This window comes from Sinohyriopsis cumingii, chromosome 10 (assembly GCF_028554795.1).
Source record: "Sinohyriopsis cumingii isolate HCF-2022 chromosome 10, ASM2855479v2, whole genome shotgun sequence".
Classification (NCBI taxonomy): Eukaryota; Metazoa; Mollusca; class Bivalvia; order Unionida; family Unionidae; genus Sinohyriopsis; species Sinohyriopsis cumingii.
Genome location: NC_142970.1, coordinates 110,987,251 through 111,112,853, shown reverse-complemented (window position 1 = coordinate 111,112,853; position 125,603 = coordinate 110,987,251). Strand labels below are relative to the sequence as shown.

Sequence of the window (125,603 nt, the reverse complement as noted above, 5' to 3'; positions counted from 1 at the left end):
TTAATGAAGCCATTAGACTGGTACATGTTGCCAATACAGTGTATTAATGAAGCCGTTAGACTGGTACATTTTACCAATACAGTGTATTAATGAAGCCATCAGACCGGTACATGTTACAAATACAGTCTCTTAATGAAGCCGTTAGACTGGTACATGTTACCAATACAGTGTATTAATGAAGCCGTTAGACCGGTACATGTTACCAATACAGTATCTTAATGAAGCCGTTAGACCAGTACATGTTACCAATACAGTGCATTTATGAAGCCGTTAGACTGGTACATGTTACCAATACAGTGTATTAATGAAGCTGTTAGACCGGTACATGTTACCAATACAGTATCTTAATAAAGCCGTTAGACTGGTACATGTTACCAATACAGTATCTTAATAAAGCCGTTAGATTGGTACATGTTACCAATACAGTGTAGTAATGAAGCCGTTAGACCGGTACATTTTACCAATACAGTATCTTAATGAAGCCGTTAGACCAGTACATGTTACCAATACAGTGTATTAATGAAGCCGTTAGATCGGTACATGTTATCAATACAGTGCATTAATGAAGCTGTTAGACCGGTATATTTTACAAATACAGTATCTTAATGAAGCCATTAGACTGGTACATGTTACCAATACAGTGTATTAATGAAGCTGTTAGACTGGTACATGTTACCAATACAGTGTATTAATGAAGCCGTTATACCGGTACATGTTACCAATACAGTCTCTTAATGAAGCAGTTAGACCGATACATGTTACCAATACAGTGTATCAATGAATCCGTTAGACCGGTACATGTTACCAATACAGTATCTTAATGAAGCCGTTAGACCAGTACATGTTACCAATAGAGTGTATTAATGAAGCCGTTAGACTGGTACATGTTACCAATACAGTATCTTAATGAAGTCATTAGACTGGTACATTTTACCAATACAGTATCTTAATGAAGCCGTTAGACAGGTACATTTTACCAATACAGTGTATTAATGAAGCTGTTAGACCGGTACAGGTTACCAATACAGTCTCTTAACGAAGCCGTTAGACCGGTACATGTTACCAATATAGTATCTTAATGAAGCCTTTAGACTGGTACATATTACCAATACAGTGTATTAATGAAGCCGTTAGACAGGTACACTTTACCAATACAGTATCTTAATGAAACCATTAGACCGGTACATGTTACCAATACAGTGAATTAATGAATCCATTAGACTGGTACATGTTACCAATACATTATCTTAATGAAACCGTTAGACCGGTACATGTTACCAATACAGTGTATTAATGAAGCCATTAGACTGGTACAAATTACCAATAAAGTGTATTAATGAAGCCATTAGACCGGTACATGTTACCAATACAGTATTTCAATGAAGCCGTTAGACCAGTACATTTTACCTATACAGTATCTTAATGAAGCCGTTAGACTGGTACATGTTACCAATACAGTGTCTTAACGAAGCCGTTAGACTGGTACATTTTACTAATACAGTCTCTTAATGAAGCCATTAGAATGGTACATTTTAAAATACAGTGTATTAATGAAGCCATTAGACCAGTACATGTTACCAATATAGTGTATTAATGAAGCCATTAGACAGGTACATGTTAATAATAGAGTCTCTTAATGAAGCCGTTAGACCGGTACATGTTACCAATACAGTATCTTAATGAAGCCGTTAGACTGGTACATATTACCAATACAGTGTATTAATGAAGCTGTTAGACAAGTACATCTTACCAATACAGTGTATTAATGAAGCCGTTAGACAGGTACATGTTACCAATATAGTATCTTAATGAAGCCGTTAGACCGGTACATTTTACCAATACAGTATCTTAATGAAGCCATAAGACCGGTACATGTTACCAATACAGTGTATTAATGAAGCCGTTAGACTGGTACATGTTACCAATACAGTGTATTAATGAAGCCGTTTGACTAGTACATGTTACCAATACAGTCTCTTAATGAAGCCGTTAGACTGGTACTAATTACCAATACTGTGTATTAATGAAGCCGTTAGACCGGTACATGTTACCAATACAGTATCTTAATGAAGCCGTTAGACCAGTACATTTTACCAATACAGTATCTTAATGAAGCCGTTAGACTGGTACATGTTATCAATACAGTCCCTTAACGAAGCCGTTAGACTGGTATGTTTTACTAATACAGTATCTTAATGAAGCCATTGGACCGGTACATGTTACCAATACAGTCTCTTAATGAAGCCGTTAGAACAGTACATTTTAAAAATACAGTGTATCAATGAAGCTGTTAGACCGGTACATGTTACCAATACAGTGTAGTAATGAAGCCGTTAGACCGGTACATGTTACCAATACAGTGTATTAATGAAGCCGTTAGACTGGTACAAATTACCAATACAGTGTATTAATGAAGCCGTTAGACCGGTACATGTTACCAATACAGTATCTTAACGAAGCCGTTAGACCGGTACATGCTACCAATACAGTGCGTTAATAAAGCTGTTAGACTGGTATATGTTACCAATACAGTATCTTAATGAAGCCATTAGAACGGTACATGTTACCAATACAGTATCTTAATGAAGCCGTAAGACCGGTACATGTTACCAATACATTATTTTAATGAAGTCGTTAGACCAGTACATGTTACCAATACAGTGTATTAATGAAGCCTTTAGTCCGGTACATGTTACCAATAAAGTGTGTTAATGAAGCCGTTAGACCAGTACAGTTTAAAAATACAGTATCTTAATGAAGCCATTAGACCGGTACATTTTACCAATACAGTGTATTAATGAAGCCGTTACACCATTACATTTTACCAATACAGTATCTTAATGAAGCCGTTAGACCGGTACATGTTACCAATACAGTCTCTTAATGAAGCCGTTCGACCGGTACATGTCACCAATACATTATCTTAATGAAGCCGTTAGACCGGTACATGTTACCAATAGAGTATCTTAATGAAGCCGTTAGACCGGAACATGTCACCAATACAGTGTATTAATGAAGCCATTAGACCGGTACATATTAACAATACGGTATCTTAATGAAGCTGTTAGACCGGTACATGTTACCAATACAGTGTATTAATGAAGCCTTTAGAGCGGTACATATTACCAATATAGTGTGTTAATTAAGCTGTTAGACCGGTACATGTTACCAATATGGTATCTTAATATCGGTACTTGTCCTTTCATAGCAGAATGACATCTGATGTCGCGGAACAAGTGTCCAGATGAAGTAACTGTAATGATGACAAGTTTACTGTAAACCACAAGCAATTATTTCATAAAAATTCTCAATTAGTCACATCGTACATAGTCTCAATAATGCTGAACTGCAGTAGTCCTTTTACACAAATGACAGTGGTGCTTTTTCTTTTAACCATGATAGTCTCATATTGAAATTGTGTATAACATCTGTATTTCTAATATACCAAATGCAATTAACTAATCAAAAACTGAATTCACTATTATTTGGTTTAAATTTTAACCTTCATGCAAAGCAAAGTCTTGTGAGGTGATGGTACACATGTCATTAAAAAACTGAATAATGTATTAAAAAAGTTATTATTCATGAAAGATCTGAACAACAACATCCAGATTGCCTTCTATGACACTGCATGTTGTACCCGACTGTTTTGTAAATCTAACTAAAATTACTTAAATTAAAATTTGATAAAAGGAAAATTACATACATTTTCTTTGAATCATTGAAGATTCTTCCAAACCAAAAATAATTGTCAGACTTAGCACTATCCAGTATCATAAAAATATGTACATGTATACACACATGCATGTGCCCACACTCACATAAACACAACCACACAGACAATAAATAAAAAAATACATATAAAGTGTCTGATTTTAAAGTCCATTTGATAGTGGAATATTTTCTTAATAAGATGCGATCTCTGCTGCTCTTAATAGTTTGTTCTTAGGGGTGGGGGGCTTGAGGCAATACAAATGTAATTAGTGTTCATTTCTGCATTCATCTGAGACTGGTTGGTACTGCTATTCAAAAATTTTCTGAAGAACTTGTTCAATTTTTCTCAGCATAGAAACTGATGTTTCTGCATCTGCACTCCAGTGAGGGAGTGGCAAACATTCTGGGTGGTGTTGCTATGTCAACAGGTTTTGTACACTCCAGAATGACTAATGTTGAATTGGTGTTTGGTGTTTGCAATGTGTGCAGAACTCTAATGATCAAGCTGATGCACCTCACAAAGTGAGACTCTTTCCAAGAGTTCTGAACCAGAACAAAAACAAAATAAGGAAAAAAATAAATTCCCCTTAATTTGATAGGTATTTGAAGGATAAAATACAAGCAATGCCACTTCACTATAGATGTTGTCACAGCCGTTAAAAATGGGCACATATACAGGAAAGTAAAGCTTATACTGGGAGAAAATAACAAGCACAACACAAAATATTATATGATTGATAGTAGAAATGCCAAAATAGGACTTAGATAATGTATTTGTTGACTATCCCAAACATATGTCAGTGCAAAAAGGATGATGTTCTGATGGCTGAAGGGGACCAAGATACCAGAGTGGAATCACATCACCTTGCATTTTATAACCCAATTACAAAATGAAGAAGTGAGTGGCATCCTTTCAATGGGGACAAAAAAAGATACAGCAGTGCATAACAGCAGGTAAAGTATTACTACTAATAAAATAGATGGTTACCATATATTCTTTTTCAGACTGGCAGGACAAGGTTTTCATGGTTGTGATGCTCTCCTAACACAACATAACTTAGATGTCTACTTGAAGAAGAAACATATCGTCAATGTAATGTGTATTTTGGGCCATGATTCTTCCTTTATCATCATAAAATGTGCTAATAAAATAGTTAGAAATTAGCAATTTACCCTTAATATCAAATCAGTTCATACAACAACAATAAAAATTCCAGAGGTACATATCAAAATTATATGCTTTAAAAATTCTTGATATAACAGTCAACTTTGCAGGTTTTCAAAAGCTTTTGCTATTTTACACCAGTAGCAAGTGATAAATCAAACATTTACTATTTTAGAAGTGTTTGAAGACTGAGGTTAATTGGCTGAGCACCTATTAATAAACCTGTCCTTAGAATGGACTCTAAAGATTTATTGAACATATCCCAAAGTCTTCTCTACTTCGAAGTACAGGTTTATGACAAATGTAACAACCTTGGAATTTCTGTATACTGAGGATCTCAAATGGGTAAGGATTTAATACTGAATTTATGAAATGAGCTGAATAATGTCCAGCCTTGGCGAGCAAAAGCTGGACGATATTCAACAAGTTTAATAATTTTAATATTAAATCATTACCCATTTGAGATTCTTTTTATCACATATTTTTTATGTGAGTGAAAATTATTTAGATTGAAAGAAAAATGAATAATTTTGTTCATTCTGACAGACATTGCACCTTTCATTTGTTGTGCATAAAATATAGTCCCAAACAAAGTTGAACTAGTAAAAGTAGATTGTACATTTTTACAAACTACAAATCAAAGAAAAAGCTTCCATCCGAATAAACAGAAAATTTTATAATGACAAAATCATTTTTCAAAACAGAATGATTAATGCTTTATGATGCCATATTGATACGGTAATCAGTAGGCCGAGAGTACGTTTACCCTAAAATGTCACTAGCAGAACTAAATGTTACACTGTTGTGATTTTTATGTGAAATATGATTACTGGATGTAGAAATTCCCACATTTACTGCAATGCATTTATGACCGGATATTTACAGTATTTGACTGGAACAATAGACTGTACAGTGGACATAAACAAATTTCTTTTTGAGTCGGATTTGTATCCCATATATACTGCGTAAAGATGCTGTGGTTGGATAACGTTCTGTCAGTTAAGAGACCCATTTATGTCTTAATTCTTTGTGAACAGAGGTGAGTTTATTTACTTCTGTAAGTTAACATTTAAACCATGCTTGTATATATGGTGGATTCTATATCCATGTTTTGGATATACTGCTCCCTCTCCTCACCCCTTCATGAAATAAGCAATACCCTTAGTTTTACTTCTTATTGTTGTTTTGGTCTTGTAGTTTTATGCTATGTTTCTCATTATGATATCGTTATACATGACATAACAAACCCCTGTAGGGGTAACATATCCATATTCAGACAGCCAAGATATTTTGTCCTCAATTTCCTTTTGCAAGTCGAGTTCAAAAATGGCCACCAAACATGTTCAATCAAAACCAAACATTCTAGAAGGCAGGGTTAAAAACATTTTTCCATGATCCCAGCCAATCAGTAAAGAGGATACTGCACAATAATTTCATGGGCTTATTTGGACCAATAATGATAATAATAATAATAATAATAATGACCTTATTTAAAGAGGGTAACACAATTAGCTAAAAACTAATCTACCTTGAGGCCCTCATGCAAAAGAATTTATTTATTTTAGCTGCATCTCTGAAGCCACTGGATATATTGGGTTTGGAAGAAAGAAATAGAGTGGGTATTTCTAATCTCAACTGGAATACTATTCCAGAGCAGATTTCCAGAGTATTGGAAACTTTTTTTAAATAACTCCTTATTTGGTTTGGGAATTTTATACTGTTTGGTAGACAAGGATTGCAGGTGGGGAGTATTACCAGGTAGCCTATACTGGAATAGTGATTGTAAATATTCAGGAGCACTATTATGAGATATCCTGTACATTAATTTGGCTTTTCTCAAACAGATTCAGTCTTTAATAGGTAATATTTTTAACCTACCAGCTAACTTTTCCTTGCATTCTTTCTGGATTGATGTTAGCCCAAATGCTCTTTTTTGAAGATGTGCCAGCTTTGCTGTTTTTATCATTTGAATTACCCCATACTACTACAGTAGTCCAAATAGGGTTGTAAGTAACTGTCATAAAATAGTTTTCTGTGCCTTTCAGGGAGAAAATGTCTTATCCTATTGAGAAGCCATAAACTTGAATTGACTTTTTTACTGATATGTTTGATATGTTCAGTCCATGACAGGTTATTATCTACCAGAACACCAAGTAGTCTATCATGCCAGACCATTTGAAAATTTGTATCCTTCCATGTCAGACATAGTTCATCACTATCAAGATTTGTCCTTCTTTGCCGTGTTGAAATAAGTAATATTTTAATTTTACCAGTATTTACCACCATGCCATTGCATGTGCACCAGTTTTCCAGTTTGTTTAGGGCATTCTGTAAAGAAATTTCGAGTTCATGCTTTGTGTTTTGGATGTCTGACAATGTTGTGTCATCTGCATAGAGATCTGTAGATGACATTGAGTCTCCGAGTAAAAGTGGTAGGTCATTAATGAATCTACAAATACAGATCCTATTATTCTACCTTGGTCAAGTGCTTGAAGCCATTTATCAGTTAGGGAGATCATGGCAGTCTCACAGGAATGGTTCTGTCTAAAGCCTGATTGACTAGGGTGTAACAGCAAGTGTTTGGTTAAATATGACATGAATGAGTCATGGGCATGTTTTTCAATCAATTTTGACAATTTTGGTGTATTGAGATTGGTCGGTAGTTATCAGCATCATCCTTAGAACCAGATTTGTGAATAAGAGTTACTTTTGCAGTTTTCCATATTTTGGGGGCAGATGAGGTTGCAATACTTAAATTAATTATGAATGTTATGCTATCTACAATAGCAGTGGCAGAAGATTTAATGAGTCGTGGACCAATCTAATCAAGTCCTGTAGCTTTCTTGGTATCAAGTTCACTGAGATATTTTTTAACAAAGTTTTTTGATACTGGTGGGATAGAGAAACACACCTCCTTAGAGATTTTGCTGCTGCAGAACTTTTTCAGTTCATTAAAGTTGTTTTCTATCACTGGTTCTTTTAATTTTGTGGTAATGTTGGTGAAAAAATCATTGAAAACATTTGCAATGTCAGTTTCATCAGTGACTATGGTGTCATTTACCAGAAGTGAGTGAATTTTATTTGTCTGTTTTTTGTGCATTCCTCCAGTGAGTTCATTGAAGACTTTCCAAATGGAGTTCGTGTTGCTCTTTAATTCTGAAGCAATGATTGATAATAATCACATAAAGATATTTTAACACGTAATATAAAAAATATGAAACTACACATATTATAGGAAAACTATACCTACCATGTGATAACTATTTTTATCAAGCTAATTTGAATGAACCTATTGCCAGAAATATGAATATTTATTGAATGTTAATAAACATATTAATGTTTATCAGACAACTTAGAATGAATTCTTCAAAAAGCAAAATTTCTTCAAATGTAGAATGAGAAAATGAAGCATAAAGCATTATATATGAAATATTTTATTGAATTATTTAATGTAAAATAGTAATGTCATTTCCTCACAGAATATACTAGTAGTTTTTGAGCAAAACAAATAATGCTTACTAAAATACAAATACTCTCTCTCTACATATATATAATATAATATTCTGTAAACAACATAATACGTAGCTGATATTTCTCTTTGAGTATGGACGAAATACTTATGTGATGTATGACTCGACAGACTGAGTTGGATTTGCATGTCTGTCAAACAAGCAGGAAAATTTTTAACAAACTTAACAAACTTTTATATACCAAGACACTGTATACTTGGTGTTTTGTGTTAAAGGAATGTTACCCCTGACTTTGAAATCTTACTTGAAATTACCACATGCAGCATTCTGATTCGTCAGAAATTTTTCAAGTAAGAATTGAAGTCAAGTCATTATATGTATGCATGTATGTATGTTTGTATGTATGTATGTATGTATGTATGTATGTATGTATGTATGTATGCCTGCATGCATGCACATTTATGCATATGTATAAATGTTAATACTTATTTATATCAACATGAAATCATTCACAGAATATTATTATAATTATGGCACATACTTCATCAATTTCTTGTTTTTATCACAATTTAACTAAATTTGTTCATATGTCTTCAGTACATAACAAAACTTATTTCCGTTCAGAAAGTCATAAACAGTGATAAAACTTGCAAAATCATTTGAATGGTAAAAGGATTTAAATCAACAAAAAACATGTACATCCTTTGCCCAAATGAAGTGATGTGTATGTTAAGTTAAATCTAAGAAGGTTTCACCCCAAAAATCTCAATCCAAAAATGTGTGTGTATATATAAAATAGTTCATACAAAATACATACTATACATACATGGTCCTTCAGATACTCTAGTATATGTAAGCAGATATATATATATATATATATATATATATATATATATAAAAGACAACAATTTGTGTTGGCACAATCATTTTATGCACTAAATAACCTCTTACACTCACATGTATAAGGATTATGCAATTGTTGGTGTATTCCCTTCCAAAAACAAAGAATAAAATGTTATCATTTTTTTAGCATCTCATTGATCCCACAGATCATATTCTAGAAAAGACAGCTTTGACATAACTATGACATAAGAATACACTTTTCTATACACTTACATGTAATTTCCTAACCCTATTGATATGTTCTATTTATAGCAATTGTCCCAGATTCATTGGCATGATTTATATTTGGAGAAGACACTTGTCTGAATGATATTGTACAAGAGAATAATACAGTATAATAGACCTGCATGTAATTTCCTATCACTCTCATTATTTTCTATTTGTAGCAAATATAATGAAATATTTAAAGGAACAGAGTGGTTATTTGCCTTTTAACCTTTGCCCTTACATTCCTTCTTCTGACTCATGTTTAGTACAGAACCAGTCTGTGTCTATTTGGTGCTAAAAGTCAAGTGAATTCTGTTCAATGTGTTAGAGAGGAGAAATATTTTAAAATAATTTAGTGATGGATTAGAAAAGAAAATATCCATAATCCACCAAAAATTAAAAAATGAATACATAAATGACATACAACATTCCAGTCTATGGCAGAATCATGTATGAAGCTGGCTGTGTGGAATGGATTTTATAATGGTCATGGTGATAATTTTGATTAGGAAAAAGGCAAGAAAACAAAGAAACACATCAAATTGGCTCATCTCACTAATTCCAATACTCAGGTACCTTTCTTTTTACTGCAAAACCCAAGTGCGGACACTAGTGTGATAAATACAGAGGTGTTGTTTACCAAGTATTTAACAGAACATGGAATACCCCTAAAATGGATTACCCTTAGCAATAGCAGAACATGTTTGTCCTTTATATAAACGGTTTTTCCCAGATTCTAAAATTGCATTAAACTATGCATGTGCAATAAAAAAATATCTACTATTGTTAGGGTTTTATCAGAAGATGCCTCACTTAAAATAGCAGAGGCCTTAATCAATGGAACTCACAGCTACAGACAGGAGTAGTGATTTTGATGAGCAAAAGTTGAACCCCATTTAAGTCAGATACTTTGATAAATGAACAGTTTATTCCACTGAAGAAAATATGTTTGATTTATTTCATAATGCTCAGAAGAAGAAAAAAACAAGACACAAGTCTGCAAAACTGTATACGGATTTCGGCTGAGAATGCAGCAGTAATGGCTGGAATTCATAAAGGAGTTGCATCATGTATTTTTAAAATATCCACATCAATTTATATCATAGGTTGTCCATCATTTGATGCACCTTGCGGCAGGAAGAAATGCTGCTGATGAATTAGAACTTGGTAGTGACCATATGTATTATTATTAGGATAAAAGTAGTACATGGAAACAGAATCTCAAGTTGTTAAATGATGAGTTTGAACTAGAACACTATAAAGTTTCTGTACAAGCTGGTTATACCTAGGCAAAATGTAGTAGCTGTTTTCTTGAGCTTTGGACATCAATACTTTCTTCCGAACTGAACAAGAGTCAGCAAAGCCCTACTAATAAAGAAATTGGGTCATCTGAAATGAAGAAATTGAAATCTGTGGAATCTTTATCAGAGAAGCCTATATCCATCCAGCATGAGAGCCTCTGGGCTCAGGCTAACAGTGTGAAAGATAAATGTTGTGAGAAAATCCCAACCAATTGTTAGTAAACCAAATCTTGTTTTCCTGATGTCCTTTGAATTTATAGCATGTTATATGTGGATTAATCTTACCATCCACTTTGATTACACTTTTGTCTCTCAGGAGGTTGGCATGTAAAACATTCTATTCCTAATAAAGTGACTGATAAACACTGCCATTTATCTAAATGCTGCCAGTGGCCTAGTGGTTAGAGCATCCGCCTCGGATGCGGGAGGTCATGGGTTCGATCCCCGGTCGAGTCATACCATAGACTTAAAAAATGGTACTAACAGCTGCCTCGCTTGGCGTTCAGCATTAAGAGGTTAGTATTAGGACTGGTCGGCCTGGTGTCAGGATAATGTGACTGGGTGGGACATCATGCTACATGTCTGCGGCATGATGCCCCAGTGCTAGACATCACTATAAACTGCCACACTGCAGACATCGTAGCGATATGACTGAAAAATTGTTAAAGCTACGTTAAAAATCAAAATCACATCACATCTAAATGCTGCCATTTTCTTCTTGCAATCTTTCCTTATGCAGGTACAAGAATTAGCATGTACACTGAAAAGCAAAAGGGACATAACTATAGAACAAGCACTCCGTGAATAGTATATGATATGCCAGTCAAAGTTTAGTAGTTCTATATTTATCCTCTAGCAAGGCTGTCACATCTACCTTTAAACGACATTGTTCACCCTGGAGATAACTGACTAATTGGTTTCAATTATGTGAACTTTTGGTCACGGTATGCAGCCTCGAAACAAATTTACTGTACAAAAATCATATGCTTCTTACTACCTTATAGTTTCTATGGCATTTTATCTACAAAGTTCGGATAAAAAGCTTACTTCAGAATAAATGTTATTTTGCAAAAGCTTGTTTTCTTTTCATCCTCAATGACCTTGGGAAACGAGCCCCACAACAAAAATATCTCTTTTATACCCTAAGTGTAATCACTCCACAAACTTTGGTCATGATGCATGGTCAAGTTAACATGTATGACCTTTATTCTTCTTTCAGTCATAATGACCTTGACCTCTGGCCTTATAAAAGAAATCCAAGAGGCTTCATATATATATATATATATATATATATATATATATATATATATATTAAGAGAATATATTTCTTCTGTAAGTCAGAAAATTACATGACCTTTTACATTTGACCTCAAAATTCATATTTATTTAGTTACCTTTACCGTTGACTTTTTCACCTCAAACTGATATTCTTCTGAACCACAATTTGAGGTGATGTATAAGGTTTGGTATTGATGCAGAACCAATGTTACTGTGCAGAACCATTTTTCTTCTCTTAGTCACAGTGACCTTAATCTATCGACCTCATAATAAATATGCTTCTTCGTCACCAAAAATGCAAGCTATCCAAATAGTTTACTCCAGGCAGGTGATGCATAGGTAATTCTAGCATGCAAAGTCATTTTCATACTTTAGTAGTATAGATGTTGACTTTTAATCTTTTGCCCTGCAAAAATAAATAGCTTCTTCCTTACCCCAAGACTGGTAATTGTAGTTTGAGAGAAGACCTTTACTTATGGTGCAAAATTGAAACTGATAGTTGGATGCACAGTCAAATGGACAAAATAGTTTCAAATATGACATATAAAAAGAACATTATTTGACAAGATTTAGGCAAGATTTTCATGACAATGAATGAATGTTGATGATATGTGACTAGCAATTGTCTAAAACTTTGGTTAAGCTGGCAAACTGGTGAATACTTCCCAGGCACAATCTACAAAACTTCATTCAAGATACTAGCATCTATTCCAACACTTCTGAAAGCCTTCTCTAGACATCTAAATGTGGCTTGGCTAGCATTCCGCTGAACCCATGCCTGTAGAATCTTAAAACACTGTGTGGGAACATGAGGACTCTCAATTTGTATCTGTTCAATTCTGGCCCATGGGACATCCAGCTCCAGGCCCAGCTGAAGAAACTCTTTCCCAATTTTCAGGGAAAGTCGACTGAGGTGCTTCTCTGAGGGAACATGGTCCAACAAATGGAGAGGTAGGCACGAAATAGAACCATCTGAAAAATTACACAAGTTCAAGATAATATCAGAGACACAACAATATGAACAGTATTAAAGATCAAAAACTATTCCATAGAAATAAGAGTATTTATATATATATATATATATATATATATATATATATATATATATATATATATATATATATATATATATATTATACAAGGAATGTGTCTACAATAATCCAGAATCAGACATTAATGACAATGCAAGTCATGCTGAATTAAAATATTCTTGATTACAAACCATAGTAAATTACTTATATATTACAATAGCATTTCAATACATATTTACAATTGTCCTCATGTTATATTCATAACACCATTATACACTACATATCAAATCAATGTTGTAAACTGCACATCATGCAATCTTGGATAGATATACAAAAATGCCATGTATTGACAAAGCAACACCTCTACTCCTTCCTCAGCAACCAGAACAAAATGATGTAACTGATTAAACATAATCAGATATGAAGAAAACAAAACCCATTATGGCACATTATGTAATCTTAGGATAGAAATAAAAACTGCTATGTATTGACAATGCAATGTCTCTACTCCTTCATCAGTAATGGTTATATGGTGGGGTAAGTTAAGAACACTGTTATCATCATTAAACCATTTCAAACTAAATCCTGAATAAGCAGAAGATTCCTAAATGTAACTTCATCTTGTTAACAGGGGTATAAAATAATGACCAACCATATCAGTTGGGAATGTTGCCAATCGGATTAAAGTTCCAACTTAAATCCATGTTGCTAGTGCTTAATACAAGTGGGGACAATTTATAATACATTAGCAAATGATAACTTTCACTCTTTTATAATTTATCATTGTCAAAATCTTAAACAAATCTTTGTAATAAAAGTTCTGTAGAAAATGCTTTATTTGGGGGATCATGTGTAACTTTAAAAAACTTTAAACTCAAAACTTTAAAAGAAATTAATAACATTGTTAATGATGACAACAGAAAAAGGTATGCCTAAAATTTACAATTCACTGACAGGGGTGAGAACAGAAAGTCTGAAAAAGTTCTGTGAATTAGATCTGGTTTGTAAATCATATATGCCTCCCAACTCCACCCTCTTGCAGACCAAACAGTTGGTGAAAGAACTTCAATTTAGGAAAAACTGAAAAAACGGCTACAATGGAAATAAAATCTAATCTGATCTAGAAAGTTAAAAAGAATATGAAGTAACATTTAAAACTGCAATAAATACTAGAAATTCTAATGAAGTCATATACACATGCATACAAACATGCAAATTTAATTTGACTGTTCAGTGGTTTGTGTAAATCTTGCTAACAATCTTCTCTGGATGGACAGATAAGTGGATCGACAGGTAGGTGGATGGATAGGCAGGTGGACGGATATGTAGGTGGATGGACAGGTAGGTGGATGGATAGCGCTAAATCAAGGTGACTGTACAGTTACACAGCAAGTTAAAGAGAGGAAAATAAAAAGGGGAAAATCATCTGAGCACACTGGATCAAAAACAAGTTGGCAGATGGACAAAATAATGTTTTCAATGGCTGTCTACCACACACTCAATTTTAGTAGAAACGACTGTGACAACTGTAAGATAAAAAGCAATTTCGAAAAATGTATAATTTAGCATTCTGTCCACACATCACATACAAGTCATAACCAGACGAAAGGAGACTGAACTATTCCATCAGTGCATCAACCAATGCAGTTCGTCTTCCAGACTAATTATTACCCCAATTAAGATTTGTTACAAAACAGCTGACATGTATTTTTTAGCATTCTGTCCACACATCACATACAAGTCATAACCAGACGAAAGGAGACTGAACTATTCCATCAGTGCATCAACCAATGCAGTTCGTCTTCCAGACTAATTATTACCCCAATTAAGATTTGTTACAAAACAGCTGACACATGAACACAACAAGTTGTAAACTGATTACTGTATTATTGTAATTTGGATAGTTAAGACCAAAGGCAAGATATATATTCAGGTGTTATAAGTAATTCAGGAAGCAATGGTGGTCCATCATTGCCCACGAGTTTTTGACTAAAAATCTGCTGAACTTTGCAGATATCAGATAAAAAATAGAGATTAACAAATCAATGATGTTGACAAAAATGTTTGTGAGAGCATTTTGGTGGGGTTTTTAAACACTTTTAACTGTTACAGTGTCTTTATAATTTGTTTTAAGGAAAATATTTAATGGAACCTCTTATCTAATATTTGGTCATTTCATGTCATAAATTTGATGTGTGCATTTTCTCCCAGTTAAATAAAAAAAAATACCATTTGTAGAGAATTTAAAGGCAGTCATGCAAGTTCATTCTATGACATTGGGTTAAATTCTGTTCAGCAGTTTGCTAGAGAAGTTGACAATTAATCAATTAATTTTATAATGCTCTCCTTTTATGGTGGATCTCACTCTATCACACACACACACACACACACACACACACACACACAGAGTAATCTTTCAGATGAACATGCAACAATGCCTGGTCTATCTGACAATTAGGCATCATTGTTCATACATCAGAATGCACGATACAGACAAATTATTTCATTCAAATCAATTCTTGTGCCATTGCAGCACAACAAGGCATCTACATTTTGGATCATCTCCATCACAATAGAATCTCCAATAAATTGAAAGGTCGAGAAGTAACATAGAGTTAACATAGAAGAAACATATCCATACCAACGGCATTTTCTCCAGAACAAACCTGTAAAATATGAAATAATTGTATACAGAATCGCAAAATTTTAAAATACTCGAATACTCTATTTTAAGACGTGAAATAATTGTATACGGAATCTATAAATTGCATGGACTGAAAATCAAAGACTGTTTAATAATAATAATAACAATAATAATGAGGACTTTGCATAGGGCCAATTCTTTTGAAGCTCTAAGCGCTTTACATTAGACAACACCTATAAGATATTTTTCAAAAAAAAAACAATAAAAAAAACAAACACATAATGATATGATTACAAACAAAAACACCATGAAATTAGAAATCATAGAAAAAACTTGCTGAGAATATTTAAGGTAGGAAACATTATTAGGTCTTTAAGTTTGTTCTTGCAGTCAAAATAAGTGAGTTTTACAAGAACTCTTGAATGGGATCACTGCGTCTTTGTGTCTAAGTTCAGTGGGCAATTCATTCCACATTGCTGGGAACTGGTATGCAAAAGAACGCTGTCCATATGACTTTGTTTTCACAGTTTGAATAATGAGTATACGATTTTCAGAAGAAGAGTGTAATTATCTTGCTGGTCTGTACACATGGGTGAAATCGGATAGGTATGTTCGACAAGAGTCCGTCAGTGAAACGTAGCACAGAGAACAAATTTTGTGTTTGATTCTGGAATGAATGGATAGCCAGTGTAGGGTACAGAGCAGCAGGGAGGTGTGCTCTGATCGTGGTACTCTAATACATGTTATGCCTCCAATCCCAACTATAGTTGTGCTTGTAAAATGTCTTTTCAGTAATTTAAGGCTTGTACATTTTTAGCGAATGCTAGTATGAAGATCTGCAAATTTATTTTTCAACTATGTTGTTATTAAAAAAAGGTAAAATATTCCCAACAGTTCCTAGACCTCAGTCTTGCTGCTGTAATGAATAAGACCTTACACCTCAAGTAATAATGAATTCATCAAATTTACTCAGGTTGAGTGTTAAACATACATTTATCATCAGCAAACATCATAAGACTTGAATATGATTTGTCATCATATCCTCCAGCCACTTGCACTTGCTAACGTGTATGTGAGAAAGCTTGCCAGTAGCTTCTCGTGGGTCAGTGGTTCTTTCTGGGGTTTTTCTCGGGTTCTTCCTCCATCATTAATACTGGCTGCCATGTATAGCCTATTGTGTGCTGAAAAATGCCGTAAAACACTACAACAACAACTACAACTTGTTAATGTTACATGTATATGGACCAATCCACCATGCAACAACCCACCCCCCACCTTTAATCTCTGAAATACAACTACAATCCCTTAATCATGCCAGAATTAGGGTCAAGATATGATACAGCTGGTTCATGGTCAACATTCAGAATAGTTCAGCACAAGTGGCTAGATTTTTTTCAAATAATTATAATTTATATTTCTTTTCTTAAAATATTTCATTTTCTTTCATTTTCACTTACCCCATCCTTGAACCAGAATCTGAGCAGGTCATTTGAAGTGATCACATGACTGTCATCATGGCAATGGCAAGCCAATTCTGCATTCTCCTGTAGTATACTCACAGGTACCATGGCATCAAGATTGTCTCCACTGAGTCTAGGACACTGGATACACAACTCAAAGTCCAGTTTCTGGCACAAATAACCAAAAATTTCAGACAGCTTCTCAGTGATGAACTCTCTGATTCTGATACAGACCTTGGCGTTTGGTGCTCTCTCTTTAATTCCCATTCTGGCAATCCTTGCAAAAATGACATACTCCTTAAAGTGCAAGGTCAGTCTGTGCGAAGGGTCAAGATCAAACACGCAACAGCCACAGAAAATCATATTCTCCAACTTCCGCTTGGCAATAGGCCAACAAGCCAAACAAGCAGCAAGAATCCTGTGGAAAATTGGTGGCGGTAAGAACTTTTCCTTGAAGACGTAACAAAGAACCGATGTACTCTCCATTTGGGGATTTGGTTCAGGGCAGATAACTTCCTTAGGCATTGTCTGCCGAAGCATGCATGGAACGAGGAAGTAGTTCTCAATCTAAAAAGTACATAAGGTGTGATTACTGTATGCACTTCATCACAGACTGGTTGGCAGTTTTAAAGGCATTTTCAGCACCTTTAATAAAATAACAACTAGGCAGCTGGAATGGTATCAAACCAGTGTCCCTTTGATTACATGCAGTAGTTTTTGTTCCCATCAAATCAGATGTGTTATAAGACCTGGTGACTGAAAAATATTATGACACTACACATTTTCTAATGTCACATTATATTTATTACCTGATCAGAAAGGAATCAATGATTTAAAAGTTAGAAAGATTGTGTGCTAATTCAATAAAAACATTTTTCTATATACTGATAATTTCTGCTTATAGCAGATTCTTCATCGAAGGTCACAGTATGATTTATGCTTGCCGTTTAAGTCTTTAAAGCCAAAATCAGTTGTTTCAATGCAATATTATTTAAATTTTTCAGTTATTTTGCGTGTTATTTGAACCCACTACTCTTGAAATGGGCAATACCTCCCCTTGATAAGTGTGTGGATGTAAAGCAAGCATTACCTCCCCTGATAAGGGTGTGGAAGTGATGCAGCTGTAGAACAATTAACATGCTGGAGTAGAAACAAGTTTTTGAGATTCACAAACAATTAAAACTTGAAATGGGACAATGTACAATAAAGGCTGATTTTGGCCCCCAAATTAACAATAAATCAAATTGTTTGTAAGAGTATTTATTATGGCTATTTCATTTCCATAATATATCAGCAGCAACTATGCACACATGATATAATGAAACAGTGAAATTAACAGTTAATTGTGTTCTTATGTAGGACTGTGTTGAATCAAAAACTCAAATTTGCCAGATTTACACCTCTTTGAAGTCCTCAAAAACTAACAGGAAATATGAGAACATGTTTCATTTTTTTATAAACAGAAGATGCTTCTTTTTAAACCATCTAACACATGCAAATTTTATGCATTTTATCATTTGTGTTTACCACCAATGAACAGAAAAAATGAAGAAAATCAGTAACCTAGACCAGCTGCATTTTTGTCACCATACAATTTTGGGCTGTCACGTCACAGTAATAAAAAATGCCATATTGTGTTTCTTTATATAAACTTGCGTTCAAATGTCTTTTACTATTTTTATCCGCAATTGTACTTTTATCTCTTTCTGTTTTGGTTGCATTTTCTGAAAATAATAATCAGAATATATGGACAAGAAAATAATAATTAGAATATATGGACAAGTAAATAATAATCAGCTGCAAAAACAAAATGTATGGATATACAAAGATTAATGGGCAAAGTCATTTGAAACTTGAACATATACATGTTAGGTCGTGTCTTACTGTCTATCTTTAGAGCTGGGATTGTGTTATCCTGTGTGCTTTTCTATACATCATTGGAGAGCTGTGGTAGTACATGAATTTGGGGTATCATACACACTTCCATTAATACTAGACTAAGATTAAATAATAAATTAATAGACTGATTGCCAGTCTAAAATTGGGTATAAATTATATTTAACCTGGAGTATGCTTCTCCAGTGAAAAAAGAGACCAGCTGGATGTCATGTCCGAATGTGTGTGCCCATGCTTGCATGTTTATAAATACTTCTTTTCAGTGGATTCCCAGTTGACATTTATCAGACCCAAACACTTCCTTATTTTCCTTGTTTCATCATCAAAGGAAAATAACATTAAACAATTGGTGTACTTGTATTCAAGGCTTTGTTTTAAGTGTAATTTTCAGATAAGGGTTACTTGTATTCAAGGCTTTGTTTTAAGTGTAATTTTCAGATAAGGGGTTACTTGTATTCAAGGCTTTGTTTTAAGTGTAATTTTCAGATAAGGGGTTACTTGTATTCAAGGCTTTGTTTTAAGTGTAATTTTCATTTAAGGGGTTACTTGTATTCAAGTCTTTGTTTTAAGTGCAATTTTCAGATAAGGGGTTACTTGTATTCAGATAAGGGGTTACTTGTATTCAAGTCTTTGTTTTAAGTGTAATTTTCAGATAAGGGGTTACTTGTATTCAAGGCTTTGTTTTAAATGTAATTTTCAGATAAGGGGTTACTTGTATTCAAGTCTTTGTTTTAAGTGTAATTTTCAGATAAGGGGTTACTTGTATTCAGATAAGGGGTTACTTGTATTCAAGGCTTTGTTTTAATGCAATTTTCAGATAAGGGGTTACTTATATTCAAGTCTTTGTTTTAAGTGTAATTTTCAGATAAGGGGTTACTTGTATTCAGATAAGGGGTTACTTGTATTCAAGGCTTTGTTTTAAGTGTAATTTTCAGATAAGGGGTTACTTGTATTCAAGGCTTTGTTTTAAGTGTAATTTTCAGATAAGGGGTTACTTGTATTCAAGTCTTTGTTTTAAATGTAATTTTCAGATAAGGGGTTACTTGTATTCAAGTCTTTGTTTTAAGTGTAATTTTCAGATAAGGGGTTACTTGTATTCAGATAAGGGGTTACTTGTATTCAAGGCTTTGTTTTAATGCAATTTTCAGATAAGGGGTTACTTGTATTCAAGTCTTTGTTCTAAGTGTAATTTTCAGATAAGGGGTTACTTGTATTCAGATAAGGGGTTACTTGTATTCAAGTCTTTGTTTTAAGTGTAATTTTCAGATAAGGGGTTACTTGTATTCAAGGCTTTGTTTTAAGTGTAATTTTCAGATAAGGGGTTACTTGTATTCAAGGCTTTGTTTTAAGTGTAATTTTCAGATAAGGGGTTACTTGTATTCAAGGCTTTGTTTTAAGTGTAATTTTCAGATAAGGGGTTACTTGTATTCAAGTCTTTGTTTTAAGTGTAATTTTCAGATAAGGGGTTACTTGTATTCAGATAAGGGGTTACTTGTATTCAAGTCTTTGTTTTAAGTGTAACTTTCAGATAAGGGGTTACTTGTATTCAAGTCTTTGTTTTAAATGTAATTTTCAGATAAGGGGTTACTTGTATTCAGATAAGGGGTTACTTGTATTCAAAGAGTTACTTGTATTCAAGGGGTTACTTGTATTCAAAGGGTTACTTGTATTCAAGGGGTTACTTGTATTCAAGGGGTTACTTGTATTCAAGGGGTTACTTGTTGGGATTTTCTTAAGAGTCCGTATGGTCTTCATTCTTTTACATCAACATTTTTTCAACAATTAATATAATAGGTTATTTTTATTTCTATACATCAGATCAAGAATATTTTTTTGAAGTATTTCCGACCTACATTTATTGAGATGACTTCCAAATGGTCAAATGACAGCAATGACCTTGATGAAATAATGGTTGGATGAGGAGTGGGTGGAGTAAACAATGAAAAAAATACATTTGTAATAAAACAAATAATAATCTATCAGTTTTATTTTTGTTTTCTTCCCATCATTCTCGAGGCCCATAACATTTAAAATAAGAAATTGGTTCCAGTCCAATCATGGTCTTTGCAATAAGCATTTGAAAACTGAAATTCTCGATCTGTAACAAAACCATACAGATAACACAATCTCTCCCTCTCATAAAATACTAAAATAGTTTCTGATTTTGTGATCATCGATCAGTATAAGAAATAATTTTATCGTGATAAAATAAAGTATAATGTAAGCTTTCCCTGACCAACACACACACAAAACTGATTTAATTACTGATGTTCTGAACACACAGTTTGGATTATTAATTACAGACTGTTATGTCCTATGGATATTGCTAATACATAAACGATCTGTGCTGTCTTTGGGTTTTTGTCCATGGCAAAGAAATACACCAATTGTAATTATGTGGCAGTCAAGTGGAGATTTTGATACAATTAGTCATTGTTAAACATAAACAAAAGTATAAATGTTTAAATGAATATAGGTGTCAGAGATGATCAACCATATTCAACCTAAATATATACATCATTTACACAATTTTTCAAAACAAAAGTACATATTTCAACATACTATCAGGGCTATGAGGTGTACAGTGTGGAAATGCAGTATTTTAGATATATCTCATTTGGCATTCAGTTTTAAAGGCACGTGTTAGCCATACTGTATATTATCCACAACAGGAGAAAACTAGTGGTTTTTTAATAGTTTATTTTTTTTATTACAAGCAATCTTGGATAAGAAGGAAATAGATATTGTAGGAAGAGAGAGGGATCTCTTTTATCTGTGAGTTTGAGAGGAGTCAGACAGGGGTCAAAATCAGCCCTTATCAAACCTTGTCTGAGTTTGACAATATCAGATTGGGGCCAAAATCAGCCCCTAATAAACACTGTCTTATTTTAGTACATACTGCCCAACTATATGAAATTTGGTCATTGATAGGTCCAAAAGTGTAGAAATACAAAAATGAAAAAATGAACAATTTGAATAGCAATGCTGTTTCTGATACAAAGCACAGTATAGTGGTGATACAATGCACACAATACAGTGGTGATACAATGCACAGTAAAGTGGTGATACAATGCACAGTGCAATGGTGATATGAAGTACGGTACAGTGGTGATACAATGTAAAGTACAATGGCGATATAAAGCAAGGTACAGTGGTGACACAAAGCACAGTACAGTGGTGATACAATGTGCAGTGCAATGGTGATACCAAATTTGGTATAGTGGTGACACCAAGCACAGTACAGTGGTGATACAATGCACAGTGCAATGGTGATACCAATGACAGTACAGTGGTGATACAAAGCACAGCACAGTGGTGATACAATGTACAGTACAATGGTAATACCAAGCTCGGTACAGTGGAGATACATAGAACAGTACAGTGGTGATACAATGCACAGTGCAATAGTGATATAAAGCACAGGACAATGTTGATACAATGCACAGTGCAATGGTGATACAATGCGCAGTACAGTGGTGATATAAAGCACAGTACAATGGTGATACAATGCATAGTACCTTGTCAATACAATGCACATTACAATCTCAGCATCAATAATATTATCTAACATGTCTAAAGCATAGCTGCCATAACTTATCATGAAATTTCTAGAAAGGTAAGTTGTTGACTGGATTTGCAACTGAACGCCTACTAATGCAAAAATGGTGAATACTGTTAACGATAGGTATGGCAGGTGCAGTCTGCTGATATGGTGAGTATGAATGCCATCTCAAGGGACAGTACAACTGGTATGCCTGTGGAAGGTGTATGTGACGACACAAAGGCAGGGGGGAACCAGACTTCCACAGAACTTGCAGGCAGTGGTTGGAAAGCATAAGCAAATAAAGAATTCCTACTCTCAATGCTGGTAACTTTTAAATGAATGATTGCAAAATAGGCTGGCACAGCATACATACCTCATCTCTGATGGATTGTGAGTTTATGCCAACATTGGGGTCATGTCAGTAGAAGCATGACTGCTCTACGAATGAATGAAATTCTCTCAATGTTATTTAAGCACAATAACAGACCTTGGTTGATACATATCTGAGGTTGAATGTTGTGGGATTCCACACTTGTTTATGATCACAACTTTAAATGTTTCAGGTGAATCAAGCAAATGTGGCCAATATAGCTTGATTCCAAGGCTGTGCTGTCATGAACAGGGAGTAGTTACTGCAGGTACCAATGGCCTGATAAGGTTCAGTTCTCTCTTGTCTGAGGCCATGTCCTGCAAAGATGCCAGATAAATTGTTCTGGGTGTGCCATCCAACTAATCATACAATGTCTTGGATTGAGAAGTTATGTTTGAATGTCAGGCTCATGGAAATTACATGTAATGTAGAGGTCAAGACCATGAGCAGTACCTGTTCTGGAGAGAGGTCACTGCACTCTAATTTTATACTATCTTTAACCAAGAAGCTAGAAATTGTGGTGTGTTATGTTCTGGAGAGAGGTCAGTGCACTCTAATTTTATACTATCTTTAACCAAGAAGCTAGAAATTGTGGTGTGTTATGTTCTGGAGAGAGGTCACTGCACTCTAATTTTATACTGTCTTTAACCAAGAAGCTAGAAATTGTGGTGTGTTATGTTCTGGAGAGAGGTCACTGCACTCTAATTTTATACTGTCTTTAACCAAGAAGCTAGAAATTGTGGTGTGTTATGTCTTGCTTTATGAACTTGAGAAGCAGGAAAAGCTTGTCTGGCCATTATCAATGTTCTCCATGTGCTACAGATGAGAGTGCATATGGGATGGTGGAGCTTTGCCTCTCTCTGTGTCAGACGAGGAGATAGGATGTATAATCATTTGTTGATTGACTAGCAACAGCAACTTGTTTTTCTTTGCAATAAAACCAGGTTGTGCTATTACATCAAAAGACCAGTCAGGACAGAATAGAATATGGGTTAATGAGCATACTGAGGCAAGCACTATCAGAAAGCAAGTTTTATATGATAGGTGATTGATGGATGTGGATGACTGGGGCTCAAACCTGGATGAGTTAAGCCATGTCAAAACCCAGGAGAGATTACATTTCGGGAATTCCTTGAGTGAACATGGTCTGGATATTAAATCAGACTTGGAGATCAAATCAGATAGGTCATTGTTGTCTCCAACATTGTCTCATTAATGATGTCTTAACATGTCTGAGAACATGGACAAGTATCCCTTTTTGGTAATTGGGGGCTATCTTCTCGCCTTCAAAAAGAAAGAGAAAGATGATGGTCAACCAAGAAATGGAAGCAGAGAGTGGTGTTACATCAAAAGTCATTACAAAACTAGCATTTTCCTTCACAAGCTTTCAGAGTGGAGGGCCTTCCAGCTGTTGGGAAGTTCTGAACTCCTTTTCACAAAAGGCATCCAGGACAACAGCAAGGCATGTTTCTCTGGACACAAACAGAATGTTGGTGACTTTGGCTGCATAAGCAGGGTTGGGATCTCCATGACTTTCTTTTTCATGTCTATTGCTATGGAGATTAGATTGTTGATCCAGGATTTGTCCCAATCATAAAGGGGTGATCAGAACTATCTGGCAGTTTGTGTCCCTCACCAGCTGAACTAATGTTGGTCCCTCCCACCTGTCTGATAGAGCACTGACAACACATGCTTCTGCAACCTCAAAATGAGATGCAAAAGTGGACCATTTTTTGGCTATTTCACCTCATCAAGAAAAGATCTACCATTCTGCAACCCAATAGGATGCAGACTTGACTGGATGGGGAAGGATGGATAGATCACTCCACAGAGCTGACAACCCTCCAGACTCGCAATTAGTGAAAAGTGGAATAAAAATTAGTGAATTTTGAAAACAACTGGTGAAAAATTATATCACAACACTAACTCCATCCACTTTGATGGTCAGTACTGCATTAAATGAAAATTCCAAAATGAAACTAAAACATTTTACTTACGCTGATTACATGAACTACTATATTTGAGGCAAAATTTACTGATATACACAAACTTCACGCTATTTGTCATGATATGATGCTGTGGCATACTTGAACTTCCTCAATTGGGCTATGGTAAATTTGTTTTCAAAACAGTTCAGGCTTCTTGCCTGCTGGTTAATCTTAGTGACTAAAATTGTTGACAATTTTCAGCACCCAAGGCGGCACTTAAAGTTTGTCTTATTTTTGTTCACAACAGGAGATAATCTTTTACTGTCACTGTTGCTGATCTCCAACTGAGAAAGACAGGTTATGTTCAACAAGAAAGTTCACAAACAATGAAGCAGCATTGGTAGCATGCAGGACTTGAGTTGGTGGCTTAAGGTACTCAAAAACTGAAATCTGCTTGGGTGCTATAGCTGTGTGCTGTTTCACATCATTCTGCCACATGCCCACAGGGGCTCATATCGTTGTTTACTATTTATCTGTCATACTTGTACTTTATAATAATATGACTAAATGGTACGTGTATGACAGGTTAATTGTAAGCAACAATACCAGCCCTTGTACCAATCCCCAATTGTAAAATTCACAGCACACTACTGTGAGAAAAGCATAACGTACATCAATGTTTATGGCTGAATGCTAGGCTAAATTTTGGTGTACTCTAATCTATACTTCACTTTTTGTGGAATACAAATCTTTTTCCTTGGAGGTGAACACATTTTAACTGCAGTGTAGCTTAATTAGAACATGGAATTAATCCAGAAGATGAAATGTTGAGCAGTGAACAATTAGTGTTGTTGGCACATGTGTGGAAAACTGTTAACTAAAGCAAATTTCGATATATGCTTCATGTAGTTTCCCAACCTTTATGTGCTTTTTGATACCAATGTGCTTACATCATCTCTGCAATCATGCCCAATGCTAAAAGTTGTGGCCCGCTGTGTGCAAAAAGCATGATGTATATCAGCATTTATGGCTGAATGCATGGCAAATGTTTGGTTTTATTCCAAACTAAACTTTTTTGTGCAATACACTTCTTTTTCCTCGGTGGTGAAGATGTTTTAAAGATGCTGTGCCGAACAGTAATTCAAATCAGTGTTGGCGATGCATGCGTGGAGAAAAATTCTGGTTTCTTTCAGAAGCATTTGTAAAACTACTGTTATACATATAGATTAAAATATGCTAAATGCTTGGCCAACTGCACCAATCAGCTATAGTTTACTAATATCGTGACTAGTACTGGACCGTTTCAGCAATGACTGATATCACAACCAGCACTTATAGGGAAAATTTATAATAATTGAGAATTGGTGAATTCGTGATTTTTTTGCATGTGGAGTGAATCCATGAATCACTGTAGAAAGTTGTGAAATTCACGCCAAAATCATGAGGGTTGGCAGCTATGACACTGTATGTAGCAGTTGTTCTCTCGTTGGCAGTGAGAAAAAAAAATTTGAGCCCTTGTGGCATGTGGTAAATCTGAATATGCATCTGGGTGCACCACCAAAGGCAATCCCATACCATAAAAAGATCTGGTGATTTCATTCCTCTCTGTCGGAGCAGGTATGTGACCAATACTGAGTTGTCCAAAATTATTAGGACTGTATGATGTCCATGCATGCAGCCAACCCAAGTGTTTGAAGCGCTGAGAATGGCTTTCATTTACAAGAGGCTGATTTTGAAGGGACATCTCTTGAAGCATCCACATGCCACTAACTGTCATTATGTGAGGTCATAAGCATGCTCCCCAACTCAACAGACTGTCTTTTGTAAAAATTATTATTTCTGCTGGTGGATTTTTGAGTGATATTCCCACCATGAACCACGTCCTGTCTAGCCACTGAAGAAGGAAATGCTAGTTGAGATCATAATGTTCTGATGGCCCGTGAAATGTAACCTTTGGGCTAGAAAGGTCATTTGTACTGGGTGCACTGGATGGCACAAGAAATGTGACCTTTGGGCGAGAAAGTTCATTTGTACTGGGTGTACTGGATGGCATAAGAAATGTAACATTTGGGCTAGAAAGGTCATTTGTACTGGGTGCATGTAATGGCAACCAAGCGGCAATAAATCTTCCACCACAATGAATAGGCCAAGGAGTTGAAGAAACTTTATTTGAAATCCTCTCTGATGCATGAACAATGAATTATGTATTTTGGGAGGTGGAGTGATAGACGAGATTGAGATGTGTGAAAAACTCCACACTGACATGGATTAAATGTTGATAGTGGATAATGTCTCACTTCTCAACATTTATTATCCAATCCAGATTGCAACAGAGGCTAGATGGTTATTCATATCTTGGATAAAAACTGAACTTATACAATGTTTTGAAGAATGTAATCCAGGTACTCAGCCATCACTTTAGACGTCATCATCCTCAACTTTGAGATTACAGTCTAAAACTTTTTAAAAGGAGCAAGGATTTAAGTTGAGGCCAAGATGAAGGGTATGGATACATTGCCTCAATAAGCAAAATGAAGATATTTGCACGTTTCTGTATGAATTGGAATGTACAATTATGTCCTGGACAGTTCTAGCAGATTGCTTAGTCATCTCATAAAAATAAAGATGGAGTGACTTTGTTGTTTCGGGGCAAACTGAACTGGTCGAGTCTGCCAAGATCACAAGTCTCAATTTGCTATTGGGCTTCATCATCCTAAACAGACTGGAGTAGAAGGCTTCAGTGTACAGTTTGTTTTTGTTTACAATCTCCACTTCATAAATACATCTTCTGTATTATGTCCATCTTCATGGGTTGCATGGGCTTTTCATTATGATGGGGACATTCAATGTGAAGGCCTGATCAACAAGATTCTGAGGTCCTCCAACATCAAATCATCCAGCTGTTTTGGAGAAAGATAACTCTATTTCTGTTCCTGAAAACAAGCTCTTACACTTCAAGGCCATTATTTTCATTTAACAAACCTTCTACTCATAAGCTTCTACAGTAATGGATGCTCAGCTTATTCTGTACTGATATAACACACAGTAATAAACAATGCAATGACTTTTCAAGGAATTTTGAATAACAACCAAAGCTTGTCATAGACAATATTCTCTTAAGGAAATGGAATGTCCAATTTGTTTATCATTGACCTGACAGGCACAAAAGTAGAAGCAAAGCAACTAACTGCCACTGTGGCAATGATATGCTATTCTAGAATACATTGTGATCACCCACATTGATCCCATCCTATTCATTTAAGTTTTTATTTTAAAAGCTGATATATATTTTATTCTGTTTTTCAATAAAATCAGGAACTTGTCACAGATAAAATCAACAAACTATTTGAGGCAAGCCCTCAAATTCAAGTTTTTAAGTTTGTATGAACCATGTAGAGTATCTTCAGTGCTAAATTTCAGTAATATAGTTACAATAGATGGTACAAGAAATTTTTCTTTTTAATTTGCACATATTGGCAAACAGAAATGGTAGTAAATTTCCTGAACATTTTCCCCATATTTCACTTTAAACTTTCTATAGTCCTATCAATGCATTGCATATTCCTTACCAACGCAACTCAAAAAGAGACTAAACAGATCATAATTATATCTGCACAAGTATTTTTATCTTTTCCTTTTTAAACCTGGGCATAATTGTGTTACATGAAGAGCTCAACTTCATATAATTATCTATTCTTATTTTTGTTCCATTTGGTCGAGTTCTAATCTGATTTAATGCATCAGGCAAATATGGACAAATGTATTAGCTTATTGAAGTTTACTAACCTTGACCTCTTCCCCATCATCAGTGAATGACCTTGGCTTTGCCACAATGTTCAAATGCTCCATAAGCAAAAGGATATGATCCTTGTTGTCATGGAGATCTGGATTTTTGTCCTTTGTCCATATGGCATCTAAAAAATTGAAAGATGTCAGTTGATAGATAAGTGATTTTTAAACAGGCAGGAATGTTCCAGTCTTATCAGTGATATTTCTGCTGTTATATATATTTATATATTTAATTTATATTTGATTTAATTTAATTGTCTGCTTGTAAGTTTTCAACTTTTTATTATTTTTAATTTCATCACGTGTCAAAGTAATGTAGCTTTGTTTACTAGGAATTTGACACTTTCCAGAAAATAGTTTGACCTTTGACTCTTCAGTTGTAAACACCTAAAGCTGATCTAGTTCCTGACATTTATTTAGAAATCAGTGAGAGAAGTAAACAACTTTTTAATTTTTTTATTCTCGGAGTAAAATGATTGGTTTTTATCAAGGTCATTCTGGGGCTACATGAATTATTTTATATGTAAACAGCCTCCATTTTGCAATTCTGGGCCTTCCAATATTGCACATTAGTTACTTTTAATAGTGATGCATAGAGGGATATCTCTCAGATTGGGCTTAAAACACTTGCTGTCAAGGTGTTCATTTGTTTGTGTCCAGTTTGGGAATTACATTTTCATGTTTATTCAAATTATTTGGATTCTAAAGGACATTTCTTTTCCCTGGACAAATTTGAGTGGTCATACAAAATTCCTGGACAAAGACATTTCATTAATTCAAACACTGGATTATTTTTTTATGAATAACACAAAACTGTAGACCTTACAACACCACAAAGGATACAGTATACGTCATCCCTTTCCATCTTGGATCCTTTGTCGGGACTCAAACTTGAATTCCTTAGAACATTTCATTATTAGGACTTCTAAAATTTAATTTGTGGGTTATTCTTGGATAATTTTTGGATTTGATTCTTAAAACCGTAAGTTCTTATTTTTTTATTTTTACAGTATTTTTCCAGGGAAAGAAATTATGCGTTCAATCTTTTTAAAGCTTGTCATTTTCACTCTTTCTTTTGTTACTGTTTATTTGAGTCTACACACATAACACTGCATAGACAGTGTCATAAGCAGGATATATTATTCAACTGCTTCATGTAAAACTCTGATGGTATGTTGACCAAAAAACCAGAAAAAAATTGTTGCAATATTTCCTGTTCCATGTGGCAATCAACATGGGTAATAAATTTCAAATGCAAAATAATATACCAATTTTGTAAAAATCAAACATGCATCAAATATGTAACAATTATGTTCCTGCTAATGTCGTCAATTGTTAGACCAGTATATGCCTTGATAAGGATTGATAATCCTTTTGGAAACATGAGCCACAGCGAAGCTTGCATGTACATCAATGTCAGGCCAAATTAGCATGTTGGAAAACAGGCATATCAACACCTTCAATTATGGAACTTGTTTGGCATACCACTGGAGTTCAAATGGAACTTTATAAATTTGGATTTGTGATAGATTTTTTTAGGTAAATTTGGGATTAAATTCACAATACTGTAAGTTCTTTTTTAAATTTTCACTTTGTATTCCAGGGAAATAAATTATTTGTTCAATTTTATAAAATATTTTGTCTTTTGCTCTTTTCTGTTACTTACTTTTAGACCATAGAGTTATGACAATTTATGCACAGTACTCTGTAATGAATGGGGTAATATATACATAGGATTCTTTTAATGAATGGGGCAATATATACAAAGTACTCTTTAATGGATGGGGGAATATACACAAATTACTCTTTAATGGATGGGGGAATATATCACGGTACTCTTTGAATCAATGGAGTAATATATAGAGTACTTATTTAATGAATGGACCAATATATGCACAGTACTCTTTAGTGAATGTGGAATATATATATATATATATATATATATATATATATATATATATATATATATATATATATATATATATATATACAGTACTCTTTTAACTGTAGATTTAAATGATTACTGCTCATTATGATCAACAGACATGTATACACATGCACCTGTAGAGTAAAAAGTGCAAAACACAATGATCCCCAAAAATAATAAAATGAGGAAATGAAGCATGAAATATTGGTAACAGTAAGCTACTATTGGAATGACTGTAATAGATGCCAAAATTTATTCACACAAAGGTACATTAATCTACCAACAAGACTGGCTGAGAAAGTGACCTATAAGTGAAGCTCAATCAAAGGCATGGATGCATGAAATGTAGGTCAGTGACCTGATTTTGACACGATTTAGTACTCTACATAATATATCAATAAACAAAGGTACAAGAATGTACACTCAAAGTTGCATGGCACACAGACTAAAAGGTAAAATAAGTCACAAGTTTGAAACTAATATTTCTTAGTAAAATATGTTTCTTTGAGAATACATAATGTAGGTTCTGATCTCCATTCCCCAGCCTGAATGATGCTGGTCAGTGAACAATTATGGATGAATACTAGGCTGGTGACAACTGAGAAAAAAACCTAGTAAGCCAAAATGCATAATAAGTTCATGAGAGCTACCGAGTGAATAACCCACTTACTCCAGGATGAGATAGTTTGTTTTAATATACCTCCAGTCCTGTCTCAAGGCGTTAACTCCTTTGATGCAACGGTTGTTTCATTAAGGTATTATTAAGCCAGGACTAGGTCTTGTAGGTGGCCTTCACCTGATGTGTCCAAAAAGAGGCATGTTTTGTGATGAATTTAATGTCCTTATAAAGTCTGTGTGCAGAAAAGAAACCGACAATAGACATAACAAGACACAAAGTGAAGTAATGTGATGTTGCCGATATAAATAAATTACATGCATCTACAATAAATATGGTGAATGCATAACTTCAATGAGTTGTGATGGTTGCAGAAAGATGAATTTCACTGGAAAAAAAAAGACTTAAATTAAAACAGAAGACCATGCACTCAAAACTAATAGATCATTCATTTACAAACCGATCAGTTCCTGTGTTAGTTTTCCTTTCTTCTTGAATTCAGACCACTTGTCAATGATGGCAGGCTTCTTCAAAATGAACATTTCTGCTGTGACAAGAGATTTCAATGCATCAATTAACCACTGTGGATCAAGGACAATTTTCTCCCTTAAAACATCAGTGCTGAAAAGAAAAGATATCTATCAGATTTATATGCAATCTGCATTTTGTCTTGGATTTTAATAATTAAAAAGAATACAGGAAACAGGAAACTAGATTAGTGTCTGCACAACATGACTTGCTTCCATTGCAGCAAGAAAAAGAAAAAAAACCATAATTCTCCCAGTGGTTTATCACCCATTGGTAAGATGCCGAAATGATTTATATCTATAACCATACATTCCAAGTTTAATCAAAATCAGATTCTAAATATGGTTTCCAGAGTGGCACAAACCTCAGCAAATCTGATGCAATGTATTAATGTACAGAGGTCTCACTCATATTCTGAACCTATCTAAGATATCAACGATATAAACCTCTATTCCAAGATTGATCAAATATGGATCAAACACAAGGCCTCAGGAGTGGTAGGAAGACAATGTTGACAGACATATGTTGCGAAGACACTAATGAACACATGGCATTACTATAAGCTCATTAGACCGTATAGCCAAGTGAGCTAAGAAGTAAAACAAAGTCTTGGGTTCGGCCAACAAGGGTACGTGAGAAAGCTTGCCAGTAACTTCCCATGGGTTGGTGCTTCTTCCCAGTGTTTTCCTGGATTCTTCCTTCACCAGTTACACTGGATGACATGTATAGCCAATCTTGTGCTGAAAATGGCATTAAACCCCAAAACAATAACAGCAAGGAGCTTGCAATGATTTGTAAATCTTTTTCAAGGAGTGTTTGTCTTACTCGTGGAGACTGATCATCCTCCATATACTACTACAACACTGCATAAATAGGTACAAATGTAAAAACACATACATGCACTAATGGAGCAATGAAACACAGCTCAATCTGGTAACAAACCAGTGATGTGTGTCTTCTGACTCAACCGAAATGTATCCCATTGAACTTATTATTGCTTAAGAATATGTTAATAACAGGCACTCTGAATTTAAAAATATATTTTATTAAGTTTAAACATTTTGCATTGTCCAGGCCAAATTCATGAGGTTCTGAGCTAAATTCAAGGAGTGTTTTGACATCTTCAAGGACTTTATATGACAGTAGATTTTAAGGTTGAAATAACCATGCAATACAAATATTGCCCTTTTCTTCTATATGTGGCAGGTTTCAATATATTTAGTGTAAAGTCCAAAAAGAAGTGCCAATTTCATTAAAAATCCTTGCTCTGTCTTACAAGTATTAGAAACCAATATTTTTTCCATGCAAGATTGAGGTAAGTACATTTTATATTGTACAAGAAAAAGAAGAATACGTGTCCAAATCTCACTCAAAAAAGAGAATGGTGCCCATCTCATGCAAAAATCTTAGGAACAGATCCAATTCTTCTCTAGTCGCAATCTGCACAGCACCGGCCTTGTTGAGGCTCTCAACCAGGCTGTATGGAATCACCTAAAGTAACATGAAAAAAGTGATACAGAAATAGTTGCATATTAAGATAACAAAGTCAACAAAACAAGAAAATTAGGTTGCTGTGATATATTTTTCAATAAATATAAGTACATGTCCAAACACGAATGCTCTTGTGAATTCTCATAAATGTGAAAGCAAACATGTTAGACAAATCAATTTTAGCACATAAACATAATCAGTGGAGCATAACAATAGGTTGTTGTGACCTGTTTTTGCCAAAGGCGAGTAGTATTCATCAAGGTGAATGCATCCATTTACTTTCATAATTGCACATACAACATCAGAGAAAACTTAACTTGAAATATGCAAAGCTAAACACTGGATCATGAAAAGTAGGTCATTGTGACCTCTGCTTTGCCTTTGGTGGGTAATGTCCTTGAAGATGAATATACCCATTAAGATTCATGACTGTATATGCAACAGTGGAAATACTTATCACTTACAGACACAAAAATGTCAACATTCTGTCGGCATTCCATTTGTATTTTGTTTGTGCTCCATTTGCAATCCATTCACTTTCTCACTTGATCTACCATTTCACCATATTTTACCGAAGTTATCAAAAATGTATTTAGATTTTGTGTTCATCACTTTCATCCACTGCCATCTTTCATTTCACTTGCTTGGAATGAAATGGATGTGCATTTACTGAGGTCTGGTTTTCCATTTTATACAGTGTTAAATGGTGCAAGCTACAGCTTTTGTAGGGGCCCCGAGTGGCTGAGTGGTCTAAAGCGCTCTCCGTTACAGATCACTGCCATCTCACCTCTGTCTGCATGGGTTCGAGTCTTAGATTCAGCCAATGTGGGTATGTGAGAAAGCTTGCTAGTAGCTTCTCGTGGGTCAGTGGTTCTTTCCGGGGTTTTCCCGGGTTCTTACTCCACCATTAATACCGGCCGTTGTGTATAGCCTATTGTGTGCTGAAAAATGGCGCTTGTATCTTGTCCTACTAAATGACTGCAGTAATAAAATAGGAAAGAATCAAATGCCAAAGACAACATTACATTTACAATAAATTATGATATAGCTGCAAATGGAATAAGTATAAAATACAGCTCTACATTTTATTTCTATTGTGTTTCCTTTATACAAAGACCATCAAGATACAAACACTGGTGATGATGTCACCATGTCATGGCAGTTGTTGTTTTTTGTTTGCCCTCAGATAAGCAACATTTTTTAAGGGAAGAAAATGGTATTTCAGCATAAGGAATATGCCCCTGGATATATTCAGCATAAGGAATATGGCCCTTGATATATTCAGCATAAGGAATATGGTCCTGGATATATTCAGAATAAGGAATATGGTCCTGATTATATTCAGCATAAGGAATATGGCCCTGGATATATTCAGCATAAGGAATATGGTCCTGGATATATTCAGCACAAGGAATATGTCCCTGGATATATTCAGCACAAGGAATATGGTCTTGGATATATTCAGCATAAGGAATATGGTCCTTGATATATTCAGCATAAGGAATATGGTCCTGGATATATTCAGCATAAGGAATATAGTCCTGGATATATTCAGCATAAGGAATATGGTCCTGATTATATTCAGCATAAGGAATATGGCCCTGGATATATTTAGCATAAGGAATATGGTCCTGATTATATTCAGCATAAGGAATATGGCCCTGGATATATTTAGCATAAGGAATATGGCCCTGGATATATTCAACATAAGGAATATGGCCCTGGATATATTTAGCATAAGGAATATGGCCCTGGATATATTCAGCATAAGGAATATGGCCCTGGATATATTCAGCATAAGGAATATGGCCCTGGATATATTCAACATAAGGAATATGGCCCTGGATATATTTAGCATAAGGAATATGGCCCTTGATATATTCAGCATAAGGAATATGGTCCTGGATATATTCAGCACAATGAATATGTCCCTGGATATATTTAGCATAAGGAATATGGTCCTGATTATATTCAGCATAAGGAATATGGCCCTGGATATATTTAGCATAAGGAATATGGCCCTGGATATATTCAACATAAGGAATATGGCGCTGGATATATTTAGCACAAGGAATATGGCCCTTGATATATTCAGCATAAGGAATATGGCCCTGGATATATTCAGCATAAGGAATATGGCCCTGGATATATTCAACATAAGGAATATGGACCTGGATATATTCAACATAAGGAATATGGCCCTGGTATATTCAGCATAAGGAATATGGCCCTGGATATATTCAGCATAAGGAATATGGCCCTGGATAAATTCAGCATAAGGAATATGGTCCTGATTATATTCAGCATAAGGAATATGGCCCTGGATATAATTAGCATAAGGAATATGGTCCTGATTATATTCAGTATAAGGAATATGGTCCTGGATAAATTCAGCATAAGGAATATGGTCCTGATTATATTCAGCATAAGGAATATGGCCCTGGATATATTCAGCATAAGGAATATGGCCCTGAATATATTTAGCATAAGGAATATGGCCCTGGATATATTCAGCACAAGGAATATGGCCCTGGATATATTCAGCATAAGGAATATGGTCCTTGATATATTCAGCATAAGGAATATGGCCCTGGTATATTTAGCATAAGGAATATGGCCCTGGTATATTTAGCATAAGGAATATGGCCCTTGATATATTCAGCATAAGGAATATGGCCCTGGATATATTTAGCATAAGGAATATGGCCCTTGATATATTAAGCATAAGGAATATGGCCCTGGATATATTCAGCATAAGGAATATGGTCCTGGATATAGTCAGCATAAGGAATATGGCCCTGGATATATTCAGCATAAGGAACAAAGGCCTTTCTTTCTGGAAGTTTAGTGGCAGCTTGAACATACATGTTTTTTTAAATCAATTTATGAAATGCATTCATCCTGCTTCCATTTATCCTTCATAGATATGTATTTTTGCAATTTCCATTTTCCTCAAAATGTATTCGTCATTTTATTTGCATTCTTTCTGCATTTGATCTGTACTCTGTTTGCATTCCATCTTCATTTCACAGATACAAATACCCATGATGGGTGCTCTATATGCCTCTGCTGCTAACAACAAGAACAACAACAACAACATCATTGAAAAAGTGATGCCCATTGCTTGCCAACCTCTGCTGATGAGAATAACTGAAAATTAAAATGTAGTAAAGACTTAAAAATGTAATTAACAGCAATAAATACATTCCTTTTAACTAAACCTTTGACCTCTGAAAAATAAAACCCATAAACGGTATGTGCTAAGGTTATAAACATTTTCTTTTTGAACAGTGAAGTTGAATCTCCTGATTTTTTAGCTCTCTAGCATTTATACTGCTTTGGAATCAGACCTTTCCATTAAATTTTCATAACCTAAATCATAAATGAGATTTTACTGTACATGAAAATATTAATGGCAGTCACTTGATGGGCGTACCACAAGCCCTAATGAACTTCCAGTAATTTACAGCAACTCCATTTCTTTTGTGTCTATATCTGATATTGAAACTCCACCTTACAAAATTTGGTAACATATATATATAATGTCAAATGACTGAAATAACACATGTACAAGATACCTGCTTATGTAGTACAAAGGTCAAGGTCATGGCCTTTGACCTTGAACCTGATATCATGGATAGAAGGTCAGTGAACATACCTTAGACAATATGAAGATAAAACCACATATTAAGTTTGGTTAAATCTATAATAAATATTTTTTTGGGGATAAAAAGAACAAATTACCGAATTCAGACATAACAACTTACTTTAAACCCTTCTTACTGACTATCAACATGTTTGTTCGAATGCAACACACACAAATGCTTGTCAAAAATCAGTTTTGATAGGTACAAGTCACTGTTTTCATAAGTTTTAATGTACAAAATTGCAAGGTGTTACACTGAACTAGACCCAAAGGTCAATTAGGTCTGGTTTTCAAACTCCATCACAAAAAGCTTATATGATGAATAGGTAAAGAAAACAAAAACAACATATGCTCTTTCTTCACCGTTATTAAGTTTTTCATTTTCCTTTTGATGCTGTTCTTACGTCGATCACAAATGTACAACATATGGACACCCTTTGACCCATTTAACCATAGAAAATGGAGTCCAAGAAGCCTAAAACTAAGTAATCACCAAAGCTCTTTGGCTGGATGCCAGATCAATGGTCTTTGGCTGGATGTCAGATCAATGGTCTTTGGCTGGATGCCAGATCAATGCTCTTTGGCTGGATGTCAGATCAATGGTCTTTGGTTGGATGTCAGATCAATGCTCTTTGGCTGGATGCCAGATCAATGGTCTTTGGTTGGATGTCAGATCAATGCTCTTTGGCTGGATGCCAGATCAATGCTCTTTGGCTGGATGCCAGATCAATGCTCTTTGGCTGGATGCCAGATCAATGCTCTTTGGTTGGATGTCAGATCAAAGCTCTTTGGTTAGATGTTAGATCAATGGTCTTTGGTTGGATGTCAGATCAATGGTCTTTGGTTGGATGTCAGATCAATGGTCTTTGGTTGGATGCCAGATAAATGGTCTTTGGTTGGATGTCAGATCAATGGTCTTTGGTTGGATGTCAGATCAATGGTCTTGACGTGTTTCTTTTGCATTTAATGAATTATAAAGTCTGAAAACTTACAAAGTCCTTTGAGCTGACACACAAGATGGCCTGTTTTGATAATGCCCCATTTTTTACCCACTGATCCTTTGGCTGCCCTGAATATTTGAGGCCCAAAAGGGAAAATGAATTACATGAATCAAATATTTACAGTAATTTAAAATTTTAACAAAATCAAAATGAGAAGCATTAATTAACAGAAACAAAAGAGCATTCTGTGTAGTTTTTATCTTTAACCTTCTATGGAATACTAGAACACAGAACAAATTTTTAAATTTACTGCAAATCTAAAACTTAAAGGGAATTTACAAGCCATGTTTGATAGCTGCATCATCGATTCTTATAGGTGTAGCAAAAATATCTAAGTAATGACCTTTGACCCTGATCCTTACATCAAGCATACAAGATACTCTCTAGGAGTACCCATGTAAAGTTTTGTTAAAATCAATGGTTTCTACTTGTTTCAATTGCTGCAGACACAAGCAATATAATTTACAAAGTCAAGTTATGACCATGAACTTGTATTCACTCCAGGTATTTTTCAGAAACCGGTTTGATACTAATCCATTTGTGCGTGTTGTATTATCATGCTCTGAAACCAATGCAGAAAAAAGCCTGCTGAGTCATGAACTTTAACCAGGAAATGAATGTCAGAAACACTGCATTTCAACAAAACAGCAATGACAAGTTGGCAGCATTCATGGAGTAAAACAAGAAATACAAGATATCTGATACATCACTATATTCACAGTTAAGCATTCTTGATACACGCTTAGTCCAAATAGAAATGATATTTGGTTCAGTCTTGGATTTTCCATGACTGGAACTCACAATTATATGCTCAATTTTTTTTTTTTCTCCATTAACTTTACATTGTCAGAATCGTTCAGTATTATCCGATACTGAACTCGCGTGCCAATACACATGTAGCATTCATGTGCATAAAGGAACTACTTTCTATTGTAAACAAACAATGGACGCAGATGCAGCTCTTTTGATTTGTAAACAAATCGTGTACACTCACGTAAGAGGCGCTTTACTTTGTGGTTGTTTAAATTTGTTTCTGAATGAACTAAAACAGATGTTTCGTGGACTGCCACATAGCAGCTGATTTGGCACATTCCATGTTAAATTTGTTGATACAATGTTTCGGATTTAGGCTAGCTACAGTACAGTATACAGCAGATGCAAAGAAGGGTCCTTACAAATAACATACAAGTGACAAGTCATATACTGTCTTCTTAACAGTAGCTGGTGATAAGAATTGCAAAAAAATATACTTACAGTTTTACAACCTGAATTTTCTTAAAATATACTTTCTTAGTTCTGCAAATCCGAATTATATGAGTCATGTCATTGGTACTCAATCTTGATTACACATTTCAAAATTGTACTGTAATTTCCATGATAAGTGCAATTACATCATCCTTACTGCACTCAAAATAAAAAAAGCATTAAATTCCATAGCGTCTTTTTGATAATTGCAATTGAATGACTTAATATTTTTCCCACATTATTATTTCAAACATTCAATAACAGAAACGGGGCCCTGAGTGGCCGAGTGGTCTAAAATTCTCTCCGTTACGGATCACTGCCATCTCACCTCTGTCTGCGTGGGTTCGAGTCCAGGATTTGGCCAATGTGGGTATGTGAGAAAGCTTGCCAGTAGCTTCTCGTGGGTCGGTGGTTCTTCTCTGGGTTTTCCCGGGTTCTTTCTCCACCATTAATACTGGCCGCCATGCATTGCCAATCGTGTGCTGAAAAATGCGGTTAAACCCCACAACAACAACAACAATGACAGAAACAAAAACACATTTGCAGATGTCAACACACTTCTCCCTCGCTTCTTCAATCCCATGTATTTTATGTGGAATTGTCACATTTAAATCCAGTCCATAATCACGAAATTTCGTAGAATAAAAAAATATACCAAAATCTATTCATTCCAGATCAAATGGAAAAGTTTTTGCAATATGCATTCATTCACAATATGACTCCAAATTTCAATTTTAACTAGGCAAGCCAATTTCTTTCAAAAGTTATGTCGAACGTCCAACAAAGTTCAAATTTATCTGGGTGGAGTTATGTGCACAGTAATAATGTTGTTGTTGTACAATGATGAATATGCACTTGTGTATTTAGTTTGGAATGCAGCATACATTGAGTTACTTTGTTTTGTGTAGTGTATTTTGTATATATAATTAAGTATTAGGTAGAATAATTTTTTTAAGCATAAAATAAAAAGGTTACTGCATTTGTTTGGGAAAATATGAACTCATTTTTTTGGATGGATATACATATATATATATATATATATATATATACATATATATATATATATATATATATATATATATATATATATATATATATATATATATATATATATATATATATATATTGTAATTTAATTGATTAAATATAGTTTGAATAACACAGTGCATCATTCTCTGGCCCCTTGGTGGGCCCCTCTTTGTATACTGTGGTTAATCTGCCAGACATGAGGTCAGTGCAGCCAGTATGTTAATAAACTAGTAACTAAATTTAGATATTTTCACGTAGAACCAATGAGATGACCGAACTGGAGCACATGAAGAAACATTGTCTGTTGTATGAGGCATTCAGTCAGCAACTGGGATGCATGTGGAGATGTGTACAATTTCAGTTTCGACGCTGCATTTAACTTAAAAAATTATCTGCGGAAAGAAGATACAATCCTTCTTCTGTTTACCTATACTACATGTTACTTTCCATCTTTTGGGGATCATATGTTTATTTAACTGACAATGGCTTCTCATAGATCAAGACGAACTGTTAATCGTTTGACCAGCGTTTGCAATACAGAACTTAACCAGAGCACCGTCACTGTGACAAATTCATCTTGGGCAGACATTCCCGAAAATTGGACTGCATCAAAATTGGTTAAAAACTTAGCTGAGAAGAACATTAAGGTCTCTGTTTCATTTGGACAGATATAATGTACAGCAGACGGATGATTTTTCTGCGAAGTACAAAAACTTCACATTCTTCATGGGGTCTGGCTGCCGAAGATACATGCCAATTGCAAGTTACTTTAACTTCCAATCGGCCCTTGCTAGGCATGGGGATGACAACATGAGATTCTCCCAAACATTGCATTATGCTGTACTTGTTGACAAACTCCTGCCAGTGGACATTGTGCCCACCAATATATGCAGTCAATGGTAAGCACGTTAATCTTGCCCTACTGCTGATACTGGGAATGGACTCTTTCTCAGAGACTAAAATTATTGACCAGGGAGTCAATCAAATTGTAGTGAAAGGGAATGACCCACGTTTGGCAGGCACGTTAACTATTTCTGAATTTTGTAAGGCCTTCCTAAATACAAAAACGTTCTATGTGAGGTCTATCCATTTAGGAGGCCTGAATTAGATCCTTATGCTGAGTTTATTGATGAACTGCATCAGAAATATAATGGAACTGGTTTTTATGAGTATCATAATGCATTTTCACGCAAAGCTGCCCAGTACTTACTGCAACACAATGTTGTTGTAGATTGGTCTTCCAAGTTGTTTCCAGCTATTTTCTCTGGTAGAAAGACTGAGGTTTGTATTCATTGCAACAGTACCCTGCATTCAAGTGGATTCTGTCTGGCTAACCTCACAATGCCTTTGAAAACTCATCAATCTAAGCGAACTACCAAATATTTGAATTTCAACTCAGCTAGTCATACTCCAATGGATCGGCATGGCCATCCCATAATTCTGTTCAATGGGAAACAAATATGTAACAATTTCAATGAGACCTTTTGTAGCAAGCCTAACTGCAGTTTAGTACATGTATGTAAATTGTGCAAGAACAACCACCCTCAGGCCACACGTAATCAGAGAATCAAGAATGACCACCCTCAGGCCACATGTAATCAGAGAATCAAGAATGACCATCCTCAGGCCACATGTAATCAGAGAATCAAGAATGACCACCCTCAGGCCACATGTAATCAGAAAATCAAGAATGACCACCCTCAGGCCACATGTAATCAGAGAATCAAGAATGAGAACCACATTAAAACTTTAAATCAGGCTAAAGAAAATAATAAGAAGGACGGGCTCTTTTCTGTTCCTGGTGTGGCACTAGATAAGATACAAGGAAATTATGTTTCGTCTATGCCTACAACTGCCACTACCCTTACAAATGTTGATGTGCTTCTTCAAGAGCTCCAAGCTCACCCTGATGTTGATTTTGTAACAGATTTAATATATGGTTTGTGTGAGGGATTTTAGAATGGTATTCGGAGAGAACCTTCAGCAACCTTGGAATGTAAAAATTTAATGTCTGCTAGATCTCAGTCACACATAGTTCAAGCTATTATAGAACAGGAGAAACAAAAGGGATTTCTGATAGGACCTTTTGGTTCTTCACCTTACCCCATTTACCGCGTCAATCCAATAGGTATCATTGAGGGTAAATACACTAGAAAAAAGAGACTAATTGTTGATCTCTCAGCCCCACATAATAATCAAGAGCCCCACATAATAATCAAGAACACTCAAGCCTGAATAGCATGACTGACAAGCAGGAATTTTCCTTGAAATATGTCAAGGTGGATGATGCCATAAAGACAGTTAGAAAGGCAGGTAGAGGGGCATGTAAATTTGTCAATTTGACATTTGCGATGCTTTTAAAATCGTCTCCATCCACCCTAGTCTGTGGCCCTATCATGGAATTAAATGGAACAATCAATATTATTTCTATGTACACCTAGTGTGTGGTTCTCGGTCTTCACCAAAGATTTTCACCAAGCTGTCACAAGCTATCAGCTGGATTGCAATGAATAAGTATGGCATTGACAATCTGCTCTACTTGTTGGATGACTTCCTTACAACTGATCACCCACACCACATGGCTGATAGAACCATGGCCATCATGACAATGCTTTTGTCTCGTTTGGGAATCCCACTTGCTTCTCGTAAAATTCTTGGTCCTACCACATGTTTGGAATATTTAGGAGTGCTTGTGGATACATTAAACATGCAAGCAAAATTACCAGAGGAAAATATATACTTGATACTAGCTTCCTAAGGTGCATGTATGGAGTATCGGCTGATGTTTGTTATGATGGCATCCTCAGGATCAGACTTGTCGAGTTTTTGGTTATCAGTGTCCCTATATACCTCATATCAGCCCCTTGCGGCTCCACATACAGGTGTCGGACACACTTCACAACCCTACAAACTCCCACAAGTCTCTCTTCCTGAGTAATTACTAAAAAACAAACAATTCAGAGCTAGGCTGGTGCAGTGTGCTGTGACAGGACTTGCCCCCATTATGCCAAAGATTATTTTATATGAATAATAAAGTGCCTATTGAACCTGTGTATTGTGTGTTATTTAAATATATATTTAGATATATATAAATGCACACAAATTTATACTGGTAATAATAAAAACAGTTTCCCAGTACAGATGGATACAGATATAAACAGAGCCAGCAACCAGGTTTTGATAGCACAGGATTCCCAAGAAGTCTAAATAAACAAATTGGAATGCAAACCAAATGTTATGTGCAGAAAATACAAATTTTTCACTACATTTCAACATTAAACAATATCTTCCCTGGGTAACAATGAAGAACATAGAAATGTGAACATACAATGAGGGACATGCATAGAACAATATATTTTGGCAAGCACTATTGAAAATAATGAAAAGGTACTATCTCAATAAAAAAGAGAAAATAACAGAAGTTTAATTAATGTCAAAGCTAACAGTCTCAACCCAACTAAATACATAACCTTTGCCGAATACGTACATACACAGGCAAATAACTGGGTGTATTTGTGCAGCAGTGCATTTCAAACCCTGCAATTTAAACAAATACCTACATCACAAGACATATAATCAACCTTATTTCTCTTACGATGACATTGGGGGGAGTCAGCCTGGTATATTTTACATTACGGGGCCTACCTAATAAATTTGATGTCAAGGAGTCAGCCTAATAAATTTGACATCAATGAGTCAGCCTAATAAATTTGACATCAAGGAATCAACCTAATTAATTTGACATCAAGGAGTCAGCCTAATAAATTTGACATCAATGAGTCAGCCTGATAAATTTGACATCAAGGAATCAACCTAATAAATTTGACATCAAGGAACCAGCCTAATAAATTTGACATCAAGGAGACAGCCTAATAAATTTGGCATCAAGGAGAAAGCCTAACAAATTTGACATCAAGGAGACAGCCTAATAAATTTGAGAAAATGGTTGGACATAATAACAGAATTTGATATGCTTAGTAATATTTTCCAAAAAGTTTTTAAAAACTTAGAGTATATCAAGCATGAGTCTATCAGAAAAATACAGCTTTAAAGCAATCACTACACAACAATATCACTGCACTTGACAGAAACTGAAAATTATTACTTTTATTTGGTCTAAATACTACACTACAATCAAATTCAAAAACATGGTTTCCTATGAATGCAAATGCTAACATTAACATAAATGTTTCATTATCACACATAATATAGACCCTCTTTGCCTGTCAATTTCTGTGATTTCCACAGAACATGTACCTTTATGCCTGAGGCCTTTAGTTTCATCAGCACCTGCTCAAGAGGAAGCCATCTTGCAGGAACTTCTTCCCCCCAGTATGGTTGCTGAGAGGCCAGCTGCACTATCTTCTTCTTCAAGTCTTCCAGTCTGGGGTCAAGGAAAGAGTTATCAATTGCAAAATCCTCATCTATAAGATGAAATCTGGTTGGTTTGTCCTGAAGCTCATAACGAAGCTGCTTGAACACCGATTCACAAACCTCCTTACGAGATTCCTGAAACAAATGCATCGCTTTTCTTAATATTCTGCCAAAGTATCCTATACAGTTTGTATTCATATATAGTCCCTCAAAGCTTCCTGTACAGTTTGTATTCATATAAAGTCCCTCAAAACTCCCTATACAGTCTGTTGCATGCCCCCTGCCCCCAATCAAATGAAAAAGTCTGAAAACCTAGGGACAAATCTAAAAAAATAGAGAGCCCACCCAAGTCTAATTAAAATATAAACCAAGGGACAAGTCTAAAAAAATAGAGAGCCCATCCAAGTCTAATTAAAATATAAACCGAGAGACAAATCTAAAAAAATAGAGAGCCCACCCAAGTCTAATTACAATATAAACCTAGGGACAAATCTAAAAAAATAGAGAGCCCACCCAAGTCTAATTAAAATATAAACATAAATATGAGGGACATTTCAAATTTTCCAGTTGACCATTTTTGTTTGTTTTTGCTATAATCATATTATAATGATGTAACAAAACTGGATGTGGATTGTTACAAAATACCTGATATGGCTTGGGTAGACCACCACAGATTCCAGTATTATTAAGGTGAAATGTTTGGTGCACCATAGTATTTTTCAACTATACTTTTTCCTTGCATCGCGTAATGCTTGTCTGTGGGGCATGTGTGTATTACATGTTCTCGCTCGCGACTATATACATATTACTTCGGGATCTTGATTACGACAAAGATCTGAGGGAAGCTCTTCATATGTTTAGCTGTCAGGGTGGGATTGCCATCATGTTTTGCCTAGTTCAAGCCAAGAAGTTGGGTGATTTGTATTTTTTTAGTTCAAATTAATGTTCAGTTTCACAAAACATATCATACTTTTAGTTTAATTCACCAAGAGTGCATAACTTATGTAATTTGGTAGTAAAAGAGGATATGGTTCAGATTATTGACAGGGATATGAGCATATATGCAGTGCTCCTGGTTGTAGTTTTTTTTTGTTGATATTATAACTAATATTGAAGATATTTGTATATATATTAGAGTTTTAGCGTATCATATTTTTTTATATAGCGAATCAATGGTATGTCATTTGTACATTACAGAAAATCATACATAAGGAAATATTTCAGGTGTGGTGATACTGGTTCAACTGAAATGCTCAGATGTTATTAATCTGAATGATAATCAGAAAGCAGATTATCTGGAAAGTTGTTTTCTCATATTCAGCTAACTAGGTGTGGATAACCAGGTGTGGATAACTGGGTGTCGATAACTGGGTGCAGCCTAACTAGATGTAGCTAGAGACCACTGTAGTAAGGAGAGACGAAAGACCACCATGAGAAGTTCCGTGTGTGTATATGGAAGGCCTGGGTGGTTAAAGCAACTGAGCCAGGAAAGCGGGTCAAGAGCATTGGCCATATAAATGAGAAATGTCAGTACAGTATTTGACTATAAAAAGAAATGTCAGTACAGTGTTTGACTAAAAGAGAAATCTCAGTATAGTGGTTGACTGTAGAGACAAGAGGCAAGGTAGTGTTTGACTAAGATAATGTCACAAAGTCACTGAATATTCCAAATAATTATTTATTTGTTCTAGTTCATTGTTTTTCAATGGATCCATACTATGTATTCTTGTATTTATTTTAGTGTTCTGTTCTTTATTTTATAATCATTAGCATAATACATCTTTTTCATTGTCACTCACACATACATGTTTGTTATTTATTAAATCCCATTCAGTCTCAAAGGGTGATAGCTCGATCACGTTACAATTTTGGTGGCAGCGATGGGATCCTTTCTGTCCTACAAAGTACTTATGGATTATTACTAATTTAGTTCACCCATCCAACAGGGTTGGGAAAACCCTTTGAGACAGGAAGGTTTTGAGAAATAATTTATTAAGATTGTGAACGAAACTGAACTTCACTTTTCTTTGTGGAAGCAAGTAATTTATTTTGGTACTCATATTAGACCATAACCCTATTCAAAATCACGTCGTCCACTATTGAATTCGCAGAGCTGGGTAAACAAATGGGATATGAAGGGGAATCCTTGCGAGAGTCTACTAAGGAAGAACAAAATAGGGAGAGAGAGCGATGCACTGAAGAGTGACAAGCTGAAAAGGAAAGGCCTGAAGTTGAAAATGAGAAATCAGAGTTAAGTGCGCATATTGAAAGAGCGAAAGAGAGCCATGTGGGTTTCCAAACAACAGAGGGAAAAAACAGAGTTAGAAGGGGAAATCAAGAAATTGAAAATAATATGAATGGAAACGTTGGAGAAAGAGAAGTTAGAGATAGAACAATTACTTATCACTTCCTTTATTTTACTGCATGTGATAAATAAATAAAATTACTGGTTCATACCTGTGGAATCTTATCCACATGTGTCCCCACCAAAATCACTGGTGGGATACCTGCTTGAGAAGATGGTGCACAGGAATGAATGGAGTTTAGCCATACCTCAACAAGATCTGTAATAAACAGAAACACTATACTGGCATGGTTCTATACCTCAACATCTGTAATAGAAAAAGTATTCTTGCATGGTTCTACACTTCAACAATGTCTGTAATAGAAAACTATACTGGCGTGACTCTACACCTGAGAAAGGTTTGTAATGTATAGAAAACTATACTGGCATGGCTCTACATCTCAAATTGGTCTGTAACAGATAGAAAACTATACTGGCATGGCTCTACAAAAATTAATTGCAATATTTTTGCAGGGTAACAAGATAGACCTATAAATACTTCCCTCTGCCACATGCCACAGTCTCAAACAGTGAAATAATTTATATTGAGAATAATAAAATAACAACAGTATTATGTTTGCACATCATCTGAAACATGTCTAGGTGAAATAAATCAGGTATACACCGTATATTCAAAAATGAGTTGGTCAAATTTGAATAAATCTATATAAATTCAAGTCTTTGTCAAATATTACATGATTCTAAATAACTCAGTATCAATAGACAGTGTCCATTACGATAACTGGAAATGAAATCATTAAACATCACATGTAAGGTTCCAAAGTGAAGCAAATACAGTAAAAATTTACTTGCAAGACCACCCCTTGTGCCAACAAAAAGCAGTCTCTCAAGACAGGTAGCTTCTAATTGCAGGTTTGGGCAAGATTACCATTTTCAAGGTACAATTTTGTACAAGCATTTTATTTTGTTAATCACAGTTCTTGCCAAAATATAGTATTCATTTCATCTCAAAGTATTTTTTATAGCAATAAAGTTGCACATAAAACATTTGTAATTATATTCAAAGATCACACGTATGTAGGTTAGCCTATGAATTTTAAAATTATTAAGGTAATATTTATTTATCATGTTGACACTTGACAATGTCAATACATTTTTGACTCACTTAAGTTTAGCAAAAGAACTGCACAGTCAGCTGTTATAATACTTACTCATCCTGTGTATGAATTAGCAGCTTTGATCAGGCTTGGGTAAATGCAAAATATATATGTACCAAAATGAAACTTAACCTGTCTAGAAACAAAATAATTTTGTATAAAGACAAAACTGAAACACCTAATTCACCAGTGATATAACTAGAATAATTCATTAAACAAAGAGTGTAAAAGGCCTGCACCACAATTAACAGATCACTAGAGTGGCTTTTAATAATGGTGACATAAAAAAAATCAACAAATAACAAACCTTTTATAATGACAACTGCATCTGGAAAGTGATAATCACTTATGAGTTTATTTATTAATCAACTCGGCTGATCAGTGAACCACCATGATGCCAGTGGCTAAGGCCAATCAACAAAATATGTGTTTCCCATCAGCCAACCATCCCTGTTTTTCAGTGCCAACCCAAGCGATTCTGCAGACAAGCGTACCACTGTGACTCCATTTACTAATTATCTTGTGCATTACATGCTAAGCTCATGTTGGTCTTTCAATAATTAAAACATTGGAATCAACTCTGGCATTGATCAATCATGCATGTGTGAATACTGCGGTGCCAGATAAGACAAGTGCTTGAGAAATCATTTAAGCCACAGAAAGGGTCACTGTAAGAATCAGCATTTGGGTAAGCAGTGAATAAAGGGGAAGCTGGCTCTGGACAATTTGTTACACCAGTATGGACAGCAGGTCCACAGGGAGTATGACGCACGGTTACCAGCAATGCAGAAGGTGGTCCATTTACCGGCCATACTGATGGATGGCCGGAGGAGACAGATGGATCTGACACCCATTATGAAGTGATTGGGAAGCCTTAGATCCCTGAAAATGTAGTTGTATGTAGCTGTATGAACAAATCCATCATTAAAAACTCCGCAACTGTACAAAGGCGAAACCAATGACCTGGCAAGACAGACTAATCTATCACTAAGATTCCTATAAATGGACTTAGCCATGGGGCATGTTATGATGCAAAATCCATCATTAGGATCTCCGTAATTTTTGAAAGATGAAACCTTATGCCTGGTGACACAGATGGATCTTTCAGTAAGATTTCCTGATTGAGATGGATGGACTGGCTGGATGGAAGATTCAACTTACTGGATGACTATGGACAGCTTCATTGAGATGGATGTTCTGGCTGGATGGAAGATTCAACTTGCTGGATGATTATGGATGGCTTCAATGAGATGGATGGACTGGCTGGATGGAAGATTCAACTTACTGGATGACTATGGACGGCTTCATTGAGATGGATGGACTGGCTGGATGGAAGATTCAACTTGCTGGATGATTATGGATGGCTTCAATGAGATGGATGGACTGGCTGGATGGAAGATTCAACTTGCTGGATGATTATGGACGGCTTCATACAGTGACAAAGTAGTAAAGGACAGATCCATATGAGCCATTCAAAACCCCATGCACCCATACTTACAGTTCGAAAGGGCTAAGCTCAAGACAAATGTATAAATTAAAAATGTGGATGTTAATAAGTCACTAAAATAACACCTGTTATTAAATGGGTCAAAGAGCAAATGCTAGGCAGTATGCTAAATCATGAATAACACCAACAATACATCAACAATGGTTTGCTGTACCCTGTGGTCTAAAAGTTGCAAAGTCAGAGAAAGTGTAAATTTCACCAAATATTTGTAAATTTCAAAACATAATATCTACAATAATTATAGGAATGAATATTAATCTAAATAATGGATGGTTTGAATTTAGCACAAATTTCACATTGGATTCACAGAAGGTGTCTTGGATGATGATGTTGTAAGAAAGTTAAACTTAAAAAGTAACAATGCCTTGTGCTTGCAAGGGTAGGTAATGGGCAATAGTTCCTGCCCTTTGTTTATATGAGAAAGAGGGAAAAGATTTTTTTTTGTCTCTTTAGTAAGGCTTGATACAGGAGGAATCCAGTTTATAACCATCATGTTAAAGTGATTGAGGAACATATCTGAATGAGAAAGAGCACCCACCCAGATCTGCCATCACATAATGCACTGATAGATATGAGTGGTTTGTTCTCAAATAAAATTTGAAACTGTTGAAAAAATGAAACACTGCCCTGGCAAAATTGTCAGAGCATGAATTCACCTGCCTGAAAATGCTGGTGAAGTTACTAAGCAGCCTAGTGGCATCAATATAATGACTGGGCCGATGACTAATACTAATAGTACCACATAATTTTCCAAATAATAGCAGAACTTACCATGAACTTTGCAAGGCTTGATCCCTTCCCTATCAAAGAAACACTCATCATCTTTCACCAGATCTTTAATTTGCTGACTGAGATCTATAACCAAAAGATACACAGCTCTTCGTGTAAGAAATGTTTGATGAGTTGTGTAGAATATGTATTGTCCTGCAAAGTCCCACATTGACAGTCCTGCACTAACTTCCTTGACCCTCTCAAGCTTATCAGCATTTTCAATCAGCAGTTCAAGGATTTCCATTGCTGGATCATTTTTCTTCATCGTACCATAGGCATTTGGATCACTTACTGAACGCTTGTCACTGCATTCATCTGATTGGTGTGTAGGCTCCATATCAAGTTTCTGATGCATTTCTTTAGAGAACTCCTCAAGCAGAGGTCCAGACTCAATTTCTTTTCCAGTCACATCAACACCTATACTGGCATCAACACCAGGAGTTCTCTCCCTTTGGTCAGATACCTTGACCTGTTCATTTTGATCACTAACCTGCCCACTATGATCATTGACCGTGACCTTCTGTACTTTATCATTCAAAAGCTTAATGAGTCGTTGCAACCTTGCAAATTTCTCTGCATCTGAAAATAAAAAAAGAAGTATGCTATAATATTAAATCAACAATTTAACTGGTTGCAAAAATTACATTAGACAATCGGGGCCCCGAGTGGCCGAGTGGTCTAAAGCGCTCACCGTTACGGATCACTGCCATCTCACCTCTGTCTGCGTGGGTTCAAGTCTCGGATTCGGCCTATGTGGGTATGTGAGAAAGCTTGCCAGTAGCTTCTCATGGGTCGGTGGTTCTTTCCGGAGATTTCCCAGGTTCTTCCTCCACCATTAATACTGGCCGCCATGTATAGCCTCTGATAGATTTGCGTACTTCCTGGCTACAGCTTTACCTCTGTAAACAGCCACTATACGTTGTGTTTTCAAATATTCCTCTTAAAATCCTATGTGCCACGATAACCCCACTATAATACAGTATTGGCATATACAACTTATGGTTTGTCCTAACTGTAATATTTTGTTCATTACACTATTTGTTTTCAGCCATCCGTGATGAATGGCTAAAAATAACTGGTGTAATTAACCAAGTGCTACATAATATAAAACACAAGTTATATAGATCAGTATTGAAATAGATCAGTATTGAAATAGTAACATTTAGGACTATTCCAACACACTAGAAATACCTAAACATACATTGTATAATAATAATGATAGTAATAATAATACAGCTGCAGTAATAATAATAATAATAATAACAATACATAATAATAATACTATATCTGCAGTGACAATAATGCTACAGCTTCAATAATAATAATAATAATAATAATAATAATAAATTATGCAGGATTAGAAAATAAGTTGAGCGGTTGTACATATAACAAATATAAACATGTCATATACTATTGATACACAGTTGTAGTATGAACATAAAAATACATGATTCACCAAGGATGACACAAAAAAACCTTACCTATCTTCAAAAGGATCCTAGGCATGAAGGATGGCTACATTTTAAAAATTAAGATATCACATTTGACTAAACAATCAATGTACCGTTAAGAGTATAAATCTTACAAGATGATTTCAGAATTATAAATATTACTAAGAAAGTTCAATCCAGTAAAGAATCATTCAGATCTCTTCTTTTGAATATTACTTTGAATGGTGTGACTTGACAGTCTGTTAGAAATTGTATATATTTGAAATGATCTTTTCAAGCAATCGGGGGGCCCCGAGTGGCGGAGTGGTCTAATGCGCTCTCCGTTACGGATCACTGCCATCTCACCTCTGTCTGCGTAGGTTTGAGTCTCGGATTTGGCCAATGTGGATATGTGAGAAAGCTTGCCAGTAGCTTCTCGTGGGTCGGTGGTTCTTTCCGGAGATTTCCCAGGTTCTTCCTCCACCATTAATACTGGCCGCCATGTATAGCCTATCTTGTGCTGAAAAATGGTGTTAAACCCTACAACAACAACAACAACAACATTAGACAATCTCTGTCTTCGCAACATTTAGCAAACTTTTACATGTGTGATTTTATCAGTAAAAGAACTGTCTTTCTGAGCGGATCTATCAATCACATGCAAAATTGCCTCATAAATATGCATGGATTTTGCTCATTACCAGGGGATTTGCTCATTACCATGGGATTTGCTCATTACCATGGATTTTGCTTATTACCATGGATTTTGCTCATTACCATGGGATTTGCTCATTACCATGGATTTTGCTCATTACCATGGGATTTGCTCATTACCATGGATTATGCTCAGTAACATCAATGATCTGGATACAAGCCGACCTTCCAAGTTTAATCAAAATCTGTTGAGACCTCAGGACTGCTGAGTGTAATAAGGTCAGCCAATCAGACACAGGATAACATCATTATGATGTGTAGATCTTCCTCCTTATCGAATAATCATAATTATCTGATATTTTTCAATTTTAAATTACATCAGGAATTATGGAGGAAAACTTAATTTTTTTTGTCTCTCTGAAAACAAAATATTTAAAGCAAAGGTTATAATTGATATGATAGTGTCATAAACTGAACTGACCAAAAATGCACAAGCAATTACATTAAACAAGTTAAAATCACCCTGACTCTCATAAAGTATACAAAAGGATAATAAAATTAAAAGTAAATGCTCATTTGAAAAGTTGGTAACACACAATTATTGAAAACATTTTGGCAGAACGTTTTTCTGCAGAAAACAATGCTTAAGCTAGAAATATGTTTGTACCATAGGGATGTTTCTGCAAATATGGTATGATTAAATGGCGAAGTTAAAAATCACACGAGGCCCATAACTATGTTGATTCTCTTTTCTTCAGAAATTGTTGAAAATTAAATTTGACTTAAGTCTTCTTAATGTAAAGTCTAATACCAAATTTTGTTGCAGTTCATAATTTCCTTCAAAAGTTACTGAGATGAAATAGTGACAAACATTTTAGGTAATTGATGAATGAGGGTCCAAAAAGTGAATTGACTAATTCTGAGCTATCATAGGCTGTGTGCGTGAGATCTGGATTTTTAACATAGCTTTAAAAAATGTTCAGTCATATTGCTATGATGTCTCCAGTGTGGCAGCTGATAGTGATGTCTAGCACTGGGGCATCATACCGCAGACATGTAGCATGATGTCCCACCAAGTCACATTAACATGACACCATTCCAACCAGTCCTTACACTAACCTCCTAATGCTGAGAGCCAAGCAAGGCAGCTGCCAGTACCATATTTATATGTCTTTGGTATGACTCAGCCTAGGTTCAAACCCACAACCTCCCAAGTCTGTGGTGGATATTTAAACCAAATATTCCACTGGAGCGGTCAGCTATCATAATGTAAGAGATGAATCTAAGCAGCAAGGATTAGAATCATGTGTAAGAAAGATATAACACTAATTATTTTGCCATTTTAATCTGAAATAATATCTGAGAAACTCGCTCAGTATTCTGAAATAAAATATATTTTCAAATACACCTACCACTGGATTAACGGCTGTTAATTTTGGTGGTGGCAACAAAAATGTGCCAACCACCCCTACACCTGCAATGAAAGAAACCCACAGGTGACCACCACATAGCTTTGCAAATGATAGCATCTAAAATGACCATTTATGGACATAGATAACTAGTGCATTCACTACTTGGCTACAAGCCCTATGGCATACCTTTTTCTTGAAGTACCCATTCCTGGCTTTTCAGGGAAACATCAAAACAGTGTACATGGACATCAATACCTTCTGTACTTGTTCTTGCTGAAATATTCACCTCCTTTCCCAGAAGACGTTGTACCAATGTTGTTTTACCAACACCATAATGGCCAACAACCATCGCCCTGATGTTGTAAACCTTTTCTGTACCATCCTTCAATGCCTCTTTGTACGTCTTAAGAAATTCATCATCCATTCTTAAAATCTCTGCAGGAATTGCTAAATCTAGAATAATAGAGATTAAAATTAATATTGTGAATAAAAAGGAGGCAAGAATCTGATATACTAGACCTGGCTCTCAATAACTTACTAATTAAATGCAAGTATACTTGATTTAACAAGGCATCAAAACAAGCCTGACTACACAGAGCAGGCTATATGATTTGAAGTATAGATTAAAATAGGAAGAAAACATGGCCAAGCCTCTGTGTCAAGCCCATGAAAAAAGTATTACTGTAACCTGGACTATATCAACAGAAGGCATGTTGCAGTATTAATTTTGTAACTATCATTCATGCCAAGTATGAAGAAAATCCATCATGTAGATTATGAAATATAAGCAAAGAAAAACGTTACTCTTAACATAATGGTTTTTTATTCATGTGACCTTCACCAAAAGTAAATTTAAAATTTTAACCATAATCATCCACTATAGATACTGTTGGTAAGTGATACGGCATGTATCTCAATGATTCTCTAGTGCAAATATCAAGCAAGACTTAAATGAGAGGTGATCCAATAAAGCCCTCAAGAACGGTTCAAAAGGTGTCTTATTCAGACTGGTTAACACCCATGATAAATTCCACTTTGGGCACAAAAGAAATGTCTTTGGATAGGTGAACTCGAAACTGAAAGCAGAGCAGATAGGTCTTGTTTGATATCCTTTCTTTCATGATCGGATTTCTGCCAATAGACAAACATGATCTTTGATCCACAATTTTTCCCACTTGCATACAACAATCAGGATGAGGCGACACTCTGGTTCTATTGCTTTCTGTATCATGTTCAGAAACAAATGTGTTGGAGGGTGAGAGCAAGCATCCAAGCCACTCCAATCTATGCAAAGAGCACCAATCGTCAAGGCTTTTGGCTCTTGGGCTACTGAGGCAAAGGTTGGGAGTTTTACATTCCCCTTGTCAGCGACAGATCTACCCATGGCCAATCCTAGCATGTACAAATGCAATTGAAATCTGTCGGAAAATGATTCTCAGGCTTAGAGATTGTTGTGTAAGAACTGAAACTTAACTGAAGTGATTTTAATGCCTGTTCCTGTGGGAGACACACTCTGTTTACATGGAATTGTCAGGTTGAAATATGATTCTTGCAAGAGTTAAAGCTAGCTTTGAAAGAACTGGCACTTAGATACAGTGGCCATATGGGTCCAGTACTAGGTAAAGATCATGTGACTGTGATGTGGAAGCTGATGTTATGGTGCGGGAAGGGATACTGGATTCCTGTCACCAGTCCCCTTAGGTGCAAGAAAAGGCTGTATCAGAATATTTGATGGACACATGTGATTCTAATCAGATGGCAAAGTTCAGTCTTGATGAAACTGAGCCATTGTCTCCTTCTTGATTCATAGCACTTACTTGTGATCTGGCTATTTGTTGCCCATTGCCAAAATATCAACTGCACACAAAGCCATTAAATGGCCACAGAGTGGCATGAGACTGCTATGGTACTAAACAATATGTCTGCACAAACTGGGTGTCTTTCCCCCAATGAGGGACTGTGTACAGATACATGGATGGAATATGCCATATTATAGGAAATAGTCCTCTGAGGCATATTTGGAAGTTAGACTGGGATTTGATCTGACCATGAATGATCTATATCTGACAGCATGGATAGAAGTTGGGGAGAAATGATACCCTTCTCTCTGATTTTATCCATACTGATTCTCGAGAACCATGGCTTTGAAGTTGTATTAGAATTGCAGGACACATTTTAACTAAATACAGTGGCACAACGAGCCATGGAATGAGCTGCATGCAGTGTGGCACTATAGGGAACAGCATATTCTGGACCATTCCACCATATAGGCAAGATCTTCTGAATTTACTTAATATGGATGGTAAGTAAGCCAATAATTCAGCATAAAAGACAGACTGGGCTTTGTTATTAACCTCATGTAGATGGCAGAGTCCAGCAGTGATGGAACAGGGGCATTGTATCTTCGATAATCTTATCGAATTCCTTATGATACAGCAGATTATGGGATAAGTAATCTACAAAAATCAGAAATTTTTTAAAATGTGCAAGACTGCATCTTAAGTGCATAATGATATGGGATTCACCATTCCCATGGATGCTATCTCTCTGTAATGCTCCAGAAGTCAGCCACTCAACCCAATAGTGATAACAGTTTAATTCCAGTTGGTCTTTGTTGACTAGTATGCCAATTGATGCTAGAACTCTGGACCAAGCTGTTGATAGAGGAAGAGAACAAAACTCCTGTGACAACAACTAAGCAACTTGGAAGGAAGGGACTTTTCTTGTCAAAGTCAATCTAGCAAAGATGATGGAGCTTGTGAGCATACCTCATCATCTCTAGGTGAAAAGGGTGATATGTATGTGCAATCTGAGATAAAGCTGGAAAAGACAGTCTAATGGGGCAGGCCATCATCTGTGCAGAATGTCCTGGACAGTCTAATGGGGCAGGCCACCATCTGTGCAGAATGTCTTGGACAGTCTAATGGGGGAGGCCACCATCTGTGCAGAATGTCCTGGACAGTCTAATGGGGCAGGCCATCATCTGTGCAGAATGTCCTGGACAGTCTAATGGGGGAGGCCACCATCTGTGCAGAATGTCCTGGACAGTCTAATGGGGCAGGCCATCATCTTTGCAGAATGTCCTGATTGGGAGAGAGTTACATCCAAACAATCACCAAGTGAGTAGTCCCTTTAAGTGGCAATAGCGTAAGAATCCATATCTTGTGGTGCTGGGTCACCACGTCCACCAAGTGACCTGTACTTGAGTGCCATGAGCTTTCAGTGTGAAGTAGGCAAACAAGGACAATGACCTTCTGGTTAAATGGTGAGATCGACTGTGATGATCACCTGTTGCCATATGGGATATATATGAGTCCAGTTTTGATGGAACAGTACGATTTTATCTTGTTTGATATGAACCGTACATATTAATACAGGTTTGGTGATAACTATTTAAAAATACTGATGCATACAGATGATGTGCAAAATAATATCTAATTAGGCTTGCTTGATCTCCTCTCAATCTAATGTAGGCAATAAAGGTCTTCTGTCGTCACAATATATGATTGACTGTAGTGGAGACTGTTGCAACCATAACCCTATGGCAGAGTCTAGTAATAGCAGAACAGGGCATAGTTGACATGGCATTATCAATTTCATAAAGCTGGGACTGGGTAAGTGTTATTATATCCATGTAGCCAGTCTGTACATATTAAGTACAAGAAAGTAACTGAGGTGGGTTGTTTTGATTATGATCTCACTCAATGGCCGGTGATAAAGACAACTGAATGTTGAGCTCATGAACTGAAAGACCTACTGGTTATGCCAAAGACCTACTAGTTATGCCAAAAACTGTTTATCATTATGTGGCAGTGAGGGAGGAGAAGCTGCTGTCGCTGACCATGCTAGCTTGGATCTCTTACTGGTTGATGAACCATGTGGGATGCAATATCTGGCAAGATACAATTCAGTCATCACCATGATGTCAGGATGCATACTGATGATATCTTCATCGCTCAAGGTGCACTTTTGCATCTTCCCATTTAGAAAAAAAGAAAAACACACACACACACAATGCAACCCATTAATTTTCAATCCACAATGTGCAATTGGTAGATTGGCAACCAGTGTAGGTTACACATATAAAGTAGCTGTCAGCCTAATGTTTCCTGTCTTCTAAGCCTAAACTTGGCCTTGCCCATGATCTAAATTTGTAAGACAAAATAGAGTCAATAATATATACATATTTAGCATGGCACACATTGTTCTTTATATACATCCACACTATGACAATTTACCCATCTGCCAATACAGGAAGTGTATCACAGTATTGCCATTGATACCTATGAAGTAAACACTAAAATATAAATTCTAAAAAAGTTACCTGTAGGAAAGACCAACTGACTGCTGATACAGGTGAAGTACTGAAGTGTCACTTATAATTACTGTGAAGTGGATTCTATGACTAAATTATGCCTAGAAAACTTACCTATATGTATCCAACCACATTTGAAACTTTACAGCAATATAAATCAGTCTTCTATAGCACACAATAGATGCACATAAAATTGCTCTGAATCATCACTATTGCTACTTATGAAGCTATGAAGCTGATACTATGATATCAACTGTAAGACAATGTAACCTCTAGGTAAGGCCAAAGGACCACCTACCTGTACAGGTAAAGTCTGTAAAGTGACATGCATGTAACTATGAAGTGGATGCTAAAACTATACTAAATTAGTATAGAAAATGTAGCTGAAGTAGAAATTATACAGCAATATGATAGTTCTTTTTTTACCTCACACCAGACATGCACATATTTAATTATAGCTACAAAAATGTGCAGAGACGCACCAGCAAACCTTTCAGGTAAGTACCAAGCATGCCAAAGTTGTGAGAATGGCAAAGTGATGATACTAAAACAACAGAACTTTGTCATTGAAACAGAAAGAAAAATTGGAAATTGATGGATGGAGTATACTTCCCTTCAAAGAGAACACTCTTCTAACTTGCGTTAAGGTAGAACACTTCCAGAATACTTGAAGGTGGATGACAACACTTCTCTGTGTGTAGAAAGCGTGTTAGTCTGACAACTTGTAGCTTTATAAGCTAAATTGTTTTAACATGGCAGGACTGGATTTACAAGTAACAGTAGTACTAGTGTACTGTCATGTCAACACTTCCAGAATACTTGTAGGTGGATGGCAAGACTTCTCTATGTATAGAGAGCGTGTTACTCTGACAACTTGTAGCTTTATAAGCTAAATTGTTTTAACTTGGCAGGACTGGATTTGCAACGTGTTGTTGTTGTTGTTGTTGTTGTTGTTGTAGGGTTTAATGCCATTTTGCAGCACAGGATAAGCTATACATTGCGGCCAGTATAATTGGTGGAGGAAGACTCCTGGAAAACCGAGTGAAGAACCAACGACCCACAGATTTGCAAGTAACAGTAGTACTAGTGTACTGGCATGTGACATAGTGTGATTTTACAAAGTTCTCATCATTCACAGGATACATTGCATCTTTTGGCAGAGGACAATTTCCAAGCAGACCTGCTTGTGCGATGCCACCAAGAAAACATGGCCACTATCATCACGAGAAGATGATGAAGATGGATCAGGCATGTGATGAGTAAGGAGGAAGAAGCAGTTTTAAAGACAGCTCTATACTGGACACCTGAAGGACATCAGAAGGCCTAAAACAAAAGAGCATCATACTGATGAGGCTAAAATGAAGACCTTTCACCACATCTGAGAAAATGGCCAATGACAGAGACAAGTGGAAGAGCTTCGTTGCTGCCCTACAAGCCAAAGAATGGACAGTAAGCAAGTAAGTAGTAGTAATAAGGTATTACAATCAGGTAACATATTTGAAGAAAAGCGTACAAATTTACATGCTGCAAAAATTCTTAATGGCAAAATCCTTAAAGAAAGCTGGTTTAGTCAGATGCATAATTAGGCCAACTAATCTAAGCAAGAATGATTCAGTCAAAGTGTTCTTTTTTTAAATCAACATAAAGTGTTATGGCTCTATGGTTTTAAACTAAAAATCTGAAAGAAGCAAAACTAAAAGGTTTATTTTAATTAAATTCAACAAACAATTTATCTGCTTAGAATTACAAAGTGAAATTATAAAATACCACATGCTATATTGTGAATTAAATCCAAAATGTTCCATCACAAGTCCAAAAGTATAGAATGTTCCGAATGAACTCCAGTCTTGAATATGCTGATGTACCAGTATTCTTGAATGTACATATGTACAAATAGTCTTGATGTATCACAATGATATAATCCAGAATGTCTTATGATGAATTCACAATAATCCCAAAGTAGAGTTTTAGTATAAAAAGTCAATGAGCACTCTGTATTTCCAGTAAATAATTTAAATAAATGATTCCTCTCAAATTACATCTAAACACAACAGTAAATGATTCAACAGATTGAACTTAAAACTGGAATGATTTTTTTTTACCTAGTCTCTTTTATACACAGACTGTCACCTGACCAACGATGCAATAGTAGTTTCTGGAAAACTAATTACTGCTGATGGTATGATGGTAAAATGCACTAACATGCAAACAAGGACAGGCCTTGTACTTAGTTTTCAGTAAATACCTTGCTTCCTAATTAAACCAGAACACAAACCATGTATATATTACATACAATAGACAGATAGGCAAAATCTTTACCATCAATAATGGACAAAGGTCAACACATTATAAATTAAATACACTAATCAAAAGCTTTATCCCGATGTGATTTCAATCAATGAAGTTGCTATTATGGCACAGATGGATATAATGTAGGTATTTAAAAAAATCTCTTCATTTCTAATCCTGCCTATAATTCCACCCCTCACTCTCATCACCCTTAGCAACCAACTTGTATAGTCTCTTAACCTTGGACCTTATGACTCACAAATATTTATGATCTATTATATTTTTACAAACTTTACAATTTGGTGAATCAACAACACTTTGTTCATAAACTCTATAAATAAATAAGAGTTACTAATTGACACTAATTAAAAGATAATGAGAATGTAAAAGGATCATTCTGTATACTGCAAATATGAAAAGCTTGAATAAATCAGTCAAAAATAAATGAAGTCTGTTATTATTATTGCTACCAATTATCTGAACATTCATATTCAAGTGTATTTTTTGCCTTCTTTGGGCTAAGTAATTAAAAATGTGCTACCAAGTTTCGTTTCCTGTATCTCTATGGGATACCATCTGATCTTGAAATATGTCAGATCCTACCATATAAAATTCCAAAAGTATTTCATTTATTTTACTGCTGCAGATTGTGAGGTTTGACAATGTGAAAAACCATTAGATCTGAAAATGTATTAACATTTTGGATTGCAACAACTCTGTCCTGATTTGGACAACCTTATTAATGTACAATTAAGGTCTGCAACAAACCTTTGCTGATGTCAGTTTCATCTGGAGGAAAATAATGAGGCAGGAGATTGGCATATACCTCCCAATTAAGGGCGTCCCTGTAGATACAAAATATTATAGCAGTGATCTGATCTGCATTACTTTTATCAGAAAGCCACTCTCTCACTGTGCTTAGTGCTATTTGTGCTGCCTCTCGTCTTGGAAATCCTGGAATATAAATATTTATGAGATAATTAAAATTGTCAGTAGTGATACTACAACTATATAAAATATTAGATGAAAAATGTGATGTATTATTGAACATTAAACAAGAAAAATATTCACCACTTTTTTCACCGATTTAGAATAAATCATAAATTGTAGATATCATAACCATTAGAATATACCATACATTATAGATACCATACCCATTAGAGTATGCCATACATTATAGATATCATACCCATCAGAGTATACCATATATTATAGATACCATACCCATCAGAGTATACCATAAATTATAGATATCATACCCATCAGAGTATACCATAAATTATAGATATCATACCCATCAGAGTATACCATATATTATAGATACCATACCCATCAGAGTATACCATAAATTATAGACATCATACCCATCAGAGTATACCATAAATTATAGATATCATACCCATCAGAGTATACCATATATTATATATGTCATATCCATTAGAGTATACCATAAATTATAGATATCATACCCATCAGAGTATACCATAAATTACAGATATCATACCCATCAAAGTATACCATAAATTATAGATATCATACCCATCAGAGTATACCATAAATTAAAGATATCATACCCATAAGAGTATACCATAAATTATAGATATCATACCCATCAGAGTATACCATAAATTATAGATATCATACCCATCAGAGTATACCATAAATTATAGATATTATACCCATCAGAGTATACCATAAATCATAGATATTATACCCATTACAATATACCATAAATTACAGATATCATACCCATCAGAGTATTCCATACATTCTGGATATCATACCCATCAGAGTATACCATAAATTATAGATACCATAACCATCAGAGTATACCATAAATTATAGATATCATACCCATCAGAGTATACCATATATTATAGATACCATACCCATCAGAGTATACCATAAATTATAGACATCATACCCATCAGAGTATACCATAAATTATAGATATCATACCCATCAGAGTATACCATATATTATAGATATCATACCCATTAGAGTATACCATAAATTATAGATATCATACCCATCAGAGTATACCATAAATTACAGTTAACATACCCATCAAAGTATACCATAAATTAAAGATATCATACCCATCAGAGTATACCATAAATTAAATATATCATAACCATCAGAGTATACCATAAATTACAGATACCATACCCATTAGAGTATACCATACATTCTGGATATCATACCCAATAGAGTATACCATAAATTGTAGATATCATACCCATCAGAGTATACCATAAATTACAAATAATGCTGTGAATATGCTGAAAGAGCAAAGCAAACATTGGTAACAACTGGTAACAATATTTGTTCATGACTTAGTCCTCCAAACTTCCTGCTTAACATTTCCCATCCCCACCCCACTCATTCCCTGTTTTATGAATAGGAGAAAACAGATATGGATCCACTGCAGTTCACTTACCCTGAGGTCCTGTGGCAATACAAGGAAAAGCCTGAAATAAAGAAAACCAACTGAAATTTTAGTCTTTCACATGAGGGTCATAAACAGTTTACTTTTGTGGAAAGTCAGATGGAACACAAAGGAAATATTTTTAGATGCAGAGGCAAAGAGTTTATGCTTGATCTTGCATGGTCAATTAGTGAGCACGTTAAAACTACAAATCTACAAAAGTAAATTTTATCACCAAATTTCCACATACACCTCTCCCTTGATAAATGGTGCAAAACGGGGTCCATAAACATAGACTGAACTATAAGCGAGGGTGCGAGTTACAGACTGCCCTCCAAAAATTGAAAAAATTCACTTTGACATTGAGAAAACTGGGGGGGACATTAGGGAACTGGCTGTTTAATGACTGAATCCTCATTTTACAATCACATTGATAATAATTTTTAATAACGCGAATTTTTCTAATTAAGTTGTTTGTTATTGTGTTTATATAACAATTATTTTCAAAATGTCAAACATTTGAAAGATTGTTCTGACTGGTTTCAACAACCATCACATGCACATGAAAAATCTGTGTATTACATCATTGCTTTTTGTTTTCTTGAGGACTGGTTCCCATAGTGGTGTTTAATAGTATCCTGCCAAAACTGGAGTCCACAAAGCAGGGAACTAGACTAACTATTGATACACCATCAAACAAGTTTCCTTTTTTTTAAAAACACTAGACATTTATTTCTTAAGACAGTCATCTACGTCGAAACTCAATCTCTGTACTGTTAAATTAGTACAATATGTTATAATTTCACTGGAAGTAATAATGAAACTTATCATCCTTGAGATATCTCTAAGTCACAGTTCAAGAATTCTCTGAAACTCGCATGCTCACAATGGTCCATATCTGTGAAATCAAGTTCTTTATTTTTAGATGAAAGAGTCGGTTAATTTAAGGAAGTTTATGTTACATACACAATAATGTTTATAACAGTGTTCGATTGATCAAATGAAGTGAGTTCACCCGATATACGACCGGGGCCACTAGATTTTAAGTTTGTAGGATTTTCTTGCCTTTTAACTTTTTTCATTCCACCTCCTTTATTTGATTCAAAAGACATAATTAATGTGACAATACAAAGGAGGTCAGCTTTTAATTTAGAGCAACAATAATAACAAATACTTCCACAAATCAGTTATCAAAACAGTTGGCACATAATTAGGTTCTCAGCAAAATGCTCGCAGACATAGCTGTTACGGTAGATTGATGCATTTTACGTTTAATTACCAGAGGACAAGTTGCATTTATGATGATTACACTTAAAGTTACTAAAAGACAGAACTAGAACACAAATTTCAATTGATACAAAAATTATTTAATTTGTATTTATTTATTTATTAAGTACTGCCTCCACTCAGCATAAGTGACATTTTCATTGATCAAAATTTCTTTACTTCTTTTAATTGCGGTGTACTAGGAATGTCATTTGGCAAGAAAATGTGAAACATTGTATGACCTATTTTTAAATTTGATATTTCATAAAGTTGATAGAAATTTCCAGGTCCTATCTACCATTTTCGACAATAAAATGAGTGATATAACAAACTTTCTGTGACCAATTTTGATCCCAATTTTCTTCAAGTTCAATAAATGGGGATCAATTTCTGGGGTATTTTCTAGTTTAAAAAATGGGATCCACGCCTGACCCCGCATTATAAGCGCGTTTGCTAGTTATCAGGGCATGAGTTATCAAGAGAGTGGTGTACCAAACTTACGCCACCAACTTCAACACTGGAAATGTTGAGTGGCAAATTAGCAACTTGCTACTGCTAATTTTGAATGCTGAACATAATTTTCAACTTGCTACTGCTAATTTTAACTGTTGAATATAGACCACAACTTGCTAATGCTAATTTTAACTGTTGAATATAGACCACAACTAGCTACTGCTAATTTTAACTGTTGAATACAGACCACAACTTGCTACTGCTAATTTTAACTGTTGAATACAGACCACAACTTGCTACTGCTAATTTTAACTGTTGAATACAGACCACAACTTGCTACTGCTAATTTTAACTGTTGAATACAGACCACAACTTGCTACTGCTAATTTTAACTGTTGAATATAGACCACAACTTGCTACTGATAATTTTAAATGTATAATATAGACCACAACTTGCTACTGATAATTTTAAATGTATAATACAGACCACAACTTGCTACTGCTAATTTTAACTGTTGAATACAGACCACAACTTGCTACTGCTAATTTTAACTGTTGAATACAGACCACAACTTGCTAATGATAATTTTAACTGTTGAATACAGACCACAACTTGCTAATGATAATTTTAACTGTTGAATATAGACCACAACTTGCTACTGATAATTTTAAATGTATAATATAGACCACAACTTGCTACTGATAATTTTAAATGTATAATAGACCACAACTTGCTATTGCTAATTTTAACTGCTGAATACAGACCACAACTTGCTAATGCTAATTTTAACTGATGAATACAGACCACAACTTGCTAATGCTAATTTTAACTGATGAATACAGACCACACCTTGCTACTGCTAATTTTAACTGTTGAATACAGACCACAATTTGCAACTGCTAATTCTGAATGCTAGACAGTGGTCACAACTTGCTACTGCTAACTCTGAATGCCAGACAGTGGTCACAACATTCTACTGCGAATTCTGAATGCTAGACAGTGGTCAAACTTTCTACTGCTAATTTAAAATATTAAATATAGACCATGACTTGCAACTGCTAATTCTGAATGCTAGACAGTGGTCACAACTTGCTAAATTCTGAATTTTAAACAATGGCCACAACATGGCCCTATTCTGTCTTAAAATGTTAAAAGTCAACCCTGACCTCAATCTTAATAACTTTTTATTGATAATATTTGTTGATATGTCAAACTTCATTATTAATGTGCCAAAACCTCAAAATCCAGTGTGCTTTAAAATAGAGCATAAGTTGCCTAAATGAATCTGTATGTACAAGCCAGCCTATCAGATTCAAAGCTATGTAGCAAATGTGAAGGTCAACATCATTTTAGGAGCCCCAGGTGGTAGAGTGGTCTAAGGAACTTGTTTTTACAGATGACTGACATCTCACCTCTATCTGCATAGGTTTTAGTCTTGGCTCTTACAATTGATCATGTTAATGAAGTTGTGTAACCAGCCATATATTTAATTATAACTCTTCAGAAAGTCTAGACAATACTAAATGAAGTCCACAGCCTCCATTTTGGATATAACAGAATCTAGCCAAAATATAATTTTTGCATTGCTCTGATACATAAAAAGATTGGAATGTGGGTACTCATTTGTGTTATTTACTGTTAGAAAATCAGGTCAACAACCAAAAGGTTTGGATCCTTTTGAAATAGTTTTTTGGACATAAAAATGTCCAAGGCCCACTGGCGTCACTAAAAGATTAAGTTCTTTTAATTGAAGGTTCAGAAATTAATCTTTTGGTCTATGTCTCTGATTTCAAATATAAGTTGTCAAATTCTTGTGAAGTAGCAAGAAATAACCTTCACTCTACTCAGTTTAAAATGAAATTAAGGTAGAAATCCAAAATAAAAAGGAGTTTTCAGCCTGGTGATAGTTCTTGTTCTCTTGCTTGTACCTCAAAATCCTCTTCTGGTTAAGTACTATGGTCCTTATGATTCTAATGAGAAAATGGAGACCTCCCGCCCAGGGTACCTGCTGGTGACGAATGGTGAACTATTAAACTGTAGTTCCAAAATCATACAGACTGGAAATACCTAGTCCATGAAACTCCTTTGGATGGTCATTTAGGGATTTATAAGACTTATCACAAGATCTCGAATCTCTTCTACTGGCAAAAAATTAAAAGTGATGTTTGTAAATACTGTAGACCTGAAAAGATCACTTGGAGACCATTAAGAAATTCTTTGATCAACATAGTGATGCAAATTTGACAATTAATTTAAGCAGAAATGACTACTGCCTTGCATGTGTAACATTTTTAGGACATATTGATGGATGGTCAAGTTAAACTTGTTGAAGTTACAGTCAAGGCTATCTCTGATTTCCCTGTACCTAACAGTAAAAAGCAACTGATATGCTACATTCAGGTACATCTGGATATTATGAGAAATTTGTCAAAATTTGTCCTAATTGATAAACCCCCGACAAATTTGATAAATTAAAAGCCATACATTATTATTTCAGCTCCAGATTTCAACCAATCCTTTAAAATATTTGTTGATGATATGGGGGCTTGTAGAATAATGGATCAAGAAGATAATCCAGTGTGCTATTTTTTTAAAAAGTTATTCCAGCACCTGAGAAATTATTCCACATTCACAAAGGAATATTTGGCTTTGATAGTGGTTTGGAAACCTTCAAAGTCTATAATAGTTCAGCTCCTTCTCCAATTATTGTACTCAATGGTCACAATCCCCTTATTTCCATTAACAAAATGAAAAACAAAAATCAGTGATTGTTAAGGTGGTGTTTGATGTTGCAGGAATATAACATTGATATTAGGCACATAATGGGAAAAGATAATCTCACTGCAGATGCACTTCAAAGTGTGTGTGTGTGTGCGTGTGTGTTTGTTTGTTGGATTTTTTAAAATAGCTTTAACAATTTTAGTCATACTGCTATGATGCCTGCAGTGCGGCAGTTTATAATATTATCAAGCACTGCGGCATCATGCTGCAGATATGTGGCATCATGTCACACACAGTCTCATTATTATAATACCTGCGTGACCAGTCTAACACTAACCTCTTAATGCTGAGCACAAAGCAAGGCATTTGCAAGTGCTATTTTTATAAGTATTTGGTATGACTTGGCCGGGGTTTGAACCTGCGACCTCTGGCATTAAAGGTGGACATCCTTATCACTTGGGCCACCAAAGTGGCCTTACTGTATTACTTTATTTTATATATTTTTGTCATTAATTTTTCCAGTATGTAATTTCAGTTATTACAGTATCATTCATTCATTCATATATATATATATATATATATATATAGCTAACTACTATGTAAAATAAATTTTTTGTGTATAAATCTTTCTTTTTCTTCATGAGGGCATGTGTTATGCATATTTTATTATATTGTCCACAAATGTGGGTAGGAATTTGGGCTTATCTGACTAATGCCATTTTGTAAACCTGTTTACTTGGATCTGAGTTCAGGATGTTATTTATTTGAATTATTCGTTGGAATTCCAAAGAGCTCATTGAAACTTTTGGACTAAATCACTATTTTGGGATTAGTGTGAATTGATTCAAAAACATTTTGGATTATATCATTGTGATATATCAACTCTGTTTAAACAACAACACATTCCAGGCTATTGGAACATCAGCACATTCAAGATTTGAATTCATTCAGAACACCACTTGAATTCATTTGTAACACTCAATACTGTTGTACTAGTAATAAAACTTTAGAGCTTTCTGGGATTTAATTTACAATACTGTCAGCTCTTTGTATATTTTCACTTTGTATTCTAGCAAAAGAAATTACTTGTTGAATGTTACTAAAGTTGTTGGTTTCCACTCTTTTCTGGTATTCAGTTTAAGAGCATGGAGTTGTAACATCTGAGGCAAGGATATTTCTATGGTATGTGACAGTCAGTCATGTCTTGACACAACTGGTAAAGGTTTCATTAAAATGTCTTTTAAATTAGTGGTTACACATTTATACTCTGGGCCACGACAAAAGTAAAAATTACCTTCTTCCTTTGATGTTACCTTCACCTTTTAATGAAGGCATTGGTAACATTGCAAAACAACATGAAATTATCTTCAGTAGTTGAAACATAATGATATAAATCACAAAATTACATTTTCTCCTGTCACAACCTTGATCTTGAAGCAAAGAGCAAGCCATGGGACATGTCATCTTATATATAAACACCCCAATTTTGTCTTTTTTGTGTAATGTCTGCCAAACAAAGAGGTTGCAAGTTTGAAACTCACAGCGATATCCCAATGTTTTTAAATAATTTGTTTTGTATTTGTATCTTCAAACTTTCTTTTAAATTCACTCATCACAATTTTTTTTTTAAAACAAACTTTTTTTAAAAAAAATTCCTAGGATAGGCAATTAACATAGTGATATATAATTGGGCAATGTTTCATTAAAATATTTAATGGTTCAGAAGCCAAACTCCATACAAGTAATCAAGTCACAAAATTGATTTACTTTGTCATGATTTTGACCATAAACAGAAGACCTGGTTTTGTTGTGCAACACACGATTTGGTCTAGTTATTAAGTATATTTGGACACAGTGTCTCATAAGCTTGCATACCACTACAAAGACAGGGGACAGACAAGCAACTGTTAAGAACTGGATAACATAGTATACAGCTGAATTAACTGTGTAAAATGTTACTGATCAGAAACAAAATTATGGACAGAGCCACAAAACTTGATGGGACATGATGGATGGCTACATGTAACACTTTATGTCCACCAACATCCTCCATACAGCAATACAGCTAGCCAGTGGAAGACCTTATTTTCACTGAATACATACTACTGTCCTAATCTTGAGATCCTTAATCTTTTTAAGACAGTCAAGGTAAGTATTCTTCAACTTCAAGGCAGATTCTGCATCCATGTAATTTGGGACATTTCCATGAAGAACATCTGAAAATAAAAATTTGGAAAAGTTTTGTTTGAAATGAAAGATATATCGGAATACTTGAATTCTGCTAAATGCAAAGTCTTGCCTGCATCCACTAAGGCATATTCAAAATACCAAACACTGGAAATATTGGTCACTGTGGCCTCCTTTTTGTCTGTGATGAGCTGTACCCTTAACAATGAATGTACTCGTAACAGATCATGATTACATGAACTGGTGTAAGAAAAACTGAGCAAAATGAAAGAGAAAAATATCCTGATACCAATGCCCACAACAGGAACAACAAGAAGGCTGTCAGATATGTGATATGAATGTCTTGCTTATGGTTTGCAGGCAAGACAAAAATTATATCTACATTATTTTAAAAGTGAAGTTACTTTTTTGCCATAATTTCATTTTTCAAAAAGACGAAGTCCTTGATGCATTTAATTAAACTAGAATTAAAACAAAGTCACAGACATGCATGTTCACGCACTACAGATCTGTTTTACATAACTCCCTCCAAAAGAACCTGGGAAAACCCTGGTAAGAACCACCAATTGATAGGAATCTACTGGCAAGCTTTCTCATGTACATACTCATATTAGCCAAACCTGAGATTCAAACTGTAGTCATGGGTGTGATGACAGTGTTCAGTAAAAGCAAGCGATTTAGACTAATAGGTTACACTGGGTCCCATGATAAAAGAGCTAGTTTCCTATAAAACATCACCAATATAATTCCCTAATTCATTCAAACAAGGGCAGAAAAAATAAATCAAATGTAACCAAGAAACTATCTGAGTTTGAGGTAAAATGTGTATTGCTGTAGTATGGACAAGAGGCCAATACTGCTTACCTGGATTAAGCAGCCCAACACTTGACCATTTTAAAAAGCAGCAAGGCTAAAGAAGTATTTTGAGAACAGAATCCCATGTAATCTCCAATCCTTTACAACAAATAAATTTTGGCTATTTTACAACAGTCTCATAAAAAAAAATTTCTAAAGATAAAGGCATCATTAATAGGCATAAAGTTTGGTAATGCTAAATGACATAAGTTCATGCAAAAAATTATGTCAAAATCATGGAAGAAATACTGCTTCTATAGTACAAGTCACATGGATTATGTAGGCATTCAACACCGACTATTTCAGTAATGGGTGTCATTTTTTAAAATTTGATTTTACATACCTTTAAGTGGCAAGCATTCACTTCATTTGGATTCTTATACATCCATATTCCTTGGGAAGGTCATTATGTAGATGCTCCAAGAGCTGCATATGGCAAAATCGGTGTTAAATTATGTATGAAATGAGCCTAAAGGGGTGATCCAGTACAATCCAAATTGAATGTTGCATGCTGTGATGTCACAATGAAAGCTATGCATAATGATAAACAAATCTGTACTACCCTTGATTGTGATGATTCCACCTGACATGCTCTTATTGAGCCAAGTCTAGTACATAGCCACCATTGTAAAAGTCCATAGCAATAGATAATTTTCATCTGGAAGTTTCTTGGTGATAGTTAAGGTGCAGAGCATCCAATAATCAGGACTGAATAGACTTTGGTTAAAGAAAATTAGTGTTAAGTTTTAAAAGAACAATTTATATTTAATTTAAAATAAGTAAATTTGCATACCTTACCCATGTGACTTGTACTATAGCTGGTAGAAAGCTCAACCAATGTGATACAATTTCACCTCATTCACATGCACAGATCTCACTTGTAACAGAACCTATGACCGTGAGGATAGAATTTTTGAAGTAAATTATGTCTCTCAAAAATTACTTACCAAATCACTGTCACGGAATTGTATAAATCCTTTAATTTATTAAATACATGTACTCAGGTTTCATTTATTTTGTGTACAAGATACCGGAGGGTGATTTATGTATATTCTACAAAGATTCTGAAATAGTGAGTCCAGTTCATCTTATGTCGCATGTGCAAAATGCTTTCGATGAGAAGAACCAAATACTTCCAGTGCACAGACGATGTATTGCAGCATCGTCTGTGTATAAATGCATCACTGTAAGAATAAATTTTTACTTTATAGAATGTCTTGTCTGTGAGCGGTCTACTTTAGGACTTGCACATCTTCAGATGTAGAGGTATGTGAGTTATTAATTTCTTGTGTATAAATTATAACTATTGTACTACCACGTTTATTTTTGTATGTTTTCTATGTCGCTTCAGCTCACGTATCATGCAAATACTTTCTATTCTTGTTTGTGACTTAGCAAGAGATTTATATTAGCAATATATAAAGCTGCATTTTAAGAAACATTTAGTACTGTAGGATTCTTGTCGAGCACGGTTAGGTTCACTTCTGAACTTGTGTATTGTTTTGTAGTTATTGTGCCGATAATGTAATCTGTGTAGCTTACCGTATCATTACATTTTATCGTATATGCCCATGTCATGCATAGTACACGGTGTTAGCTGACCAGAGTGACCAGAGTGATCGAAGTTGCAGTTGTATAGCTGATTGGAGTGACCAGAGTGATGGTACAAGCTGCAGAGCTAACCAAAGAAACTGACCATAGCAACTGTGAAGCTGAACCATAGCAGCCATAGAGATGAGTAAACAGTGTTGCTGGTCGAGTAGCAGGTGATCAGGCATTGCTGACAGAGATTGGTGGGCGTTGATTGCTTGATTGACCAACCTGGAATACTGACTGCTTGACTGACCAGTTTGACTGCAGCCAAGTGTGCCGAGTGTGTAACTCCATACATGCAATCTTTGAGCAGTGGGCTAATCTTTGGGGTTTGTAATACCCAGTGTGTTTTGGGGACTGTAAAAATATTTTGTACATCTATCCCTTTGTTTTCATCATTTTCACTATTTGAGTGAATACATTTTTACTATATGAGTAAAATGCCACAGTCTTACTATTTAAGTAAAACACATCATTCTTTCGTTGTGAAATCACTGTGAATCATTCACCCCTTGTCCTTGTACTGTGTAAGGTCATTTATTTGTATTTTCATGATTTAGTTCATGCGGATTATGTTAACTGATCAAATATTTGGATATTATATGCACATATTAATCATAATTCTTTTCTCATTCAAGTCGTTCGTTATTAAACATTGCATTTGTATCACCATCAAAAGGGTTCTGTAGCAAATCCAAAATACCACCCGGTTATCTTGTTACAATCACATTATTTGACAATTACTCTGTTACATCTGAATCTACTCCAAGAAATACGAACAAATGTCATTCTGAATCTATGCAATAAATAATGAAAGGATTGAACTAATTCTTAAAAATGAAATACCCTTGTTCCCACAGGTGTGGCCATGCACATATTAGAGTGAATCCTATAACAGAGTGCTTGTATCTGTGGGAGGAATTGATATTAGTTTGACTGGTTATGTATTTTCAATGAAACATAATATACTAAATATTTCCTTTTTTCTACCAAATGCATTATCCAATCACAATAACATTAGGAGAACAAGTAGCTGACGGAGGAAATGACAGAGCATTCAACTTGTACCCACATCACCCTGTGGGAGCACAATCATTGCTCTACTGACAAGATGAACTCCTAATGTTAGGCAAGCAAAAATAAAGATTATGTGTTTATACACAAAGATCATGTGTTTATATACAAACAAAGATTATGTGTTGATACACAAACAAAGATTATGTGTTTGTACACAGACAAAGGTAATCCCTGTGGGATTCTGCACATGGCTGTTGCCATTAGTAGTTCATTTTGGCAATAATTTTCCAACTATTTCATCCTATTTCTCTGTAAATTATTTCCATTTCTATGGACAAAGTGAATCTCAAATGGATAATGATTAATTACTAAATTTACTAAACTAACGTAATAATGTCAAGATTTTGATATTTTACGGAGTCCCGAGGACCCCCACATCTGGATTTTATAGGGTCCTTACAAGATGTTAAAGGGTCCCTCTTTATATTTTCTACAGTAAGTTGTGTGTCTACATGTGTGTGTGTTTGATAGAGAGAGAGGTCTCACTAGAATTTTGGTGAAAATAGGAGTTTCACCAACAAATGCTGCAGTCCCTTCTCACAAGCATGTTGGTCATACAAAAATTGGATAAATGTCCATTATAATGCCATGAATAAAGAGACACAAATCCTTGTCAGTTTTACTTATTTGTAATTCTTTAAATATTCATGTATTAAAACTGACGTAAATTAGTTGACTTGGGAACATGCTACACAAGACCGTTAAAGTAAAACGTTGCACCCTCCAAAACATAAAATATCAGGCAAGGCATCTTAATTACAGAACTGGATGACAGTGAATGTAATTTTAAATTTTTCAATGAACATCATGTGCTCAATCCCGAGTGCTGTATTATATTACTCACATATTCTTCTTTTATTGTTTGCAAAATGGTGCTGATGTGTCCTTTTTTCTGATGTGATATGTTTTCAAGCTTGCAAAGATTTTCCATCGTAACATCCACAAGTAACACCATTAAGCATCCTGCTTATAATCTGGAGCCATTTTCTATAAATATATGCTCTGCTAAATAATTTTATTATGAATATAAGGAATCTGTGAGGTAAAGTTCAAACTGATGAAACCCATCTGTTCTCTTGTGAATAAAATTGGTTATATACAGTTACTATAAATAGTAAACAAGGAAAATTCTTAAGCAGCAGTCATGTTTTTTTAAAGCAGATTCTCAAATTTATATGAGTGGAATTAAAGCGATGATACTAAAAACTATAAATGTTTTACTGAGTTTTATTTATTTTATTTTTTAAATTACCAAAACAGTGTAATCCATGTAGTGGAGAACATAAAACATAATTCATAATTTGTTGAAAAAAAAGGCGAAATGACTACAACAAAAGCATTATGGCTGGCATGAATGTGTTTAACCCCAAAACTAATTATCCAAATTTGCAAACAGTATTTTGTCCAGGTCTCGACATGAGAGCAACAAAATGTAATAATATTTATTATTGTAGGGTTTATCTTCTAATTTTGAATCCTTAGCATGTCATCCTTTCGAGATCATGTGCACTTATTTGATTACACTTGGAAATGAACACAATGCATAATTAATGAGAATGACCTCAACAGATAGCATAGAAAATCCTTGAGACCTCTGTTTCGAGAAACCTCAACCTTTTCTGCAAGCTGGAAATCGACTTTGTCAGCATTTATTGCATCCTACAGGACTTGTAGGCTTGGGTTTTTATGCCTCATTTTTAGTTTTAGTGCATCAGGGACACACATGTGTGCATTATCGGAAGCCATATATATATATATATATATACTATTTCGACTTAGAAATGAATCATCTTTTCAGATGCTTGCCTGGCAAAAGAGCAGCTACATTAAAACACATAAATTAAGGTTCCATACCAATAGATTCAGTCCTAAATGGCCACAAAAATTTTACCTAAACAAATGGGACAGAATACATTTCTATCAGTAAAATACATATCGACTGTAAATAATCTTTGAGTTTATTCAATATAATTAGGCTGATGTAAACTGCTTCTTAAAATCGGACATGGAACATGAATACATAACTATACCATATATCACAATTAAGCAAGGGGCCCCGAGTGGCCTAAAGCACTCTCCATTACGGATCACTGCCATCTCACCTCTGTCTGCGTAGGTTCGAGTCTCGGATTCGGCCAATGTGGGTATGTGAGAAAGCTTGCCAGTAGCTTCTCGAGGGTCGGTGGTTCTTTCCGGGGATTCCCGGGTTCTTCCTCCACCATTAATACTGGCCGCCATGTATAGCCTATCGTGTGCTGAAAATGGCGTTAAACCATACAACAACAACAACAACAACAATTAAGCAATAGTTACCATCCCATGGAAAAAGTATGCCGATCCATACCAGATATCACCCTTAAGCAACATTTAACTTTTGTAGGACTGAGACTTCCACTACTTGAGACAAAAACCAGATGATTACCAATCTAACATTCAATGAATAACTGCAGTTTAAAAGAAACCTGACTTAAGCAGGCATAATTAATTGCCAAACGACTTATCTTTTTGCTTTGCTTTTGCTTTCATTCCAATCTTGATAAAAAATAATAACATTCTTTGTCTACAAATGTTTATTGGGCCAGTATCTAGAAGTCAAATTTCTGCATTCCATAATAGCACATGCTTACAGGGGTCAATTCCAGACTGCACACTGTTGAAAGCATGATTCAGAATGAAAATACTGGTATGGAAGAGGATGCAATATTGGCACACACTTATCAGGATGAGGATGACTCCATAAACAACTGTGCTGCATATATCTGGTGAATGAAATTTATTTTGTTCTTTGAAAAACTGCTCTTGGCTAAACTCTTGCTGTCAAGAACTTGCCTGCTAGTTCATGGTTTAACCAGTTCATACAGCCATGGCTTTGATGACAAGTGTTGTCATTATCAAAAATAATTGGTACACAGATGGATAGATGAATGGATAAACAGACAGTCTTATGCATAAAGGCAATCTCACTGATTTCTGAAACGTTGAAACAACTAATATTTGTGCTGGATTGGAAATTCATATAATCGAAGGAAAGATTTAACAACAAATGACCCAATCACATGGGATACAATCTTATATACCTAATCATGGTTTGATAAATGTTTTGCACAGAGTAATGGGGCTACTAGATTGCTAGTTCTGGAAAACCAGAATGCTGGCTCTGGGCTAGAATAATGTTGGGTCTTGTCTACAAGAATGCTGGGTCGGTTATATCAGAATGCTTGATACAGGCTACCAAAATGACTGGATTTACCTAGCAGTACATCATCTCAAGGCCACCAGATTGCTAGGTCTGGGCTATCACAATTCTTGTTATGGGTTTCCAAAATGCTGGGTATGAGGTATGAGAATGCTCAATCGGGGATACCTGACAGCTAAGTTTGGTGTAGCAGAGTGGTGATATGGGCCAAAAGATTGTCACTGCTTTAATAAAATGTTTTTGTGCAAGAAGTATTTCACAAGGAACAATTAATTCTGAATTACCATAAACAAGGAAATTTGGATGTCTTGAACCACATAGTTTTAGATTAAAGTGTTTTCTATGAGTAACTAATGTACATGTAAGGTGGTCTACCAATTTCTTTGGGTCCTTGAGTGGCTGAGTGGTCTAAAGCACTCACTGTTACAGATCACTGCCATCTCACCTCTGTCTGCATGGGTCCGAGTCTCGTATTCGGCCGATGTGAGCATGTGAGAAAACTTGCCAGTAGATTCTCATGAGTCGGTGGTTTGTTCTGGGGGTTTTCCTGGTCTCTTCCTCCACGACTAATAATTTTGGCTGCCATGTAATGCTTATCTTGTGCTGAAAAATGGTGTTAAACCCTACAACAACAACCACTTTCTTTGTGAATCCCAATTGACTATTATCAGATATGTAAATCTTATTGATCCCACAAATTACAATATCTTCCAAAATTATTTGTCTACCCTCTTCTGAACTTCTCTAAATTGATTTGAAAGCTACATCTGTCTAAAACTTCACCAAAGAATAGTACTTACATTTAACTGGAAGGTAATAGCCTGTTAAAGAAAACAAAAATAATTTCATGGATTAACCCTACAAATACCTCAAATAAAGACAAATAAACAAAACCATGCAGACAACATACAATGGCTTACCAGTGGTTAAAGCAATATTACAGCTTGTATGAGCATAAATCAAAACCAATCAAAATGAATCACATCTGTGTGTACCTGCAAATTTGATACAATGTTGATTCAGTGGTTTTGTTCACAAATCAGTGAAGTGTGATCTTCAATATGGTGCAGTAATTAGCTATATACCTAGTGTTTTATTAGTAATTGTGCTTGAAGCAATAGTTTTGGCATTTGACTGTCATGCTGTTCAGTGGATAAAATGAGACACTCTTTCATGAGGATTTAAATTTTTGACAACAGTTTCACATGAATGAAGAATCAATTTTTGTATAAGTATTAAATCCAATTTTCTTACACAAGTATTATTTATTCCTTTTTTTTCATTTTCAACAGTACTAGTGTTTGAATAACTTACATTTTCTCATTTCTCATTTTTCTCTATCCTTGATTTTGGCACAACATAGTGATTAAAAGGCAGTTTCTGGAAAATACAGCTACCAAATACTATAAAGACATGTGCATTGTAACAATATAAAATGCAACATTATTCTCTTAAACACATATAAAATCTAATTTTCATTACCAGATTACGGAAATATTATTGATTTATCAAATAGATTTGTTGATCTTAATGAATGAAAAAGAGTAAAAATATGGACTGAGTGAGGGCATGGGGGGAGGGTTGATTCCTTGTCATATGTGGCCAATCTTCACTGGATCTTTAAATAAATGTTACGGGGCAAATTCAAAATCCAGAAAATTGGTACCCATGAAAATAATGTGATTATCTATAAAAAAAATGAAAGGTGTGAACCTTTTGTTTCTTTCTGATACCTTCATGGAGATGGAGCTGAATTCGAATCCACTTTACAATTACAGTTCAAAAGACTAACATAAAACTAAGCAGCTCAGTGTCACACATCATCATGCCTGTAAACAACACAAGGATGAATTTTCCATCCATATCACTTGCAAAAGCATTTAGTAATAGACATTTTTCACAGAATCTTAAAAAGCTCAATGAAGATGCCAAAAGTGCCTCAGCCGAAAATTTAAACCCACATTTCATGCCATATTTCATGCCATCATTGGTGAGACAAAAAAAGAATTAAATGATTATTCTACCTGAGGTGACAGGACAGGATTCTGTTTCAGCAGTACGAGTAATCTCCTCAGCTATCAGCTTGTGCCCTGCTCCATTGAATACAGCTCCAGACACTAAAACAAAGTAGATTCTTATTTATTTATTTTTGTTGTTGTTGTGGAGTTTAATGCCATTTTTCAGCACACGATAGGCTATGCATGGCGGCCAGTATTAATGGTGGAGGAAGAACCCGAGAAAACCCCGGGAAGAACCACCAACCCATGAGAAGCTACTGGCAAGTACATTCTTAAGATTTACATTTCTTGCATATTGCTGTATGTGTGATAGTGTATATTACACACACAACAATATGCAACAAATGTTTTACTTGTACAATTGTATGTTCAACTAGAAATCTGGAGTTGAGCTAGCCTACAGTATCATTTCCATTCTCTTTTATTCATCCACCCCCACCCCAATCTCCCTGTTCTGCCAACAGAAAATGATTAAGATTTTAATATCCTTGTGAATACCTAGATGCCACTAATCTTACATATACCAGATATTAATGCAGTAATAATTTCACATTCATCTTTGTTTAGTCAAATCTCACAGAAAAATATGAATTACGATATGTATAAGTCTTGATCTCCGTGTACCCAATGAGGGGTGGGTGGGACCTACATTTTAACACCTTCTTAGAACATCAGATTTCTGTTCGATCTTAAAACCATGCATGCCTAGTGTGTCTTTACCACATAACTATGCAGGTTAAAATGGTCTCATAAATTGCTCTAACATGTGTTTTATTAAGTATGACCACACTTAAAGAATGCAAAACCACATTGAAGAATGCACAGCTAAAGTACTGAGACCTCAGCAAAGATTGGGGGGGGTTATATCACAGAAACACAAGTTAATTAGTGCCAATGCCATTGGAGTAAAGTGCCTTTATTAAAAGTAGACCATTGTAGGCAGCCAATACTGATCTGATGTCATGATTCAAATCTACACATCATGGTAGGCAGTCCATTCTAATCTGATGGCGGGATTCAAATCTACACACCATGGTAGACATTCCATTCTAATCAGATGGCAGGATTCAAATCTACATACCATGGTAGGCAGTCCATTCTAATCTGATGGCGGGATTCAAATCTACACACCATGGTAGGCATACCATTCTAATCTGATGGCAGGATTCAAATCTACACACCATGGTAGGCAGTCCATTCTAATCTGATGGCAGGATTCAAATCTACACACCATGGTAGGCAGTCCATTCTAATTTGATGGCAGGATTCAAATCTACACATGATGGTAGGCATTCCATTCTAATCTGATGGCAGGATTCAAATCTACACACCATGGTAGACAGTCCATTCTAATCTGATGGCAGGATTCAAATCTACACACCATGGTAGGCAGTCCATTCTAATCTGATGGCAGGATTCAAATCTACACACCATGGTAGGCATTCCATTCTAATCTGATGGCAGGATTCAAATCTACACACCATGGTAGGCAGTCCATTCTAATCTGGTAACAATGTAGCAAGGGGCTGACCTCAATTGGACCAAACAGCGAGAGAAAAACCTAGTGATTTGGATTTTTAATGTAGCTTTTAAAAAAATTCAGTCATACTGCTATGATGTCTGCAGTGTGGCAGTTTATAGCGATGTCTAGCACTGGGACATCATGCCGCAGACATGTAGCATGATGTCCCACCCAGTCACATTATCCTGACACCAGGCCGACCAGTCCTAACACTAATCTCTCAATGCTGAGCGCCAAGTGAGGCAGCTCTTAGTACCATTTTTTGTAAGTCTTTGGTATGGCTGGGCTGGTGATCCTACGACCTCCCGCATCCAAGGCAGATGCTCTAACCAGTAGGCCACTGGAGCAGTCAGGAAAAATCCTAGAACGCTTGGCGGGACATAGACATTTATAACACATACAACATACAGACATAGATTGACTTTAAAACTTTTAATATAATTAGGCAAGAAAGCAGATCTTTTTGAGGCATATGAGTGGCCCTGGAAAGGGCCTTTGGATTTTTTTGTTAACTTCATTCCGTTAACATAGAGGACATCACATAGGTCTTTTTCTCTTCCTCAAACTTCTGACTTCTGTACCATAGATGACGACTCTCTTCAGACAGCCTTGTCACTCCACATATTCTTCTTTTCCAAATGCTTGTATCGATGATCCAGATGATTGTCCATAATGATCTCACATTCATGGGTAAGTCCGTACAGAAAAGCATACAGGATACGGGGATAGATGATTCAATGTTAGTCCATATCTTGTGACGAGAACAGGTGAAGGGAATACAGTGAACTGCGGTTATTTATAGTGGAAGAGAGGATCAAAACAGATTGGGTTCTTTCACCAATCCTAACATGCATTACAAAATTCAGTCACAGTGCATGATCCGTCTTCCAATCTGAAGAGAGCTGACTGTGACATCACATCTCTATATAGATGTGCTAGCATGTGTGCATAGTGAATAAATGCAACAAAGTTTTCAAACATGACGGACACAAAGAAGACGATGAACTGGGGTGAACTGGCTGTGTTGATGAGAAGCGATGGCATAGCAGCGCTACCAAAGTCAACACAGTCTTACTTGTAGAAGAGACTGATTTTAATTGGGATTTAGTGGATTTTCTCTCTTTGCAAAAATTTGTACTGGTACCAGTACCTTACCACCTTCTATTTCTTTACCATATGTTGAGGATTTTAATGAGAGACAGAAAGAAGAATTGGAGAATTTTTTACAGCAGTATAACGAAGCAGAACAAGCTGTTCTTCTTCAACAGCAACAAGAAGGAAATTACAGGAAGATGAAGCAGCAGCAGAGAAGAAACAAAGTCAAGGAGAAGGAGGACAGTGAAAGTCAAAATGTAATGGTACTCTTAGACATTTTGGCAGAGTTAAGGAGTTTGAAAGAAATGTATCAGACTTCTTTATTACGACCCAAGAGAAAAAGACCTTCCTGAGCCAAACAGCCCAACCCTGTTGCTACACCAGAGATACCAGCCCTAGTGATTTGAACCAAGTCATCATTGACAGGAGAAAGTCCAGAAGTAAGCCTTGGTCGTGGCAATGATCTAAGGCAGTAAAAAATGATTGCTTCCCATTCCTGAGTTTTCAAAATAAAAAACAACACCCAATAGTCCTTTTCAGGTCCACTCACCTCTCTCGAAAAGAGATAGCATTCATTTTGCCAACATCAATTAAAACTCAAAATCTCTTTTCTGTCCCATGATGTACGTGTGTGTGAGTCAATGGATGAGTGTATGTTCTTATTATGACTATAAAGAGTCAAAACCAAGAGACTTACATTTTCTGTCTGGTCTATTCTATTACAAATTTTACAACTGAATTCACAACTTTAAAAAGTTCATTGACTGTGTCTTTGTTTCTTTACTTTCTCAGGTTTTTCCTCCTCTTTCTCATTTTCGTCTCATCTTCTTTTCTTCTCTTTTTTCTCTTTCTGTACAAGTTTGGGTTCTTCCTTTTGGGGATGATACCTCTTCTTCCTGTTCTGATCCCCTCTCTTCCTCTTGCTCCTGTTGTTTTTTTAAAGCAATCTGAAGAACAATGTCCTTTCTCTTGACACTGATAATTGGCTGAGCCAAACAATGAAGAGAAGCAGAACTCCTGTTACAGAAAGTCGGGCTATCCAAAGACACACCTGAAATGCAAAACTTACAAGACGTCTTGGCTCCACAGTACACCTTGAAAGTGCACCCTCAAGAAGTGTGCGGACCTCTGCTGTTTTGAGGCAAAGATTTCACAGACCGGAAATGCATTCACAACCATTATCATGATGAACATTTCAATGCCATCACCAGTATCACTGCATTCCTGGGAAAGGATTATTACTGTGGATCGAAATGTGAGAAGGGATGTTTGGCCTCTCAACCCTGTCTGGATGAAGGACAAAAACGAGTGCACTGCCCTCCTTGTCAGCCAACTTTTGTCAGCCCTACCTGTTACCAACAACCTATGAAGACAAGAGGTTCACAGCAGAAAAGTGCTTGTCAACTCCTGAGAATGTAGACAAGGCATATGTACCAGTAATGCCAAGGCTCATGCAAGTTCAAGAAATAACCAATGTCAGATTTGTCACCAAATCATGGACACATTCAAAAATACCATTCCTGAGCATCAAGAGGAAGATGATGACCAAAAGAAAGGGAATTTCATCTTTTTCGATTCTGAATGCATGCAAGAGAATAGCATTCATATTCCTAATTTCTGTGTGGCTCATCGAGCGTGTGAGAAATGCACCCAAAAACCTATCTTTAGTCACTGCCCTTACTGCAGCAAGATTCCGAGAGGAAGTGAAAAAATCCTTCAGCAACTGAACACACATGCTGATTTCCCCAAATGGATCTGAGACACCACTGATGAACCAAGTGGACACTGAATGCTGTGGAGATTGTCATCACCACACCAATGTGATGGCTTGGGATACGATGGGCAATTTCTTCTCAGATACTATACGGAACAAAGTGTGTGTGTGTGTGTGTGTGTGTGATTTGGATTTTTAAAGTAGCTTTAACAATGTTTCAGTCATATCGCTACGATGTCTGCAGTGTAACAGTTTATAGTGATGTGGAGCACTGAGGCATCATGCCGCAGACATGTAACATGTAATATCTGGATGGATACTTTACAAGAGTACATATGTGGTTTGCCATGGAGTTGAGAGAATTCATTTATCTAGAGTTGGTTAAAATACAAGTACAATGCAAAAAACAACTGCATCAGTTGTGTCACCGATTTTGGAACCACTTGTACCTCAAAGTGTTCCACTGATCAGACACTGATGAATCACATGAGATTCATAAAATTTTGGATGCCACTCATTCTACTTACAAGGTGTTCCTAATACACCGAATTCCAACACGAGTTAGAGGATTACCAAAATCTTTTACACCAAGAAATTGTGGTGCAAGAGGAAACTTCTATACGACGTTTTGTGTGTGTCTTAGTGACTTTTGGGATTTCCTTCCTGGGATTTCATTCACCAGCTGATTCCTTATGGACTCTTTACGAACGGTGCTTACCACCAAAAAAAACATGAAAGTGGTCCCTTTAAATGTCCACGAGAGACTCATTTTGCTAAAAGCATTGCGTTTTCATCTGGATACTTCTCATCCTCTATGGGGAAAAAGATTCATCAACTTTCAGGTACTGAAGATGTGTATGATGATGTGTGTGTAGCTTGTGACTTACACCCTCACTGGACAGATGTACGTGACTGGAAAAACTGGGGATTTGAGGCTTGGACCAAAGAGGTGGCCAATAAATTCAAACGTCCAGTGAAAAAAGTAACTCTTAAACCTGTGTTAGAGACAGTGCCAGAAGATGAACCCATCAATGAGAACAACCACTCCCTTCAGGACAGGACTGTCATGAACATTCCCAAAAGACCATTCAGGGAGGACATCTGTGTGACAGTACTAAATGTAGACACTGTAAGAACATTACACTGTCCCTAGGATACTTTTGTTACAAAAAACATGTTGTACAACAACTTGTTTATATTCAACTTTGATTGTTGTGATGTGCATTTTCTTGCTGTACTTAACCATTTGACTTAAATGTATTTTTGTCTTTCGTGCTGTTCACTTTAAAAAAAAATAAACTTCCTGAAAAAAGTACAAAAACTTGTCTTGATTGTCTTCATGTCCAAAGTGACATTCCCTGCATTATGGCTATCTCTGCTCTCTCTACTCCCTCTTCTTCTACTTTCAAAGTCATAGATGAATACTTAGATAGTGCCAGTTGGGAGGCCTTGTATCTTCAACATCCATTTAACATGTTAATTGCCTGACCCAGCGGTTCAGGCAAAACTGAATTCGTTAAACATTTGATCAAACAGAAACATCATTTGATCAATTGTCCAACTCAATGAATCATGTAGTGTTAAAATGAATGGCAATCGGCATACAGTCTCCTGCAAGAAAGTCAAGGCGATTCCATCGTATTTGTGGAAGCATTCCTGGTGAAGAGGACATGATCATGTCTGACCCCAGTCAAACCCATCTGGTCATTTTTGACAACATGTTAGGAGAAGACGAAGAAGAAATTAAACTGCGGTTTTTATGCTCAAAGGGCATGATCATAATGCCAGTGTCATTTACATTACCCAAAATTTGTTTCAATAAAGTAAAGCCCATCACACCATCAGTCTCAATGCTCATTATGTGGTCTTGTTTAAAAGTCCTAGAGATAAATTGCAAGTGCAAGTCTTAGCTAAACAGTTAGGAACACCTTGGCTGACATATGCATACAACGATGCCACTCAAACCCCACAGGCCTATTTACTCATGGATTTAAAACCCACCACCCCTGATTATTTGCTATTTTGTAGCCATCTGTTTCACCACTGGTGCCAAGACGGAAGGCCTGTTGTGTACATATCCCCATCATTGACTGAACCAAAAAATCTATAAAAACCTCTGACACTTTGGGTTCTGTCTCATACAGCATCAACACGACGTCCCTTCAGTCTCATCTTCCCATCAAAGTGATTTGTGCCTTGTACAGCATCAGTTCTCTAGGAGGTGTCATCATTCACTCCCTCTTAAAATGGGATCCCAATGCCCCCAAAGTCCTCCCCAAAAACAAAGCCACTCCCAAAAGTACCCAAACAAAAAAGAGCAGTGGTGTCAAGCCCCAGAAAAAGAAAAGAAAAGTCTCCAGAAAAAGAAAAGCCCACATCAAACAGCTTCAACCTCAAAGAGGCACACTGCGGCCAGGATGCAACCTAACAGTCACAAACCACGACCTGCGGCAATGGTGACCGCATCTCCAGTAGCATCAGGTTCTTCCATTTCTCCATTGCTGGTGATGCTTGCCAACCTCAATTTGCTGCCCATTCTTCTTCATTTGATGAAACAATGGATTCCCACATCTCCAAGAACTTCTCCTCCAGTGGTGACACCATCTTCCAGAGTCTTTAGTTGCAGTGGAATATGCTCACAAAGTACGTGCCCCCAAAAGCAGTAAAAGTCCAAGAGAGATCAGGCATGTTACAGAGTTTACTGGATATGTCCAAGCATGAACTGTCCCGATTTAGTCCTTTGTGAACCCCTCCACAACGCATGATGGCTGTCAAGTTGATACGACGTAAAGACAATCAGTGGTGATGCATTCCAGTATAAAAAAAAGACCTGAGGCAAAGAATGGGAACCAGTGTTTTTGTGCTCCGGAACACCCAAAGATGTCACCCCCTCCCAAGTCACCCCTTTCCCAACCCCAAAGGAAAGTATAGCAAAGGACTACCTCCTCATTTTGCCAAACATTGGGACATGTTGTCCGTCCTGTCCAAAGCCCCTCCACCCATGCAAAAATAACTCATTCACACATCCTCTAAAGACATCGTCGATACCGTGTGTCAATGTTGCCTGAATGTCTTGAAAGGCATGATACCCATGTCACCACATCAAACAAAAATGCGTAGCCAAACAATGACACATTTTTCGTCAAATGGTCAAAATAAAAATACCCATTCATCAAAAAAAAAGGTGTTGGTGCAACATGGAGGAATTTTGCCCATGTTGTTAGGACCCTTGCTGAAAGGAGTATAGAGAACAATGCTGAGAGGACTCATGGGAGCAAGATATATATAAAAAACAACCAAAAAGATAAAAGGGACATTTTGGGTCCAAAAATCTCTGATGCAACCACTAAAATCTGATGGAAGGACAAAAACTGTCTTTAGTTTCTTACAAAAGATGGATAGAATTCCATTGTTGGCAAGAACAATGGACCCTGCATTTGCCTCCCAATCATCATTTGACCGAGATAACCCAGTTACAGCACGAAGTGCAATCGTTGATGGTTTGCAACGTTTGGTCCGAAACAGAAAAATCACAAAAGTACAGTCAACTGTTGCAACGACTACAAGTCTTTTACCAGAAAGCTTCAGATGAAACCACTCTGCCAACTCTGAAACAATTTAAGACCCTGAAGAAAAGCGAGTGTTTCTTTTAGGTCCATGCGTTCCATATTTTTTGTTGATAATATGAGTCATGTACGTTTTGGTAACAGGGCATGTTTTCCTTCATGTCTGCACTTCACACATATAAAGGAAGCATTCATCAGTTTGTCTACCCATCGTTGATTCATCAAGTGAAAGAAGATAAGCAGACTCATGAAACTCTTGGAACTTCAGATGCATGTGGAGTGCGCCCAGCACCTGCTGGATGAGCTGACCATGGAGGCCATAGAAGTGCAAAAATAGAATAGGAAGAGAAGAAGAGAAAAAAGAAAGAAGTGTAGGAAAAGAAAAGAACTATATTACCTCATCTTGTCCTGAGACAGACCAACAAAGTCAAACCTATGGTGAGGACACCGCCCCAGTGACAAGCACCACAGCCACTACCACCACCAAGACCCATGGTTCCACTGACTGAAAATTGGGATGTGGAATTGGAGAGGAAAAGACAAGAGTGGGAACCTCAGTGACTACAACGTCCATGGGTTTATAATAGATGAAGGAGACAAGAACAAGTCTTCACTATCCCTCAGACTGAGGAGTGGGATAGTGAAGCCACTCAAACTCTGTCTGCACTTCCAACCACAACAATCAATTGGGACAACGATTGTAGTTGGCATCGTGTCTGTGCTGCTCAGCCTGAGAGGTGTCAATATTAAGCTGGTGCATCTGAAGTCTCCCCTCCAAAAAAAGCCCTTCTCAGGGCTACTCAGATCTCTAGACTAGAAATGAGACTATTCAAACTGCCAATAAGTGTATATATGGAGCAGTGTAATTATAAACACTGACTTTTTTGCTGATGCAATTGTGTGTGTGTGTGTGTGTGTTTATATGAGGTAGCGTACGTTTATGTGGATAGTAGAGTGTGTGTTTGTTTCCCCTTCCTTCTGTGTTGATACTGGAAATTGTATTTGTATGTGTTTGCATACATTTTGTGTGGATAGTACATTTTAGGTTTTTTCCTCTTCTCGTGTGTGGATAGTATATTGGTGGTTTGTGGATACAGTAAAACCTGTTATGAGAGACCGCCCCTTCTGCCAACCAAAAGCGGTCTCTCAAGACAGGTGGTCTCTCATAAGAGGTGTGTGAAAATGGACTGGTTTTCAGGGTCAATAGTTAGCATTGTTGAAAAATAAATAATACCCATACTCACTGTACATGTATCATATCCTTTATTCATGAATCTTGTTAAATAATGCATGCATTCCTCTCAAAATATCTTTATATAATATAAAGATATACATCTATCAAACGAGAATAAAATTTATATTTCAACATCACATTAATATATACAAAAAATTAACAGTTAGATATGATGTATATATCTTATTTTATACACTTATTCACTTGTTTTTTTTTTAAAGAAATCCATTATACTGCTTTGTTGACATGTTTTACTCAGCTATTTGGTCTGAACATGTATCTCAATTATTGCCCTTTCATGAATCAACTTCCCACTTACTGGTATGTTTTTACTCCTTGCGACACAAAACCACTCCAATACTCGCTCGTTCAGATCTCCGTAAACTGTCCGTTGTGCCATGGCATATTTCCTCTGTGCTTGTGCACCTTTCTGCCATTCGTTTCTAATGGACTTCTTGTCTTTGATTACATTCTGAACTTGCGTTTTACCGACGCTTAAGCTGACTGCTATTTTGCGAGTGGTCTCGCCTTTTTCATTTCTTTCAATGACATTAATCCTTTCTTCCAGTGTTAAATTTTTTCTTTTTCTCAGCGGAGATTCTGCCGTTGTTATTAGTGTTGACGTTATAAAGACTATCGGTTTTGATCAGGTTTTGGGGAATTGTGGAATAAATATATATTATGTACCAATGAATGAAACCAAAAGACATAATTAACTCATCAGGAAACAATACTGTACATTTATTCTGAGACGAAGTTTAAATCAACAGCGTTATAGCTCGATAAACAAATGTTCCGACCATCTGCACCCACGTAAACAGATTGTGGCTTGGTGAAACACTAACAAAAGAAATAAAAAATAATTTAAAAAAAATCCGGAAATGATTCTCACTTACTAGTATTAAAGACAATGAGCTCATTCACCCTCCAGGCATTATGGATTAACTGGAAAGCAAACGACGTACTCAAACCAACACTGAAGCCCTTTCAAACGATTTCTCACTTGGACATAAGGACTACCGGCGTTTTGTGAGTTTTCATACAGATAAAGAAAAAATACAAACCTCTAAATTGACTGCGTATATCCATCATTACTCCCTTTGATGTTACTCTTACTGGCTATTCACATGACTTCGGCACTACAATGGCGGTTAGTGACATGTACTTTAGTCTGGTTTACTGCAGTTTACAAATGACACCGTATGCTGGAGTTGTAAATTTCACAAAACTGGTACTGTAGCAAGACAAATTATTTTTAAATACTTTATTAGAGCAATCTTTGCTATTTATGCAGTCTTTGTTACAGAGGATTAAATGATGGTTAGAGGTGTTTATCCCGATATATGCTTGTTCAACTATAGTGTTATTTAATGTGTACTTTGTTTGCATACTACATTTATCCTGAGCTCTAGTGTTTACAAAGGATTAAGTTAAGGTCAGTGGTGTCAATCTCTTTTGATTTTTTGGCGATGCGGTCGTTCATAGCAGTGTCAAAATGCATATTTTGCCAAGAAATCGCGGTCGCTGGTCGCGTTCAGCAGGTGGTCGTTCATAACAGAGCGTTTATATAGTAAAATCGATCCGTGCATTACGATTGTGGTCGGAAATGACAGGTGGTCGCTCATAGCAGAGGTCGCTCATGACAGGTTTTACTGTAGTATATTTGTGATCGTTTTTCTTCTTCCCGTGTCAATAGTAGATTTCGGGTTTGTATGGGTTAGAGAAAGTTTGTGTCGGTATATTTTGTGTGGATAGTAGAGTGCATGTTTGTATGTGTGGATGTATGTTGTGTGGAGATTATATTTGGTTTTTTTTATAGTAGATATTGTGGTTTTTTACTTCTCTCTTCTGTGTGGATAGTAGATAATATGTGAAGTCATTTTAGGGGATGTTTTGCTTCATGTCCATGCTTGAAGTATATAAAGGAAAGCATTCATCATTCGCGCCATTCAACATTGAAAAAAAAACAAAATGACTTCAAATCACCTTGACAAGGTGAAGAAATTGCAAGACGTCCTCAACAATTTGGGGATGATGGATAATATGTTGGTTAAACTTGATAATGATTTTTATTCTTATACCCCCATTGAGTGAAGATGAAAATAATCAACTTAAGAAAGTGAAAAGAAATGATAAGAGATTTTGTTAAGAACAAACATAGGAGGAGGATGGAGAGGACAGAAACAAATAAGAGAATGGAATAGAAAAGGAAGAGGAGAATGAGAAGAGGAAGAAAGAGGAGGAGAAACAGGAAGAAAAAATGAAAAAAAGAAGACAACAGAGATAACAAACTCAGAAGATAGTAGAGGAAAACAAGAAACTAGAAGAACATGAAGAAGAAACATAAAGGCCCTTTTTATGGCCACTCATTTGCTTCAAAAAGATTTGCTTTCTTGCCTAAAAATTTTCTTAGTCAACATTATAGTCAAGGTATGATAGACTGATGTTAATCAATCTATGTCTGTATGTTGTATGTGTTGTAAATGTCTATGTCCCGCCAAGCGTTCAAGGTTTTTTCCCCACTGTTTGGTCCAATTGAGGTCAGCCCTTGCTACATTGTTACCAAAGTTCAGTACTGTGATGTCAATTCCAATTGACGCTCAACAGTCCCATACCCCTGTCACTATACTGTACTGTACCATCTTTTATGTCGCTCTATAGTCCCACCCATGTTAAATTTCCCCATGTTAAATTCCCCTTGTCACTGAACATTCCCGGGGAGTGGGGGGTGGGGGTGTCTGTAAAAACCTTGTCGCCAAACACTCCCACGATCTTTTTGACTGGGTCTTCCATTGTCACTAGGGTATCCCACTATACTACTATTCTCTTATATACCAAGCTAAGTCATAGTTTCAATAACAAATGAGAGACGCCTACTCCATCTAGAATGATTTCAACCAGTAAACAAGATCAGATAGATGTTAACCAATCAAAAATAAGGTCACCCTAGCCTTTTCAAGAACTCGTGTCCTTGTCAGATCATGTGAAGTTTACTTCAACAATAGTACAACTCAACCATGAACTTTATAAATGAATCTATGCACTTGATACATGAGTCATATTTAAAATGTGAACTAATGATTGATTAGAAATTTAGTACTTAAAATATTATTAACTAACAAACCATTATTAACTATAATTATGAATGATAATACATACAATATATAACATGGTATGTTGATATAATTTGTATAAAATTGAAAAAACCTTATACCAAGATTTGTTAAGTCAAATTCTACTGAACGGTTCTTTTTGAAGAGGTTGTTCAAAGGTTTTTAATATTTTTAGAAATGATGGCCATATTTAATGGTAGATATAATAAATCAGTTTTTTGCAAAATTAAAATGATGGTTATAGTCAATATTGGTCAAATTATAATTGGTTTTAGCCAAATTAATTAATTAGTGGTTTTAGCCAAATTAATTAATTAGTGGTTTTAGCCAAAGTTTGTTTCAATGTTTAGAATATTTTTAGCAATGGTGGCCATATCAGTATAAATCTGAAGGTCTTTATGCCTGCATGACCACTCATTTTGTTCTGTTCAGCTGTGTTGAAGAATGAATCAATTAAATGGTTACTGCCTTTAATAACAATGGACATATTTGATGGTAGATCAACATTAGTTGTACAAATTTTAAAGCCCTCTATACCACAATAACTTCTGTCAAATTTGGTCGAAATCTGTTAAAGTTTTCAAGAAGTATTTTAAAGACTTTTCTATTCTGAGTAACAGTGGCTTTTTGATGGCAAACCCTCTATAACTTGATCCTTTCTGGTAAATTTGATCCATATCTATTTATCGATGTTGGTGAAGCAATTGTTTAAAATATCTTTTCTAGGTTTTTTTTGTAAGAGTAGCTTTTCTATTCTTAGTAACAACAGGCAGCTCTGCATCATCTGTACAAACTTTAACAGCCTTCCTTCAAAGATGCTTGTCAAATTTTATGAAATTCTGCTTTTCCTAGGAAGTCATTAAAATATTTCCACTATTTACAGCAAAGGTTATCATATCTGAAGGCAGAAAGCCTCCATACCAGGATGCACTGTGCCAAATTTGGTCAAAATTGGTCTGGTATTTTCACAAAAAAGTGGCTAAAATATCAACTATTTATGGATACAGGGCACACCATAAACATAGCTGGCCAGGTAGGCTAAAAACAGGCTGTGGATCCAGCATGCAGAATACTACTGACCAGATTCTGAAAACTGACCATGATCAGAAAATGGAGATGATGAAAGCAGAGACACTCACTATGGAGAGTTCTGATTTATCAATAATTGGACGACAATGTGTGGGAGATGGGTTTAAGAATTTTGGATACCTCCAGAACGTGAAATCCGAATCTCTCTTGGACTCTTTAATATCCATTTAACAGAGTTGACAATAGCATCGACCTTTAGCCTTGTGATATCACCATACCAGAGATAGATTTTATCATTCAGCGCAGGGTCTGCTGGGTAAATCCCTTTATCCTCTGCAAATAAAAAAAAAATTAAAAAATAATTGTTGCTTCAGAAAATGATGTGATTAGGCAACACAAATCTTAAAATGAGACACACCATTGCTGATAACAACTGTATGTTATGACAGATAAAATATATAAAAATATTAAATGTGCACACGAATCATGCATGCCCCTGAGTGTGCCTGAAAAGATGACATAAACACAAAAACTTTATTGAATAGATGGACTGATGGACATGGGAAACACTATATGCTCACAAGATGGTAACTTTCCACATGAATGCCCCAAGCCTACAATGGATCATTCAGAAGCATTGGCACCCTAATGAATCATCAAGTACATTTCAAGAAGTTCCTAATAATCTCAATGACCATCTGTTACATGCCAAAGTAATGTCAAGCAAGGCTACAGATGCAGGCATATGCTGCTGCAAAGATTCACAGTGCCAAATTTGAAAAATGCCAAATTTGAAAATGCCAAATTTGAAAAATGCCAAGATCGAATTGTATACTTAATCATTAAACTATAAGTGACACATGTTTTAGTCCAGGAAAACAGAAACTAAAGAACCAGGAGCAACAAACTGGGATATAAGATGGAAGTTGCAGATGAGCAACACAGAAGGGACACATGAAGGAAACACTCTTACCGTTAATTTTGCATGATGAAATAACTGGCAATCTGAATAGTTCTTGTAAAAATTATCCTGTAATTGTTAAATAAATTAAATGTGATATGGTTTATTAAATTGTTATACCTTTCACCTTATCAGTTTTATAATTTATACACCTAGACCATCAGTCTTGCTGACGGGGCTCAGAACAATTCAATCTCAGTCTGTCCTCCTCTAGTGTTAGTAATAATAATGTGGGGCATGTGACACTGAGTAAGAGATTATACTGAATGTGTATGTCTACACTCTATTACTAGCCAAGCCAATAGAACCAGAAGCCACACCCCAAAATTTGTCCCATATGTCATACGTACATTTTGGTCACAAAATATTTAAAATTGTCTGTATCTGTAGATTTGGCAGTTTTAACCCTGAGGAGAAAAGCAAAATTAATGACCCTCATACAGATGACTTCAACCTCATCAGTTTTAACCCTGAGGAGAAAAGCAAAACTAATGACCCTCATACAGATGACTTCAACCTCATAAGTTTTAACCCGGAGGAGAAACCCAAAACTAATGACCCTCATACAGATGACTTCAACCTCATAAGTTTTAACCCTGAGGAGAAACCCAAAACTAATGACCCTCATACAGATGACTTCAACCTCATAAGTTTTAACCCTGAGGAGAAACCCAAAACTAATGACCCTCATACAGATGACTTCAACCTCATCAGTTTTAACCCTGAGGAGAAAAGCAAAACTAATGACCCTCATACAGATGACTTCAACCTCATAAGTTTTAACCCTGAGGAGAAACCCAAAACTAATGACCCCCATACAGACGACTTCAACCTCATAAGTTTTAACCCTGAGGAGAAACCCAAAACTAATGACCCTCATACAGATGACTTGGCCAAGTAATGAGCTATGGTACGTTTGGTTCAGATAGTTTCAGTGTTTGACTTGTCAATGGGGAAAAGGACTGAGGTATAGACAAACAGATACAAGGTCAAATGGAGGGTTATTGTAACAACCGTGATGATAAAACACTGGGGTATAGACAAACAGACAAAAGGTCAAATGGAAGGTTATCAAAACAACCGTGATGATCAAACACTGGGAGGATAACTCAGTGAAGCTAACCCTGAAATATTTAGACATATTTGAGTATTGGTTGGCACTGTACCAGATGATTGTAATCTCCTTGTAGAGTACAAGGTACTGACTGAGTCCAGCTGGCTATGGTGAACAAGTAAAGACCCTTTCTGGTGGTAATTCCTCCTTTCTTCCGAACTTGTGTGAAGGAACTTCTCTGAAAGATAAAAGTAAAAAACATGGATATTTCTTTAAAACTGAAATCTAAAGCAGAGATATAGAATCTTTGTTGGAGTTTGGACCGAGACAAGGAAATATCAGTCAAGGGTTTATATTATTTGTCTCCCCACAAGGCTTGCCCGTGTGGGGAGATATATAATATAAAGCCGCGACTGGGATTTCCTTGTCTCAGTCCAAACCCCAACGTAGATTATTTTTCTCACCCAAAAGTTTCCTTTAAAGTAAAAAGAATTCTTCACTAGTGTTCATGTCCAATGTTTACATGTGGTGCATGAATATAAATATGCTAATGAGGGCTGTGGTGTGTCTGTTGTGTCCAAACTATACAGGTTATATGCGTAAGCAAAGAAAACTAACAACATAAAATGTCGCATAATAATGAGGCATTGTTACATGGATGTTATATGTTGTTGTTGTAGGATTTAACGCCATTTTTCAGCACACGATAGGATATGCATGGCGGCTAGTATTAATGGTGGTGAAAGAACCCAGGAAAACCCAGGAAAGAACCACCGATCCATAAGAAGCTACTGGCAAGCTTTCTCACATACCCACGTTGGCTGAATCCAAGAGCGCTTTAGATCACTCGGCAACTCGGGGCCCCTGGACGTTATATGAAATTGACAATAAATAATTAATATTTATTACAAGAAACTGTTTTATTTTCATCAGATACAATTTTGAAAAGTTATATTGTAAATAATAAAACAATACTGGTTACTCAGCTCTACAGTAACTGTAGTTATACTTAGTACAAGCTGTAACGAAGAGTAACATCTTTCTTTAGATTATTCATGGGTAATTAGAGTTCTGTGTCATTATCATATGTAACTATTCTTTTCTTTGGAGGAGGTGAAACTGTGTATGACATACTTGTGTTGTCCTTAATATTGATTGTAAAATTACCCACGTGTATAACAGACCCTCCAAAAACGGACTCTAGCTGATAACCATGTGCTAAACTTTCAAGTTTACAGATTCTTTGAACATTTATTTTTCTGTCCTGGAAATATGGCAAGTGCTACAGTGAAATTTGCCTATGGATTAATGTGTTGAGGGATAAATGATTACTTTAGGCTGGTAAGTGCATTATTTGTCATTAAATAGTGTAGGTATATGTTCAATTCAACCGGGATTTCTTTTTTTAAAAGTAGTTCTGAGCGCATGTTCACCTTGACTGAGACGACTGGTCTGAGATGACTAGACTGAGATAAAAAAAGTAAGGTTAGCAAAACACCTAGATTTCTCTGTCATGTGGGTGAGAAAAACCTATCTCATTGTCCACACTCAATTCTCCATAGAGCATTTCTTCAAGTCCATACTCCAGTCTTAATACAGCCTGCCCCCAAGCCTATACACCACTGTCTCTATACAGGTGGTCTTCAAGTCCACACTCCAGTCTCAAGACAGCCTGTCTCCAAGCCCATATTCTAGTCTACACACAGTTGGTCTCCAAGCCCATACCAGTCTCAATACAGCTTGTCTCCTAGCACATACTCTAGTCTCAATACAGCCTCTCTCCAAGCAAATACTCTAGTCTCAATATAGGCCTGTCTCCAAGTCCATTCTCCAGTCACAATACAGCCTGTCTCCAAGTCCATACTCAAGTCTCTAATCGATTATAATCCATTACTAAGAGCAGATTTTAATTATTGTAGTTATACCTTTGCTCAAGTGTTCAAAATGTTAATAAACATAGAGGAGTAATCTCTTTTAATGACATGTTTATTTCAACCTGATAAAAATATTACATTTTTTTCAATTGTATTGCATTATTTTTATCCTGTAACTTTCTTAAACTTTTTCATGGCAGATGAGTCCTATGTAACTGAGATACTGTTGCAATCCCCAAAAACCCTTTCATTCATATGTGATGTGTCTATAATTTAAAGAACATAAGAACGTGGTATTCTTGTTTGTCATTATTTACAAATACAACAAAGGATTTTACATTCAAACTGAAATAAATTATCAAAATTTTTTAAACTTTATTAACTCTGCTATTTAATAGCTTAATCATGCAATCATGTCTGTATGTTCCTAATTATGAAACTTTGCACCTACAGAATATGTATGGTTTTATATCTGTAAGTTGTAAAGGGAATAAATAACTCAGATCAACTTCAGTGCATTGGCAGCCCTGTTTAGCTTAAAGTTTACAGTGGATTGGAAGCCCTATTTAGCTTACAGTTTACAGTGGATTGGAAGCCCTATTTAGCTTACCATTTACACAGTACATTGGAAGCCCTATTTAGCTTACAGTTTACAGTGGATTGGAAGCCCTGTTTAGCTTACACTTTACAGTGAATTGGAAGCCCTATTTAGCTTACCATTTACACAGTGCATTGGGAGCCATATTTAGCTTACCATTTACACAGTACATTGGGAGCCACATTCAGCTTACCATTTACACAGTACAATGGAAGCCCTATTTAGCTTACAGTTTACAGTGGATTGGAAGCCCTATTTAGCTTACCATTTACACAGTACATTGGGAGCCATATTTAGCTTACCATTTATACAGTGCGTTGGGAGCCCTATTCAATTGGCATCCATTGTGAAAATGAAAACAGACATAAAACTGATATTTACAGCTTGCTACAATATACATGTATTTAGTAATATTATGGCACCAACAGTAAGAGGAATACCACATACCTCCATTATCATGCATTTCAGCCTTTCTGGAGTATTCCCATAAGGGCTTAAGGTCACTTTTTTGTAGCCGTAACATGGAGGCTTTACTTCGTACGTCCCCAAAGTGTACATACTCCAAGACACCTTCTGCATCTCCTGCCTTTTCTGCATCACTGGAAGAATCTTCTGATGATTTCGTAACTTCCTGCTTAACCTTGACAGAAATCACTGCCGCCGATTTTCCTTTACCTTTGGAAGCCACTTCTTGGCCAGTAATAGCTTTCTGTTTTGATAAGTTCTTATTGCCATTCCCTGAAAGTTCTTTTCCAAAACTTGAAGCTTTTGTCTGTTTCTCACCTGTAAACAACTGCTTCACTTTCTTCATCATCAGTGCTTTTTACAACACATTATTATCATAATCTTCCACCTGTGTAACCATAGTCTAACTGAAAAGAGAAGAAAACTGACATATAGAGTGTGACTAAAGTGGTAACTTGAAATATATGGTGTGTGTACTATGTGTGGTAAGATTGTCAGTCAAGAGTTATTCTCCCCAAGCTTTTCTCAGTTACTTATTCTTCCCCTTGATCCCACAATACCTCCAACCACTTCACAGCAAATCTGAGCAGTGGATCAAAATGATACATCTGTGTTGCACATAGGATGCCTTGAGACACTGTGTCCCCATCTCTCTCTGTGTTGCACATAGAATGCCTTGAGACACTGTGTCCCCATCTCTCTGTGTTGCACATAGAATGCCTTGAGACACTGTGTCCCCATCTCTCTGTGTTGCACACAGAATGCCTTGAGACACTGTGTCCCCATCTATCTCTGTGTTGCACATAGGATGCCTTGAGACACTGTGTCCCCATCTCTCTGTGTTGCACATAGAATGCCTTGAGACAATGTGTCCCCATCTCTGTGTTGCACATAGAATGCCTTGAGACAATGTGTCCCCATCTCTCCGTGTTGCACATAGGATGCCTTGAGACACTGTGTCCCCGTCTTTCTGTGTTGCACATAGGATGCCTTGCGACAATGTGTCCCCATCTCTCTCTGTGTTGCACATAGGATGCCTTGAGACACTGTGTCCCCATCTCTCTGTGTTGCACATAGAATGCCTTGAGACACTGTGTCCCCATCTCTGTGTGTTGCACATAGGATGCCTTGAGACACTGTGCCCCCATCTCTCTCTGTGTTGCACATAGGATGCCTTGAGACACTGTGCCCCCAGCTTTCTCTGTGTTGCACATAGGATGCCTTGAGACACTGTGTCCCCATCTCTCTCTGTGTTGCACATAGGATGCCTTGAGACACTGTGTCCCCATCTCTCTCTGTGTTGCACATAGGATGCCTTGAGACACTGTGTCCCCATCTCTCTGTGTTGCACATAGGATGCCTTGAGACACTGTGTCCCCATCTCTCTGTGTTGCACATAGGATGCCTTGAGACACTGTGTCCCTATCTCTCTGTGTTGCACATAGGATACCTTGAGACACTGTGTCCCCATCTCTCTGTGTTGCACATAGAATGCCTTGAGACACTGTGTCCCCATCTATCTGTGTTGCACATAGAATGCCTTGAGACACTGTGTCCCCATCTCTATCTGTGTTGCACATAGAATGCCTTGAGACACTGTGTCCCCATCTCTCTGTGTTGCACATAGGTTGCCTTGAGACACTGTGTCCCCATCTCTCTCTGTGTTGCACACAGAATGCCTTGAGACACTGTGTCCCCATCTCTCTGTGTTGCACATAGAATGCCTTGAGACACTGTGTCCCCATCTCTCTCTGTGTTGCACATAGAATGCCTTGAGACACTGTGTCCCCATCTCTCTCTCTGTTGCACATAGGATGCCTTGAGACACTGTGTCCCCATCTCTCTGTGTTGCACATAGGATGCCTTGAGACACTGTGTCCCCAGCTCTCTCTGTGTTGCACACAGAATGCCTTGAGACACTGTGTCCCCAGCTCTCTCTGTGTTGAAGAGCATGAAAAATTTCAATGAGAATAACGAATAAAACAGCATGTCAATGACCAAAGTTCATGCATAGGTCAATAGCTGTCGGACAATGAGCTACATAATAATAATAATAATAATAACAATAACAATTATGAGGACTTAGTATAGTGCCTAATCTTTAGAAGATCTAAGTGATTTACAATATTAGATAATATATAAAAACATAAAGTCACACAAACCTGTCAAATTAACAGTTTGAGGAAAACATGTTACCAAAAGTAAATACACTGAGCAAGACTGACATTGTGATTTTAAAGTAAAATGTGTTCCTGCAAGACGCCTGTGCTGCGTGCACAGCAAGCTGACATGCATACATTGATGCGATTTGGGAATATAAGGCAGTCAAGGTAGAGATAAAGCTGTGCACATCCCCATAAGGGTCTCACAGAGCATCCTGGCTGGAAGATGGGAGATTCAAAATATGAACAGGAAAGCAAAGATACATCAAGGCAAAAAACACAGAGTCAAAATCCAAACATACGAGTCTTATTCAAGCCGACGATCAGTTTTCCGTAGTTTTCAAAAATAATTATATTATTTAAATACACAACAAAAATATTAGCGTTATAATCTGACTAAAGCCAATAAGGCAACTCCCTTGCCCAAAGTATATGAACGTTGCATATTTGTTAAAAATCTTGTTGATGGTTTCATGTCATCAGAAATAATCTGAGCATGTATGACAAGTAATTTATTGTTAACTGTGCCAGAGATTTTCTTCTGCCAATGCTGTCACAAATGATGAATTTTGCAGGTGATGTATAATACTTTGTATTGATAGGCTCTCCAGTCCCTCTGAACAGGTAGTAGCCGAGTTATACTGATTGACAGAATTCTTCAAAATGCCAATGGCATCAATTTCTTCAGCCGTTAAGTCTTGTATTAAATTAAGAAGAGATCTGTATTTTAAAAAATGGATGTCTTCTAAACTCAGCCAATGTACACACTAAAGTAGCACTTTCACTGCTAATTGTCTTGTTTGGAAGAATATTTTCGTAAACCATCATTCAAATCTGCCTAGTGTTGTGGACCTTCAATCAGCATTTTGTGGGCTGACAACCCAGCATGCCTTGCCAGTATACTGTTCTGAAAGTTATTGTTTTCTGCACATTTGGTCATGAAGGTCTTTTTTTTAGCCTCTGTACATATATGGTAAAACATAATGACGTATTCACTGTCACATTCTTCATGCAATTTCTTGAAAATGTAGCCAGCGGTGTTTGCAACCATTGCTGCACAAATTATGTTTTATCTTACTATCAACCGTTACCTCATTTTTGTTTGATGAAGGCTCCACTTGTTTGATAACAATACTATTTTCATCGGTCAGTCATAAACGCAGTCCAAAAGATAATTTTGTTTCTTTTGGATCTATTTTAATTTTTTTTTGCCTTGAACACCATTTTTAGTCAAATGCTGACAGTATCTTGGAACAACGCAAGGCATACAATTGAGTGAATGGAAATTGTTGCTTCACTGCATGACAAAGGTGCATGTAAAATAATAGTTTCTCATGAGAACCACTTTAAAATCATGTGTTTATTTTCCGATTCTTTCTTATTTGGGGTGATTTTATGGGTCTAACATTCTGTTGCTACAAATGATGTGACAGTTACAGGTCACATAAGGTCAGATCCAGACTCCACACTCAGTTGTAACCCTATGTATTATGACAACATTAGCGTAAGAAACTGATGTGCGCTTGTTTTTCTTGTTTGGGAGAGTTGTAATCTAGCCATTAAAGTAGTCAGACCAAACCGTAATTGTGTGATAATCAGCAACACATAATACTGGGATGCGTCAATTTAAGCACCATCGATGATTTGTAGACCAAACCTGTGTATTTTGTTAATCAGCAAAACATGACACTGGGTTGCGTAAATTTACGTACCAGTGACTATTTTTGTGCATCAAATTGGAAAAGTCTGCGCATTTGATTTATGGATGATAAAACGTGTAAATTCATGTGGAGACAAACTGTGAACTGAGAGATCAAGATACAGGTGGGAAAACTGACTTGGTGAGTTTCTAATGTAGTGTCAAAATAGCACCATACAATTAAAAGAATGCTGAAAAACAGGACATTAATCAGTTTCTATTTATCTTATTTCATTTAACATTTTACCATCGTATGAGGTGATGTTATTGGGAATGTATGAGTATATGCATTATTAGTGTTATATGTGTTACGTGTTTAGGCCCGAATAAACAGTAACACAGATAGAGTGAAAACAACAAACTTTTCAAAATTTAACAAATAATTTATTTTCCTGGAAAATTCTGTAAAAATGAAAAAAGGAGAAGAACTTACAGTTTCATGAATCAAATCCAAAAATAATCTAAGAATAATCCACAAATTAAATTGCAAAAGTCCTAGTAATAAATGTTCAAATAATTTCAAGTTTGAATCCTGATGGAAAATCCAAGATGGATGACGTATGACGTATACTATAGTCAGTACTATGCTTATCTATAGTTCCTCCGATGTTGGAAATCCAAATTAAACCTGTAAACAATGTCTTTCCAAAATATGTGTGAGCACTCTTCAAATATTTCCAGAGAATAAAGAATTAATCCATTTGAAATCCAAATGATCTGAAGATAATTAACTCAAAATCTGGCAACAACAAAGAAAACAACTTGATACCAAGTGTAAAAGGCCAAAAATACCTGAGAAATCTCTCTCTAAAACAAAGGTTATATTGTATCATAAGACACAATTTCAAAATTTCCCTGGTTGCAAAATCAGACCGTATGGGGGGGGATCATGTGATCAAATTTATATCAGTACACAGAATATGGCCTTGATTTGACCAATGATTTTATTCCCAGAATAAAAATAAAAAAGTGTTGACTTCTTAACCCACTTAGTCCCATCATGACCTTGACAACAACCAATCATTTTAAAATAAAATAGAACTTTGTTTGCTAATTTTGAATCAAGGTCAGCTTCCAGGCCAACACCTGGTGTTTATGAAATGAATTATTCAGGTCAACCAATTTTCTGAAAAAAATATCATCTCCAGTGAATAAATTTACATACAATAGCATGTAAGAAAAATAAAAATTTAAAACTGACAAACAAACAATTAAATTAATATATATATATATATATATATATATATATATATATATATATATATATATATATATATATATATATATATATATATATTAAATCAGATATACATAACATATGTCAATAAATGTTGTAAGTATTTGACTAAGTGCAAGGGAGTTCATGACATATAACAACAGGATTACAAAAACAAACACCATGAAATTACTAAACAAATTAAAGATTTTAGGCTTGCTTGGAGGTCGTGTATTAGTTGGGTTCTATTTATGATGCAGAGGTTTCTCTTCATAGCAGAGAGCTAGGGACTGATATGTTGAGATGGCATATGATGCAGAGGTGATCTGATGCAAGTTTGTGGGACAATAATGAAGACTTTAGAAAATTATCATCAGGTCTATGAAGAAACTAGTCCAAAATATAACCATGTTTGTTGGTGGCACTTGTCATTTGGAACACCCTACTTTTTGAGGTTGAAAATGCTGATGAATCTAGTTTTGATTTGTATGGATTTCCACAACAGTCAAAGTGAAAGTTGAAATCACCAAGAATAATCAGGTTGCCACCTATCAAATTTCCATACTCTTGAAGGCTAAAAAACTGCTCCAAAAAGAGATACAGGCAACATTTTTCTTGGACAAGTTCAATTATACCAGTTTTAATATCCTTGTAGTCTCATCCCTTCCTTCATATCAACAATGGTAACAGCAAGACTTTTAACTGATTTACGTATACTCACAAATGAAGGACTTAAGATGTATTTGCATAAATTTACATAACTATTAACACCTAGTCAACTTCTGAATTTGGCAAAATGCATTGAAACAAAATGTGACAATTTGACTTTTGAGAAATATTTGAGAACACTTATTTTTCTCAACATAATTATATGTCATGCTGAAAGTATGCATACATTTCCGATAATTACTCTGCAAACAAGTGGCAATAAAACTGGGGGGTTTTCGAGTTTCAGTACATTAGTCATGTTTTAAAGAAATCTGGGTTGCTAATCATTTGACACAAGCTGTTTTATTGTTTTTTTTATTTCAATATACAGTTGTACACCAGTAAAAACAAACTCATTAGTTAACAATTATCCTTTGAAGTCAATGGCATGCATCAAAACAGTCTTGACAAGTTGAGTTTTTGAGTTAGGAAGCTCAGCAAATTTTGAAGACCAAACACAAATGGCCTGTGACTACATTAGGACCCGAAACGTAGCAAATCCAAATCAAATGACTAAAATGTAACTGATTAAGTTAAAAATATTTATTCCCTATTTCCCAAAATTTGACCCAAATAGTAAATATTCATATTATGCCAATGGAAGGAAATGTAGGTCTGGACATGACAGTGAAGATGGAAATGACTGACTTGGATAATATATCATGAAAAATAAACAGTCAATGGATGAAAGAAACTGTGTGCATTTATGTAATAAAAGAATGTGGTACACATAAAGTACCTTGCAAAACTAGAGCTTGCCCAAGTCAAATTTTAGCTTGTCCCTGGTAAGCTGATTTGTAATGCCAATGACATAGGCAAGCTCACACGACTTTTAAACAGAAGTTAAATTCTACAGTTCATGGATTTTTGCTGTTTTGAAAAAGCTTGATATTCAATTGTTGTTTTTTGGCGATGCGAATATATATCCATAATTGTCAGCATATAGTGCATGGATTCGTTCTTTCTTTCCAATACCTTATTAATAATTAATAGTTTGTCGGGAATCCCTCTTTACCAATGAAACAATGGCCTACTCACAAGTTTTGTTGATGAAGGAAATTAACTCCCTGGTACTAGAACATTGCAGAAGTTCTATTGTACTGTTCACAATGCCATTTTATACATATTTCAATGCACATGTTAAGCACAAGATGAGGTCAATGAATTTCACTTGAAACACTTATTAATTAAAAGTCTGAATATCAGTTTTTCATAGCTTAAAATAATCTCTTGCTATCCTGTTTGGGTATTTTATTGACAGTCAAAAAGTCTGTCCCATAAGACATGTCCAGCATACATAGCTATATCTGGAGACCTGTAATCACATATCCAAATATAATTAAATTAATCAAAGTAATAAAAGATCTCCATGTCCTATGTGTACAAAGACCAATTAGAAGTCTGGTTCTGTTGATCTGACAGTTCAGCAATAAAGTCACAACTTTCTAATTTCTGAAAAGTGGCACTTGTCATTTGCAACATGTCGCTACAAAGGGTAACCCTACCTAAAACACATGGGCAACACTTTATCTGACAGGGTACTAAAACAAAGTGAGCTGTGAATTCCAAAGATCAACAAAACATCAACTCTCTGTCTTTCATATTTCCACTTTGGACAATGGAGATCTGATTTTAATCAGACTATAATGAAATTAAACTGGTCACATATCTGTGTAATTTGGATTGTGAAGAAATTTGATCCCAAACACATTTTTGATACACTCACTGCAATTAAATGAACTGAGGACTTTTCTTTCCTTTCTACTGTATATCTTCAGTATTAAAATAATGTTTCTAGTCTGCGTTTGAAAGATAAAACCAGGAAAATAAAAAAAAAATAACATTTGATTTTAGTCTCAATCCCACACAAAATTTACTCATGACCGGTATAATGTGTGGCTCGATTCAGATGAATGTGTACACTGTGTTTTCAATGCAGCTTGGCAGAATGGGTATTGGTGAATACCAAAGTGAATTTCACACCTTTTCGACACCTTTATTAGCAATGATGAATATTCAAAGACAGTGAACAAAACACTTAAACATAATTTTTTCTCCATGTATTTCAACTCTAATCAATATTGCATGAGAGCAGCTGTTGCCAAAAGCAAACTCATTTAAATATGCATAAACGTATCATGACTTACATAAGTCAGCCGTTAGACGTCCATGTTTGCATGTAAAGAAGACTCTAAATATTCATGAAAATAAATTAGAAATATCAATCTCAACAAAGGTATGATAACAAATGAGTTTAGCAACAGATTCTATAGAAGTCAAGTTATTCATATACTACAATGCTGATTGCTTGATGTTGTTGTTGTTGTTGTTGGGTTTAACGCCATTTTTCAGCACACGATAGGCTATACATGGTGGCCAGTATTAATGGTGGAGGAAGAACCTGGGAAAACCCCAGAAAGAACCACTGACCCTCAAGAAGCTACTGGCATGCTTTCTCACATACCCACACTGGCCGAATCCGAGACTCAAACCTACGCAGACAGAGGTGAGATGGCAGTGATCCATAACGGAGAGCGCATTAGACCATTCGGCCACTCGGGGCCCCCCAATTGCTTGAAAAGATCATTTCAAATATATACAATTTCTAACAGACTGTCAAGTCACACCATTCAAAGTAATATTCAAAAGAAGAGATCTGAATGATACTTTACTGGATTGAACTTTCTTAGTGATATTTATAATTCTGAAATCAGCTTGTAAGATTTATACTCTTAATAGTACATTCATTGTTTAGTCAAATGTGATATCTTAATTTTTAAAATGTAGCCATCCTTCATGCCTAGGATCCTTTTGATGATAGGTAAGGTTTTTTTGTGTCATCCTTGGTGAATCATGTATTTTTATGTCCATACTACAACTGTGTATCAATAGTACATGACATGTTTATATTTGTTATATGTACAACCGCTCAACTTATTTTCTAATCCTGCATAATTTATTATTACTATTATTATTATTGAAGCTGTAGCATTATTGTCACTGCAGATATAGTATTATTATTATGTATTGTTATTATTATTATTATTATTATTATTATTACTGCAGCTGTATTATTATTACTATCATTATTATTATACAATATATGTTTAGGTATTTCTAGTGTGTTGGAATAGTCCTAAATGTTACTATTTCAATACTGATCTATTTCAATACTGATCTATATAACTTGTGTTTTATATTATGTAGCACTTGGTTAATTACACCAGTTATTTTTAGTCATTCATCACGGATGGCTGAAAACAAATAGTGTAATGAACAAAATATTACAGTTAGGACAAACCATAAGTTGTATATGCCAATACTGTATTATAGTGGGGTTATCGTGGCACATAGGATTTTAAGAGGAATATTTGAAAACACAACGTATAGTGGCTGTTTACAGAGGTAAAGCTGTAGCCAGGAAGTACGCAAATCTATCAGAGCACAATTTCATCAAAAACGTGAACATTTTTGGTAAAACTGATTTGAAAACCCCTGAACCTCACTTTTTGTAAGGTGCATTCCATTTATCACCATATCCAAAACTCCTATCATTGTTATTATATTTACACTGGTAATGATTAGAAAATTTACTCAGTGTGTCTTCTGCAGCCTGATGCTTATAGTTCATATACCAATGGTAACATACATGTCCTAACAAGGCTGCCTGTGTAAGTTTATTCAATGGTAGCCAGTAAGGGCCAAAACTGATACAACATAGCTAATCATCTGCTGATCCTATATAAATAGGAAAGCAATAATAGTTAAACTTTTTTTAATCAGTTTTATTTCAATAATAATAATAATAATAATAACAATAATAGAGTCCTTAGTATATATATATATATATATATATATATATATATATATATATGCCAATCATCATTACAAACCTATTTTCTTTATGTCTTTTAGAATCAACATCTTAAGAAAGCAAGACGACTGTAACATTCTACAGATTTACAGAGTGCATTTAATGCACTGCTTGCAGACATGTCTGTGTATGATGCAGCTTGGCAGTTGGAGTCCATTCTTAGCGACCGGTCTACAGGAAATGTATCCCTCGATGCTAAACCGAGACCAGAATGAATTTTCAGTGATAATGAAGAGTACTAACTTGTAAATCATCTCAAGTATATTGCTGAGATCGGATATGGATACACCAAGCAAATGTCCAGTACCTAGAAGCAACTTTCAAGTGACAGACCTTAAGCAATTGCTTCTTTTATGGGTTTATGTGTTGTTGGTCAGATTTAAAACTTGCCAAGCCACAGAAACTATGTTGCTAACAGAATGAGTTTCAAAGGAAATATTAAACTTCCACTTCAAGGAGCTATCAACGATCCTTAAGTAGAGTCAACAATTTAAGAGACAGGCCAGAAAGAATATTTAACATTGTCAACACTGAGCATTCCTCTCCAAGTGTTCTAAGTGGCAAGGATACTTGGACACAAGCTGTGGCATCATCAAGATCACAGAATGTAACAATCATTGCATGTGGCAATGCCACTATAAAACACACACCTTGATACTCTGTTTTCCCTGGGAGATGTGGTGGTCAGATAGTGGATGGTGAGAGGTCAGATAGTGGATGGTCAAGCTCAACCATATTTTAGAATTATATCACAAAACACTTTGCATAGCATTATGGAATAATTGATGGAAGATATACACATCCCACTCTCATACTGTATGATGGATATAGGTCACATATATCTTTAACACTTCCTGAATGGTCAAAGAGAAATAATGTTATTCTTTGTCTTGCCACCTCATAAAGCCATGTTACCCAGCCTCTGGACTAAAGGGGTCAACGGGTACCCAGGTACTCGCCCATTCACAATTACCTGGGTAATAAAGCTAGCTATAGGGTACCTGTTTAGTCCATGTAAAAAAAAGTTTCCAAGTTCAGATCAAAGATTATATCTGGCAACATCAGGAGTGAGCAAGACACAGAATAATGAGTACAGTTCAAGGCTCATGTCATGTAACATTGATTCATCATAGATCTCCATCTACTCATATTGTATTTTCGATGTGTGTGACCATTTGGCTATATGTATGTCGAAGTTTCCTTATTTTCTATTTATAGCAACTGAACATGACTCATTTCTTAAAAAAAGAATGGTTTTCTGAATTTGAAACCATATGACACAGATTCGTTTTAGTTTACTAGTAGTACACACCTGAGTAACAGACCAGTCTATACTGAAAAAATGGCACCAGCCATTAAGGCTTCATTGATATGACTCATGGATGTTATACGACTAAAAAGTGTTAGAGGAAAGGGATTTTGTTAAACTGAAGAACATGTTGCATCAGGAAAAGGACACATCAATAGCCCTTTACAAATATTGAAAGAGGAATTCAACATTGATGTAATACAGCATTCAGAATTTGTGGACCTGACTTTACGACCTTTCAGCTAAAGGAAAACACACATGATGTAGGCAGTGAATGTTATTTATATAATTTATCATTTTGTTTTGTGTCTGTATTCTCGTAATCCATATGGATTTAGCTGATTTGTGACAAGAATTTCAGATACCTGCATGTAACAAGATAACCGGGTGGGATTTGGGTTTTACAATAGAACACTTTTGATGGTGATACAAAATGCAATGTTTAATAATGAACAACTTGAATGAGCAATTAATCATGATGAATATGCACATGTATATGATCCATTAACATAAAACGTACTTAACCATGAAAATATAAATAAATGACCTTACAAGAACAAGAGGTGAATGATTCACAGTGATTTCACAACGTAAAGATTGTAAAGTGTTTTACTCAAATAATAAAACAATCGTATTTTACTCACATGGTAAAATGTATTTACTCAAATAGTGAAATTATGTAAACAAAAGGGACAGATATACAAATTATCTTTACAGTCCCAAAACCACACTGGGTTTTACGAATTCCCAAAATTAGCCCAAGGCAAAAAGATTACATGTATGGAGTTATACACTCTGTCACCAGCACACTCTTCTACCAGTCACACTGGCCAATCAAGCTGTCAGTATTCCAGGTTGGTCAATCAAACAATCACCAATCTCATTCAGCAATGTCCGATCATCTGCTAATCGACCAGCAACACTGTTTATTCAGCTTCACAGCCGCTATGGTCAACTTCTGTGGTTAGTTCTGCAGCTGGTACCACGTCGACTCCAATCACTCCGATAACTCGGATTGCTCCGGTCACTCTGACTGCTCTGGTCATTCTGTGATTACTCTGGTCAGCTGAAAATGTATCTAACACGGTTTACTATGCATGACATGGGCATATACGATAAAACATAATGAAGTTATATACGGTCAGTTATACAGATTACATCATCAGCACAATAATTACAAAACAACACACAGGTTCAGAAGTAAACCTAACCCTGCATGACAAGAATCATACCGTACTAAACCTTTCTTAAAAATGCAACTTTATATATTGCTAATATAAATCTCTTACTAAGTCACAAACAAGAATAGAAAATATTTGCATGATAATACGTAAACCGAAGCCACACAGCAAACATACAAAAATAAACGTGGTAGTAAAATAGTTATAGCGTATAAACAAGAAATAAAAAATTCACATACCTCTACAGCTGAAGATGTGCAAGTCCTGAAAGTAGACCGCTCACTGACAAGACGTTCCGTAATGTGAAGATTTAATCTTACGGTGAGGCAGTTATACACTGACAAAGTCGTCATATATTGTCTGTGTGCTGGAAGCATTTGGTTTTTTTCCATTGAAAGCACTTCGCACGTGCGACATATGATGAACCGAACTTACTATTTCTAAATCTTTGCATGTTAATAATAATTATGTTTATACCTCTTGGGGGGGGTGACATGTATGAACTTAAAACAAAGCATTTCAGGTTTACATTTAATATAATTTCCCTTTGATCGGATAACTTATCATTAGGATCAATGGGTACCCGGGTGACTTTTCTAAAATTTTGATATATTTGCTTTGAACATTGGTAATTTTGGACCCTTCAAATCTAATTACAAATAAGAATGTCAGCTATTCTTGCAGAAGAACACAGGCCAACAAGTAACATGATATTGCAAAACTTACCTGTAAAATCTACTGAAAGGAAATGTCTCCTGAAAATTTCACTTCTGCTTTTGAACAATCTTGAATTTATCCATTATCAAAAAAGACAATATTGGATTCAGTTATCACCAACAACCATTTACCATGCAGAGAATGTAGCATCTCAACAAAATGAAAATATTACAGAAACCTCTCAACCAACAGCTCAAGATGACCCTAAAGATATTAGGAAAGCCAAAGCACCAGAGCAAGATGAAGATCTAGGTAGTTTCTTTAAGAAAAGAACCACAACAAAAGTCGCCAAGAAATTAATTTGTTAAAATTTTCCTTGCTGGTGGTCTAGCAAAAAGAGAATCTCATTATCTGCTTCTAAACATGAAAAAAATTTAGAAGATAAATCTGCAAGTGTTAGATCTGAGAGTGTCAGAAAATCATCGCCCTCAGCCTGAAGTCTGTAACCAATGAATTAAAGTGCCAACTCTTAAAAGTCTCGGAAGTTTGGGAAAAAATCACCTATGATTAGAATCATTTTTTCTCTTCAACCAGGTCCCTTTGCATGTTATTTAGATGATTCTGATGAGAACAATTTTGAGGACAGTCAGGACATATTACCTTTATTTGAGGATGAACCTTCAAACTGCTGTGTATGTCACAAGTATCAGCCTCCTGTACTAAAAGCTTGTGTTAATCTGGTTGTTGTTAAATAGGCACATTGTGACAACTGTAAACAATGGACACCACACCATTCACTTTGTTGTGAAGCATAAGTTGAGGTGACATAGCTCATTTCTTTGCCCACACTGCATTTAAAATGCAGAGTTAAATGAGAGAGATACTGTTGTTATTCATGGATTTCACCTTTTAACTGATATTAGTATTTGATTTATTCATTATATCCTACCTATTTTCCGAAATATTCACCCAATGGTGGCGCGTCCGTTACTTCTTATACGTAAGTCAATATTTCTGTTTATTATAATACATGTTTGCTACCATACCTAAATTAAGCAAACACCACGATAATATAGAGTTGTTTCCCCATAGCATAATACGGGTATTTTGGTCAGGCGACGTAGGCAGTTTTATTGACATTCGCGCGCTTACGGATAGTTCTTGATAGGATTTGAGACAGGAAAAGTTATAAAATCTTTACAAGTTGTAACCCGGAGGCATTAAATACCGTTAACACACGAAGGACCGCGATAATACAAAGTTCCGAACTACACAATCTTCTACATGTTCACATTGTGCGCAGTATAAACTATAGATCTACACAGAAATGTACTGTAACTGCTCGTATTACCACCACCCCACATTAAAAACCTTTAACTTACAATGTATTAAAAATATTTAACAAACTAACATTAAAACAAAGAATATTATAGTTTTTATTAACTGGTTGAACACTCACCAGTTCGTTTCCGCATTGTTCTTGTTGTGTTGTTTTTTAAGCGATATGTAATTGGGGCACCGTACAATTTTACTCCAATGCGCATGATATACTCAAACGCTGTATTATCACGGGCTCTACATTGTCAAGGCAAACGGGATTTTCCTATTAATTTTGGACACGCTTTTATATGTCTAGCATTTGTATTCAGATGTAAAAATAAAGCCAATAAGGAAGCAAATATCTTATATCACAATTGGCTCTAAAATGTCAACATTTTTATAAGTTTAAAGTGAAAAAGAATGAACATCACTTCTTTGTAAAGTGCTTGCGTTTAAGTTGATCGTCATTTGCAAAAATCCAGTCAAAATTATTATACCTGTGTTGGCTTTAATTAACAAATATATTCAGTGTATCGTCTGATGTTTTGATGATTATAGGTCATATATTGATGGTGACATACGTGTCCTTACCACAGGTGCTCGACGAGAGCTTGATGTTAAGAAGAAGAAAAAACAATCATCTAAAGGAACAAAATCATACAGAGTGACAAAAATACCTTAGATTACTCCGATGACCCGTTCTGACATAGGATCATCTCTATCATAATATATGAGATATTATGATAGAGAGGGTCCTATGTAAGAACGGGTCATCGTGGTAAGCTAAGGTATTTTTGTCACTCTGTATGATTTTTTCCTTTAGTTGATTTGGGTTTTTTTTTTTTTTTAACATCAAGCTCGCGTCGAGCACCTGTGGTCCTTACAAGGTTACGGTTGCAATTTCATTCCATGGTATCCATTATGGACCAAAATTGACAAAATGTTGATTATGATCATACTTCTCGCATATAAATAAAAATACAATAACAGTTAAACTTCTTGAAATCAATAATATCTAAATGATAATAATAATGATATGAATACTAATTTCTTATTTATTTATATTTCTTTGACCACGTTGCGTTTAAAATTCATATATAGCTAAATATCGATTGTTTTAAATTTGTAATATTGTTATTCTTGGATTTCCACTAGAATTATGTTAGTGGTCGATTTGATCATTGGATCTTTTCGTTTATTGTGGAAATATTCTGGCAGTACAAGCGTGGACATTCCTTTTCACAGGTAAGTTGCAATTTATGTTTATTATTATAGGTGTGTGCTACCATACCTAGGATTGGCAAATACCTCGATAGAGTTGTTACCCCCATGGTATGTGGATCAGCCACCCAGAGGCGGAATTAGGTGTACGCGGGGCCTAGGGCAGACCATGACCGCGCGGCGTCAGAGTATCGGTATTTCGATTGGTAAGCTACTGCAAATACTGATTATTTTTAGACAAGATTAACTTTCGCGAGTTGGCGCACGAATTTAGTTTTATCATTACTCATAAAAACAAAAAAAAAAATCCTGTTTGTGGACAACGGTTTATTTAATCGAAATAATAACATGACGACAATGCCTTTGGCCTAATAAATTGATTATTATCGTCATTTTTAAAATAACACGAAGACACGATTTAAGAACAATAATTTGCGTGCAGTACGTGCGGCCTGTATCAGTATTTCCAATTTACCGGAGAATATAGCTTGACAAACTTTGTAGGAGATGGTTCTTAATACGTGGATAATAATAATAATAATAATAATAATAATGTTGTTTAATGGTTTAGCTGATAATACTTACTTACACTTGTATTCATCTTAGATATCTTAAAAATTGTTTTAAAGTTTACACAAGTTACCAATTTGGAGACGAGAGTAAATGGATGAATTATTAAAGAGTACTGAATTAGGAATGTGCACATCTTCTCCCCCCGCCTCGAACATGATCTTAAGCTACCATGGTAACCAAAGATAAAGGTTTTCCTACAGGTTTGATACATTCTGGCGCTAACTCATTTAATGCTTTATGTACAAGGTGTACTGTTATTTGTTATGGAAGAATAACTGCAGAAGGTGTTCTATACTATTTAGTAAATGCAAGACATCAAAGCTACTTAGATTAAGGCTTACATTGCATCTTCCTCATGAGAAAGTTAACATTAATACAAAACGTGATCTGACGACCGCATTTCTAAACAAGCAATCTAATTTTCATTTTTACAAGTGTAGATGCCTCAGATTTAATAGTGCCTGAAGAAAAATGATATTTAATCCATACTTTATTCCCTACCTGAAGTTTTTCATATTTCAGGCCCGTTGTCGACGATCATAATTTCTCTTCTGAGTTTGCCTTTGATAGGTTTCCGATTTCTTCAGTTTCATTAAATTCGGCCATTTCGGTTGTAAGTATGTTGGCGCCATTGGTAAAGTAGTTTGTAATTTTTTTTTTCCTATCATTAATTCGACAGGGCTATATCCATTCGGTAATTGTGTTGGGCGATATGTCAAAAGAGCCATGTAAGGATCGTTTGCTATTTTTAAGCATTGTTTGAATTATTTGAACAGCTCTTTCGACGAGACTATTGCTCTGTGGATATTTTGGACTAGTTGTAATATGCCTGAATCCATGATTTGTCACAAATCCTTTTTGGTTTTGCGGTTATGTATTGCGGACCATTATCTGAAACTAATACTTCTGGTATACCGTGTTGCGTAAAGGTTGATTTGAGATGATTGACGATTGCCTTTGAACCTGTGCCTTGCACTTTTGCTATTTCGATGTATCGTGAAAAAAAATCAATCACCAAGAGATATGTTTGACCATTGAGTTCAAGCAAGTCTGAGGCGACTCTTTGCCATGGTTGACCTTGATCTCTTGAGGTTTCGATGCAATTTTGGCAAGATTTTACCAAGTGTTCTAGCTGAGTGCTTGGGTTTTTTCCACCAAACTGACGTCTCGGCATTTAACTATACATTGGTGTCCATCGTGAACTCGCTATAGGATTTCTTTTTGAAGTGAGTATGGTACGATCAGACGTATACCTTTCATTAAAAGACCATTTTGGATTGTATATTCACCTCTATCTGCCCAGTACGATTGCAATTTTACGTCAATAGCGGATTTCTTTGGCCATCCCTTTTCACAGGAGTGTACAGGTTGTTGGTACATCGAATCATTTCGATACTCAGACTTTATTTGTTCAAGTCCAGTATTTGATGCGGGCAAATTACTAACTACGAAATCAACATAGGCGTTAGTTTCAGCCTGAAATTCTCTGTCACTTTCAGAGTGATAACTTAAAGGTGCTCTGGATCGAGCATCAGCAGTTAATATATTTTTGCCAGCAACATGAACTATGCAAAAGTTGAATCTCATCAAACGCAGTCAAAAGCGTTGCATTCTCGGGGGTCAATATCTCAAGACTGTTGTGCTCATTAGTGGTACTAATGACTTATGGTTAGTTTCAAGTTTGAATTGTGATCCAGTTAAATAGCTACTGAAGCGTTCACATGCCCAAGTGATAGCAAGGGCCTCTTTTTCTGTTTGAGCATAGCGTTGCTCAGTTTCTGACATACCTCGCTATGCTAACGCCTCCGATCTCAGAGTGCTACCGTGCTTCTGCCGCAGCACAGTACATACTCCACATGAAGATGCATCTGCAGATACAACAATTTTTCTATTTTGATCATAATGTGCTAAAGTTGGTGGAGATATCATTTCTTGCTTGATATCTCTGAAAGCTTGTTCTTGATCTGGACCCCAAGTTCACGAGTTTTTACCTTTCAAAAGCTCACGTAATGGTTTTAATTTTTCTGCCAGATTTGGACTAAATTTACCAAGCTGATTTGACATACCGAGAAATCGTAGTATCTCTGTTATGCATTTCTGTGTTTCCATTTCAGTTATAGCTTTGACCTTTTCCGGATCAGGTCGTCAAGCATATTTGTCAACAACTTGCCCATGAAACCTAATGATTGGTCTTCTAAAATTCACACTTTCCAGCGTTCAAAGTGACGCCGGCCTTTTGAATTGATTTCATGACCATTTCTAGTCTTTCTTCATGCTGCTTCTGCTTTTTCCCCAAAACAAGAACATCGTCCATGTGGCAGAGTGTTCCCCAATATCGGTCCAGAGTCTCTGACATCCTTTTCTGAAACATTTAAGGCGCGGACTGATTCGGAATGGAAAGCGATTAAAATAAAACATACCAAAAGGAGTAATGAAAGTTGTGAGGTGGCGTACATCTTCTGACAGATTTATCTGCCAAAAGCCTGAGTTTGCATCAAGTTTGGTGGAAAACTTTGCACCTGCTAGTTTTGCAAGGGATTCATCAACTGATGGTAGTGGGTGGTTCTTTCTTCTAACTGACTCATTTAGTTTAGTTGGATCCACGCAAATTCTAACCGTACCGATTCGTTTCGGAACGACAACCATTGCCGCGCACTACTCAGTGGGGTCATCTACTTTTGAAATAACACCATTTTTTTCCCTTTCTATCTAACTCCGCTTAAACTTTATTCAGTAAAAAGATAGGAACCTTTCTTAGGGTAGATAAGGCATAAGGTTTAGCATTTTTGTTCAGTTATGTTATAGAACAATTTTGTTTTCCCCTGACCTTTAAAAAAACCTTGGGAATTTCTCGCAAAAGTCCTTGTCTAGATTTATAGATTTATCGTGAATTTTGCTTGCATTTTGTGAGTTTTTATGTGAGGCATTTACTGAGGATATATTTACTTGTTCAATAATCTTGAGAGCATGAATCGCGGGACTGCCCAAGAGTGCCTGATTCAGTCCCTTTACAATAAATATGTCTTGTACACTAAACGCGTTGTTCGATTCCAGTCCACATGTAAATGTTACCAGCAGTTTAATTCAGAGTTTCCAGGTCCATACAGTTCTCGATAGTTTTTGCTCTCCGATTTTTCGTAAATCCCTCTCAGGAATTAGTTCCATATCAATCTTGAATAACAGTGTAGCGTTGTTCAATTTCACCGGCGTTATACACAGCTGACCTTTCTTTGTGATAATTGTCTCTAGAAATCCAGGTTCCGCTCTCTATTCTGTTGTGCGAACCGCTGATTTTGACAGACAGCATTTTGCATAGTGCCCCCTTTTCTTACACTTGTGGCAGTCTGCTTCTTTTGCTGGACATTGGTCCCGAGAATGATTAACTTCAGTGCCTCCTGCGTTCTTTTCTGCTGACATTATTATGTTGTACTTTTGGGATTTTATGTTTCTGCTTCCAATATTTCAGTGAAGACGATTTTACTGCATCCATTTCAGTCATTCGTTCTCCAGTTGCATGTATAATTGATTGTTGCTTTTTCACAGCCTCATTTTGTCGAGCTTGACTAACGGAATACTCTAGAGTTAGATTTGCATCTAGCTGCAATTGTTCCGACAATGTTGAATCTCGAGTCCAACTACTAGTTGATCTCTAATCATTTCGTCATGTAGTGGCCCGAAAATACAATTATCTGCTAACACATAGATATCTGTAAGAAAAATGTCCACCGTTTATCCCTCTTCCTGATTTCTTTGATTAAATTTTGCCCTTTCAAAAATGACATTCCTCTTTAGAATAAAATATCGCACGAATATATCTGCTACGGGCTTCAACTTATATTGATCTTGGTCTGTCGGGTTGACCGAAGACAAAATGTCATCAGCTTCACTTACCATGGAATAAATCAAGGTATTTACTTGAAATTCTTCCTCTTTCTCGCCAAGTCCAGACGCTTGACGAAAGCGCTCAAAGCACTAAAATCACTTTTCCCAAGTTTCAGGTCTCGCAAAGTAAAATTTGTCTGGATTTGTAAATTGAAATTAAGCCATTTTACCGCTGCCACCATGTAATGCTATTTTTGATTGAAGAATAACGGCAGAAGGTGTTCTATACTCTTAATTAAATACAAGATATCAGTAGAGTTATGAAGGGGAGTAAAGGCTGCCCTGAAAATATTTTTTCCCATGGAACATAAACCCTAGTGAATGTATAACATAAACCAGCTGTTGGTGTGTATCAGTTCTAGTCCAGTGTTGAATATCTAATTACTTTTACTGTCAAATGATATTTCAGAGCTACTTCGATTAAGGCTTACACTACACAAGGGAACCTTGGTGATACTTGGCTTCATTTTTTAAAGGGTAGGATGTTATTTTCTTTGAAAAGGCATTTGCAAGTTATCATAATGGACTTATTTATTCTCCAAGTATACTTATTCATCATGTGCCCGATGAATGTTCTAGATTCCTATAGTATTTGCACAATCTCCCTTTTGTTTGTATTCAAATGCCGAATGTAGAACAAAAGGCATAACGGATATTTTTTTTAGAATGCACATAACGTAGTCATTTAATTAAACTATTTATAATTTCTAACCTGAGTGTCGCCAGGAAGTCCCAAATACTGTTAATTCATTGGCGTTTCAAATCAAACGGGTTTCTTTGATAACATCGTCGCCAAATTCGCATGGGCGAGTTTAAGTTTTCAAGTAAATAGTATGATGTAGTTCACCGTCTTTGATACTCTCAATAATTTTGTAAATTTTGGAGTTGCATCTTTTTGAATTATTTAATCAAGAGTTCATACTTTATATTTGTTCAGTTGGTTTAGAGATATTAAAACTAAACATTGCAAATGTTGACGCAGGCGACACAGATTTTACTGCAATTAATTTTTCTAGAAACCATAAGTCGAGAGTGAATAGTCTGTTTGCTTGATTACATTGAGAATTTCGATTTGTTTTGTATTGCTAAGTTGATAGTGTTAGAGACCCCCTGGTGACATTAAGGTTAGAAATTATAAATTGATAAAAATTATAAATTGATAAATGAAATGAATAAGGCTTTATGCATGTTTTGCATCCTTGAAGTTTTTTGGGTTCAAACAAACGCGAAAGTGTGTGGATATTATAGGTGAACGAAATGCAAAGAGAAATCACTAAAATGATAGTATGTATCTGCTTGATGAACCCATTTAATATCACGCATGCACAGCAAACATTTCAGATTGTTTTAGTCAAATCACTGGAGTTGAATATTTTCGAATAGTTAACATTTTAAAGTTCAATTCTGTTTTAACCACAGATAGCCTGAATATTCATAGCATTCAAAATACAAGACCACCGAAGGCTATTGACTGTAGATTAATTGAAACGTTTAATCTCAGAATACGTTCCTCTTAAACGGATGTGTAACACGATTCATTGAATATTCTGATTAATGATTCGTGGTATGGAGAGAGAGAGAGAGAGAGAGAGATGTATTTAATGTGTTGGCTGAGGGAACGTTTTGTTCTAGAGACATGTTTTGTGAAGTTAGACACCTAAATCCGTGGATAAGTGTCACTATGCACGAGTCTGCTCTTGTCGATTAAAACATTGTCTGAAATTGAACAAAAATCAGGTAAGTCACCTATATAAACAAAACAATGCATAAGTTCCACAGTAAACTCAAGGTTAAATTTAACCACGAATGTTTTTCAAATGACAATGTTGGCGAAAAAAATTAGTATAACAGAAAAGAAGTATAAATGATGCATATACATCGTTAAATTTCATGAAAACTGACAATAATGTTGTTCTTTTCTTATGATTTTCTTTTGCTGTTTTTGTTCTTTTCATAAATTGTTCAATTAAAACATGTTCTTCAGAAATGAACTGCTGAGTATGAATATATTTAGAATATGTGATAGAATGTTAGTAGTTATTGCGGGAAGTATGAGGAACATTTTGAACACTAATTGGGGAAGGGGCGAATGATGGTTACGTTCTGCGATCTTAATGGTGTAGCTGATATTTTACCATTAGGTCATTTATACTATTATGGGTCCAAGCACTTACATTGTATCTTGATACTGGAGTGTCTACATGAGTAACATATCGTTTTATACAGATTGCAGTATTTGTTTATAAACTTAGTTATATGGTACCGTAAAGAAAGGACAGAGATGAAAACTTTATAATCGAACCTACTCAAGTTGTCTACTGGCTCATTTTAAACTGTCAGAGAATGAAAAATGTTAAAAGAAACATAGGTCATAAAATAGTTTTCTCGTATACATGTACCGTTGAACGTAAGAAAACGGTAAAATGAAGTAAGTTGAACACAAAATGTATTCTGTTATATTGTTCAGGTTGATTAAGACATGGATTTGACGAAGTGTAGCATTGTGGCCTTGGTTGATACTGTGGGAATTTTAATGAGCTATTTTACTTAAGGCATTATGAATGAATAATAGTAAGTGACTTAAGGCATTATTAATGAATGATAGTAAGTGACTTAAGGCATTATTAATGAATAATAGTAAGTGACTTAAGGCATTATTAATGAATGATAGTAAGTGTTAACTGACATCCTAACGATTACATCAGCATATTCAAACAGATTATCTGAATTTAACTTTGTACAATAGACCAAATATAGTCACATATCCCACATGATATAATATCCGGCTATTTTAGAATCGTCGTGATCGCACGATGTGCCTGTAGTTGATCTGTAAGGCATATATCCTGTGAAAGGACTTAAGTTACGCACGAAATGTTATTTTCGTAATGGATATGCTTATGCATAGTTCATTTTAATTTAGTACTTTGACAGACTGTGACATTGTAGCATCGGGTGAAATCCTATTCCACTGAATCATTCAACTTAATCATTTTTAACCTACACTCTTAAATATACACTAAATTTTTCAAACATAATTTGAAGTACTTGTGCACATTGGATCTTTATAAGTGTATGGTACGTGTCCCACATATGCATATGGCCATCCTTTATTTGCAGGTTTTGGGGATCAGAATTTCACCTTTAGTTTATGATATAGTATCCATTGGTACATATGACTGATCTGTGAGACACACTATTGGCTGTATTCACTTTCAATACCCAAAATGGTATTTCCATCAGGAGTATGATTACTTATAGGAATATCTTTTAATTTAGTGCATTGTCACTTAGCTTCTCGGTATACTGGAACGTACTAATTGTTGTATCAATATTCAAACCTCGCCATCCCAACATTGCCTTAAACTTTATCATACCTAGTGTACCTTATTAGTTATTTAGCCTGTAAATGGCTAAACATACATATGGAAACCTCAAACACTTTTGGGATGAATTATCACTTTGATACATAGCCCATTGCAAAACATTTCTGAGTGTCACACTGTCAAGTTTAATATTATGTCCTGTACTTGCACACTTAACGTCATTTTAAAGTCTTCATACCTAGCCAATTTTAATTTCATTTACAAAATCTTACTGTTCTCTATATGAAGTGACATATGATATATCTTTTCAAGACTAGCCTGGTATCTGGAACAAGGTGGAAGAGTTGGATTGTTTTGAAATCTCTCCATGAGTCAGGTGGTGATAGTAATATTTCATAAGGACAAATGCTATGCACCCGCCATATTTAACCAATATTAGCTCATATTACCACACTCATAAACCACATCTTGAAGACATGGCTTCAGTCTTCATGAGAGAGAGCAGCACCATTGTTCAGTAAGGTAGAGCCTACCAGGAACTGTATTTTCTTATTGCATTGTCGTCTTTAGTGGTTGTCGACATTGAAACGCGATGCATTACTGGTATAAAACATGGTGATAACCCGTCAAAATTTATAATTTGAGGGCGCTATTATTTATGCTAACAACAGTACCTGACACAGTAAATGTGGGACATTTTAATGTTCCTTGTTTCTTTAGTGGGTACACAGATATCCAGTTGATCGGGCATATTGCAATTTGCTGCAAACATCACTGTAATCTGTCTTGCTTAAATACTCCTGGAAGTTTTTTTTTTATCAATTGTACAGACCCAAGCCACCATTTATTTTAAATACCATTCATTAGTCAACTTCACTGGCAGAATTCTGTCAGCTTAAATTTTACAAGTTTTATGAAAATTTTATTTGTCATTAAAGTTTAATTTTCTAACTCAAATATTTATTGAAATTTCTATTAAAATTTAATTGATCAATCTTTTTATATTTTAGACATATTTTAAGACAGAGCGTATCTTTTATGACAAAGAAAGTTTTACTGCATTGAAAAATTCCTATAATTAAGGAAGGTAGCAAATTTTGGTTTGGTTTCTCAAAATTAATAGGGCCAAAACTTGCACTCTGTTCAACACCAGCACTACATAGTGTCTGACAGCTGCCACGCGCCTTGTGTGTTATGAAATTCAAAAAGACTTCATGTATGAAGTAGAAATAGGTGTGGCAAGCAAATATTAAAATTTGAAGAAAAAAGATGGACATATATAATTTGGCTTGATAGGAATTGGGTTGTAATTATTACTTCCGGTTCCGTAACCACGAATGTAGCCACAGTTAATTTTAGAGCATGTTTTACCTCTATCCTTATGGTGGTGATACATTGTTGGATTTAGGTATTCTTAGTGCTGATTTAAAGGTAAACATTCTTTAGAATTCGAACAGTATGTATCATGGCATTCATCATGATCCTGTAGTGAAATCTGTGACCCTTTGTACGGTGCATTGTTTATAGTCAGCCTGTCGAAACAAGTACCGAATAGAATCTTCACCGTGAGTTTATCTTTGAAGATACTTTAGAATAAGATTTGGTTTACTATCATTTGGGCACAATGTAAAGCTTAGTACTAAGAAGCAAATGTAGAGAATGTATAGTAAAATTGATTGTGACCTGAATCCATAAGTCTTTCACAAATAAAGAAGAACTAATTGGGAACAATGCAGGTGACCCTCGAGTACAACTAAAGACGGTTGATCTCTATTACTAGTACTCCCTGGAACCAAGAGCAATATTGGTGTCCTTCCATATTAGTCAAAATCTTGCAACTGCTTCTGTTGTCTTGGCAATCCTCCAGTGTAGTTCTGCTTTGGAGCTGTCATATGTGATAATTGATCCCAAGTACTTGGAGTACTTAGACACAATGAATAAGATGTCGTTCGTCCAGAGACGATACGTTGAGCGTCTTGTACGGTTTTTAGGTGCCAGGCGCTCGACGTATCGTCCCCTTCATGTGCCTCGTGCACTGATCACTCACTCACGCGCTTACTCATGCCAAAGACGCACCTGTGTCACATAAATAACACTTTTATTATAATTTAAGTCAGCCATTATTGTGCTGAGCAGGACAAATTATTTTCTGCTGAGTATATCATAAGATTCCACGTGTTTTCTTAAAAAATAGGCTGTTACAGCAGATTTATGTTTGATGACGTACACAGACACGTAGCATATCAGTAGGAAGGATATGAGCTTCTTTCTGATTCGAGACGAATACACGTAAGAAGCGATAGACGAATGTCCATATTTGGCCTTGAAGATACGTCCAAAGTCGCGTTCATTCGTCAAGAATCAAGAGGGTCTGTCTTTATTACAGTCGTTCCCGTACGTATGCTTTGCCATATTCCCCAAGATGAAGACGTACCTACACAATTATGGGTGACAGCACTTCTAAGATAACCTGAACTCTTTTTTTTTTCTTCTCTCTATCCCTCTAACCATGGGTGAAGACATTTCCTAAGTTATGAGTAAATCTTTCTCGTAGCAAGAAGTGAGAAGTAGGTCATAGCAATTTGTGGAGTCTTTTCATAGCAATTTGTGGAGTCTTTTCATAGCAATTTGTGGAGTCTTTTCATAGCAGCTGTACACTTATATCCGTTGTACGCCTACAACATTTGTACACTTCAATTGTAACATTTGTACCCTTACAACATTTGTACATTGAGAACAGTTGTACACTTAAAACTGTTGTATTCTTGTCCCAGTTGTACACTAAGAAATCTGTACAGTTTTAACAACATTTGTAATCTTATACCATTTGTAAACTTATGACAGTTGTATACTTATAACATTTGTGTACAATGACCCATTGTTAAGAGCACGGTCAATAATGGTAAGTAACATTTATTAAATGTGTGAAGTAGCATACATTTACAATTGATCATATATAAATAAATGCACGCGGATACATTAGCAAACCCAGTGAATTTTCATTCAGAAATTATCGGTTACGCGGGTTCTTTAAGTGACAATGATAATGCAAAGGAAAAACAGCACAAATTTAATGTTGGATTGTTTTAAGATAGAAGAGTATACTACAGGCTGTAAAGGTCTACTACCAGGCGCCTTAACCATGCCAGATTACATATTCTGTCATCGCTAATCGATATTCTTCCTTTGGACTTAGAAGAAAATAGCGAGTATACGTGTTTGTAATAATGTCCGTTAGAGTGATACATGAAAATCGTGAACTATACAAAAAAAAGAAAACAACAACAACAAAAACAGTTGACATTTTCTTTAATTGAAACAGTATATATTCAAAAATATGCATTTAAGCACATACAAATACCTCACTTGTAGTCATCGTAAATTTCTTTAAAATGACTTCAAGCTGAGGATAATTGCCAATTTTATGATTTTATTGTGGCATGGCATTCTGTATTTGGACAAGAGTAAATGAATGATTTGTTAAAAGTTTTGAATGAAGACCAAACATTTCTTTTATTTTCCCGACCATGATCATAAGCAATCATTGTATTAATGTATTTGCAACCATGCTCTTTAAAGACGTAACTTCCTTTCGGTATTTTCTAAGGCCTATAATAAATACCAAGGCGTTGAGATAATAGTTATAGGTAACTAGTATTGCACTGGGACCAAAAATACTAGCCACGAACATCCTTAAATATTAGGTTTTTCATATTTAACCCAGCTAAACCGTTACTGTATTTGCTTCACAAACTCTGCTTGCTATAAAACTACACTCAGTTATCTGAATTACACGGGAATTGTATCAGACATGTAAAAAGGGTTGCTAATATTTATCTTCGTTGTAGGGTTGAAACTGTTAGTAAATTTCTTAACCGCTATCCAGTAATACATAAACTGAACCGTTACAGGTCAATAGCAGTCGTAACACCAAATGTACCTAGAAAGTGAATTTGCATTACTTTATTTATTTTGCACCGATTCAGGTTTTTTTTTCTTCAGTTTTTATTTATTTATTTATTTTTATTATTTTTTTCATAACATTTTATTTAGTAACATATATTTACATAATAAAAAGAATCAAAGTACCTCAGCAAAAACGCTGAAGAATAAAGAAAAGTTAAAGAACAGTAAACAGATGAGTGAGTCTAAAACAAATAATTGAATTATAAACGTATTCGAAACGTGAACAACTCAGTCAGCGATAATGGACATCGAAATGTGTTGATTGTAAAACTGCATCACAGGCTAGAAAAACCAGTTGTAGCATGGTGACATATATACAGATGTGTCAATAATGTAAGCGTGAGGCAGAGACCGAAAACAGTGTATCCCTTGCACGTTCAGCACAGGTTGGGCCTCAGCTGGCGTGTATACAGGCAGAACAAGTTATATGCATGTTTGTGCATATAAAAAGAAACATAATGGTGCAGAAATGTGAAGAAAAAAAATCAACAAAATTCGTAATATGACAAAGTGGATTAAAGGATTAAATATCTGGACTATGCTGACCAGAGGTAAGTTTATGATTTCAACTAATTGTAAGGGGGAACTGCATTAGATATACGATGTTACAAAGATATATTAATATCAAGGTCGAAGTTGTATAGGGAGCAGACCAATCCAGATAGGCACCATTTAGCAGGCGCCATTTAGCTATGAAATGGGACAGATTGAGTCTGAAATAGTCTCATTTGATTTGACATTTAAGTCTAGATAGAAAGAAGGACGACAGTGCAATACTGATTACTGCTTCTTTATTGTAGCATGCCTGAATGCGTGAATGCGTTTAATCCATAGGCATACTTACATTCATGGTATAATAAGACGCAAAAGTCCTCGAATTCGGGTTCCGGGAACGAAAGCCTCCAACGGAAATAATCCGAATTTAAAAAGTGCAGAACATATTTAAAGAGTTTCCTGTTAGCTTTTTCAACAATTTAAGTACTAAGTGTTTTATGGAAAAAACGAATTTATATTCGAAAAATAGATGTTCTGCAGTTGCTATACCGCCTCAAAAAGTGCATAATTTCGATTTTGGAATCTTTTTAAAATAAACATTGTAATTTATAGGTAAGAGTGTATGGATAATTCTAAAACAAATATCTCTGGTCTTGTTATATATTAATTTATTATGTAAATTATTCCTAACACTGAAAAGGGTAAATTCATATAATATTTAGCTGTTGGTGTTTTTAATTTAAAAAATTGCGGTTGTCTGCGAAGAATGGTTTTAGTGGGGATTTGAACAAAAATGAACGTGGGGTTTATTTACATGAACGGTTTTAAAAATTGCTATGCATTTTGTTACAAAACTGTAGTATGTATGGGTAGGTTTTTAGAGGCCTAAATTGGGCGTGACGGACCTTAATTGCAACCCAATCCGATACCTTGCAAAGAATTTCCATTTGACTGAATATTCATCATCGAATAATTTCTTAATGTGTTGGATACGAAATGCGTGTATTTTGCATTCCAACTGAGTCATATTTAAGGGTTTATATTTGGAATTCTACAGAAATGTAAATACATTTCGGTTAATTATGGTAAGTTAATGTTTATTGAAATCTATTACGGTTGCAGTGCTGACGAAATGATTAATGTTTGATTTGGAAACAAGAGATACATTTCGGTTTTTTCATAGTAATATTATTTGTGGACGCTTACTGAAATATTTGTTCCAGTGACCATCCTTACTTAATTTAAGGCCGAAAAAGGAACCTACGTTTTTGTATGTCTATTCAAGAAATGCCAGAAAGGCGATCACTACGGATACGCCATTTTGTAGTCTGAAATAAAGAATTCTTATCTTGTCTTATCTTTTTCCATGAACATACCGTTAGATTTGCTATAATTTATGTTCGCGTCAGAGGCCGCTCATACATGCTGGAGCAAAAATAAGTATCGTTTAGTTGATTCGTGAGTGCAACAGAAATCTATGCTATCATCAACGTAGAGGGAGATCGTACAGGCTTCCGTTGTGCCTGGAAATACCAACATTTCCCGAGTCATTTTGAACTTTAAAGGCTCAGAGACTATTACAAATAGAAGGAGAGAG

The 125,603-nt window shown here is 35.7% G+C and overlaps 1 protein-coding gene across 2 annotated transcripts; it reads right to left on the bottom strand.

Annotated features, from left to right (window-relative positions):
• Positions 1-8,297: 8,297 nt before the first annotated feature.
• LOC149791023 (uncharacterized) lies at positions 8,298-110,802 on the bottom strand. 2 transcript variants are annotated; one of them, XM_089972896.1, is made up of 19 exons: positions 110,683-110,802; positions 96,400-96,824; positions 93,593-93,718; positions 91,646-91,798; positions 78,199-78,291; positions 76,975-76,995; positions 69,370-69,482; positions 62,838-62,868; positions 61,166-61,351; positions 53,980-54,246; positions 50,298-50,876; positions 47,015-47,121; positions 44,441-44,692; positions 33,141-33,262; positions 31,704-31,864; positions 28,698-28,825; positions 17,171-17,740; positions 15,711-15,735; positions 8,298-13,010 (listed from the first exon to the last, which is right to left on the bottom strand). In XM_089972896.1, exons 2-19 carry the CDS (start codon positions 96,764-96,766, stop codon positions 12,715-12,717), a joined length of 3,597 nt encoding a protein of 1,198 aa, XP_089829022.1. In that variant the 5' UTR covers positions 96,767-96,824; positions 110,683-110,802; the 3' UTR covers positions 8,298-12,714. The 2 variants fall into 2 exon arrangements, with proteins under 2 accessions (XP_089829022.1, XP_089829023.1); XM_089972897.1 differs by lacking the exon at positions 76,975-76,995.
• Positions 110,803-125,603: the final 14,801 nt, after the last annotated feature.

What these genes read in the sequence shown, in the direction of transcription:
- LOC149791023 (XM_089972896.1), bottom strand. Translation starts at nt 96,766, where the DNA reads ATGATGAAGAAAGTGAAGCAGTTGTTTACAGGTGAGAAACAGACAAAA. An exon ending in TGAAACTGACATCAGCAAAG is followed by an intron (nt 54,247 to 61,165) that starts GTTTGTTGCAGA and finishes CTATTATTCTAG; the next exon opens with ATTTAGCAATTCCTGCAGAG. An exon ending in ATGATGGGGAAGAGGTCAAG is followed by an intron (nt 17,741 to 28,697) that starts GTTAGTAAACTT and finishes TGTACTTTTTAG; the next exon opens with ATTGAGAACTACTTCCTCGT.